Source organism: Echiichthys vipera (assembly GCF_963691815.1).
Source record: "Echiichthys vipera genome assembly, chromosome: 14".
Taxonomy (NCBI): domain Eukaryota; kingdom Metazoa; phylum Chordata; class Actinopteri; order Perciformes; family Trachinidae; genus Echiichthys; species Echiichthys vipera.
In genome coordinates, this window is record NC_139839.1 from 22,654,895 (window position 1) to 22,776,790 (window position 121,896).

General features: G+C 40.7%; 8 protein-coding genes across 9 annotated transcripts in view; 3 read left to right on the top strand and 5 right to left on the bottom strand.

Annotated features, from left to right (window-relative positions):
• spns2 (SPNS lysolipid transporter 2, sphingosine-1-phosphate) overlaps window positions 1-21,138 on the top strand; it is a 67,986-nt gene extending 46,848 nt beyond the window's left edge. The window contains exons 6-13 of one of the 2 annotated variants that reach the window (XM_083927679.1): window positions 389-528; window positions 1,548-1,700; window positions 2,019-2,208; window positions 5,085-5,150; window positions 5,660-5,758; window positions 9,375-9,538; window positions 12,236-12,282; window positions 17,221-21,138. In XM_083927679.1, the coding sequence (XP_083783805.1) occupies window positions 389-528; window positions 1,548-1,700; window positions 2,019-2,208; window positions 5,085-5,150; window positions 5,660-5,758; window positions 9,375-9,538; window positions 12,236-12,278 (855 nt within the window). In that variant the 3' untranslated portion in view covers window positions 12,279-12,282; window positions 17,221-21,138. The remainder of the gene's footprint in view (window positions 1-388; window positions 529-1,547; window positions 1,701-2,018; window positions 2,209-5,084; window positions 5,151-5,659; window positions 5,759-9,374; window positions 9,539-12,235; window positions 12,283-17,220) is intronic. The other variant, XM_083927678.1, reaches the window with a different exon arrangement.
• A 12,049-nt stretch (window positions 21,139-33,187) lies between these two features.
• On the bottom strand, window positions 33,188-41,054 carry ruvbl2 (RuvB-like AAA ATPase 2). Its single transcript, XM_083926578.1, has 14 exons — window positions 41,013-41,054; window positions 39,812-39,866; window positions 39,670-39,725; window positions 39,248-39,389; window positions 38,962-39,091; window positions 37,485-37,551; window positions 37,192-37,298; window positions 36,994-37,087; window positions 36,602-36,820; window positions 36,387-36,505; window positions 35,791-35,910; window positions 35,569-35,698; window positions 33,806-33,920; window positions 33,188-33,441 (listed from the first exon to the last, which is right to left on the bottom strand). The coding sequence occupies exons 2-14, from the start codon at window positions 39,864-39,866 to the stop codon at window positions 33,416-33,418; spliced, it is 1,380 nt and encodes a 459-aa protein (XP_083782704.1). The 5' UTR covers window positions 41,013-41,054; the 3' UTR covers window positions 33,188-33,415.
• A 2,695-nt stretch (window positions 41,055-43,749) lies between these two features.
• Window positions 43,750-48,611, bottom strand: ftr83 (finTRIM family, member 83). Its single transcript, XM_083926437.1, has 7 exons — window positions 47,966-48,611; window positions 47,464-47,559; window positions 47,018-47,251; window positions 46,638-46,797; window positions 46,454-46,510; window positions 45,907-45,975; window positions 43,750-44,613 (listed from the first exon to the last, which is right to left on the bottom strand). Exons 1-7 carry the CDS (start codon window positions 48,539-48,541, stop codon window positions 44,087-44,089), a joined length of 1,719 nt encoding a protein of 572 aa, XP_083782563.1. The 5' UTR covers window positions 48,542-48,611; the 3' UTR covers window positions 43,750-44,086.
• Window positions 48,612-54,156: 5,545 nt separating this feature from the next.
• ftr82 (finTRIM family, member 82) lies at window positions 54,157-59,639 on the top strand. Its single transcript, XM_083926374.1, has 7 exons — window positions 54,157-54,841; window positions 56,227-56,322; window positions 56,455-56,688; window positions 57,596-57,755; window positions 57,861-57,917; window positions 58,197-58,256; window positions 58,360-59,639. The coding sequence occupies exons 1-7, from the start codon at window positions 54,251-54,253 to the stop codon at window positions 58,878-58,880; spliced, it is 1,719 nt and encodes a 572-aa protein (XP_083782500.1). The 5' UTR covers window positions 54,157-54,250; the 3' UTR covers window positions 58,881-59,639.
• Window positions 59,640-62,664: 3,025 nt separating this feature from the next.
• On the bottom strand, window positions 62,665-66,151 carry atp5l (ATP synthase, H+ transporting, mitochondrial F0 complex, subunit g). The gene is made up of 3 exons (XM_083927048.1): window positions 66,028-66,151; window positions 65,487-65,647; window positions 62,665-62,866 (listed from the first exon to the last, which is right to left on the bottom strand). Exons 1-3 carry the CDS (start codon window positions 66,077-66,079, stop codon window positions 62,768-62,770), a joined length of 312 nt encoding a protein of 103 aa, XP_083783174.1. The 5' UTR covers window positions 66,080-66,151; the 3' UTR covers window positions 62,665-62,767.
• Window positions 66,152-67,379: 1,228 nt separating this feature from the next.
• Window positions 67,380-76,292, bottom strand: nherf4b (NHERF family PDZ scaffold protein 4b; the record flags this gene model as incomplete). The annotated part of the gene is made up of 10 exons (XM_083927329.1): window positions 67,380-67,415; window positions 67,520-67,732; window positions 67,860-68,060; window positions 68,234-68,430; window positions 68,520-68,724; window positions 68,921-69,057; window positions 69,156-69,360; window positions 69,454-69,659; window positions 69,757-69,821; window positions 76,201-76,292. The coding sequence occupies 10 exons, from the start codon at window positions 76,290-76,292 to the stop codon at window positions 67,380-67,382; spliced, it is 1,557 nt and encodes a 518-aa protein (XP_083783455.1).
• A 3,915-nt stretch (window positions 76,293-80,207) lies between these two features.
• cltca (clathrin, heavy chain a (Hc)) lies at window positions 80,208-118,750 on the top strand. The gene is made up of 30 exons (XM_083927021.1): window positions 80,208-80,504; window positions 91,094-91,301; window positions 96,452-96,720; window positions 97,477-97,638; window positions 97,748-97,861; window positions 98,252-98,425; window positions 102,008-102,205; window positions 102,392-102,592; window positions 103,112-103,264; window positions 103,565-103,687; window positions 104,485-104,622; window positions 104,717-104,881; window positions 105,020-105,200; window positions 105,493-105,656; window positions 107,606-107,731; window positions 107,833-107,975; window positions 108,660-108,894; window positions 109,018-109,140; window positions 109,223-109,368; window positions 109,470-109,653; window positions 109,741-109,933; window positions 110,644-110,801; window positions 110,888-111,160; window positions 111,352-111,669; window positions 112,016-112,147; window positions 112,734-112,844; window positions 112,958-113,128; window positions 113,226-113,447; window positions 116,995-117,070; window positions 117,442-118,750. The coding sequence occupies exons 1-30, from the start codon at window positions 80,463-80,465 to the stop codon at window positions 117,573-117,575; spliced, it is 5,037 nt and encodes a 1,678-aa protein (XP_083783147.1). The 5' UTR covers window positions 80,208-80,462; the 3' UTR covers window positions 117,576-118,750.
• A 2,365-nt stretch (window positions 118,751-121,115) lies between these two features.
• Window positions 121,116-121,651, bottom strand: ptrh2 (peptidyl-tRNA hydrolase 2; the record flags this gene model as incomplete). Its single annotated transcript, XM_083926393.1, has 1 exon — window positions 121,116-121,651. One exon carries the CDS (start codon window positions 121,649-121,651, stop codon window positions 121,139-121,141), a length of 513 nt encoding a protein of 170 aa, XP_083782519.1. The 3' UTR covers window positions 121,116-121,138.
• Window positions 121,652-121,896: the final 245 nt, after the last annotated feature.

The following is a 121,896-nucleotide window of genomic DNA, read 5'->3' on the forward strand; positions in this document are numbered from 1 at the left end:
CCCATAAGGGATGATAGTGAACATAAAAGCAGATGAGTACCTCTGAGGGTTTCACCTTGGTGCAGACAGAGCTCACAAAGCAGCTCTTAAAGACCAAAAGCTCTTTTAGAGTCTTGTATGCTTGTACACATAGGCAAGCCCTCACACACACATAAACACACAGTGCCAACAGACTAAGCAGAGGGAATGTTCTTAGCTCCAGAGGGCTTGTATAGGATGTCAGGCGTATCGGCAAACACAGTGGCCGTCCTTTCAGATTGTCAACACACTGTTCTTTGTCCTGAATCTCATGTCCTGCCCCCCTCCAAACCACTTGTACTGTGAATATCATGTCAGTTTGATGTCTTAACGTGAACGGAAGCCTCATAGGTCTTTCTTGTCCCGGTAGGTGTCCCCGGTTTTAGGAATCACCGCCGGAACCCTGATCCTGGTCTTCGTGCCGGAGCCAAAGAGAGGCAGTGCTGACCAGATGGGGCGCATCAAGACCCGCACCTCCTGGCTCTGTGACATGAAGGCGCTCGCCAAGAAGTAAGGCCTCCCATCAGCCTCAGAGAATACATTGCGTTTTGGGGAGACTGGCCTCTTCTGTGATTAGTAATGGCCCAATTTTACCGAGCAGGTCATAAAGAGCAATGCACGCTGATATTTTAGCATAATTATATATTAAATCGTTTGAGTTGTTTTAGGGCTTTTGAATTCAAATAGAGCTTCAACAATAAGTCCATTGGTCTTTTTTTAATCAAATTTATGAATTGTTTAAGTCAATTTTCAAGCAAAAGTGCCAAACATTTGCTGGTTCCAACTAATACAAACTTTAGAGTTTGCTTCTTTCTGTGTCTTGGCAGATCGATAGATAATGACAATTATCCCAGAGCCCTAAATACAAACATACACATTTATTACGTTTATACATTTATGCATGGTTAGCCTATAGTAGCAATTAGAGGCATGGAAATGTCAACATAAGACACAGTGAACAAGTATCATTCACTCAACAGCACTCTGCAGTTCTGCTGAACTGTGAAGGGAGCTTTGCATCCATAACACTGTGAGCCCTTGTTATTATATGACCTGTGAGCTACACTTCTTTAAGAAATGTTAAAAACTCTATATAGCTACTGTGATGTAGCCACGCAGCTTTATGGGAACTATTTTAGGAGAGCAACCACATATTCATCCCCTGCACAGTGTGACTTTTAGCTGTAGACAGTCTTCAACATTCATAACCAATGGAACGTGTTAAATAGAGTTATTTTTGTCTTCATAAAACTGTCAACTGCATATAATTTCAGTTTACTTACCATTTAGCACAGATTTGCATTAAATTCTCATTTTCTAACCTCGAGGTAATGCTAATCCTGTCCAGCCATCCAAACTTCTGATGTACTCCTTTATTATCTGTGTGCAGTTGTTATCAGATGGGTTTTAAAAAGACAGCAAATGAGTTGTTAGTGATTGTGGGACAGTAGCTTGTTTAGGTTTGCCTTTGTAAGCCATGATAATCACCTGTTTGATTGTGCGTGTGTTTTTTTTGTTTTTTTTACTAGTCGGAGCTATGTGTTCTCCTCCCTGGCGTCGTCATCGGTGTCTTTTGCCACAGGTGCGTTTGGCATGTGGATCCCTCTGTACTTGGCCAGAGCTCAAGTGGTGCAGAAGACAGCAGAGGCTTGTACAAAAGAGATCTGCAGTAGCACAGACAGGTGAGAGGTTAATGACTAAACACAGGGTGCAGGCTTTGAAGTCACTGCTGTAATCTGAAACTTGGTATAAGAGAAAGATACCAGGATCCTTTGTGTTCTAAGCTGGATGAACTGGAATGAACTTTTATAGAGCTATAGCAGTTCAGTCCGGTTCATCTATTTATATTGGAAGTATTTCAATGTTGCACCATTATAATGGTGCCAATGGTTTTTTATGTGCACAACCTGGCTGAGACTTCATTTGTGTGGTTGCATGGAATAAAACATATGCCTGATATATATTTGTAATAACAACCGTGTCTCTGCTTTCCTGTCTAGTTTGATCTTTGGGGCGATCACCTGTGTGACGGGTCTGTTAGGCGTGGTCATCGGGGCGGCCACCACACGCCTGTGTCGCCAGAAGACAGAGCGAGCTGACCCGCTCGTGTGCGCTGTCAGCATGCTGGGCTCGGCCATCTTCATCTGCCTCATCTTCGTGGTGGCCAAGAAGAGCATTGTAGGAGCCTATGTAAGAGCCACCTCCTCTCTCTTTTGTGTACAATATATTGTGTCCACAGCAGCGGAAGTTTGATGGAACAACACAAATTTGTCAAATACCAATGTTTGGTCAGAGGTCCTATGCTTCGAACTATGACGCTCTGGGTTTAAGCATTGCATTGTTGAGTCTTTTCAAAATAAACTTCTGTGTTCAGAGGAAACGTAGTATCTACTCATACAGCATACAGTTTACTTGGTTAGGTTTAGGCAACTAAAGAACTAAAGTCAAGTTTAGGAAAAGATTGTTGTTTAAATTAATATGTTTTGTTACATAACTTAGGTTTGTAGCATTAGTTCTAAACATTATGTAAGGAACATTACGTAAGAAAGTTAACTTACTTAGGCTACATAGCTTTGAATAAGTCAACATTGACTTTTGGTTTCACATCAGACACAAACTTGGTCTCCTGGGTGAAAGTTTGACCCATCCACAACCCCAGCCTTCCTCCTTACGTGGATTTTTATGCTCTTTATACTACAGTATGCCAGTTACTACAGAGTCTAATAATGCGCAGAAGGTTTACTTAAGAGTTAGTTGAAATCCCTGGGTGTCTCAGATGCTAAAGCATGCCTAGTGCATCACTATCAGATGACAAGGGGCCACTGACCAAGCATCGGTATTTAAAGTGTGAGAGTGCTCTGAATCGAACAGTGGAGGGAGTTGCGATTGATCCCTTTTTGCCATTTTTCCAAGTACCGACAGGTTCTCATTGAAAAATGCTCCACTGACAAAGAGTGATTAGTATGCTAATTATGGATTAGCCTTAAGGGCTGAGCTTTAAAAGGGAAAGTCTGGTAGCCAATCTAACAAGTGAAAGCTTAGTAAAAGCTCATGGGGTGGGGTTAATGTTGAATAAAAAAAAAAGCAGTTAAAGGACACCTTGTCTGATGCCAGTTCATTTGAGGCCCAGAGGCAGCGAGTGGGCGTTGCTCTTCATAATAAATAGCCTTAATTGCAGGTTAGATTGAGATGGCCTCAGGAGCTGCTGCAGGTAGCTGAGGCTCATTCCTCGTCTGGTCAAAAGTTAAGAGTCTCAGGCAAATGCCCCGAGTGCATGTGTGTCTAATTGCCTTGTGAAGCAGGAAAGGGTGCAACTTAACAATCACTGCCCTGAAACAATGCACTCTGGGATGTCGGACTCACCCTGCACAAATGTCTCACTCTTATCAGAAACAAAGGAATAGGAACCGACTCTCAACAACTTGGGCGGTAATAATGGTGGAAAGCTGGAAAGGATGGAAAATATTTCCCATGCGTGTAAAGGAACTTAACGAACAGCTTTTCATATCCTGATTGTCTGATTTTGGCTGACCGTGGCATGTTTCACCTCTGACTTTAACAGTGTAAGTGAGGTGTGTTTCAGTATGTAATCTTGTTTTTATGTTCAGGATGATAAGCCACAGGATTGGACTATGGCTGCTCTTATAAAACCGCGATAACATGCTATTTTAATCAACAAATAATGACTTTTTTGAATAATAACCTTATTGCTTAAATGTTCCATGGTGGTTTTAAACAGCTGCTTAACAAAGTAGTTACTAAAGGGTGAATAATTACTTGCATAAGTGGTGATTTTGATTTAATGAATTAAAGTGTATATGAACTACCATAAGGTCAAAGGCACACATTTATTAGGTGTTTGACAGAAGCATGACTCAGTCAATTAGACCTGAGGAGTCCATATTAATTATATGATTACAGATCTGTCCAACTCAATTTTAGACAAATGCTTTGTGGCCTTTTCTGATGCACTCAAGTGACACCAGATTTCCACCATTGTGTCGTTCACAAAGGCTAATGATGCGGCTGGCTGACTCTCGCAAATGTCTAATATCTCACCAAGAAAGAATAAAGTATTTTGTTGCATGAAAACAAACAACACTAATAGTGGTTAAACCGTAACAGGTCGTAACTTTAAACGCGTGACTTCACTTCCATTCAGACTACTCTACTGTACCTAAATCATCGTACAGTACAGCAGCAGTTGTAAGTGGTCAGCTCAGGTTTCATGGCGAAGCACTGACAGATGTGTCATATTATAAGGCGTGACGTGGCTGTAACGATTGACCCCTCGCAGCTGCTGTCTCGTCAACACACGGCTAATCTGAAGAAAGGCTTGGCTTCTCTCTTCTAAGAGGCAACATGTCGGTCACGGTGTCTGGTTCACAGCTCTCAGAACACACTTGTCTACAGCCCCTCCGTCAGACTCCTTCTCTGTACTGTACTGTAGGTCTGGTGCACTGGCAGGAGGGTTATTCCCCAGCAGGAATCACACATCAAGCAGCCGTGTTAAACCGTGCCAGCCGAAACCAGCCAATACAGACACATGAGATCCCACTGCAACCAAATCCCTCTTTTTAAGAAAGTGGCCAAAGAGCAACACCAGCTACCCCCGTATACATATAGTATCCTAGTATGCTGTATGTCAAGTCTGCCATGTTATTCAAAGTTTTCTGATCAGTTCATCTAGAAGTAGGGTATACATTAAATTCAAATGTTGCAGCTGGATCTAAACTTAGGAAGTGTTCAAATGTTTCCACATTGAATGTATACAGCAACAGCTTATGACAAGAATAAAGAATCCTTATCATCCTGTGCTGTTTTTTAGCTCATAAGCTCAGTGGGACCAAAATGAAGGCCTGCACATCCACATATAATTGGGCCACGGCTTAATAACATGTTTTTAAACCACAGCAACCAAAGCACTTTTATTCCCACACACAGTAGCAATATCTGCAACCTCCTCTTTTGGCTTCATGTCTGGTTACCAGTCTTTTGTGCAGTGGAAATTGGCTGATCTTAATTACCACCACATAATGGGCTATTTTTTTCTCTCCTTCATTTAGGTTTGCATCTTTATAGGGGAGACGCTTCTGTTCCTGAACTGGGCCATAACAGCAGACATTTTAATGGTAAGTGCTGAGAACCTATACTTATCCACTGGGTCGTTGGAAACTCCTGCAACAAACTGCAAGAAACTGCAAGAAACGGTGGTCATCCAATTAGACACAGTTTTGTAGAGTGTGTGAGTGGACTACAGTTTAGGTAGGGCTGATAATTACTTTCTTCACCAAGATTAATTCTGCTCATGGAAACACATGGAGGGCAGCCCTTTCTCTGATGTATGTTGTGGTATCTAAAAGTGAGACAAATGAATAGTGTTTCAATAAGTCAGGTGTACCAACCCCTGCCTTAATGTGTAATAAGGTGAGACACTGGTGAGTATGTAGAAACAGACATTACTGACATTTTTACTGTGACTGATACAGGTCTGCCTGGGGTGCTCTGACCCAGTGAGGTGGGCTCTGCCTACATGGGGCAGGAGTTGTTTTACCATGGCTGAGTGAATCTTTCTACCTCTTTCTCTTCATCACCTCACACGATCTCATGTCATTTTCACCCTGTTTCTCTCTCTGTGCAGTTTGTCGTCATCCCCACGAGGAGAGCCACAGCGGTCGCCTTTCAGAGCTTCACCTCCCATCTCCTGGGTGACGCAGGAAGTCCGTACCTGATAGGCCTGGTAAGACTTCTCCAGAAGATGACTATTATTTATTTATTTGATTTATTTAAGATTATAACCACAAACACAAGGCACATCTTCAGTCTATCTGTTAGCGCCCCTTTCATACACACCATGTTTTCAGCCTTTGCTTTAAGTGGGCCAGAGCAAAGTGAGGTACAAGAGGAGCTTTTAGCACTCGTCTCAGGAGGGCCGGTGAACAGAGTTGTGATTTCACCACCGCTCTTCAGGCTGTCAATGGCGTGTTCTAGTAAATCTCAAAGTTCCCGGGAGGGGCCAGTGTTACTGTATTTGATTGGTCAGGAGATGAAAGAGTGGTTCTAACTTGGAAGAGAGGCCTCTCAAGGTCAGAGTCACTCAACCCCCAACCGCCCACCCTCCCCATCCAAACTACATGCATACATCCGGGAGGCCAGAATACTCAATGGAGTGTAAAACAGGATCCACCTCAGACTGTCAAGCAGCATTTTTCTCACTGCCAACAGAGATTGAACATTTCTGAAGTTAAATAGTAACTCCATGGTACACATTCTTTATGCCTTATTTGAGCATACAGGAAGCAGTAAAAAAAATTGCTCTTGCATAGACAACACACAAAGACGTGCTGCAGTAACACCACAGCTTCACATCATATCCTTATGTTTAACTTTTTTATTTCAGTATTAATGATGTGCCAGACAATTGCTTGGAGAGAACAGACCTCATTAGGGTCATGTGTTTACTTTGTTTTTTTTTTGTTGTGCCTCTGGCTCACAGCCTAGGTCATGTTAACAAAGGCGAGGTGGAAGTCTTTGATTAGTGAATCAAACTGATCCTCGAGATCCTCTGTCGGGGCCTGACAGGCTGGCAGCAGACGCAGCTGTCTGTCGAGCTGCATTCAAAGTGTCTTGTTTGTCTTTTTCTTTTCTTCCCTAAATGGAAATGTTAAACTATTGTAGAACCCAGATAAAAGGAGCAGTAAGTTATCTCCAAGTACTGACAAGCTCTTCAAAAGGCTGAAAAAAACTGACATTAAACAACCAGATTCAAATTCTGATAAACAGGATCTGTATTGTTTCTGGAGATCAAATAAAACCTAGTATATTCTACAAATGTACTATTGACACATGAAATAATGTGTGACTACGTCTGAATCACTTAAATTCTACTGATGTAAATATTGCAACCAGTCTTAATAAAACGTGTCAATTTATGGAGTATTTGATCCATAGAAAAATAATTGACAGCAATTTTGACAACAAAGCTTTTAAGTCACGGATCAAACAAAAAATATAAAGTTTTGCTGGTTTCAGCTTCTCAAATTCATAGAGATGTTTCATATCTATTAATTTATTGATTAATAATGAAATGTCTTTAGGTTTTGGGGCTGTTGAAACTGACTGAAATTTCATAGGCTAATTTATTAATTATTAATGATTGTTTGATCATGAACCATTAGTTCCACCTTCAGTTTCAACCACAGACGGAAAATAAAGATGGATAACAGATACCCAATGTACAAAAGTGAAGCCAAAATATCTCCGATATGTGCACCACCATGTTGTATTTTTGCAAACACAGTGCGCAGAAGGGATCAGGCGGTATCAAAGTCCCGCCCATACACCCGCCCGGATAATCGCAAGTTGATCGCAGCTATCAATCATGACGTTTCACACTGTTTATCAACTAATCAAAAACAAACTCCTCAAATGACAGAAACTATCTTTGTGAAAAATGGATTTGATGTACTTTGATCCTTGAGGGGGCGGGACTCATGACCAATACAACAAGCAGTCAACAACCATGGGGCAATCAAGATGTTTTGGCTTCACTTTTAGGGGAGCTGTCAAGCTTTCCGTCATTATATACAGTCTATGTTTTCCTTATATACAGTCTTTAGTTTTAACCTTACAACATGTTATGCTACCCAAAGGCTCTGGTAATATTTCAAAGTTCCAAATGTCAGAATAATGCAGCCAACACACAAACACACACACACACACACACTGCCAGCCAGAATTACCCACACAAGGCCCCACAGTAAGCCAGTCACCCCTGTCCTCCATCCATCTTCCAGGGTCACGACTCTCCTCTGAGTGACACACTGAATGTCCGGAGGTTTCTCATTTCTCCACAAACCTCCAACCAACGAGGCCCAGAATGCTCCAAGTGCGTCAACACTCACCGCCTCAGTTCCTGAACTGAGGTTTAGCAAGCGAGTGTGATGGACTTATCGTGACGCACGCCGAGCACGGGCAGATATACAGTCACCATGCAGACTGGCACAAATCCTGTAAATGAGCAAAGAGGAGAATCTCAGGGAAAACAGAGTGGTGGTTATTGCTAAGCAACCACAGGAGAAAGTGAGCGAGTGAGTCAGTCCTTTTGGATCACAGTTGGGTTTTGACATGTGCACCAAACAGACCTGGAGATGATGTGCTTAACTCTACAAACCAATGTGCGGTTCCCACTGCACCATGGTTGCCTGCAGATATTGGTGTCCAAATGCCACTTCCTGTAAAAAAAAAAGCACATGTGAAATTCTCCTGAGCTTGAGCCAAGATCCCCCTCCATCAGCATGTAGACCAAAGCAGTTGTCACATAAGAATCCCTCGAGAACCGCATAATGGACTCCTCCTATACTGTATGAGTGGGACATGGCCACAGGCAGAGTGGGTGGCAGGGGAACGCCAGGAACAATCTCTCAGCAATCTCCCAAGAAATGCCTTCTAGCTCGATAATTAGACATGCAGCAGTTCACTATGTATTTTTAGCTAAGCTGCACTGGGAAAGTTGCAGACAATTTGCCGTACCTGACTCTGCACTGGCCGTACACACAGCTGCTGGATGCATACCAGAATTTGTCACACGCACATGTATTTTATTTATTTCCTTCCACCATCCTTTCTCCTTCTCTGATCACTCTAATGATACATGCATGCACACACAAACACATACTGGTAATCCTCCCGTCAGCAGTTCTCCAGCTCTCTCCGTAGAGAATCTCCTTCTGCTGACGCTAACATATAGTCCATGTGCTTCAGCCAGGGTGACCTATGGCTGCTCAGACTCTCACTCACACAAAGGCGATCCCCCTCGTGTTCTTGCTGTGCATATACACGTAATCTGCTAAAAGCTACCATCGGCAGCCTCCTCTCCGTAACAATTGTCAGTACAGTGATCTATGCATGTTTGCGAGCTGCCTTGTGAGTGAAACTGGGAGGCAGAAATGGTCAATTCACACCCACCGCTCTACAGCTGTTGTTTTCCTCAGCACCACGCACGTCAGAGTGAACGCCAGTGTTACTCAAGCCTTTGACAGCAATATGAGCTATTAGCTGTGAAATCCTGCTTCGCTTAAAATAAAGACAGGGCGTCTTACATCATGTACCTTTTATCTGTTGCTGCGATGAAACGTGCACAACTCACTCTGTGTGTGAGCGCCGAGGCAGCATGGCGTAATGTAGAGTCTGTCTGAGAGCATGACAGGATATTTTAGGAACTTTTGGTTGATGATTAGTTTGATAAAAATCTCTCCTCTCTTCTCTCTGTGTCTGTGTTTGTTTGTGTACGTATGTGTGGTGGTTGTGGTGATGTGTTTGTTATTGTGTATTTGTGGTGGCGTGCCTGTTTGCAGATCTCCGACGCCCTTCAGGAGAGCTACGCTACGTCAGCGCTGTGGCGGTTCCTCAGTCTGGGCTATGCCCTCATGCTCTGTCCCTTTATCATCGTCCTGGGGGGCATGTTTTTCCTGGCCACTGCGCTGTTTTTCCTGGATGACAGGGAGAAGGCAGAGAAACAGTAAGTGACTCAGACATTGTTTGAATAACTCATCATTATTTCATTTGTTATTTAGTCATTCATTCTTTAAATATTTAAGACTTGCTTGGAGTAAGAGCTCCAAAAATCCAAACACACCACCTCGCTGCAAGTGGCTAGAGAAGAAAAAAAATAATATTGGTACTATTCTGAGAGCCATACAGACATAAAGAGGGTAGACATCTGGACAATGCTATGTTAACCCCACTGGTGGGGCTCAACGTGTGTAAGGGACAAGCTGCCCAGTGATGCAAACAAGGGTGCCAACCCTGCAAGACTCAGAAAGGCCCCAGAGTCAATAGAAAGTCCCAGTCAGCTAAAAGTGCTCCAGAGCTGACACAAGCTGTTCTAGCCATCAATTTGTTTAAGTGTGCTTACTTGGACTTTTACCAGCTACCTCCCCTCTCATTCATGCATTCATATTTTCCTCTTTCAAATACCCCAAAACATGAAGCCAGAGGCCACGGTAGCTGGTCATGGCCTTAAAAGGCTAAAACAAACACACTCATCCTCTTTCAGATGGTGCGACATGACTTCTTGTTTCTTTCTGACTATTTTTTCCTACTTTTTATCACACTGGCGTACTCCCCTGGAGCCAGTGCTTTCAGAAATGACTTCCTTCCTGTTGAAGATGGGGGACGTTTTTAGACAGGATGGCAGTATGATGTCTAAAATCGTCTGCAGTCACCTTGTCTTTACCCTGTGGATTTGGACGCTTGTCGTTCCCACGCCAAAACCCCTCATAAAGAGAGATTTTAGTACAACTAAAGCAGAATAAGACTATTTGTCATTATATTAGACAACTGAAAATTTGCAGAAGAAATGGTCAAGTTTCAGTGGACTTGCATTTTTATAATCCTGGGGTCAAGCTACCACCCAAGCCGTTCATCCTTCCTCTGTGTAGTGTTAATAGTTTTAAAGTGGTCTCTGCAGAGGCACCACTAAGCCGTGCTGTGGCTCCTGTGGGGCCTGGTCTGGGGGGGGGGGGGATGCGGAACAATGACTAAAAGAAAAGTCACACTCTTGCCGTCATACCAGAAAGAGATACTAGTTTGTGGACCATGATGCGGTTTGAGCTATATCACCACATTACTGCACAGTGTGGGCAGATGGCACATGTTCACTCAAACTATATCTAACCACAATCCCTTTGAATTTCACACATGCTGTGGGGCAAAACTAATAAGAGCAACAGATGGAGTTAAACGCCTCAGATATGAAACAAAGACACTTTGAGGCATTGAAAGTTTGTTCCTGTAGGTCATTTTCCACAAATACTATCCTCAACATTGATGTTGGAGGTTGGCTTTTCAGTGATCATGTTTTAGAGTTTATTCTACAAAATTTCAAGCTAATACAGGGTTATAAAGTGTTTTAACTAAGGCCATCATAAATGAATAATTTACTAATGCTTTATAGATAAGTTATAAGACACTGTAAGTTTTGGCTATTGAGTCTTTAATGAAGTCAAATCATTAAGCCATTAATAAAGGGTCCAGTGTTTGCCACTTTCTAATACGTAAACAAGTCTGCAGTTATACCTGTTAATCAGCAATTAACGCATGGTAATAAACAGCAAGTCTTCAGTTATAAATGGTAATAATCTGCCGTATTATAAACCTTCTCTTGAACTACATTCATGTATCCAGTGCACATAAATGATAGTTAATGTCAGGACATTACGGACAATACACATTGAAGCTTATTTAATCCCAAATGCCTCACTCTCATACTTTACCTTAAATACATTTCATCTGTATCTGCAGAGATCTTCCCTATCAGAATAGTTCAACTGTTCACTTCCACCTTTGCTTGTATGCCTCACCTATAGCTGGGTTAATCATACACCAGCTTGTCAGATTCCATCAAAGTGTGTATATATACAGCAAACATACCTTTGCATACCTCACAACATGTACCAAAGGCCTCTACAGAACTGTACAGATAATGTAGTAGTGTAATAACCATCCCAATAAAGGAAAGCCTCAAACTTAAACAGCAGCAGCTCTTATGTAACAAGCTGCAAACAGCTCCTCAGGGACCAAGAAAGATGACAGCAGCCGCAACTTTGTACAACTAGGTTTGTTTCGTGACTGTGATTTTTATAGATTCCATTCACGATACAAAGCCCCCAATTTATAAACTGAATTTACAGAGCGCTTTGCGGCTTTTTCCTCCTCCTCTGAGTGTGTCCTCAGATACTCAGCGCTATTTATAGAAAGCACGGAGCCGAACAAGTTACTCACTGGAGCGCGCCTTTCTATTTTCAGCCCTAAAGAGTGCTTTATTACTTCTAGGTTGTTAGCTTTTTTGGGCTGCAGGGTTGCCATTAATAGCTCAGGTTTAGTGTGTGCCCCCCCCCCCCCCCCCCTTCATGCATTCACCCAGTCCACATTTACACATAGTGACATGTGAGAGCAGAACTGTCTCATCTGCCATGCCACTGTGCCTTGACAATACAGATTCGGTGAGGGTCAAGGCAGGGTGAGCACTGCAGCCGGGGGGATCAGCAGTTTGTGACAACTGACGGACCGAGGAGGACAGTTAGCATGTGATGATTGGAATTGGGAGAAATTGGTTGAAAAAAAACAGAATAATAAATGTTGAATATGGTTTGAGAAGATGTGTCTGAAAGTGTTTGTCCGTCTTTAATTCCTAAAACGATTCCTTTCTCTTCAGGTTGAGCCAGATGACACGACCACCCTCCTCAGTCAAGGTATGACCAGGTAAATTGCCTTTTCTCCTAAAGATGCTTTTACACTTCAGTGCATGTCACATTAGCAGTCCTACAAGCAGTTTAAGTGGTTGCTAACAAAGAGACAGTCTTGGAACATTAACGTTTATGGGGCTCTCTTCTCAGTACCTGAGAAGCATCATGTAGAGCTCCTTTCATTAGAAGGAACAAAGGACTTAAAAGACACTTGGACCTGAGGCTATCCAAAGCTTAATGACAGTGTAAACACTAGAGATGATACACATATGATTGATCTACCCTCCCACTCAGGGAGTGTCACAGCAAACTTATAGTGGTGGTTGTTTGACCAACTATCTGGAATCTTATCAAGACCTGAGCTGCCTTTCCTCCTTCCTGCCTTTATCAGACTCACACACATGGTGCAAAACCTTTCTAATTATTAACTGAGCAAAGAAAAGACACAATAATTGGCAACAGCCCAGCCAACTCTACACTGTAGGACAATGGGGAGCTACTGTAGCTGCCAGCAAAGAATAACAAGATTAAACTCTGACTCACTGATTAGAAGGACAAGGAATCTGCTGTGACTTATTTGTAAAGGTTATCATGTTGAGCCAAAAGGGGAAGGTTTTACCCTTTCCTAATCATTTCTTTGTAACCCTATCTTGGTTTATTTGTCATCTAAACATTTGTCAAAACACTATATGTGCACAAAGTGTAAAAAAATAGGTCATGAATATGTACACTGCTGGGTTTATTATCGCCACCACCCAATAATGCTCTGTGTGTGTCTCCAGTGTGAAATGGAGAAGGTCACAAAAAGAGAACAAATCCCTTCCTTTTAATATATTTCGGTAACTTTCCTAAAATAATGAATTTCATGGTATGCAAGGAATAAAATATGTGGTTTCATCATAAACTCACTGACAAGTACTCTGGTTAGAGTTTTTCATGATGCAATTGCACCAACTTGTGAAAAGCAGGAATTCAGGGGGTGAAGGATTTCTAACAGAACGGTTCGAGTTCAGTTGAGGAAGCAGTGTGCTCTGCCAGTTGCAACTCCCTGCAGTATTTGAAGGGAACAGTCGATTTGATGAGGAAAAACTGAACGAAGGTGCAAATTCCTGATGGCGGAAGACAGTATGATCCCATGAACTATAAAAGCACTTTATATCATTACTGACTATTTTCATAAGCCTTCCTTTACACGGTGAGTTTTATTTGACCTCCCAGAGAACCATTAGTTTCCATTCGTTTCACTTTAGAGTCAAACATCTAATTTCAGGGGCATCCTGGTGGACTGTATCTATCGATCACAAGTCAGTTATAAAAAAATAAATAAAAAATTGCATTCCAGGTTCAAGGTCTGGCTTTGTTGTGTCATTATGCAACGCTGTATTGTATTACAACATGGAACTGGACGATGAAATGCAAAGACTAAATATTCAGAACGTAGATAATAATTCAGGAGATATACTGTATAACAATAAGCTAACCTGGATGTTGTGAAACAGGCTCCTGTAAATGTAGTTGTTTCTTGTAGTGTTAATGGACATTACTAAGCCGCAGTCAGACAAATATCAAGTCTGCAGTGTCAAAGTGTCCTTGGTTGTGCCAACGAGTAGACTGTTCCAAACACGTCATGCTCGCAGCTGAATCACAACATAAGAGTCTCACTTTGCCCCCCCAAAGTAATGTTGTGATGGATTACCCATCACAAGCACCTTTGAAAGCTCTGCAAGTAGATTTGCATTGTGCACTGATGAATGAGAGGCAATGGCTGTCTTGAAGGCAGGGAATCACTTTTTTAAGAAAGATGTAGCACGCTTTGTAAAATAAATTCTAGAGAAAATCAATCAAGGATACACAATTTTTAGTTCAAAGGTCGTTGTTATAGTTACTTATCCATAGTGAGTTTATAACCTACAGTAGATGGCCGCTGGCATGCCCCCAAACTTCCGACGCAGAAGCTACGTATTTTAGTCACTAAAAAATCGTTTTAATTTAAGCAGTTTAAGGCCTTTTTTAGATAATATGCAGACCAAGTACCTCATACAGTTGTACAACCTGCTCTTTTACTGTAAGTACTGCAATGGCAGAGTGACATTAGTATGCACAGCTAATGACAGGTGACATGAAAGGCTCCCCCATGGCGGCCACAAAGATCAGGTTTCAGTGTCAGATTATGCTCTCAGCCTGAGGGTTTCATCAGTTCTCTGTCACACAAAGCTTTTTGTCCTTGCTGTGAAACAGGGCTAATTATAGAGAAAAGTGCTTACAGCTACATGAAGTCAGAGTTGAATATGTCCGCCATCTAATCACTTCTATTCAAGAGTGAACCACAGAGGAGCTCTGAGGTGATTGGTTTTCATCATATTTATTTTGGGGGATTATCCAATCAGTGACAGGCAGTATTTGCTCCCTCTGGACCAACACAAATCAATACAGTTCACAGTTCATCCGATCTCTGATGACATGTGTTCAGTCTTCACACTCGCTCTGACCCAGAGTGTTCCCAGAGGTACAACATGCTGCTCTGAGAAACAACTGAGAAAGACACACAGGAAGGTGAAAGAACACGTAGGGGCTATTTTGATTACAGAAAAAAGTGTTTGGCTCTGACAAAGAGTGGAAGTGAAGCAGAGGAATTTAGAGAAGGAGAGAAAAGACACGGCTGCTGAATAAATGAGGATGAAGAGAAGCAGTAATCGCCTAAGCTGTTATACATCGCAAGCTATTAATCTCCAGTGATGCAATCCCAGACGGAGATCAGATACACTGAGATCCAATTAACTTCCTCTGCAGGAGGAACCGGCCTCCGCTGACCAGATTCACCCCACACTGCATGATAATGAGAGGACATCCCAGAACTGGGGGGGGGGGGGGCTGTCAAAAGAGCCGTGTGTGATCTGACAGTGGAGCGTCACACTCATTTATTTAGTAACCACAATCCCATATTACTGAGGAAACTCACATCACGAGGCAAAACTCTGATTTAGTCACTGCTGCCCAAACTTTAACTGTTAAAAGTGTTTATACAGCTGCAGGCACATACTTTCCTTCTTCACACTCTTATCATTCAACAGAAGCTCGCAGTCGTCAGTCAGCAGTGCTGACTGGGTTCACGGTGCCGGGTAGGGTAGTGACCACAGACCACACACACATGTTTGGATGTATATATACACACACACGCACACACAGCGTACAGCTAGGCTCTGGTATGAACTGCATATATGAAGCATTCACAAAGGCCCTCAACTTTCAGATCATCCTCTTTTATAATAAAATGAAAATGTGAAAAATGTGTGAAAAAGTGTGCTCTCTTTACAGTAAAGCATCACTACTTTCTCCGTCTGTCCTGGCATAAGATGCAAGTCACTTCTATAGCAATGTCAGCCCTCGTGACTTGCATCCTCTCAGCCAAAAACACTACTAGTCGGCTTAATAGATTGACAGATTCGCTTGCCAGACCAATCAGACCTCCCCTTTGCTTGAGAAGCCAGCACAGTAATAGTGGAGCTGCGAACAGACAGGCCAATCTTGCACATATCAAAGCATTCACAGCTTTAATTATCTCTATATCACACTGGCATCTGGGCAATTTCAATTTTAAAGTTTGACTGATAAACGATTCCCATTTTACAACAAAAACTGACACTAATAATTGAGGGAAACAGTTAATCCCAGAGAGGATCTGCATCTACAGAGCCAAAACACATTGTTTTCAAGAATCCTTTAATCCACCTGTTTAGGGTATTACTCCTGTTGATGCGTTTCTGGAAAAGAGCAGTGTGTCTATATGTATATACTGTAGGGTTTGTAGGTGTTTGTCTATATACGCACAATTTGGGTCTATAGGTGTGTGGATGTGTGTTTGAGAGTGCGAGGCACTAGCTCAGAACATCGCTCTGCTGAGCCCCCAGCATTAATCCTATTGTAGCAGCAGTAGTAGCTTGTGTAGTGGAGCATCCAGGGTACCGTAATGACAGGCTGCAAACAAACAACAGGACGCACAGCCATCTCTCTCATCCAATCTGAATAGATCACAAGCCCATGAACGCTTAATCGTCTAATCTGTGTTTTCCCCCCTGGTTACCTTTTATCAGCTTTGTTTAAGTGTATTTCAGGAGCTGGAGCAATAGCAGTTTTACATCAATAGATTAGTTAGAGATAATTTTCGAAGTGTGGTTGTATAAAGTAATTATCCTTAGTCAGTGTGTTACAAAGAGTAGATGGCGGAGAAGCAAGGAGGAGTACCAACACAGAAGCTAAACGTATTTTAGTCACCAAAAAAAAAAATCATGTCAGTTTGAGTGTACGATTTGTTTAGAATGTTAGATTATTATATGTTAGAATACAGCCTTGTTTAAGTTAACATGGAGGAAACTGAAGCTTTTATCTATGCTGTCATCAAAACCACAAGACTCTACTGACTGTTTGTAAGCGATCGAGGCAATCCCGCATTCTCTGAGGTAAAATATCTGGTGGCTTTGGTGAGAGCATAGAGCTGCTTCAGTTCCCCCTGTGTAGACTTAAACAGGGCTAAGTAAGTCAAAGCAGTAAAAATATTCTAAATGTACTGTATACTTGATATCGTTTTTTAGGCAGGCCTCAGCAAATCTAATCCTTCATTCATCTTAATGTTTAGGAACATATTTGATATATAGACTGTGGCAGAGACAGTAACATCAACATCATCTGTTACTGTGACTTATAGCATGCTAGTGTACAGATTGTGGAGTGGGGGGCAGTCTGCATTAAACAAACTGTTATGTGTTGGTATGCTGTGTGCAGGAAAATATTTAGGTCACAGGCTGGTCCTGGTGTGCAGGCGTTATCAGGAAGGTCCTAACAGATGGCCCAGGAGCTTTCGACCTCAGCATTAATTACATGAGAATGTCCTGTGGTGAGGTCAGACTCTAACTGTGCGATTTCCTCCCCTGTCTCTCCCTCTCTCTCTCTCTTTCAGGTGACAACCACATGAGGAGCCATCTAAAGGAGCAACCAAACTCGATAAGGATGACAGCTGAGGGCAGCTGATCCACTTCTTTAAAACCACGTCTGTGTTCTCTTCACCGCCATCATCGCCACGATCATCCTCCTCCTCCTCCTCTTGGCTCCTGCTGCTCTTCCTTTCTACACACTCATGGAGGCTGCTCAGAACTTGAACGAGGGAGCGTCTTGCCCCTCCTTGAAACGCCTCTAAATCACAGGTCGCTGAGAAAGCGCACAGCAGCACGCTGAACCCGGCCGACCGACAGCTGGTATCCTCCTCACCTCTGTCTGCGAGGATCCACTGAACCTTCCAGGGAGGAGGTGGGGTGGCAAAAGCCCATGTGACCCCTCCGACTCCTGATGCCATACTACTGAATGCTGACCATGAACCTGCCCTGTCTGTCTGCTTGTCTGTCCAACAGTCTGTCTCTATGTGTGTGTGTGTCTGTCTGTCTGTTACATCGGCTGTCAATCTGCACCAAGTGCCATAGCGTCATTACATTCCTTCGGACTTTGCACTGACCACCAACAACCCTCATGACTTCATCACTGACTATGTTTACATGCACACCCGACCCGTTCTCACTCCCTCTCACTCCGTCAGGAGCAATGACAGCTTGGTCAGTGGCCCTCAGCGTCTGATAGCGACCTCTTTAGCGCCTGTATGAGATGCATCAGGCTCTCAGAGCAACTGCTCGACTTTAATAGCGCAAAGAGAAACAAAGTTTGTAGAGGGAGGAAGGTTGGTTTGGTGGAACAAACAAAGGTTTTTCAACCCTGGAGACTGCTGTTCGTGTATGTCAAAACAGAGGTTTTCACCCAAACCAAGCTCTTTTTCTAAACCTAACCAAGTAGTTTTATTGGAATTCAAAACAGAAGAGATTCAATCAGGAGAGATACCTCAAAGCAGGGGTCAGCAGCATTATCCGCTCGTGCCATTGGCATATGGTAGCTTAACCAATGGCAAACTAGCAATAAGACTGCACAAGAGTGTTTTGGAAAGTGTTTCCACATACCAAATGACCTGGTCGTTGGCAGGTGCTTGCCTGTTATTTACAGTAGTTTGATTGACTTTTTCCCCATCCACTTTCCACAAAGACCTTCCATACTCTGCCTCTGATTGGCTAGTACTTGTTGCCTTCTTCACAGAAAAATAACTTTAAAAATGGCACTTCAAATCAAAATGTTGCCGACCCCTACCCCAGAGCATTAATAAGTGACGCCAAGGGGTCCTGACAAAGCTGTCGTATTTGACGAGTTGGGAGTGAGATTGTGTTGGCACACTCTAAGTCAGCTGTTGGCTATGAAATGAGTTTGATGAAGCTGTTTATATTTGCTAGACACTAGACATTTGTAAACTGCAGTCATAAAGCTCCTCAGTTGCTCCAATGCAAATCTACCACAATTCATTCTGTCCTGGCTGTAAAATTTAAGTTATGTGGAGCAACTCGTTAAAATCTGCTGCAGGAATATATTTCCTGAAGTGTTGTTCATCTGTTCAGACAAACCTCCAGCAGCAGGACTTATATGAGATTACTCTACACATCTTATCCGCAGTATTAACAACATGGACAACAGTGTTTACATGATAAATGCAGTATTCTCTAAATCGATCGAAGTTTAGCTGTGCATGTAAACATAGCCATCAAACCAAGAGCCAAAAAGTGTTATTGTCTAAAGGTCAGTGAATCAGCCTTAAAAAAATGGAGCTTTCACATCAACAGCCCCCCACATGTGTTTGTATTTTTAGCTTTTAGCACTTACATCCGCGTAGACAGAGCCAGAGAACAGGACAGAGAAGAGACATTTCTGCACATTATTTTTCACAAGGTTTCTTGTGATTCTTTTCATTCTTTTTTTATGTTGCATTTGAAACTGGAGGTTACTGCCTATGATTGTTTCAGAAGGACGATGATGCAATCCAATTGATAGCAGACACTGGACTATATATTTTATAATTTATAATGTACATGCCTTTCCCAGAAGTAAATGAAATGCTACTCCTTTGACTTTGGAGGAGTAACATCTGTGTTTTTGTGTACATGTGAAGCAATACAACATTTTTTCGGAGGAAACCAACCTTTTTATCCACACTGCCTTATCAGTGAGCTAGGTTTCGTTTTAAAAAGGAGGTAGCTCTCTGATGGTTGGTTTTGAATTTCTGGACACAACACCCACGCTGAGACGGAGTTGCTTTTAATGATGGATTCCTGTCCAGTCCATGCCGGTTACAATACCAGGCATTGTGTAAAGAGACCTTTCCCCCTCGCAACTGTAGATATCCCATTCCACGATAAGAAGAAGGGACCTTTGAGAAGAGCTAGAGTCACGGTCATCGGTTTATTACTGAGGGAAATCATATACCCCAGACTGGAACAGGAAATCCTTCTATCCCCAGGTTAGACTGATGGCGAGCTCTTATCATTGATAATGGATAAGAGAGAACCCCCCCTCCACTCCAAAACCAGACATGCATGTGATCAGATGTCTCTGCAGGACCCCCCTTCCATAACAGCACTAGAGAACGACATAGAGGTTGAAATCCCACCATGAAGTAAAAAAAAGTTTGCTATAGCTAGTTGCTTGTGCCTGCAAAGATTTAGGCAAAAGTTGCATTAGAAGCTACTCTGAAGGATGGTTGTGTTATATATTACCTGGTGGATACAATTCAAGTGAAACCTTGAAGCTACTAATGGAGTCAAAGGTTTTAAAACTGGTGCATAAAGGGAAAAAAGCACTTTGCAGACCTCTGAGAAAACACAGATGGAGGACACAATGACCTTAGCAGAGGTAGATAAAGAGAAAGTGTTGAGGTGGTTCTTGTAGCAGCGATGTGTGAGCGTGACTCACTGGCTGTGTGTGGGGTGCTGTGTGGGCTGTGTCCTTGTTGCCAGATCATTAGCTTTAGCTTCTCTCCAACTGTGTGGAGCTCTCTGAATGTGATTCTGTCCAACCTGACGTGTTTACACACCTACATCTTAACGAACTAAGCTTCTTACCTTCCTTTTATTGATTTTCTTAATGTTACCAAATTATTATTTTTTTTTATAACTACAATAGAGATATATATATATATAAATTTATATATATAGCTATATCACGCAGCAACTTTAATATATTGTAAATGATGGCTTGGATGCAATGTATTTATTTGTTTGTTACCATAATGAAGAATAATCTATAAAGGGAAGTTTAAGGTTTATGTATACTACACTTTGTTGTCGTTGGGTTTTGAAATGCCTGTTTGTTCATCCTTTTGTATCACAATGAAACAACACAATACCTTTTTACATCACTAAGATTTATCCTGTTTACTGTGATCATGAATTGGACATCTCACGCGTATTACACATAAAAGGAACTGCAATGCGATGGTTTTAAGACAACATATTGGTCTCATGTTTAGGGTGCAATACTTTTGCATTTATGTTTGTAGCTCTTGTAAATGTTCGTTTTTTAAACAACTGATCAAACCATTTTGCACACTTATTGTTCAGGGATTTATTTGAACCATAGCCTAGCATCAACTTCACAGCCTCTGCCACAGAGGTCTATCACTTCATGCTCACAGTACAGTAAGTGCTGACATACTGTCATCTATCATGAGAAGGGACGTTGGCTCTGGTCAGATGGGTCATGAATTGAGTTTCACTTTGCCAAATTTAGTTGATTTAGCACCAATCCTTTAGGAGTATAAGTCCGTTGTATCGAGTAATTCTATGTTATTAATCACTGAAGTGATGTATTGAGAATGTGCTATTTCTTGTCATACAAGAATCATGTATAAAGAAACCTATTTCTGATGTTGAGCAGAAAATAGAGGTTATTTTTTATTTTTAGAGCAAGTCAATACGAGAGAAGTGTGGAGAAATCAGAGGGTATTATTCTAGAACTGAACTGTGATGCTCCCTCGAGGGGTTGATAGAAAATGTACATGTCTGTAAATCAAATAAACCTATTTAATCACTTCATTCCACCGTGTTGTGTCCGTTTCTCTTCATTCTGTCAGACATTCATCCCATCCAAGCAAAGTGTCTCCATTAAGAAATGATCTATTTTAGGAGACTCTCATATGAGCTTGCTTCACTTCAGAGTAAAGATAAGTCTAGCCAGTGGTGGTAAACACAACACAAGTGTCTTCAGTGGTACATCTGAGCCTTAGATTTAGCGGTATGTTATTATGCACCACATGCTGTGCTGTGCTATGCTTAAATATAACTTTGTTAATCACAAACCAGAAACCACTGGATTCTCATCTCATGGATCATTTTCAGAGCTTATATTAATTTATATTCACATCCACATGTCATATTGTGGCATTAGTGTTTCCGATACTTAAAAACCAGAAATATAATTCATGAGTAGATTGAGTTACCTGGGCCTGTATTCATTAAACATTTGATCTTACCACTGGGGGGACTACTAAATAGAACTACAGTATAAGTTCCTCTTAAAACCTCTTTACAAAGCTGCCTACTAAGGAATTGGGACAGAAACCCTTGGAACAGGGGTATCAAATAGTTCAGGGGCTATAAACAGCCATAGCCATGGACCGGACCAGAAAAGTCATAGCATAATAACGACAACAACAACAACCCCAGATTTTCTTTTTGTTTTAGTGCAAAAAAAAGTACAAGTACATAGTGAAAATTCACATTTAGTTAACTATCTTTTTACAAAACATTATGAACTTGACATGATCATCAGAAATGTTATAAAATATCTATTTAATAGAGCATTTACAGTAAAATTCAGGTTTTTAAATTTAGGTTTGGGCCCAAAACTGCTGCCGTGGTTCGGGCTGGAGTTGTGTTTGGACAGAACACAGGTTTCCTGCAGGGTCAGGCCTGATTTTCGGGACTGATCGTAACCCTTGCATGCATCAGCTTTAATAATTAATTGCGTTTCTTCGACAACTTCCTGGAAGTGAAACAAGGTCAGATAATCTATCAGTGTGAGTCAACACTTGATCGTCTCAATAACATGAGCAATATAAGCTTCATATGTGTGTGTCCCCATTTTTTTCCCTCCCATATTAAACATCTTAATTAATACCTCAATTAAATGCTTACTGTGGCCCTTCATATTAAAAAGAGTCCATTCATGGCATATTTACAACAGTGTTTGTGCTTTGACTGTGAAAGACACTGCAACTGCAGCTCTCAGGACAACTTACAGTTTGCACATTTTCTATTTCTATGCACAGAAATGCGTAAAGAGGTGAACGAAAGTCGAACGAAAGACAGTGACGGACTGGAAGTCGACTGCTAAAAACATAATTACATGACCGATTTTTAGTCTACAAAAGGTGACGGTTACGGTTAGGGACGAAAACCACTTGTTTAGGATTAGAAAAAAGGCCATGGTTTGGTTTAGTACGTCCATCCTCATAAATAAGAGTCGACCTGACAGCAAAAGGACAACTTATGCACGTTTTCTCTCTATGCACATAAATTTGTAAAGAGGTGAATGAAAGTCGAACGAAAGACGGTGACGGACCGGACCTTGTTTCACTCCAGCATGATTTGTTCGCTTGCGTGTCACCCCTGGAGGACTAATTTGAAATAGCAGTTACTTTTATTGAAAAATTGCAGTTCATGTCTTCTCTCATTTTTACACTTTGCAAAGTCGTCCCCCAGGCCAGATTGGACCCTTTGATGGGCTGGTTCTGGCCCACTGGCCGTATGTTTGACATCCCTGCCTTAGATCATCAAATAAAGGTCCCCTCACTATACCTACAATTAATTCTCAATCAGCTTACCTTCAGTCATTATGGTCCTACTCTCTGGGATGGTTTTAATGTATAGACTATTTCATTTTAAAATGCACGCCACTTTTGGGAACTGGATAGCATTTTTCTCCTCTCCTCATCCTTGCAGAGGCTTACAAAGACTTGATTTTCATCAGAGTGAGAGAAGGCCAGAGTTAGTCCGCGAATGAACTACTGTATTGTTCAGGTGCAGCCAGGCAGGCCTCTGTGAGGCTCAATTTCGAAAGTAATCTTGCAGTCCCCAGAGTGGTTTACAGACACACTGACACATCACAGACGTGACACATCCGTGCTGTAGATGCAGTAGAAAAAAACACAATATTTACCTCCACAGGAAGTGTGGAAGTCCACAACTTAAGGCCCTCTGTGTGCTGGCGTTCAGAGTTACCTAACATGGCAGCTAATAGCACTAATGGACCTGTCTATGACAGGGCTGCACAAACACAAAGAGTAAGTATACACTGTGTTTATGACAAAAGAGGTCTTGAGATGTTGGCTGTGAGGCCTTTAATTAGGTAAAGCTACCTTTTAAATACATCATTGTATCCACTCAGTTTGAAGGGGGCAAGATTATAGAAGCTAGAGGAAGCTGAAAGTGGAGAATTAGTGTTTGGTCGGTGAATAACCAGTAGAAACCAACACCCTTTCCCACAGTCAGACTAATACGTACCCCAAAGTCAGACGCTCCAATCTCAAAGTCAACACACCTAGTCATGCAGCAGGCAGGAAACACTGGGGCGTAGACAGGAAAAGGGGAGCCATTCTAGCAATCGCTGGAATTTCCATTTGCACTTTGCCTCTTAAACTCACAGAGGATAAACTTTGTACAACACAGGGTAAATTTAGTTTGAAAAATAGCCACCAGGGGAAGTGAAGCTTCCAAATGTCAGCCCGTTCAGAGTTTAAAAGCAGCATTGTTTAGGCCATCCATTTTCTTTAAATGTTAACGTGAAAAATGACATGAGCTTTCATTTCAAAAGTCCCATGTGTTCTGTGAAATGGGAATCTATATTCATAGTGATGGATAAAATAATATACAATATATCGTGTGGTTAATTAAAATGATCCTATCGCATATTTCAAGCCTGTAAAATGATATGTTTGTAAAACTTAAAATTCAGCTGAAGTACATTTAGAGATAAGTAATCAATATCAAAGTTAAATGTGTATTAGATACAATTATATTACATTCATTCAGGTTTGGAAATGCTTAACTAAAAGCTTTAAGCTCTCACCCTTCTGCACAGAACTCACACTATGTATGGACTGCCAGAATAAACGTACATGAGTAAAAACATGTAACATATGAATAGTTTAAACTGTTGACCTTTTGGTCATTGAGCTCATTTTTAAAAGTACAACACAGAATAGAGTAATCCAATTATAATGCACAGCAGAGTCGTCTACAGTATATAACTGAAACCCATGGTGATTTCCTGCCGACAAAGCATTCTGGCAGTACCATCAATGTAATAAATGCTTGAAAGCTTTATGTTCTACTTCATTCTAAGTGATCAGAAATAGTCAGTTTAATTTTAGGTGGCGCATCCCTAAAGGCGTGATGGATGTAAATATGTAAAGGCTTAAATTATAAACCTTAAAATAATTTCTATCATAGATCAAAACTGAAACTGGCTCATCTTGACAGCACCTCATAAATTTAGAAGACAATAGGTTTATGTCATGGTGACAAGCACAATCACATTTAATTACTCTGACTTTTAAAATAACAACCTGCCAAGACACAAGACTCACACCATTCCTCAGAAATGTACACATTCAACAAGAAGTGTAATCTATTTGATTTACATGTTTCCTTCTGAAAAATGTGACCCTCTCCTGAGCTGGAATAGTGGATTTCAGAACGATGGAAGGCCTTACCCTCTCAGAATATCTGAGTACTTCACAAAAGGTTTGGTTTGCAGGTGGAGGCGTTCCTGTAATTAGACTGATCCAGTGCAGACTTACCAGCACAGCACAAATAGAGGTCAGGGTAAAGAAAGGAGACATGATCATTCTTTCATCTGCCTGTAGAAAAAAAGTATGTGCCGTCTGCGATATCACATCTCCACTGTGAATCTCTCACCTTCTCTCTGTTGACACCCACCGACTTTTCCAATCTGCTTCACACTGCAGAAACACAGCAACCCTCACTAAAGAAAGCGAGGGGGAAACATCACAGAAGTCTCTGATTGTACCTGGTGAGAGGTTTGCCATGTTCCAACACGCATTTAATGTGAAATAGTGTTATCTTTATGTGAATGTGAGATCTAGGATATATTTTCCAACGGCAGCTCTACTTCATCCAGAGTTTTAATACCATTCTGGCTGGATTTGTTTTTAGTTTACAGCACTGAAGCGTGGATGAAACCTAGATGAAATGAGCAGCGACTTTGGTACATACTGTATCGTGTGAAGACAAAGATGCAAACTGACAAACTAAGTCATCTACTGGAAGAGCACACATTTCTCGCTACGAACACGACTGAATATGAGGGATTAAAAGGAGAAACAGAGTAGAAAACAACAAATGAGGCTCCGGGCTGTTCATGCAATTGAGGGGAAAAGGCAGAAATAGCTCTTTGCGTTTTCAGCCACTATCATTACAAGAAGACACGATGGAGCTGACGGCTGAGTGACCTTCACATCACGCCGATGGCAATAAAGCATCACCTCTGAATATAGGAAACCAGAAAACGTGAATGGCAGCATTATATTTTTATTTGTTTTCATTGTATTTCTATCCTGAGTCAGATCAAAAATTGTCTTTTGTCTATATAAAATTCTCTTCTTCCATTAAACTTTCCAAATCACAAGACCTATACAATGCCCTTTCATTAAAACATAAGAATTATTGTTTTATTTATTTATTAGCTTTCAACACAGAACAGGGGGGAAATTACGAGGTGAATTAGAGATTTAGAGATGCCTACTGTAAGTTACCCTAAGAACAACCAAGAGTAACATAGCAGTATCTGATTGGGGGGAAAAACATTATAGGTCCACAAAGAATTAATAATTAATAATAATAAATACATAAATAACTTATATATGCCAAAATATACTAGTTAAAGAAGATGCTTTAGCCAACTTATTTGGTCTAGTAGTGAATTTGGGGTAAATAATTAGAACCATTTTATCAAAGTTTAACTGTACAAATACTATATACAGAGTTAAAAAAAAAAAAACTACGTATTGTGGCTAGCTTACTAAATCACTGGTTGAAAGTATAATAATACATTTATACCCAATAGAATAAAGAAATCACCTGATGACATAAAATTACATACTTTCTCCTAAATGCAGTATGTGGGTGAGAAGAGAAGAGAAGTGGTTCAAGAGCTGTTCCTTGATGCACACCACATACAGTATTATGTAATAATAATAATTTTAAGTAATCAACAAGCAGACGTTCTTTGACAGATTAAATGGTATTAGTAGTAAAAGGGACGGAGTGTTCATTATCTAAGGTAGAGACTTTAGACAGGAAACAAGAACACAACTGGTAAAAACGTAAGACATCACCAGCTGTTTTAGGAGAAAATGGACAAAGATAATTGACAGCAAATGTATGGTACATACAAGATGCCTACATTGAGCATACAGCTGAGAGATTTTCCTCCTCTTCTTCCTTTCTTTCATGTGTGAATGGACAGACAGGCCCGAGGAGCCAACTAACCCTCAGCTGTCAGAGTCTGCATTAATGCATGGCTCTGCATGCGTTACTGTGTCATTAGAGAAGCCGACACATGTTCCAGAGGATGCATGAGATGTCCTCCTCCTCTTTACTGTCTGTCCATGTGGAATGAATAAGAGATGTGCTTCATGGTGGGCTGAGCAATGTCAACGAAGGAGCCAATGCCAATGATTCAAGAAGACATGAATGGTAAGTAATGGTCAGGCGTGCCGTCCTTGGAGCCACAGTAGCAGAAGATGTCATTACCCTACAGCCAGTTATAATGATCGCTCCTCGCCTCCCATCAGGCCTGAAGCAGTGTCTTTGTCTCAAAATGTGCCAGTGAGGTCCCCAATGCGATGAGGAATTAATTTGATTTGCATGCTTACTAACAAGGATGTAATGTACATTGACAGTGGAATAGTGTTACCGCAACTGTGCTTGTTATCTGCCGCAGTGGGTTCAGTGTCGCGGGTGCAGCAAGTGTGAGTTATGAATACCAGAGTTTTCTGAATTAAACATGAGCTTATGCTTGACTTGGCAAAGAGTGAATGATGTTAGTTGGCTTTAGTTGCTTTTTTTAGCTCACACGATTCCATATTTAGAACAACCGTTTCCACTGCAGCAAAACCTGATTCAGAAATACTTCCAAGGTTATTTATGCATGTGTGCACAATATCACACGTGAAGCAGAGGCAAGGAGGGAGCTTTGTGAATGACTTGTGTGTACAGTCCAGGCTGAGGCAATGAATGGAAACAGCTCCGTGTGAATGGAGGCAGAAGAGCATGTACAGTATATATACATACATAACAAATAGTCTCTTTCAGGTTACGCAGGTGTAGTATACACTGATGTATACTAATAGATCAAACAGCCCACACCCATAAGACCACACACACAACTAGATGCACAGAGACACCACTCTTCTACAAGAGATCAGGAGGTCAAGTGGATTAATTTCAGCATTTGTTATCATTAAATATGGATAAATACAGAAATTAATTCAGGATATTCCGTTGTTAAAAGCGTAATTAAAAGTGTTTCAATCCTGGGATACATTACACACACGAATAAAGCACTTCCCTGGGTAATGAAGTGCTCTCCAACTGGGCTGAATTAGCTATGCTCTAATACTTTGCAGGATATAGTTGATCTGAATATCTACAAAGCACATGTCCCGTTCTTCAGAGCAGTGATTACAGCAAAAAGTCTGGGTGCCTAAATAGACAAGTCACGTTTGTCCACATCATCTAGGGATGACAATGGTGATTCGTCAGTCGCTCCACCACTTTGGTTCAGACTGAAATATCTAAACCATCAGATTGCCATGATATGGTACACATGTTAACAGTCGATTAGTTACATATTTCTCCTGCAGCACATTAAGGACATTTTGGGATTTCAGTGAAATGTCTTTACAACTATTGGATGGATTACCGTGAAACAATCATGATGCACATTGGGAATTAATCACATTAATCCAAATGTCTGGTGATCCTTTGACCCAATACTTTGACCTCAAAGTATTGATTTATCCACAACAATATCTTAACATTTCCTGGTTGGATCGACACCTTTTTTTGAATAGATGTTTATGGCTCCCAGAGGATGAACCCCACAGACCGTAATGATCCCCTGGCTTTTCCTCGGCCACCACCATGAGGTTTGGTTATGGGTAAAACTGGTGTAGCACCCATTTGGATCAGGCCGATTGTTGGGTTTCTAAATAAACACATATGAATATACACCTTCTCTGTCTTTAACCTTTATTTAAATCAGATATTATTACCATTACTCTTGCCAAACCCTTAGTTAAACTGAACCGATCTGCCTCACTCTGACTTCTTTTCATGCTCTGCTCTCTTCTCTCACTTTCCTCACCTCTTACACCATCAGGGGAATGAGAGCAGGGAGCCGTTACCCACAAATTAATGAATATCATTGAGGGAGCACTGTGAAATGATAAATGGGGTTGATAGATTATTCATGATGCTAGGTGATCTACCAGACGCTGCAGTCTGTCAGACAGTGATGTTGAAACTGACTGCATGTTGCCGCTCTACCTTCAGTCAGTCCACCCAGAGAAGCTTTGCATATACATTTGTACTACAAAAGTGACAGAAGGACTTGTACTGCACAGTGGCAGCCCACTAATATTTACTTTTCAAATAATTCCTGACCTGACTTTGTCTCAGATCTGAATTAGCTTGAGTACATTGTGTTAACCATTTTGCACACATTCACTAACATATGTGAAAGCCCATAAAGTGCACTTCCATTGACCTCGTTCTCTTATTTTACCAAAGGAATCACACGCTCGGCCCTCTCACATATGGCAAAGAGAAAGGATTTATTTGTTCTTGGGAACTTCAGGAAATGAACTTAAATTCTATCCATTCACAAGCGCCACATTCCATATGGTGCTTCCACCCTAAAATCCTATTTAAGGAACATGACATCCAAAAAAGAAAATGTGGCGAGAGACGCAATAATAAATATAGGACAGGAGCAGAAACAATATGCTAAAGGGGTTGGTACCAGATGAAAATATCAGATTCTTATGCTAAGTTTCTATTCTTGTGTATGTCAGTCTTTTTGCATTGGGAGGTAATTTAGCTTACTGCTCCTGACCTCCTTCTGACACATCTCAACCTCTGTATAAACACAAATCTGAGAGGTGCTTGAGTCAAGTGTAGAGCGTTTTAAGTGTAACTTAAAAGTCAAGAAAGGAGGTTATTTGTGATCACATACAGACAATATATATATATATTTGTGACTGTGTAATACGCCAATTCATTCACATAATAGTGCTCAGCAGTAACACTTCCAGGTTGCGATTGGTTTTATGTTTGAGGGATCTGTGATGAACATGACAACAGCTGCACTACTAGTCAGTTTTTATACCAGGAATTTAGGGTGGACACTTTCAGAGCATTCATATCGAAGAAAATGTTTTCTATGTAAAGATACAGTGGAGTAATGGCGTCCCGAGCAGAGAATGAAGTCACTCTCCCTCTGTGTGTGTTATAATCTGAGCTTCTCTGTTTGTTTTGTTAGCCGGTCCGTGCGTGCATGTGGTCAAAAACATTGGTATTTCATGTGTTGGCGAACAGTGAGTGCCAAGTGGAGGCAATCCAATCCAGTTGTTTTGGTAGATTGAGTACAGCTCCCAAGATTCAAATTAGGTAAATGATTATATGAAACACAAACTACAAAGACCTTTGTCTGGTACCTGTAATAATTATTGTTTTATTACTTTCATTATCACGCTGACATAACTGCATAGTATCTTAATTGCTTAAAATATAAGGTGACTAAAATGGTAACCATATTTTCAGTTTCGGCAACTAAAAACTGCTGCCTGGCAACCACTTTTAAAGCTAAGTTGCATTTTTTGTCTGAAAATCCTGCTTATAAGAACAAAAAATGATTCCATTTTATTGATCCCAGTCATGTGACAACAGGCATTTGGAAATGACTCTCATCTTGGTCAAAGATGTACATCACAATCCTAGCTGATAAAATCTCAAATCAATAAAGTGACCAACAGGTCAATTCATTTCACGAGTGACGGAATTGATTTTAATATGGATACATTACGCTAATGACATTCATACTGAAAGCCTCGTTAGACTGTGAGAATGTCCAATGACCTGAAACAATAATGTCAATAATGTGGAAAGCGTTCCTGCCTGATTGAGACCAAGGTGTTTGTAGGTCCCTCGCTGAATTTTTATATCTTTTAGAACAAAAATATCCGGTGATAACAAATCCCTCCATTAGGAGATGCTATGCTTTGGGTACATTTGCAGAATGCTAATATGATATGACCGTGGCGGAGAAAGGGCACCCAAATCTGTGCAGCAGGCAAAATGCCACAACATGTAAGCATGCTGTGCAGCCTTGTAGCCTGTGGATGAACAGTGGTGTGTAGACAAAGAGTGGGAACCAATCCAAGAAACCCTACTCTCACCCTGAGGGCCTGAGCTGAACATGATCTGTAAACAATGCTTCGGTCTCACTGTGACACTGGACAAAAAGAAATGTCTTCAGGTCGTCTTCAAAAAGATATCCGATACATTGAGACCGGTGTAACTGTGCTCAGAGGCAGTGAGGGTTAGTGCAATTCTGTATCATCTCTCTAAATTCTGATTAGGTTCCTACATTTTAACACATTAATGTGTATGGGAGTCAGAATCTGGGTTTCTCCCAAGAGAGAGGTAGCCCATACACACACACACACACACCCTGTTTTACATACAAACAACCAGACCCTCATGAAGTTTATCCCAGCTTTAATCCACCCAGTGCGTCCATCAGATGCACTGGTAGGCAGCAGCCAACAGCAGACTCGTGGGACTGAGGGGGATTTATGGGATGTAGGCAGCAGGGTAATCCACGCAGAACTCTCTCCCACCAGCACTGAACATTAAATATTCATTTCCACGTAGGAGACAGTCTGCGCTGTCATTGTGCTATATGCAGGTGGAATTGATTAATCTGCTCTAATTGGTTATGAAAGAAATGTAGCTTCTCGGTAGAGGACTGTAGGCAATATTCATGACTGGAAGTATGGCTGTGGTTTTAATAGAATTCAGAATATATGTAATATAATACAGTGGCCAATTTTATAATGTGGAACACGTAATTAGTCGTATAATCTAGAATCAGTGACATTACTGTGTAAATACAGTAATACTGTGATTCAATAACATTTTCTCAATTGTGATTGAAAAGGCAACAATTACATAACATCACAAGCAAGGTTGGGACTTGCGGTAAAAAGCCTCTGATTGTCTAAAGAGAGAGGAATCTAGGTGTGAGAAAGCCTTTCCCACACAGAGAGACAGAGACAGAGAGTGTGTGTGTGTGTGTTCGTCAGAGCAGGGTAGCACCTATACAGTGCATCAAACTGGGTGTGAGATTGAGGTGTGGACTAGCTGCAGTCATTCACAGTAGAAGCTCACACCCATTATACAGGAAGGAAGATATTTTAAGGGCATCAGCAATGCTGTTTGACTGGCATGTTCAGGGCTTCCATTTATCTCAGGACAGTTTGCACAGTGTATTGTTTGAAGAAAACCAGTTTAGAAGAGAGATCTTTGGGCTCCACCTTGTGGTGATAATTTCAAACTACACTGGTGATCAAAATTAGAGCATAAATTATAAATACTTGATTCATTCTGAAATATTATTTTTTTCTGTCCAGAATTTGATGGAATGTCAGCTGTCGTTATGTCACTGCTGTACTAGCATGTTTTTTTTAAATAACCAAGGTTAGTCAAAAACCTAAGTCAATATGTTTACAGTAGTCTATCAAATAGACAGATATACAGGTTTTAAGAAATTAAAAATCCCCTCAAAAATGGTATCAGACAAAAATTCCATACTGATGTTAGGGATGGTAGAGATTTTAACAGTACTACTACTCTTACCACTCCAGTCAGTGAACTGTGGAAGAGACTGAGTCAGAATGGACCCAGATCAAAGCAGAGCAGTGTGAGAAACTAGTGATGTCCTGTGGGCGCAGATGTGCTGAAGTCATTCAAAGCTGTGGCCTCTACACTTCCTGTTCATTTCTGAATCCTAGTGAAGAAAACATTGTTTCAATCTTCTCTTCTGACACAATGGTTACTCTTCTCTAGTTTTAGTCACTGTTTATTACACAAAATAAAGGTTTTTGTTGAAGTGCCTTGGTTATTTAAAAAAAAAACACACGCTAGTACAGCAGTGGTATAGCCAAAGCGGATTTTCCATCAAATTATGAGCAATAAAAAACATTTCAAAATAAATTAAGCATTAATAATTTGTTCTCTAATTTTGATCTCCAGTGTATATAAATATATATCATATTATCTTTAAACGAACTTTAGAATTAATGTTTCCTCAGAAAGAGTACAGTGTATTTTTCCCACAATGTTTTGCATTACAATCACATTAGGAATGGACTTCTTCATGACCACGGGCCCATTTCACAGAAGCGTTGTATGCGCACAGCTTACATGCAGATTAGAAATGGGGGCAGTGCCCTGATTCACAAATGACTTGCATAATGAACTTTAATTCATTCAATCAAATCTGACACGGCTCTTGCATGGCAGTGTGCGAAGGGTTCGTGAAATTGACATTTTTATATTGGATATTATTTTGTTATCAATCGTTTTACAGAACTGGAGTTCCAGGAAGGTTTTACTCTAAGGTTCTAGAGTGTGTATACGGGCCGGGACAGTATTTAGTCCTAAGCACCTCAACTGAGTGAGGCTGGTGGAACTGATGCTGGTCACATCAAATAATCTAAAGTGAAACTTGTGGTTTGATGTCACAATTAAAGTTCTTTTCACCAATGAAAATTCCAGACAGAGACGAATGAGGAAACAAGTCATGACAGTGTGCTTAGAAAAGCCTGTTTAATCATTTCCATAAAAATAAACCATGTAAAGATAAGTCAACAAAAAACACTGAAGGAATAAACAGATATTCCTGCCATAAGGCCTCAACGATGAACAGAAATGTGGTAAATTCAGAATTCTTAGAGAATAAATTTGAATTCAAACCATGTAGAATTAAAGGTGAACAGAGAAGGAAAATGTAAGGGTCAATTTGATAAGTTTGAAGCATATCTTCAAAGAATCCAAATTTCAGTATAATCCGGTTGTGAACTGCAGAGACGATCGTACGACGAACATATAAACTTCAGTAGGAAAACAAAGCAGTCATCTTCATTACGAGGTGTCCATTGAAGGCGTTTCTGAAATGGAACAGATACATCTTGCTTATTGACCGTGTAATGTAGAATTTGTATACATTGTGATATTACATTCTATCTCGCATTTGCAAGAATGCCCTTTATTCTTTGTTTTTCTATTTTGATTTAAAATGACTCAATGGGAGTCAATGGGAGAGTTTATTAGTACAAAGCGGAGTTGGAATTCTTTCATCGTCAGTGTTTTTTTTCTTCCAATTAGCGCGGCAGATTAGAGCAGGTGCCCATGGTGCTGGACTTTTACTGAATTTGTGTGTGTGTGGATGCAGCATCAATGTGAACTGTGTGGGATCCAAAAATGAGGATTTGGGCCACTACCACAGACAGAGAGGATGAACAGCGAACTCACGTGTTTCATTGAAGAGGAATGAATCCTGATACTCCTTCATGTACTGAGAGGATCTGGCCTCATCCAGGAACAGAGAGTAAACCCTTTTGATGTCCTCCACCTGAACTTCTGTCCCCTGAAGGAGCCAAAACACACAGACATCAACCAAGAGACTACAGGAACTACTGAAAAAAAGTTGCTTCTGGATGTTGATAACAATGACTTTTTGTCACGTGTCACAGCTGCAGCAATACAATCTCAGGCATGAAAACGGGTCAGGGGTGAAAAAGGTGAGATGGATATGATGGGGGGACAGGGGGAATATGTAAAAGTATGTATATAATGTATGAATATATAATAGAGTAACTATCTATACATTGTCATATTATGCTATATAAGAAATGACACTGACAACTTCTCTCATGAAATGCGCAACAGCACAACTTTAATAGCGCAATCTGCCTCAGAATGAAATAAGTAAGCCAGTTGCCAAGGAGAATATAAATATGACAATTTGACTGGGGTTGCCAAGGTGGGACAGAGCCAGAGTGGCCATGGCAAAAGCGAACCTGAACGAATGACATGTGGTATGCGTTATTAACTAATGCAGAGATAATTCATAATTTTTTTTTTAAATATTAGCATCTATTGTAATGTTTGTAGACCTGATTAATACAACTGAGAACAGCACTAACATGCAGTTGACTCTTTTCTATTCCACTTCTATTCTATTCAACAGTCATAGAGAAGCCTTGATTATTTTATTGATTGTTTTTAAATCAGTAACTATGTTCAGGGTAGGCTATACATTTGATCCATTTCCAGTTAAGTAAAGCCCTGATCACTTATCATTTAGCTTTGATACATCATCTGCAGGAGCGTTCACAGCCTGTTAAAGCTGCATCACCCAGTTTATAAACGTCTACAGCTGCTTTTATCTAATCAAACAGTCATAATTTGCAAATAATAACTTTATAGTAATGGTAATAGCTAAGGTGTGTCTTTGTTGTTACTATCTGTCTCTAAAAATAGGGACTGTGGTAACTTTTCATGTAAATGTTTAGAGTGAACACAGATTTCCTACAGGTAAGTGAAGTAAACATGTTGTCGTTTGATGGGTTGTGAAGCCTCTCCGTATGTCAACCTTGGAGGGGTCTCTTTTTTCTTGTTTGTCTGGCCCAGTGTCTCCATGGCCCGCTTGCGCTGTTAATTCATTAATTTTCCACCAGAGGCTTGTTAACTACGCTATCTCTCCTGTTGTGTTAGCTAACGCTATGCGTCAATGACACGATGTCTCTTTCAGCAAGCTTTAATTCTTCTAGCAATATATCACCTGTAGCTAACGTTAAGCCTGTGTCAACAGAGCTGCTGAGTATACTTGAAATTATTTCAAATTATTGAAACCATTACTTTTCCAAATTCAGTCAAGCAACTAACGTTAACTATTCCACTTTACAAATCAGCGACATATATTCTTTTCAGGTTCCGAGTGCTTTGGTCTGCACGAGCGAACAGCTTGTATACAATGGGGATGCGAGGCCCTTCGCCCTAATATTTCCACACTCTCATGACTGTAGAGTGAATGTTGTTACAGAAGGCTCACTTCAGGCGCTCGCACATGTTCGCAGTTCACTGGTAATCTCTGGTATACCCCACCTCAAAAATATTTTCTCATCGGACTGCACGATTCATGTAGGTGACCTATTTTGGTTTCAAAGTGGCGAATTTCGTCGAAAGGTGAGTGATTTTCATGCCTGAAACTTCCTTGTTCAGACTGAGCTTACCTTGCGTTTGCGACAAACCAGTCCAGCAGTGCTGATCAGCTGGATGGCGTAACGCAGTGACGTCTCCATGCCGATGCGAGTCAGAACAGTGTGGGCCTCTTCACTCAGCTCCACATCCTCCTCCTCACACCTGAAATGAAACCATGCAAGTTGATTACCCTTTTATAATTCTGAGAAGAAGCTCATATAGTTCGCAGTCAGTTGATGAGTGCAGCGTCTCACCGGATCTTGAGGATCTGCCTCGTCTCTTTTTCAGTGTAAGGGGAGGTGGCGATGATGAGCAGGCGGTCCAGCAGGTCGATGGGGATGCCATGAGGACTCTGATAATTTGTGCCTCGGATACTAAGAGATAAAGGAGATAAATATTTGAAAAGAAATTAAAGAGATTTGAAAAAAATCTAAATTCAAAATGTATACAGTAGTCTATCAAATAGCCAGATATACAGGATTTAAGAAATTAACAATCCCCTTAAAAATGGTATCAGACATAAAAATTCCATACTGATGTTAGGGATGGGTATAGTTAAGACTTTGAACAGTACTACTACTCTTACCGATCTGGTACTTGTACTGTACTCATTTTTTAAAAGAAGAAACTAAACAAATTAAAAACAGAATTAACACGGTTTTATTTTCTCTGTCATTTATTTTCTGAGAAAGTTCAGATGATGCTCCGGCCATTTCAGACTTGATTGATGAACGCACCCAAACGTATACCTAAAAAATCAGCGGGTTTCCGTACCCAGCTCAAATTGTTGTATTCCTAACTATGACAGCTCAAATGATCACAGTGGAGGAAAATGTAGATGAGACCATACCGGGTGATGCCTCTGTTAGTGGCCATAATGAGAACTGGGGACAGGTCACTCTCCAGGGCACGGTTCAGGAAGGAAAAGCACTCCATGTCCAGCATATGGACCTCGTCAATAAATAACACCTGAAACCACAGACGTAGAAAATTAGTAAGGTACAATCACAGACAACTAAGCGCAAACGCAAACACAAACACACACACACACACACACAAACCTACCCCTGGAATGATCTCTGCCTTGCCCTCTTCCCTCCACTCACACACTTTGGCATTAATCTGCTCGCGGACTTCAGACTTGATCTCTCCGGTGTCTCCGGAGAACAGAGCCAGGAAGCCTTGTGTACGGCTGTTGATGACGTCGATCTCATGGAGGGACACTGTGTGAACCACCTCTTTCCTCTTCTGCAACTCTCCCTCTGGACACTGTACAAACTGTGTCTACAAGGATAACACAAATACAATTAATTAAAAAAAAATGTCCCATTAAAATACCTACAAGGAGTGTTGTGATATTAGGCAATGAATTGAGTGAACCCAAAATGCCAGTGGCCATAAGTTTGAATTAGTGACTGCCTAAGAGAAAAGTTATCAATGCGACAGTTACAGGATACCTGAGCTCCCATGGCATCGTAGTCTCTGGCTCTGGTGAAAGAGCGGCCCAGTTTGCTGATCTTTCCAGTGGCTTTGTCAATGGTGATAACATCTCTGAGAGAAAACATAAGAGAAAGACGGTTAAGATCACATATGACTATTCAACAAGCAGATGTCATCCTGATATGTAAAGATCAATGAACAAGGGAGTAACTCACCCTGCTTGAACCTTCTCTTTACTGAGGCTGTCGATCATCTTGTTGCCCAAGTCATAAACGGTCTCCATCTCAGTGGTCTTTAGAGTCAGTTTGCCCACCTTGGCACCCTGAGAGGCAAAGTTAAATATATACAGTATAAGTTTGTCTTTAATCACAGGCAAGTCTGTACTGTTTTACACTCAATTTAATTTCCCCTGTAATAGCAGTAATGACTGTCTTCTAGCAACTCAAATGGTGTGCCCGGCTGTGACTGTGTCCACAGTGAGTTATGCGCTGACACATTAGGAGCTTACCGTTCCAGTGGCAGGTCTATCAATCTGGATCTCCACCACCTCTCCTTCAATAATCTCCGTCTCTTCTCTAAAAAAGAAACCAACTGTGAATACTGATTCATTTCAATTGTGATGTGAAAAACTAGCCTATAGGAATGTTCAAACTCTAGAGAGGTCCAGGGGAATGCTTTCCCAAAATCTATCTGGCAAACTTTGAGGCTAGATCTATAACAAACGCCGTGCTCTTGCTAACAATTATGTGCTCTAGCAAACGACTTAATCATAAACACACAATCAAACACATTGGGCCTCATGCAAGAACACTTTCGTGTTTTTATCTTAACTTTCTCTTATGGTGGGTTCGTACAACTGTGCCATGTCAGATTCAGCCAGCGCTCGCTAGTTTCAGATAACTTTATCAACGACCTGCGTAAATATGATGAATACCGCCTGTGCGTTAATCAAACACACTAATGAGATTTTGAAATTAGCATTAGCAACCAATAATACCATATAAAGCTACAGGTCTTGCCCAATATGTCCGGAAATGTTCATTCATTAAAAAAGCACCAAAGAGTAACAAACAGAACTTTATGACCTCGGAGATTCAAGTTCTACTCTCAGAGATTCATGAAGTAAAGCCCATACTTTTCAACAGCATCATCAGTGGAATTAAAGGGCCTGCTGAAACTAATTAATGGGAGAAAATAATTGGTGCCGTTAATGCTGTGTCACTGGAAGACCTACTACCACTTTAATAAAAAAATGGTTTTACATAAAAATGGCTCCAAAAATATATATTGCCATAGCAAGGTGATGGTACTATATTAGGTGGCGTTACACTATCAGGCATCGCAACAGAGGTGTTCCCCTTGACAGCGACCTGCGTGTGAAGATACGGCCAAAAGGTCTGACAGTAAAATCAGATTTATCTCCCTTTGATCCCACTCTTTTAATCTCCTTTGCCCAAATATTGTACTATGCCAATTAACAAAATTGGTAGAAATACACTGTAATTTTAAATTTAATTTTTTTAAAAGTCATAAAAACAATCATATAACTCAAACATACATGAAGTGTAATTTATATAAGATTGTTAAACTCAAAATTGCTTCAAAGTAATGAAAGTTGCATCCATTAGTGAAAGCTGAAAACCGCACATAACTCCTACAACAGGTTTCGACCAATTGTAAATTTTGTTTGTAACTTAGAGGGAATTCAAAAAAAACAAGTTGAATCCCAAGATTTGCAAATAAGGAATAGTACGAGTATAAGTAGTACTAAAAGTGAATATGATAACCGAGAGTTTGTATGAAGCAGCCAAAAAAGTTTGAGCATGATGTGTTCATCGGCCTTACAAGACATTGCAGATCCTGTGATGGGACTATTGTGTATGCGTACATCACAATATTAATGCTGAACAATATATAGTGCAGCCCTAATTCTAAACAATAAGATTTTTTTTTTTTAAACAAATTGATTGTGTTTGCTCACTTACTTGATCCTCACTCCAATGGCTTTCCTAAAAGATTGGCTGAGTGCCTCGGTCTTGCTCATCTCCAGGGAGAAGATCTCACTACCGGCCAGCGCTGTGAAGGGTGTATCAGGGCCAAGAGACTGGGCGATGCCTGCATTCAAACAAAATCTCAGCTAAACATATACTCAGCTATCTGGGAAGAATCTGGGAAAAGGAACTCTTGCTTTAACGAAAACTACAACAATATGACTTCAAGAGGTAGGTGAAATTATATTGTGTTCTGGGAAGTCTTCACTGTGGCCCTCACCCATAGCGATGGCAGTCTTTCCTGTGCCAGGTTGGCCAGCGATCAGTACTGCTCTGCCAGCTATGTGGCCATCTTTGATCATCTCCAGAATGACCCCTGCTGCACGACGGGAGGCCAGCTGGCCAACCATCCCCTGAGATACCTGCAGGTGAATAGTAACAGGTATCCTTGAACCCAAACACATATTAATGCGCAACTGCACATCATTCTGTGCTGTGACCTAATTATTTGTTAAATCCACAACATTTCTGCTTATAATCTTATATTGAGCTAGTTTTATAACAGCGGAATTCAGGTAAACAGGATTCCCTTAGAGGGTTATACTCTGAATAAACCTTTATATATGCACATCTCTTTAGGAGCCAAATATCCACTAAAGAGGGAACAAGTCCCATAGATATATAGTTTGAACTTAACGCTACCTGTCTTGGCTCCAAAGCATCATCCAAACCCAGGCCACGAATGTGAGAGTGTGCTCCTAAACACAAGATAAAAATGTTCACACCAACAATATACACATTTGAACCTGATAGCCAGGATCCCAGAGTACATGTAGATGCTTACCGATTCTCTCGATCCGTGTAATGTCACGAACCTCTGGAACCTTTGTATTCGCCATCTGTATTAAGTTAAAAGCAGACAAAATAAATGTATTTACTATTAGTTACCAAGACTGAATACTACTCCCAGCTTTTCTACTTTCATTTAAGTGGAAAATAGCTTTTGTCTGAGATTCAGTAGGTGCAATTTGACACTGTAATAGCACTGTAACAAAGGAATAAGCAAAAGTGGGACTTAAAAATGACAGTAATCATGGCAAGTCAGCTTGCAACACGCAAAGAAAGACTACCATTATAAACCTAAAGAACAAAATATTCTCTTACAAAAAGACTGTCATAAACATCAGCACAGTGGCTTACACATTTAAATGGTATCCAGGAAATGTGACGCCGATACAAAAAATATAAACAACAAAATCAGACTATGGGATCATGAGGTTATGTCTAACAGAAGACTGGAAGCACCCAACACAAAGCAGCAGCTGGAAGCAGCTCACAAACGTGTATCCGATCATCCGAGGGACAGAAGTGTATTAGGTATGCTGCTAAATGTAAAAACTTAAGAATGTAGATTTTTCACTTTTCTTTACCATGAGCCCAGTGCCCGAGTCTTGCATGGTCTGTGTACTCCAGTGTGAGCGACATTTCCTTCCAATCGTGTACCTCTATTGATAATTAAATATGTAATTAAATATGTAAAGCACCTGGTTTTCACTTGGATTCACAGAAAGTTTCAATGCTAATATGGTTAACCAAACTGGAGCACATTCATGTTACTAGGGAGTCTGTCCAGTCCAGTCGGTTGTCATAGTGACAGTTGTAACGCATGCCACAACACACGGAGAACAGAGTCGTTTCCCATGTGGCTTTTTATTTGTCATATGTGTCGTTTTTGTAAAACACCCGTCTCGGTCAGCAACATGAGCATGAATCAAATAACATACGGAAGTCAAATCTCGCCTGCTATCTTTTCGACAGCGCTTGTAGAGCAAAACATCATGCTAACGCTAGCTAATGTTGAGTCGTTATGTTAGCACACTAGCTCCATTCAACGGGTCTGTCTTCAGTAACTACTCCGACACACCGCCCACTACTTGAAAAAAGAGCGAATAGAAAGAGTTTGGATTATACTCAACATGATACGGTATCAGGAAGTGAAAGAGTGAAGTCTAAAGTATTTAGTACAGTTGTGAAGCTAAACTCACCTGTGCAGCCACAATGAAAACGTGAAAATGCGGCGCTTCTTTCTGACGGTGCGCAGGGTAACTATGTCCGACGAGAAACAAGCCCTTCTTTTTCTATATAAGTTTTGAGGTTGACTGCCCTCTATAGACATGGTGGCCTAATGATGGGATAAATACATTATAATGTGTTTATTACGTTACACGGGTGACCGGTGGATGGGGCTGCTGTCAGTTCGTATCAGAAACATGAGTGCATTTTAATTATGTATAGGCTGCTATACTGTACGGTTTATACGGCTTGCCTCATATTTGGTGTCCATGAGGATTTTTGACAAAATAATTCGATTATTTTTTTTACACGCTGGTTTGTCTCATGTTCACTAATTAATAGACTCTTTTCTAAAAACCAAGTTAAAGCTGTCTACATTAAATAGTTTTGGTGGTGCAGAATGACAGGTATGTAATCACTTTACACGGTGTACAAAACTAACTATAATATATATATGGATATATGGGCTATATACAGTATATATATATATATATATATATATATATATATATATATATATATATATATATATATATATATATATATATATATATATATAGACTACTTACCCTAGGGTAAGTTTGTTTTAGGGAGTAGGCTAACATGTAGGAGTAACCAAATAGTGGTCTGTGTTTGAAAATTCTTAGACACTGGTAAGTTTTAATGAGTCAACAGTGGTCTAGCAAATGAAAACTTTGTTGTTGTTTCAGATTGTGTTGTCCGTCTGTTTCTCCAACAGTGAACCATCACACTGAAGCCGTCCATGAGTGGGCTGAACAGTGGTCCATGACAGCCTTGGTGAGGACATTTGTCCACTAGAGGTAGCCAGGCTCACAGGTGATTTCACACTTATACTCATGTGTGTGCAAAGCAGCTACAAAAATTGAAGCTGACAATCTACCAGTATTCTGCACTTCATCTGGAATAACCTTAGATTTTTTAATAATACTGCCTGTCACCTCTTCTCTGTGTGTAAAAGTCAAATAGGCCTAATACACAATGAACATAGCTTTTGGCAATGCTGGTGTGTCTGTATAAAGAAGAAACTGAATTTACAAACATTTAGTAGTAGTTTGAGGAGATGGAGAATATCTCAAATACAGTACATGGGAATTTAGATAAAATTACGTTTTTCTCTTTCTAACTAACTGCACCCTCACTTGTCTTTGTAGTGAGAGACAGTGTGGAGCCGATCGCTCAGTCTGACTCCCTTTCTACGGATACATTGTGGAAAGATCTAATTCCAGAAAACACATCACGTGGGGATACTACATCACTGAAAAATGGCAAAACTCCCCTGCTGACCATAACCTCAAGGATTCTGGAGGAGTTCTTCATATCCTCTCTAAGCTTCTATCTTCACAGTTTTCCCTTCAGGCAGCAGTTTTCACAGCCCAAACTCAGGATACTGAAAGTTACAGGCGGTTAGAACCGAGACAAAAACACTTTGTTTGTCATCATTTGTGATGTTTTGTAATGTCTCATCACTAGCTTGTGTTTGATGTTCTGTCCTTTTCTGATATCAGACACAACTGTCAACGAGTTACACTCTGTTTCCATCAGTCAGCTTGGTGGAGTTGGCAGATTCAAAGGTCTAGACCCATGCAACTTCTGTCCTTTATAAGTGAGCTGTTTGATATTCAAGACACATTTTTGTTAAATTGTTAATGTCCCCTAAAGCAGAAGATGGTTAAAAGAGTCAGATATGAGGATATGTAGCTCACAAAGTGCATGTACCAAAGTCCAAATTAAAAACATATTATCTCATTATTCTTGTTCCAGACCTCTCAAATGTTGCCAGTGAAAATAACATGATAAAGAATACAGTCTTACAGTCCAGGTTACTTTGTTATATTGGCCTTTTACAGACATCTATCGGTATCAGCTTATATATAACGTTTAATATAAAATAACATTAACCATTCCTTAATAAAGTTAAAGCCGCCTTCTGAGCACCTTTGCAGAGTCGTATCAGTGCATAACCCACAGAGAAAAGGTCTATTTTCATCAGTCACCATAACTGTGATCAGTGAATTATTCCCCTCTAAAATTGTTATCACTCTCAAAAGACCCATATCGGTCTGGCTGTACTTCTATTATATTAGAAGACCTTAAAGAGAAAATGGCCACTAGCTAGAGTATAATCTCCTTTGAAGTAGAACTTTTACAGCTACTTTTGTAAGGAAATTGCATTCCTAATAAAGTAACTGCCTGAATCCAGATTTTAATGACTAACTTAATGATAAGAATCCTAAGAGTAAGACTAAAACCTAAGTTCAGGATACCGCAAACATTTTAAAGTGCTGCTAGATGACAATCAGCCATCTGTGAACTCAGGAGCCTCTCAGTCACACCTCACCTACTCTACAATTCCTCTCATACCTCTCAGACCTCCACAAAACCAACACCGCTCTTCACACACAGAGCATTGATCACAACTCACAAACACGTTATCTCACTCTCGTACTGTCTCACAACAGATATATTTTATGTCTTCCCATTTCAATGTCTGATATTGGTAACACATCTTATGACATACTACAGTATATGTGTTTTTTGTTAAAGCTTGAATGAACAGTTTTCTTCTCCAGCTTTATATTTTAGTGCATGGTATGTAAGTTTAGAGGTAATTACCCGACAGAGTGAAAGTTTGTGACGATTGAAGTGTGGAGTAAAAATGCAACAATGGTTACACAATTTATCCTTTTTATAAAATGTTTATTGATAAAAAAAAATAAGTGTATCCCAACCTGTATAAGTGATCATGTGACATTTTTCAACCTACAGCCTTCATAATTTAAAATTTAAATGCATCCACTTTATACACCTGATCTTCACACATGTTGATTTGCAGAATATTTACAGTCATCAAGAACACCTCCCCTGATACTCAACACATAGTGTATATAGTCAAAAAACATTTAAAAAATCCCATCTTGCAAAGTAATTCATCATATCATTAGAGAATAGTAATGATTGTGTTCTGTAAATCCATATCAAATCTGAATCACAGTTGTACATTGATCATTGGAAGTGTGTTATTTAATCACAAATGGATGAGGGTGATGGCTGACTCATACCAAACCCAGAAGCCTGGATAGACCGCCTCGCTAAAGGAGACCTTGAAGCGATGGATGAGAGACATAGTGTCCCCTACAGTGTAGAAAGAGAGGGTACCCCCAGCGTGGTCTAGAAACACAGCTATACGAGATGAGTAGGGTGCGTTTATCTCAATCTGGTCTTTGCTGTGACGGGCTGAATAGCTGGAATCAGAGCAGAAGAGGCTCCAAGACTTGCGGTTGTAGCCGATGCGGCTGCTGTCTCCGTAACCCGTCCTCTTGATGCCTTTGTAGGTGACTCCGATGGCAGCCCCCTCCCCGCTCCAGTCAACCTCCCAGTAGTAAGCTCCTCCAGAGAGAGCCTCCTTACACAGGACTTGGGGCAGGGAGTCGAACCTGGCAGGGTGGTCAGGGTAGGACTGGGGGTCTCTCTTTAGGGCAGCTTTCCTGTTCCCTCGAGACAAGTAGAGCTGTCTGTAGGCTGTGTTTGAGTCCAGAGTGAGCTCGCAAGCATCTAGAAAGAGAAATTGAACATTCACTTCATGAGAGGAAGCAGTTAACTTTAAGGGCACATATCACTGAAAACTCACTTTTTCAGTGCTTTTGCACATACACTTGTGTATCTGGAGTGCTTACCAACCCACAAACTATGAAATAAGACAACCCAGTCAGGTTTTCTTTGCGTTCTACCAGAAACATGGGATTCAACAAACCATTCAGGTTTGGTTTCCATTCCTTTGTGACATGCAGGCTCATATGAATATAGTATAACGCCCCCATCTGAGTATCTCCAACCACAGCTTGGAAGCTACCTTTGCAAAGGTGCAACATATTTTTCATGCAAAAAGCAGACTGGTCTTTTTCAGGAGGAGGTCTTAAAGTGACAGGCACTAAAACAGAGCAGACAGTTACACAGGTATATTCAGACAGACTGTCTGAGAAAAACAATGTGCGTTTTGAACTTTAAAGAATGTAAACATGTTCTAGCAGAAACACCCAAAAAACTGTACTAAATAATATGTCCCCTTTAAAGAACCCCTCACCATTGCACCACAAGCTGCAAGTCATATGTGTAGTTAGTATACAGTAAGTGCATTTCTAGTTCTGTTAGATTCTGAACTAACAGAAGGTATTAATATCATTTAAAGGAAAAGTGTGAGACCCTCTGGCTGGACACAGAAATCAGAGTAAAAACTGGGGTTGGATGTCACCTGCCTGCTGTTTATCTCCACCTCTGCGGGTCACAGTTGGTGGGACACACGCTGGCGTCTCCTAGATGTGCCCGGCCTATTATCTCCCGGCCTATTATCTGGAATGCCAGAGGTATCACTGTTTGTGAGTTTGGCCACAAACAGAAGTCCATCTAACAAAGTGCATCTTTGTGCATCAACTTTAAGCTAAGACCTACAGACCCCAGGCAACTTACGTAAAACAGAATATTCTTCAGAGAAAAACGTGATGTTTTTTTTCCAAGGATGATACTCAGATTTTTTTTGTTCTAATCTGAGTAGTGGTTAATGAACATCATGTTTTTATGCACTCAGTTTAAGGGAGCACTTAAACTGCAAACTTAAGTGAAATCCCAAAGCTGTGTTAGTGCCAGCTAATATAGTTTGTAATGAGTCAATCCCAGTCTCTGTCAGCGCTGTGGGACATTCAGTTTTTACTAAAGCCAGATTTTGTGGTCAACCACAGGGGCTGACAGAGAACCTCATCAGCATTTAATTTGCCTCATAGACTGAAATGAGCCGGGAGAACAGTGATCTGTGTCACTGCAGAAAACAGGATCAGAGAAGCTGAGACTCACATTTCAGGAACTCGTCCCTGTGCTGGGGTTCCTGGACTGGTAGGGACTTGTACACAGCAGCTTCCTCACCTGTGCAAGTGAAAGTGTATCGTATCAGAAAAAAGTGATAGCGGCATAATGGATTATAAAGCTTGGATTGAAGAGATGACAACAGTGATCTGGAATTATTTCTATTACATCATGCTAATAATCACAGAAAATGATTAAGTTATCTCTATGAAGACTGGTAGAACAACTATTCTTGTTGTATTAACCCAGATACTGTGACGATCTAGAAAAGATGATCTAAACTGCAAATTATAGGTCCAATATGGTGTTGGTTTTGGGGTCTGTGCTTGTTTTTCATTTAAATGCACAGTTTTCTGAATACGGGCTGTGTGCATTTGTCTGACTTTCATAGTACTGTAAACTTGCTGGCAGTTTAACATCCTAATCAGAGTAAACATTTAACCATGTAACAACTGAGCGACCTCAGGCTACCCTCTAATGAATAACATCAAACAGACCTGCACAAAGCACCACTGTTATTCATAAAGGGTAGACTCACCTTTTATCGACCGTCTGTTTTTGGACTCGTCCAGTTGACAGAAGGTCATTTTGTTAACTGCAAAAAAAAGGCAACATGTTAAGAGTGGTAATATTCATAATATGTTCTTAGTGACACCTGATTATTGAAGGTGTACCTGAATATTTAAATTCACTAGTGGATTTTTCTGTGTTTTTGAACTCACCTGCTTTAGCTACCTTAACCAGTTCATCATTGCCGAATTCATTCAAGTGCTGTTTCATCTCAGAGACGGCCTTATTGACTGGGCCGAAGGTGAAGTAGGGGTTGACGCTCACTGTGGGCAGCTCCTCAGCCTCCGTCTGAGCTATCAGCATGTGGTAGCTCTAAATAAAAAACAACACTGTCATGATCATGCATACTTTAAATTAGTTTTCTGTTTCTTTAAGTTGCATTTTGGTTACACTGCTACTCTGTAGAATTACTGTAAGTTAAGTCCATCAGTCTGTTTGCCTTGTGAATGACAGCTGAAATTAGATGGATGGATGGGGCATTATGTAATATTACATTGTGAAGGTGTTACTCTGTGGAGCGGTTGTCGGTTACCTGGATGAAGTGGATGTGGTCCTCACTGCGCGACAGCTGGGTGATCTCGTCGTCTCTCCTCTTCAGGTCTGCGATCTCGAGGTTCAGGCGCTCCATGTGGCTCTCTGCGTTGTTGAGAGCTGCTCTCTTGTTGGAGGAGATCAGTTTGGCCATCTCTTGCTGCATCCTCTCAATGGAGCGCATCATGTCACTAAACATCTTCTCACACTCCTGCAGTGCTGTGTGGGCTGAGGTCTGGACAGGAAACAAGGACGTAAGCGATACATTTTAAAATCACTTGAGTGTGACACTGGTTATTATTTTAGCACACTGAGAGAAGCTGTCATCACTCCAGCACAAAGGAATGGTGTGTGTGTGTGTGTGTATTGGTAGTTGATTTAACTTTCATTCATTCATCTATAGTGGTTAGTCCGGTTCAATCTGTGATGGATGACGGTGGGACAAACCTTGAGCGCGTCCACTGCTTGTTTTAGTTCCTCCATCTGCTTGAGTCGGTCATGAATCTTCTCCTGAATCTCAGCCTGGGTGGCGCCCAGCCGTTGCTATGGGGTAAACAGTAGACATTGTTTTGACGATGAGAGCAATTCCACAGCTCATCAACTCACATTGATCAAATCATCTAATCAATATTTTAAACTTAAATGTTAGAATTCTAAGAGTTTGCAGCTCAAACTTGACACTGGGAGTGTTACATGCAATCAGCAGCCTTATCTTCATATGGGTGCGTCTCACAGAATGATTGAGTAATCTATTGTAAGCTCATGCATTACCTGCCACTGTGTCACTAGTGCAATGAACCATGATAAGTACATGTGTCACAAAAGGTTCATGTACATGAAACAATACTATACGCATAAAGGAAAGCACATTTAAGCATATCCAGTACTGTTGCTCTGCTGGCGCTGGTCTGAAAACCAGAGTTGTCACTTTAAGTAATGTAGAAGTTACCTGCTCCTCCGATCTCTCCTGCTCAGCAGACACCATGTCGTGACCTTTGTGTTCTTTCACCGTACACAACACACAGATACACATCTGATCAGTGCGACAGAACAGCTCCAGACCCTTCTGATGCTGGGGACAGATCTGTCTGTCCAGATGACTGATTTTATCCAACAGCTTGTGCCTTTTAAAAGTCTGTGACTCATAATGGGGCTTGAGATGCTTCTCGCAGTAGGAGGCCAGACACATCAGGCAGGTCTTGACGGCTTTGTGCTTCTTCCCGATGCAGACATCACAACCTACATCCTGGGGTCCTGCGTAGTTGTAGTCAGGGGACGGAGGTGGAGGCGGAAAGGATTCGGTGTTGCGTTGGATGGTGGCGTGCCGGGAGCCTCCCATGCGTCTCGGGGTGGGTCTCTTGTTGTAGGTGACTCTGCACTCTGGGCAGAGGTACGAGCCTGTGTGGTCAGCATGGTCCCAGTATGTCTTCAGGCAAACGGCACAGAAAATGTGGCCACATGGGATGGACACAGCATCTCTGAGGTATTCCTTACACAGGTGGCAATTGCCCTGGTCAGAGGACATGGAGACAATCTAGTGCGCTTCCCTTTAATGCAGTGAAGATGCTGTGCAGACAGCCGGTGGCTTGTGTCAGTAGCACAGTGGCAAAGTGAACCCACAGGTACTACAGGCACAAGTTATATAGAGTAAACAGAGAGGGCGGATAAACTGGTTAAGCCGAAACCAGTCAAACAAGGGCGGGGCAAGAAAGGACACAGTGAATGCTTCAATCAGTTACAGAATGTAATGAGAATGAATGATGTGATCATAAGATACAAACCTTGAGTATTGACACCAAATGTGTAGTAACTCAATGTTTTTGTTTTTAACTTCAAATGGACACCATAAAATAAGACAATATTTTAGAAGATTTGATACATTCTTATAGCAGGAAAGTAATGGTTCAGGAAAGTGGTTCAAACAGAACGTGATCATTTCTGTTTGGAATAATGTTAGTAGTATTTGCATCCCATAAATAGACAGACTGTTCCCTTCCCTGGGCATGTGATGATACCGATTCACTGACCGCACTAAAAAGAGATTGTTTTCTGTACTTTGACTAACAATAATACAACTTCTTTTCTGGTAAACAACTGTAATGTCTCGTCAGTAGCAGCATCAACAGTGACTCCATTCATTGTGATGTATGGTCAGTGGATGAAGTGCAGTGATGCCTTTGTTAAATTCAGTTGGTTTGGCCCTCTTGAGTCAGTAAGACTTCCCTAACCTTCCCCTCATCTGTAACTAGTTAATTATTAACTCTGTTTTGCTTTGCATTAAACTACCACTGTTTTTTTTTGTCTGAGCTTGCAGTTTCTGTAAGTCAACACTGGAACTACTGTATATTTCTGCAGCATAAACTCAACCGTAGTACTATCTCAGGTAAGAAAATATGCACCTTGAAACCAGTCGTAGGAATGTTTCCTCTTCTAAGCTAAATACCTTCCTCTGTAGATTTCACCTTACAGTGAACACACCTCCCAGCCAAGACGGAGTTTCAGGGCTGTTGAAATGGAGATAGGAATGCAACTACACTTGATAGCCCAGATAACAGGAGGGCTGAGCAAGTCTGTTTAAAAGATTCCATTGTGTTAGAGCCAGCAGTGCCCAAGCCGAGTGCCAGGCATCGTAGTCTGTTGTCCGTCAACAACAGTAACTGCAGCTGACATGCAAAACTATATGTAGCATCTTTTTTGACAAAAGCAATCCACTGATAAAGGTCTGTCATATTCTAACACTAACTGAGGCTTGATGAAGTGATGGTGAACATTTCAGTGTTTACAAAAACATGTATTAACATTTTCTTTAATTGTAAAGTAATGAAAAGATCCAACTTATAAATCAAATAATCATTTTGACCTTCCAAAGACCTTAAGCAGGCTCTTCTCATGCAGTTTTTGTACATATAACAAAGAAAAGTAATGCACAGTCATTTGTGTGTATGCCAAGTATTTATTGTGTGTATATTCCACGTAGTTAAAGCATGTGTCATCTTTTTGTCTAACCCTACCAAAGTGTTTTTCATGCCTTACCCTAACTGTCACCTTTTGTTGGCTAAAATCGTTGTTTGTGTTTGTGTGTTGTTGTACTTCCGGTTTGGCGTCATTTGACTTTTCATACACATTTCTGTGCATAACTTTGCATAGGATTTGCTACAAACGTGTTCATGAGAACGCATTGCCTTGAGACACTGGTCTTGGCAATATTTATAAATTTGTAAGGATGGTTCAATGATGATATCATGATTTATACAATGACATTTGAATTTCACTGTTTGACAAAGATAATATTCAGATTTAATATTCATTGCACTTCCGTTGCATGCAAATGAAATAAGTTTGACCCAATTCCATTTCTCTTTCTTTAACATCCTTGTTGGTTTTAGCTTAAGGGAGGACAAACAAATTATACAAGAAAACATAAGAAAAACTTATCTTTAGTGAAGTAACCCTAACAAGAACCCCACCACACAATGATACAATAAATAAATACATCAATTGAATGAATTGAATTGAATTAAGAAAATAATTAGGTCATAAGACTTTTTTTTAAATAACAATAAATAATGTAAGAAATAATATAAAATAATGTGGGAAAGCATGTTCTGGTCCTACAGGTGAAAATGGTTGTGTCACTGGGACCTGTGACACTGGCTTTGTTTCAGTTTGTCTGGCCCTTTAACCCTGTTTTTTAACCAGGGTGGACTTTGCTTCCATAAAACAAAAATATATAAATTTTATAGAGAAGAACAACCTGTTGGCCAACACTTAACCTTGATATCTATCCGCCCATGGGAGGCACAGTGGTTCTCCTCAAATTCTGCACGTAATGAAAATGTATTTCAGCTCAGAATTATGAGAGAAAATATGATCCGATCCGTCAAGCTTGTGTTACATACATAAGAGTGTGTTATACTGACTTGGGGCGAAATGGAATAAATTTAGTGGTGTCATAGAATTAGGATACAAAAAAAAACAATGCATTTCAATAAAAAAGTATCCTATCATGCACATACACACACAATACTACACCTAACGAGTCTCACACAGCTGTCTCGAGTGAAACCAGTGAGGTCATGTGTCGTGTACTTAAATTATAGGTCTTTAGGCTACTGCCTGAATTTGCTAAATAAAAGGTCAGCTTTTCTTTGAAAGGCACATATTTAATGATAAAAATCTTGGTTTTGCTGTTTCTTTTCTAAGGTTACATTGTTGTCCTAGAGAATACACAAGTATGTATTAGGTTTAAATCATTCCTCTTGTTGGTATATTTTCCCTCTTGTTCTTGTCTCTTGTTGTTATAAGCATAATTGGTATTGAGGTAATCCAAAAGTAATGGAAAGTCCAGCCCTTAAACACAAACATGCTTTCCTTGAATTGTTTCTAAGACAAGGGCACCTGTCTGACCTCGAAGTTTCAGTTTGGCTCATTAACTGCTTCATGTATATTGTGCCAGACCCCAATAGTCCATATGTCAAATCTTCATATTGTTATCATGACACCATAGAAATATGAGACCACAATTTTGGGATTAGTCCAGTTTTTCTTAGGACTTACTCATTTGAGTGCAACTCTAACAGACACTTAACATAAGCTGCTTTTGCTCATCTCCTGGCTGAGGTTGTCATGACAACAGTGATGCTGGCATGCAGCCTTTTCATTCAAGTTTGGTCTGTTTCAGTACTCCAGACCTTTGTGTATCTACTAGCCTAAACAAATGTGTCCACTGTTTCCCATGAACACATTTTGATATTGGTTCTTCCTGTTATTATTATTCACACTCAGTGATGTGGGTGCTTGTTTCCTTTAATTAAAAAGCCATTTGTGTTCTCCGGCACTTGCACTACTGAAAGCAGTTTCTATTTCATCAAAGAACACAGACTTGTACCAGGCAATCTACTCTTTTAAAAATTAAATTAGACTTAAAGGGGACCCATTATGTTCATACTTGTATTTAGGGTTTTTTTCACAAAATATTTGAATTTTCAAAAAATACTGTTCTCACGTCTGTCTGAATATAACAGCAAACGCTCCGTTCTAGCACCTGTCTCTTTAAGCCTTCCTCTCAAAAAGTGAGTCTGCGCTCTCTTTGCACCCAAAGAATTCCTATAACAGGACTGTAGCTTCACTTTCTCCCACTAAAAATCACCAAAACAAGCTTCAAAACCAAAAAATAAACAATCAAACCTGTTCTAGCAGGAATGTGATTCGAAATCAGAGAGAAATTAACAGCATCCGCAACCAAGATTACATGTTTCCCCAGCATTAGCATGTAGCTACATAGTGTTAACACTGTAATCCACAGATATCCAGCACAGGTTGCAATCCACTCGTAGCCAAGAGTAGAAGTTGGAAGCGGAGTTTTCAGAACGATTGAAATCTGAGGTTTCTGCTTAAACACCCATTTTCAAAATTCATGTTGTTCCCATGTTCTTAGACAGTCCACGAATATGATTAAAATAAATCAAATTTAATTTATTTTAATCATATTTGTGGACTGTCTAAAAACATAGGAACAACATGTATACATTTTCTGAACTGACAACACTTCAATATAATAAAAGTATTTTTTTTAAATAAACAAATATCCAGTGAACTTTCCTAGTTTGAAAATGGACATAGTTCCCATTGTCCATATTGTAACATTATATGTATATATGACAAAAAAAAAGGAAAAGCATGAAAGGTTCCCTTTCAAATAGTCTTGTATTATAAATATTTGTATGTTTCATATTGATTTTTTGAAAGAGAAACATTTTTGTATACATGAGTTAGAAACGCAAATAAATCAAATCCATGTTAAAAGTTGTGTCCCATGGCAGTGGTGCCCGCCAACAACAGGCAGTTAATCTGTGAGCACAGAGCGCTCCCTTTACTCTAGAGGAAGGAAGGAAAAACTGGCTTATCAGAAACCTGACCGAATATGGAGGGGTGAAACTGCCTGGTACATGAAGTAATGCAAGATATCAACTGAAGGTGCAGCCAGTGCACTTAACATGATTTATTTTGCTACGTGATTCTGCATCAGGCAGAAAGTGCTAAATACACACAAAAAACAACAACAGCTCCCTCACAGCAGGGACTCTAATCATGAACGAAACACTGACAGAAAAATACTGCGAATGGAGCGTTAGTATTGGTCGAAACTAGTATGGCTAATTGACATGCTAATGAGAGGCTATGATGTCAGCAGACACTTTATGATGCAGAGTGAGTCGGGTCTCCTCTGAAGTGTCTCCCCTTGCAACCCTATGAGAGGGATATTTTATGAATTAAAAAATGCAATATACCTTGTGTTGAAGTGTACCCACAAAAATGTAAAGCATCCATTGAACAACACCTGACAGGAATATTGTGCATGCGCACTGGTGCATGTGTGTTTCCGTTTGGTGTCTCAATATTTTCTTTCTGCTGAACAAACATCTACACATCTACAGTTACACAGTGACATGTAAGTTCCCAGACTGGTCTGACTGGACACAGTGTAAATATGTGAACTCTAGCTGCTCTTAGACAAACTGCCTACAGCAAGTTAAACCTTTAACCATTTTTTGTGATAAAAGGAGCAACAACATCCCTGATGTTTCAGATAACTTTGAAACTCTGCTTGAGTTCAGAGTGTCTCTGTTTGTTCATTGGGTGGTCCCAGAAATTCCTACAGTACTTCAGGCTGCATTTATGTTTGTCGGTCTATAACCGGTTTAAGACAATGGCGATTCTGTCTGACAACAATAGGTGGAAATACAGCTGACGAGAAGTGTGCGCACAATCCCCCCGCAGATGAGCCACATGAGAAATTTGAGAATAAAGGAAACTGTGAGGAAAATGGAATGGAAGCTTTTTCTGGCACATTAGTTGTTACTTTGTGTGTTTTTAACATTTCATTCATTCTCTTTCTCCACTCTGTTCTCTCTCTCTGTCTCCCTCTCTCTCTCCCTCTCTCTCTCTCCTCTCCTGTCTGCCCGCCCTCTCTCTCTCCCTCTCCCTGTCCCTCCTTGCTCAACCTGCTTATCTGAACTGGGCAGGGCTCGATACACTCACAGCACAGGGGGAGGGCCTTGTCTGCTTTCAATCAATAACCTCTGGAATTCAGAAATACAAGTAGGTCCTGTCTCTGGCAGGCTGTACCACACTCTTGAGGGCGGGCTCCCAGACACACTCGACGGAATCTCTATCTGCTCCTGGCACTCTCTGTCTGTTTCTGCAGGTCTGACTGTGCTCTGAGCCCATCACAATGGCTGATCACACTTCTCCAGATTATTTCAGCTGCTCCCTGTGTGTGAACCTACTGAGAGACCCAGTGGCTATCCCCTGTGGCCACAGTTTCTGTATGGACTGTATCAGTGGCTACTGGAATGAGGCTGACTACACAGGGATTTACATTTGTCCCCAGTGCAAGATCACGTTCACCCAAAGGCCAGTGCTGCGGCCCAACGCCACTCTGAGCATGGTGGCTGAGAAGATCAAGAAGAGCGGCCTGAACCTCAACCTCAACTTGTCCCAGGGGAACATCTACGCCGGACCAAGTGACGTCCCCTGTGACTTCTGCTCTGGGAAGAAGTTAAAGGCAGTGAAGTCCTGTCTTAACTGTCTGGCGTCCTACTGCGAGAAGCACCTGAAGCCCCACTATGAATCAGCCACATTCAAAAGGCACAAGCTGGTGGATGCACTGGGAAACATGGACAGGAAGATCTGCCCGCAGCACCAGAAATCCCTGGAGCTCTTCTGTCGAACAGACCAGATGTGTATCTGTGCTATCTGCACAGTGAGTGAACACAGGGGCCATGACATTGTCGCTGCTGAGGCAGAGAGGGCTGAGAAACAGGTAAGAACCCCCCTGCCTCTTTAATAGATTAAGTATTCAAAGGTACATGAATAGTCTTGTTAGAAAAGCACACTCAATCAGCACCTTAGAGAAAGTGTTATTTCATGTAAGAGATGTTGAGTACATGAGAACTACAACTGGATTCAACTGCAACATGTTTTACACACAATTGAACTTGACGCATTAGATTTACATAGTCAACGAGTACTTTAAGTCAAAGCAAACACGGTGTGTTTCCCAACTCCTTCCCCTGCACTACGACTGGTGCTTGTACTTTGACCCATTTCACCAACGCTATCAGCTAAACTGGCAGGCGCTCGCCGCCAAAACAAATGCAGCTCTCTGATTAGTTGTATGGAGGCCGGGGGGAGTGTCTTGTAGTTATCGCCTCTGAAAGCTGCTTTTTCAGAGAATGTGGTGTTCCAGCTGTGGGAGAGATACACAGAAACTGACTTCCTCCTGCTGCATTGGTTCCCACCTGTGGGAGTGGGTCTGTAACGATACTGGAATGTCAGGGAGTCAAGGCCTTCAACACCTCATGATCAACCTATCACAATGCTGTAACCACGGCAATGCACATTCAAATGACTCACCAATCACATTGCCTGTAAAAAGGATGCAGACTAGATAAGAGTGTCATCAGTGGCATTGGGGCAATTCTAGTTTTTATGCATGAGTTACTTAGGAGGTGATAGGCTTTTTTATGGCAGTCGGGAATACAGGCTCAATGATGTTTTATGTCACAATGAAGTGATACTTTCTTTACAACATGGGAAGTCTAGTTTCTCTCATCCAAAGATTAACAACCTGATTCTCACACATCTCACTCCGTCTCCCGCTCTCCCCTCCCCCTCTCATGTTCACTCCCCCTGTAGATTCCCCACATTCCTCAAGCTTATCTTGAAGAATGGGTTGGTGGGCTTGAGTAAAAGCTGAATTAGAAGCCCGCTATTCTGCATGTCAGTGCTGCATGCACCTTGAAACATCTCTGCAATAGCCAGGCAGCGGTAGATTCACATTCCTAACATGGCCAGAATTCCATTACGGATTTTTTCCCCCCTCTCCCTCTGAGATAAAAGCTGCCCGTATTAAGGAGATTCTTTGAGCAGGGGTTATTAGACATGCCAAAGGGCCTCCCCAGATATTCTGTTATGAGAAAGAATGTTTTTCTGAACCAACAAATATGGGGCTTTATATCTCATACAATAAAACAGCATGACATTCAAGTACAGCTTATAAATCTGATTTAATTGAAAGCTTTTATGATCAACTTTCTCAACATTGCATAATAAATTAAAGGCAGCCTGTACAGCCAGTCAGCATGGGAGTGCACGCTTAACAAAACAGTGAAATAGCTGGGTGTGTGACTTGTCTTTATTCTGCAGAAACTCTTGGGAGTCTCCCAGGCTGAGATTAGACAAAAATGCCAGGAGAGGGTGAAGGAGCTGGATGAGCTGAAGACTGCTGTGGATTCACTGAAGGTAAGGATTATATGTTATAAGGTGTTTTATCTTAAATTGAATGTATTTCCATGCAAAAAGACTTGGCTACAAGATGTTCTCTATAGCAGTGTGCTTCTGTAATAAAAGTGACACCTTGAATGTTGTGTTCAGAACTCGGCCCAGAGAGCCATGGTGGAGAGCCAGAAGATGTTTGAGGACATGATCCGCTCCATTGAGAGGATGAGGTCAGAGGTGAGCAAGCTGATCGGTATCAACGAGAAGGCCGCTTTCAACCAGGCCGAGGCTTTGATCGAGCGACTGGAACAAGAGATTGATGAACTGAAGAAAAAGGAGTCCGGCCTCAAGCAGCTGTACAGCACAGAGGACCACATCCACTTTTTGCAGGTATACAGCTATAGAGCAACTTTTGAAGAAGAAATACAGTTTTAATTTGGGCCTAAAACTTAAAGTAAGTAGTATATGGGTGTAGCTTTTAATAGGACAGCCTATTCACACAGGTTGTCCATGATCACAATGACAGTATAATGACACGTTAAGTCCTTTGTATTATTTTGGGCGTAAGCATTTCCAAACAAGCAGGTGAAGAGGGGTTAATAGCAGCACTTGTGAATAGCACACTGGTGAATGGGAATTGGGGATGAAAAAAATGAAAATCCACACATCCGAAGTGATGGGTTATAGAGGTCCCATAGTGTAGAATGTTGATATGTCCATGTCTGTTTTTATTACCAAGCAGGTCGAGGTGTTATATACTGTAAATACTTTGAAAGTATCAAGACACTGAATCCACAGAGAAATGCAAACAGCACGTGTTCAGAAACTGTCTTTAAACAAGCCCTCAGGACTTTTGTATGGTTGTGATTTCTACTATGCAGTATATAAACAGAAAGTGCTGTTGGTCATTTACCAGCCACAACGACAGCCAAAAGTGTAGATGCGTAAGACCAGGGAACACTGACCAATCAGAGCAGACTGGGCTGTTTCAGGAGGGGGGCTTAAAGAGACAGGCGCACAGAGGCAGACAGAGGGTGACTACAGGTATATTCAGACAGTATGAGAAAAATAATGTGTTTTTTTTTAACATTAAGTCATGTAAACACTTTCTAGTAGAAACCTAAAATACAAATATGAACCTGAAAATGAGCACAATATGGGATCTTTAAACAGTATAAAACCATGTTCCATGTGTAAAAGTAGATCTCTCTGTTACTCTGTTCATGTTACTCTGATAGTTTATGTTGATTTACAGTATATTCTTCCTCATTACAACACTTTTTTTATTTTCCATCAGAACTTCAACTACCTCTGCACCCCCACTGATGACGGCTTCATACCCAAAGTGACGGTGAACCCTGACTTCTCCTTCGGGGCTGTCAGGAAAGCTGTGGCTGAAATCAAGGACCGCCTGGAGGAGTTTGGCAAAGAGGAGCTGTTAAAGATCTCCAAGTCAGGTGTGACCTTAGCAGAAACACAGTACTTCTACATGAAGTGAAGGGTAGAAGAATGGCAAAAATGAAAACTAAATTTTCTAAATATGAATGTGTTCTGTCTTACAGTGAATGAGGTCCCAGTGTACACTTCAGAAAGTCGAACATTGGACAGAAGGAGCAGAGGTGAGTGCTGTCACGTCCTGTAGCAATAGGAGACTGTAGGAGGTTAATTATTATTGAGGTTGATAATGTAGTCACCATGAATTGTTGGCAAACCACAAGGTTGTATCATCTTTAGTGTAGTCATCTTTTAAAAAAACTTCTATAAAACAAATCAAATAAAGAATTACAGGCATGTGTGTGGGTGTATGAAGTTCACATAGACCCAACACAGTGTTACTTCTGATTTCCATTGTTCTATGCACAATGACAATAAAGATTTATTCTCTTCTCCATGTGCAGGAAAAGAAATGGTGGACAACACTCCTTCAGAGCCAAAAAGCCGAGCAGATTTTGTGAAAAGCAAGTATCCAATATATTTACCTGAAATAGGACAATTTACCTCACTTTAATTCAAAATAAGTCAATTAGCAAATACTATAAAAATGGATTGATTCTCCTCCAGACTTCTGCCAGCTGAAATTGGACCCTAGCACAGCCTACAAGGAGTTGTATGTCTCCGAAAACAGCAGAAAAGTCGTTCGCACCAGGGACCTGCAGCCCTACGGAGACAATCCGGAGAGGTTCGACAGCTTCGCCCAGGTGCTGTGCCGGGAGGCCCTGTCCGGCGGCCGCTACTACTGGGAGATTGAGTGGAGTGGGGAGTTCTCCATTGGAGTGGCCTACAAGAGCATCAGCCGGAAGGGCAAAGGCTCATTGTGTCTGCTCGGCTACAACGACAAATCCTGGAGTCTGCTCTGCTCTGACACAGGTTACTCTGCCTGGCACAACCGGGTGGACAAAGCCATCAGCGGCCCCCACTCCCCCAGGATAGGCGTGTACCTGGACCACAACGCGGGTGTGCTGGCATTTTACGCCATAGGCAACACCATGAGCCTCCTGCACAGGTTTGAGACCACATTTGTCGAGCCCCTCTATCCAGGCTTTGGAGTTGGGACCTCAGTCAAGATCTGCAATATCAAGTAAACACCAGTATTTGATCTCACTTTTGAAAATGTGAAAATATTTCCTATGTTTCTCATTATATACAGCAATGCTTTTGGAATATATATTTTTGCAAAATTTTCAAACTGTACCAAACCACATTAACCCCCAATGTATATATACTTTTTTTAATGCTACACATCACATATTACGTTTTACATTGTGCTGTCAAAACACATTTTCATGATAGTTTTCTAAGATACTATTGGAAATCATAATTACAACATAACCACACAAGTAGAATATAAAGTGTTACCACTTTGGGCATCTGATTCTAACTTCTGGATAATATTATGACATGTCAGGATGTAAAAGATTAAACTTAACCTATTCTCTCCGAAGCATGAACTTCATAGGGGTGTGACATATCTCACATGATGACGTAAATATGAATCATAATGAATGTACCCTAACCTGAGAGATAACCTGAGGTACATTGTCTTATGATAAAAGGTCACCACTCATATAATTGCATAATTCATTTAAAATATGTTGCACCCTTCTGATGGGTATGAGTAATAATATAAAATTAATGTTGATGCATTATCATTATGGCTTCAACACATTCAGAAGAACATTTCAAAGTCATTATATTTTGTCATGTTTAGATATTATCTGTAGTTGTCACATCAGTTACACTTACTTGTTTTTCACTTGAACTAACCCTTATTTAATTTGTATGTATGTTTACTTATGTAACGAGGAACCAGAGTATAATTGATATCAAGAAAAGACTTGTTTTGTAACAAAATGATTCATTGATAGGTCTAAATAAAGAGCTAAATGAATGACTTGATTTTTGTGTTTTGGATATTATTTATCTACCTCAACATAAAAGCATAAGGACCTGGTCTTGTTATATCTACTGTATATTACCAAATAAAGGTCCTTTTGGAAGAGAAAGAATAGGTCTGTATGATATGGATTTAGATGAGAAGACAGAGCTACTTGTTTGATTCCTTTTATTGTTTGTGCTTTAACAAAGGCGAGGTCTGAAGAGTTTCAAAAGTACCTGCATGTGAGATATATGAAAGTATTTAACTGGAATGTGAACCTTTCAATTTATCATCACATGTATCTGTGAATAACCAAACCTGCTCTGAAACACATTACAGTACTAACACAACTTTGTTCAATGCCCAATAATAAAGATCCGTTCTAGTCTACTTGAGCACTGACAATACTAACAGCTCCCCCTGTTGGTTAAATATAGGAACTACAATAAAAAATAAAGAAATGTAATGATCACTGTTACTGAGTATAATCACTTAAGTTTATAATCAATCTTCCAAAATATCAGCAGCACCCTTGTGTTCTGACTGTAACTCAAAGGTGCTCAGAAATGTGACTTTTGTGACTTATGTTAGATCCTGGTAAAACCCCTGTACAGGAGGTATGGTCCAACTCTCTCTTTAAATAGGGTTAGGTCCCTGGGCTTAAGAGTATTACTCTAAAAGGAGTTTAAACCAGGGACTGCTTAAACTGGTGGTGAGGAGACTCGTCTAGCTGCTGACTGCCTAAGTCCAAACGTCTACCCCTCTTACTTTGATTTGGCAATTTACTTACTTACTTACTTTTTATTGTAGCCTTTTTAAAATTCTATTTCTGACACTGTTAAATATTAATATATTATTAATATTATTATATATTATTAAGTTAAATATATATTTTTATTTCATTTTTACTTTCTTTGTGACCAGGGAGATGTGCAAAGTAAGAATTTCATTGTGCAGTGACGTCTGTCTTAGGTGAACATATGATAATAAACATCTTGAATCTTGAATTACTGAATACCCTTTGAGTGAGTTGGTCTGCGCACTTGTAGGGCAGGATATAGTTTTAGTGGCTCGGGCGAGCCCCAAGGGTCTGTGAATTTACTTTGGCTAGGGTATCCTTTAAGAACCCCGGATATTAGACACACGACTACCTTACTTTTCTGACGATCAAAAAACCTATTGACTAAATGTCCACAACATCTACTTCAAATTCAATTGGATTACTTTATTAAAAGCAAAATGGAAAACACTCAATTCAATATTCAATCATCAATGAAATCTCTAAAAATGTATAAGAGCTGAGGCTGTATGATTCTTTTACCTGAATTTGGGAGAGGTGAGGGCTTCGATGTCTGGCCAGATCATCCAAGCCTTTCGGAGGAAGACACATTCTGAGGGCAGCCCACAACACAGTACAAAGTTCTGGAGCTGCTTCCGAGTCCAATCTCACCTCCTCGGGGTTTAGCAAAAAAGCACCCCAATGCAAATTGTGATTCTCTTTAGTTGGAGGTTGATCATGGAAGACTTTTCTATGGTGTTAGGCTGCTCAGAAACTCTCTCTAAAGTTATGCTCCGTCTGTCCATCTTTCAGAAGTCCAAGGAAGAACCGAGAAAAACACCCGTGTTGCTCTTTATACTTCTGTCATGACTTGCACACCAACCTTCAAACCTTAACAACACACACCAGAATGACAGACTCTTACCCAGCTACACACACCCTTGGATTCCATGGCAGGTGCATGGGTGTGTCACATGCCCCAGCATTACACACTGAGCACCTGTATTGTCCAGATATGTGGTCCTCCTGACACGCAGGAGCACGCTTATCTACAGCCCTCTGCACTTTTACCCACACACTTTAGAGTAGGAGTCTATAATACTTTTATAAGTGCTCTATAAGTGCTTGTTTGTTAGTGTCACACTTCATTAATCAGTTAGGTCATAAACGTTATGACGTTGGGTTACAATTACAACATAACTTGTGTGTTTACATAATCATCTCAGGACATATTTAGAACTTGATGTTATTGTCCTTTACAGTCTCAGTACAGTCCTTTGTAGGGGCGTAGTGGTCTCAACCTTTTGACCCTACTTATTATATAACTTTAGATACATTAACAAGTTGCTTCAGATTTTTCAGCATAAATCTACAATAGACAGTAATATACTGTATAACATACATATACATACATGTTATACTGGTCCAAACAGCAGCTCATAATCATCAATAAACATTCATTCATTCATCTGTTCAAGCACATTTCAAGAACAAAGAAATAGGCATTGTTGAGGATTGCAGTCACAGTGGTCTGCCAAGGAAACTTAGTGCAGCAGATAAGACACGTCAAGCTTATTTCCTTTCAAATTCAGAACTGTCAGAAACCAGTGGAAGCCAGGTACACCCATCTAGTGTCCCGAGAAGTTTGGCCAGAATTGGTCTTCATGGAAGAGTTGTGGCATAAAGCCAAACCTCTGACATGGAAACAAGGCCAAGGGACTCAACTATGCACAAAAAAAGGAAAAATGGCAGCAGGTGTTCTGGACTTTTCACTCAAAATTTGAAATATTTGGCTGTAGCAGAAGGCAGTTTGTTCACCGAAGGGCTGGAGAGCGGTACAATAATGAGTGTCTGCAGGAAACAGTAAAGCATGGTGGAGGTTCCTTGCAAGTTTGGGGCTGCATTTCTGCAAATGGAGTTGGAGGTTTGGTCAGCAGTGAACCAGCACCCACAATACTAAGCCCCTGAGACTGAAACAGGAATTCAGCCATCATAAATGAATATTATTTACACCTAAGCGCTTCCTAATGTGGCATGTTAAGGTGTTCTTTGTGGAAAAAGGATGATTTCCACTGTGTATAAACTATACCACAAACTAATCTACTGTATAGAAGCATAATGGGTGGATAAAGTACTTCTGACTTCATTCATGTTTCCTTTAGCTGTGTGCTCAGATTTGTAGAACTCATGCATGACAAAGAAAACAAGATGGTGTTTTTTAACAATAGACATCTGTTTATTGGTTCCCAGGATTCTTGCAGGAAGTTGAGCATACAACGCTCAAAAGAAAAGAAAAAAGCATGACAGTCCACATTTCAGACATTGTAGCCAATGAGGCCTCCTTTGCCGATGCATTCTCCAATGTAGAACCACATCAAAACTTCAGTGGCCACCAGTCCATTCCTTACAGCATCCTGTGAGGAAACAAATAGCTGACTTATTTGATTTGCTTCAGGAGACACGTATCAAGCTAGATGTGTTATTAGTAGGGGTGTCACAATTCTCTAAATCTACAATTTCGATTTTGCAATAACAACAAGTTGTGCCTGAATGCATCATCGCACGAGAGCCCAAGCATTTTATCATTTGATGATTGATTGTTTACAGATTTCATGGGGGAGGTGAAATGTTGCCACACTGGTGACCTCATGGAAGCAGAATGCTTCAATTCTGTTGTTTCCCCGTTATCTCCGACTCCGGCAGTATCTGGAAACGTGCAGCTAACGTTACACTGTGTCTTTAGTTGCATGCTACCGAACAGTAAGTTACGCTGTAGCGCTGTCTGTGTGCTGGTGTATTTTTCTTCAAACACACACCAGCAGTCAAGGGAGGTGAGGAAAAAAGACACTGGGAGAACTGGCGATACTGCTCTTGAGTTTTCCTTGTGGATTATGATCTTTTTTTTTTTTGTAGCATAGACCAACAATGAATAACAATAATAATAATAATAATAATAATAATACAAAACTGGTGTGTGTGTGAAGTGATTTTTTTCTCTAACAGCACTGTGTGTAGGTTGTTCATATTAAAAAACTAAAAACTCTGCTAATAAAGACAGAGTGGAGTAATGGCGTCCTGAACAGAGAATAGTCACACTCCCTCTGTGTGTGTTGCTATAACTGTAATTTTTCTGTTCCAGCTGCATGCATGTCATTTCACATATTGGGGTGAAAGCATCCTTGCCCACATTGTTTCAGTATTGTGAGTACAGCTCCTTTAAAATTCTGTTACTGTAACAACGTAAAGTTGCATTCCCAACGGCTGCATTTACAGCAAGCTGGGTGGCGTGAACATACAAAGTGTTTTTAATATTTATGTCCACTTTGTGTGTATGTATGTATATATGTATATATGTATGTATGCATGTGTTTGTGTATGTATGTATGTATGACTATGCTGCTGCCTGTCTTGGATGGACACTCTTGTAAAAGATTTTGAATCTCAAAATATTATCCTGGTTAAATTAAAAATTAAATGGCACATAAACATAAAATGTGCTTCAAATACTTCATATGCGTATATGTGAGTTAAAATATTTCAACTCAATCTAGTTATTTGCGGGAAGCTGTGACGCAAAAGTCCATCAGAGTTTACAGTCTCCTGATGTCCTGATGTGTTGAATCAGAAATGGAGGGGCATGTAGTTATCTGTGAGCACCCAGAGCTCTGTATTAAGATTTGTACAGAGAACAGAAGAAAAATGTGGCCTGACCTGAAATGAAACGATGTGTATGTTGTTGAGTTGATGGAGCAGCTACTATGTTGGCAAAGTCCTGGTCGATCCAAACTACGCTCAGGAAACAACATTTTAAAGGTGGATTTCTGAGCTGTACTGTTGAGAGGCCATTGCTATCCATAAACCTCACTGAACAGTTTCCATTATAGGATATTTTCTAACTAGGGCTGGGCTATATTGCCTAAATCTTCTCTCCTGATATCAGTCATTTCATATCTTGAGAAAGATATATCACCCCTGTGAACTGGAGGGTCGCCAGGTAAAGGCCCCCGCATGGTCCAAGTACTGAGTGTGGACTGGCAGCTGGAGAGGTGCAAGTCCTCCTCCTCGAGTAAGGCACCAAACCCATATCTGCTCGGGGCTTAGTGCTGAGCCCCTTGCTCTGACATCTCTCCAAACATAATTTGTGTTTATAGGTCCTGTTCGAGCATGTCTGTGTTTGGGTCTGTGTGTGTAACAGTGAAAATATTTGATTTCTCTTTGCGGGTATAATAAAGAAAACCCTCTTTTTCTTATTCAATAAATACATAATCAGTATGAAATAACCATATGGCAAAGCCTAGTGTTGTATAGTCCTGTGTAAATTAAATACTTGAGAAATAAGAAGTGCTGGGTATTTTCTCATTCTATTGAGAACTTCAGTGTAAAATCCACAAAATATGCAAGGATCAGAACGTAAAGAGTCATCTAAATAATGTAAAAATTAACCGTAACACAGTTTGGCCACTGGTTTTTCAACATTGCGATGGAAACGATACAGAAAAATATAAATAAGACATTTTTATATCGCCTCGATGATGTGTATCATCATATTCCCCAGTCCCATTTCTAACAGCTTAAAAAAGAAAATTGTTCTCAGTGAGATCCCTCAGTGACCAATGCATTTGCATCAACGTTGGAAAATTAAAAAAAACTATTTCAATGGCTAGATCATAAGTGGGAAATATGGTGTTGTCATATAAGGAAATATTTTGCTGAACCTTTACGATGAAGGACATTTACAATGACTTTGATTAACAAACCGCATACTTCAAATCTTTATGCCAACTTCAAGGTGTTTCCTTTTCTATGAGGAGGATATCACAAAGTGTCCGCTTCTAATTATTGTGATGTAGCCTACAGGTACCACAGCTAACAAAGACAGACTGAGAACCAGGTCTAAAATTGCACTTTCAATGACAATTGAACCTCGCATGCTTGTATTGGGACATTGTTGATTACAAATACTTGATGTACTTTTAACCAATCATTGGAGAGTTCTATACACATATAAAGTGTATCTGGCAATAACACACGCACCTTCACTGTGGTTTGACCCAGACGTCCTGACTGGAAACCCTTGATGATGTTTGCGGCCCCCTCGATGGCCTTGGGGATCTCGGCAGGGGAAGGTGGGACAAGTTCAACACGGGCATAGAACCAGAATTTTGCTAGCCGAGGTTTTGAGTAGGTGGCAGCGGCTACATGAGGAGAAATAATGCAGTTATTATAGTCTTGTGCAGCTGCAGCTGTCCTATGCTGCAGCTACAGCTAGAGCTCCTTGCGTGCTGAATGGTAGCTTTAGCCACTTAGCCTCACGCTTATTGCGTGTAAGCAATCCAAACCACTCGTGCCAGCTAGCTAAATAAAAATAATGTAGAAAGACAAAGTAGAGCTACATGAAATCTCAGTTGAGTTATTTTGTGTGCCGATTAGCATTAACGGTAGCTAATGTTACATACACTTTAGTCTGACAGCATCGGCCTGGCTCCGTACTATCAATAAACATTGTACTACCTACAATTCAGTCGCCTGTTATTAAATACACGTTAAGATTATTTAAAACAAGAAATTAACTCACCGCCGACCAGGGAAGGGACTTTAGCGACCATTTTTTGCACTGCCTGTGCCATGTTGAAGCGTTTTGTCGATGCTAAGTGCGCCCCGGTTCCTGCTAACCAAATGAATGTCACCTCCAGGAGAAGGACCCGTGACTTTAGCTGACCACACAACTGCCAGTACAGAAACAGCCTGCGATTGGCTACTTTACAGATGCAATGTTTGTATGGCGTGAGTTACAACATTTAAACGCTTCAGTGAATTTTAGTATCGTTTGGTTCTCACTTTACCTACAGTGTTTAACCTTACAGTTCAGTAAATAAGGAAATTAAGAGTTAGTTATAGAGTTAAACAGCTACATTTGTACTATAAAACCACAAGAGGGCGCAGTGAACCATATCCATTTGTGTTTGATAGTTCCCACACATTTAAATAGATACAGATAATTGATACCTGGAGACACGAAATAGGGACACAAGTATATCAGTGAATTACATTTTATTATAATAGTTAACCAGTTTGATATGTTGGATATTCTTCAAGAAGATGTGAGCTATCATGTCAGGGAGAGGCTACAATAATCACAACACACACAACAACACGCAGGCTATACATAAGATCAGATCATGATCAGTCCATCAGATCCCAAATCAGCAAGATCTTGTGTTTTGTGTGTTTATGTTATGCTATGTCGTTTTTGAGGGTTCAATAGCAAATGGTTGGTGAATATCTAGAAACATAAGTAATGGTGTTGCACAACATAATTGTGTTTTTCCTGCATCAGCCTACTGTATATTTGCTGTCAGCCACGTTCTCAATGTTATGCTTTATATGTAAAACACACATAACCTTCCATTCCCCCTATACAATTAACACTTTTATATAACATTAAAGAGCCCTACCAAATGTTTTTTCATTTGTAACCAATATTGGTCATGTTTTAAAAATAAGCTTTGCAGATTTCCAAATGTGTTTCTGAGGCCACGAAGCTACTGGTTCCCATTCATATTATTACAATAAGAAATTTAGTCTATAGGGATACTGGTCCTTGAGGACGTTGAGCATTTCATTTATTCTGTATTTAATCTGATTGAGATCATATACGGCAAGTGCAAAATAATTTTTTACATCATACACAAATACACTTACAATGCAACATTTCTTTATGGTTTTACAACTGACGCAGTTTCATGTATCTTATTTTATCTGCTCCATGTTTTGGATTCCTTTGTGAAACCTTAGGATTAGTTTAAAGCAATGTTGGCCAATAAAATAATAGTAGAAGGTTAATCTTGTTCAGTTCAGTTGGAAGTCTCTTCAGTAGACATATGAGATCGGGGAATGTCTTCAGAATTGTCCGAGTATCTTTGTCGCTCACAAGGATGATATCTCGTAATCTTCTTCCTCCTCCTGAGATACAGACAAGAACATATGGTAAATATTGTGATCACTGATTATTTGATACACATGCAAATAGATTATAGTGGATATCATCTTTAAACATTTTTTTTCACCTCACTGTCAGTGATATGAGTTGTTGTGTCAGTCTGCTTCAACTTTGTGTAGCCAGTCTTATCCATGACTGTTAAGGAAAGAAAATGTCCCCCTTCCTTCACAAGCATAATCACATCCTCTAGATAATTCTCCTCCACATTTTGTCCATTGACTTCAATCAGTACATCACCCTCAAGTAATCCTGCACGCTGCCCAGAGCCTCCAAAAGCCACCTACAGGGGGAAACAGAAGAATCTAACGTCACATTTGACAAAAAATAATAGCATCAATAATATCTTTGCCTGCTCTCTTCTTTTTCTTTTTGCCTCCACTAAGTGCAATGCAGTATTTCATGCCCACCTGGCTGATGAAGGTCCCAGGACTCTGTGGGACACAGCCCAGGTTAAAGCCAAAGCCCAAAGGACCTTTTTGGAGAGAACAGTGTCTGGGCTTGAATAAGTGTTTTTGTGGTGACTCCTCTGCTGCAGAAGCTGATATGCTGCTCTCCTCTTCTCTCTCAACCGCTCCATCCTCACAGAAGAGGAGAGGTGAAAGACCCAGCTGCAGAAAGTAGGAAAGAAATACTGACCTTTATCTCAATGTGAATTGTTTAGATATGGCGCCCAAATAGTTTTTTTTCTCTTCATTTTTTAACTTCTTGCAACTAAAAATGCAGTAGGATATAAAAGAAACTGTGTTTTGGCAAAGACATGTATCTGGTAAGAGATGCCCACCTGTGTATAAAACTCCAGCCCCTGGAGAGTGATGGTGGTGAGGGAGACGTGTTGTCCACTCAGTCTCACTCTGTCCACAATCTCCTCATGCTTCAGTGAGTCCACTGACTCTCCATTGACCTCCAGGAGCAGCTCTCCATCCTTCATTCCTGCCCTCTCTGCTGGCCTGCCACTGTCCATCTCACGCAGAACATGAGCTATTATTCAAAAATACACAGATAATTAAGTCAAGGGCTAAAGTCTAGATCTCACGTGTTTGACTTTTGCACTCTTTTTGTTCTCTTACATATACGACCTGATGGCGCCTTCTCCAGCCGAAGGAGGAAGCCGTACCCCTCAGGTCCAGAGACCAGTTGGAGTTTTCTGGCTCTATGAGGCAGGTTATGTGGGACAGCCATGGATGGCAGGATGGGCAATCTCCGTCGCATGTAATTCTTCTCACTATCACTGTCAATCACTAGGATGGTCATGTGATCGCCGCATTTTTTCATCTACAGCAAAACATTATTTATTATTGTTAGACCAGGTTGGACATAATAACTCTAATCCTGTAATTGTAAACGCCTTTTGTAAGTCATACATGTTAAATAACCAGTTTTGGAGTAAATGACAGTAAAACAAAGTACAGCAAAATATTTTTTTTTTTGTTTTTTAAATCTTGATTATAAAAACAGGCTGTCTTCGTACCATCCTGCTGAGTGCAGAGTGTGTGAGATCGGACACTGTTGCTCCATTCATCCACACCAGGCGATCTCCCTTACACACCCCTGCCTTTTCAGCAGCACCTCCTGCAACCAGGCTCACAGAGAAGCGCCCTTTCTCTCCTGCAGAGCAGAAACAGGAGTTGAATAACACTGCACAATCTATCAACTCAACACCTTTCTGTTAGACATCCAATGTTAAACTTTAGGAGTAGTGTTACCTTCCAGGGGCGTGAAGTTGATGCCCAGACCTGAGACAGGATCCCTGGTGATGTGGCAGAGTCTAGGTGCTTTGCAGCCCTCCCCCTTGTGTTCTCTGGCCAGACGTCGGAGGTCTTGACCTCGGGACACAGCTTGCTCATATTCCTCCCCATCCAACACTAACAAACATAACTGGTGTCCACTTAGCTTAATTTTACTGGCCGCCTGACTCATAAGAAAATGAAACAGAGTTGCAGTTAGAATCCCATCATCCCTTTGAAGAGACTTCTGTCAGTTTAATCAGGAAGCTCATCTTACCTCGTGGTGAGGGGCATCATCAACATAGCAGTTGTTGACTTCCAGAAGCCTGTCTCCATCTTGAATGCCACTGCACCCCGCCACCCCTCCTGCCACTACATTTCTGAATATGTGACCCTGGCGCCCCCTCTCCACCCGCAGATGGAAGCCATAGGGTTCCCCTTCCTCTCGTCTAAGGACACACAGACGTGGGCTGGGTGTCGACTCTAAATCAGGAAGAGACAGAAGAAAGCTCTCTCTCAGAACTGAGTGTGTCATGGTCTGATACACAGAAGATTATTAGAGATGATTATGCAAAGATACCTGCATCTTCTGTGATGACCATCACTGGGTTGTCTATTCCCTCTTTAGGATTAAATGTAAATTTCCTGCAGAGGGCGATACGGGAGAAAGTTAACTTAAGTTTTAGTTACAAACTAGACTATTCAATTTGATTAATTGGTAGGTATAGGAAAAAAGTAAAGTTCAAAAATAAATTGCACAATTACTAAGTAAATTACTAAAAATGCCAGATTTCTGAGTGCCCACTATTTTATGTAGACCTTCGATCAGTTTTATTATATCATACATTTACATTACACTTTCTCTGGCAGATTAGTTGCACAACCCCACCTGTTGTTATCATTACAACAACTGCATTTATCTGTGAACAGTAGACCTTATCTTGAGCCCAAAGTCTTAAAGGTTACTATGTTCCAAAAGTCAATACATCAAGTTAATTAGAATTTTAAAATTCATGACATGCTGTTTATTCTAAACATTCGTTTTAGGGAGACATGATTGTATAATTCTGTTTTTCAGCCTCAATGTCTCAATGTCAGCCTCAATGCTGTGCCTGATCATCTTAACATTATTGTTTTAAGATGAGCAGTTGACTGACACTGAAATAATGAGGCTATTATCAAATGTATGAACACTTGAGCAAACAATAAGTTAAAAACAAGACTTACTCTGTCAACCCTTTGAGTTCGACCAGACCTTGCAAAAACAGATATCATATGAATTAAATGGCTGAAACACAACGACGTAATATAATAAAAAATAATAATAATAATAGTGTAAAATAAATATAGAATGATATAATGACTAAATTAATTTTCAATCGTTATTGAGCGCTTAGAAACAAAAATCATCATTAACTGTCAATCCCATTATATTGTATTCATTTGAACTTACAGCTCTGTGGACGTCTGCGTGGTTCGCTCTAAACTGTGAGGCAGCAGCTCAACAGCAGGATTTGGGTTTGAGCCTTGCATGACAAATCTGCTGACGTTAACCATCAGCTGAGGCACCATAAAACAGGGTTTGACTTTATGTTATTATCTTTAGTCTTTGCCCTCTCTTAAGGGAGGGAATCAAAGAACTTTGAAAAACCCTAAAGTTGTAAATGTCCGGTGTGGAAACTTGGCAAGACCTGGACCACCAGACACTTCATTCAATCAGCATTTTACATTAATCATCATGTGCTTCTAAGTGGATTATTGTATCAGTAGATATTGATACTTCAGAGAAAATAACAAATGTAAGCCTTCAAGAACAATGTAACTGTCAGTTTGTGATACCTAAAAATCCCTCTTACATAAAGAGCCTTAATTCATCAAATAAGTAATTTATTCACATATTTTTTTGCATATCTTCTAGTATCCAAGTTGTGTACCACAGGGATCCGTTCCGGGCCCTGTCTTCTTCACCATCTCAAGGTTCAAGGTTTCTTTATTAATCCTAAAGGGTACATTTGTTGTTCTGACAGGAGATTCAGCACTCCGAGGTTAAACGTCACAACATTTATGTAAATGAGGTTGTTTTAACCAGAACAAAGGGATCAGATCACATCACCCCAGTGATGCCCTCTTAAGATCTTCCATTGGCTCCCAGTCAGCTACAGAATACATTTTAAAGTTCTGCTACTGGTTTACAAACCACTGAATGGTTTTGGTCCAGAATACACAAATGACATGTTAGTAGAGTATACACCCAGTAGAGCTCTGAGATCTACTGACTCAGGTCAGATAGTGGAGCACAGAGTTCAGACTAGACATGGTAAGGGCAGCATTTAGCTGTGATGCTGCACACAACTGGAACAAACTACCAGCAGATCTGAAATCAGCCCCAACTGTGAGCACTTTGAAATCCAGGTTAAAAACATTTTTTTCTTTCATATGCTTATAGCTGAGCTCTTTTTAATAACTTTAAACATTTTTTTCTTTTACTTTTTTATTCTTCTTTGCTCCTGTTTTTTTGTTTTTATGCTGTTTTAAAAAATGTTTTGTCTTTAAAGCATTGAGTTGCCTTGGTATGAAAATGTGCTATATAAATAAAGATGCCTTGCCTTCTCTGAGTGAAACATCCAAGTGTTCATCCAACTGTGTTGCTCATTCTGTTCAATAAACCATGGAGAAATCACAACTCTCTCTTAATGCAGTGTGAGATATCAATAATATACTGGTCCTTAATATTACAGAAGCAGCTTCCGTCTGAGCTGTAGAGAGAAGACCATTGAAGCAACTGTTGTCTCAGAACTGAATTATGGGGATGTCAACATGCTGCTGCCTCCGCCCTGACGCCCCTCTACTCTCAGGTTCATTACTGGTCTTAATTCTAACACTCACTTCAATCTATGTAATACTGTTGTTTGCCCTTCTTTGTCTGAGAGAAGTAACAACTAGTAGCACTTACTCTGACACCGTCTCTCACTGTTTATCTGTTCGGTTCATCATGTCGGTGACACTGAGTCCTTGACACAGTGTCCAATAAAAACAATTGCGTAGCACACTTAGTAACCCTCTGCTCCAAGGTAAAATCCATCTCCCACATCCCATCGACAAGGCTGTGAAGCCCCTCTCCTGAATAGCTCATACCATAGGCACTTCAGTGCAGCTAATGGGTCACTGTTTGATTTTCCCCCACCATAAAGCTTCTTTTTATTGTCCTAGGGCATAGCTGTCCTATATACACACAAGGACAGGCTGCTAGAGCTTGTTGGGGTAAAAATTCTGAGTAATGACCAAAATTAGAAAATACATCAAAATACAAAACACTTTTGAAGCATCTATCCGAATGGATAGATTGAATTTGTTCAACAAGTCAAGTTATAGAAGTCAATTTTCTATTTAAAAACCATTACATCAGAGATATAGACGGTGGTTGTTAACACTAAATTGGATCCTAAATGAAGCACAGTAGAACAAAAAGACAGCACAGGCATAAGACATACATTCAAAGAAACAAGATATGATCAAATATAGGGAAAGAAAGGTCGACATAGATGAGCCAGCGTATTAGAGCTGGAAACAAAGATTAGGAGATGTTGAAAGGTGTTACCTGTTGATTTCATGTTGTGTCTCTTTCCCATCTGGGCAGAACAGCAGTCACCCACACACAGGGGTGAAACAGTGGGAGTGTAAACGTCCAAACATTTATTCTGACCACAGAGACTCCTCCCTTTGAGGGACACCAGGCTTAATGTTTAATCTGTGTGTGAAATTTTGAGCACACATACTTGTGTGTAACGTCTGCTTCACATTGTACCGTGGACTGAAAGTACAAAACACATAACAAGATTGTTCCCTACTGTTCTGTCTTAATGAATGCTTTCATTTTTGTTCTTATGTTACAACTGTGTTTCTATTTGGCCCCACAAGAAATACACCCAAGAGTAAATATCGCTGTCAAGGCCAAAGCTTGGTGATAACACAAACAGACCCACATTCCAATTAAAAAATAACACACAAGTGATTCATAGTTCAGCTGACTGAGGAGAAAAGAAACAAAATGAAGAAAGATTTTGTAAAAGTCAGCATTTAACATAGGCCCTCATAATTCTGTGGATAAAATGTTACATAGATATGAGGTTAAAGATCTTCCAGCACCTTTAATGTCACAAGCTCCAGATTTTGGAAATTATAAGAAATGCTTTTCTGTGTGCTAGAACTTCAAAAAAAAAACAAATAATAAACCATCCACATGACAGCACTCACACACTATGTTTCCATGACACACTGACATTCCTTGTAAAGTGCTTTTAAGATCAAAAGGAGAAAATATATCTGAGATCTTAGTGGTTATCAGAATCAGAATCAGAAATACTTTAATCATCCCAGGGGGAAATTATTTTTCCTTGCAAACTCCAGCTATACAAACAACATATTAACAACAACAACAACAATATTATACATAGAAGTACAAGTATCATATGTACTTTTGTTTGTTCTTATTTACAAAGGCATTCTTGGTAAAATTCCTACCTACTTTTCTTTTAAATTTGTCCTCTGGAAATTACAACTTCCATTAACATGATTTTTTGCATTTTTTATCTTAAGCTTCAAAAATTGTAACCCTGAATGAGTTAAAAACTATCTGTGGGGCAGTCTGTGTGCAAATGTTTTGTCTGATCGTTTTAATGTTTCTCAAATCCATTAGCTTTCATGCTAATTGTTGAAACTCTGTGTTGCTGCTATTCTTGGTCAGGTGTCCCTTGTGAAAGAGATCCTCAACCTCAGTGGGACACTCCTGGTTAAATAAAGGTTAAACAATTACATCAAATATATCATTTATGACCAATACAAATTCTAATGACCCAAAACTACAAACTGTGCCTTTCACTGCACACACATGCATGTGGGATGACCCCTCGCCTACTTTTGTGTCTAACAGGCAGCGAGAGTGTGTGCATGTGTAGCTGTGCATGTGTGTGCGTGCGTGCTTGCGTGCGTACTTGCGTGCGTGCGTGCGTGCGTGCGTGTGTGTAAACAAAAAGGTTTTATGTGTAGGGATGATACTTTCAATTCACGTTAATTTGTACTGAGTAAAACTGGCATTGCCACCTTTGAGCATGACAAATATTCAGATGCTGTTAGGGAAGTACTACATACATGGATTTGGTCACAAATCCACAGAAGTACTCCAAAATTTGCTGGTACCAAGTGGCTCTGAGAGTACATGGCACAATAGAGGCTCAACAGTGGCACTGCAGCATGTCCAGAATACTGTAATACCAGAACTTGAAATTACTCTGTAGACTAAAAGCACTATGAAGTGTGGACATTTGTTCTTAGGGGTCTTCTGTTACCCATCAAATTGCACCAAGGGCATTTATTTTCTTTAATAGTGTCACTCATTTCAATAGATAAAAATATATTTATTTTTATTTATAATTCATTCAACCATGAAAAAAACATTATTTCCATTAAAAAAAATCTCCTTTCCAAAAGTGTCCTGGGCCGAGGCAGCAGCTAACAAAATCTAATTGAGGCCACTAGATGGCAACAAATTCCAAATAAATAATGTACTGTGTGTACTGAAAACAGCTTTACCATTTTTATTGAAATTACATGTAATTTCAAATGGAAAATTGTTTTTGTTGTTACTTGACCATATTCTAGTATTTGTGACAAGCTAAGAAAGCATGCTTTTAATTTTCAGGGAAACTTATTTGAACCCAATACTGTAGGTTTTGAATCCTTTTTTATACAGTCTATGGATTTAGTACAATGATGGCAGCTGACTCGTACATACAATTAACTAAACTGCAAAAACGGTAACAGGTACCAGCTTTGAGCAGGTCACCTTTCATGTTTTACATCAAAATGACTTGGCTTTATTGGTCTCTCCTCTAACTGATATTTGTAACCAGTGACAAACTATTCCTCCTCTGGCTTGCAAGGTGCAAAGGCCCACACACAGTCAATTAGTAACTTCACCTCCACTGATGTTCAAAGGTGAGGCTACAATATACCTTGTTTGTGAAAATGAAATGAAAACCCAATGACCCGAGATGATTTGTGCAAGCATTATTTAGAAGCATGTGTGTTTGAGTTCAACTCAGATGGAATATGTATGAAAAATATGTACAAGTGTATGAGAGGGTGGTCATATGACAATAAAAGAGGGAGCTAATGAATGTCAAGCAGAAAGCGTGTGTGTGTGTGTGTGTGTGTGTGTGTGTGTGTGTGTGTGTGTGTGTCTATACCACTGCTGTCCTAGCATGTTTGTTTTTTTTAAATAACCAAGGCACTTCAACAAAAACCTTTATTTTCTGAAAAAGTGAGCAACATTAGAGAACAGTAACCATTGTGTCAGAAGAGAAGATTTCAACAATGTTTTCTTCGGGCTTCTTCCAGAGATTCTCTATGGGGTTTAGATCTGGACTCTTGTATGAGAATTGCAGGGATGATTGCAGTGAAGGTGTTGCATTTTGCTGAAGGAGGTTCACATAAACATTTGCATTCACCTGCCATGTAGCTGTACAAGAGGCCCAAACCATGACACTTCCTCCTCCAAATGTAACCTACTTCTTTACACACTTTGGGTTCAGTCTTTCCCCAGTCCTACGCTGAACATAATGTTTCCCATCAAACACAAATAAATTATAGGTACTCTCATCACTGAAGTCACTCTGGATCAGTTCTCCTCTGTCCACACAACAAGCTCCTCAGCAAAGACAAGTCTTGCCTTTTTATTCTTTCTGCTGATGAGAGGTTTGGTCACTGCAGAGTGGGCTTTCAGTCCAAAAAGTCTTAAACGGCGAGACACTGTATGCAGAGACAGCTCCTTGCCCTGTTTAGCAGTGAACTGGTGGGCAACTCCAGCTGCAGTGTTGAACCGATTCCCCATTGAGAGTTTTCTCATACTTCTGTCCTCTCGTGCACTTGTTACACGTGGACGACCGGCCTTTTTGAGGGACTTTAATGAATCTGTGTCCTTGTAAAGTTTCAATCTTCTTGAAATCACAAACTGTGAACGCCAAACCTCTCTCTGATGGCAGAGAGGGTCACCCCTTTGGTCTTCATCTGGACAACCTGCTGTCTCGGGGTTCCAGTCTCCTTAGAGCAGCTCGCCATCTTGCAAAGTAACCAGGAGAGCTGCAGATAAACAGGGTGTGTCCCACAATTAAGTCAGTTGTCACCAGGTGCCAGATTAACACCAATATCTGGGAGGGATCTGAAAGTGTTCTCTAATTCTTTCTACTGTCTACTATGCCTCTAAGTTTCCCTTATCTAGGGCCTTGACACCCCCACGGATAGTGTTGTCCCACTCACAGAGTCGAGTGGCATCAGAGAGAGAGAGAGAGAGAGAGAGAGAGAGAGAGAGAGAGAGAGAGAGAGAGAGAGAGAGAGAGAGAGAGAGAGAGAGAGAGAGAGAGAGAGAGAGAGAGAGAGAGAGAGAGAGAGAGAGAGAGAGAGAGAGAGAGAGAGAGAGAGAGAGAGAGAGAGAGAGAGAGAGAGAGAGAGAGAGAGAGAGAGAGAGAGAGAGAGAGAGAGAGAGAGAGAAGAAAGAATAGGGCTTCCATGGGATCCTGTTCCGGATCCAAGTGTCAGTCCCACTCAGCCATCCCCGATGGGATCCGCCCTAAGAAGACAGGAAGACTCAGAGCTCCCATCTGTGCCTAAATCCTTGCCAAAGCACTGGAGTCTAACCGTCAGAAATCTGTAAAGGAGACAGTTACCTTTTTGTAAGCATGAACCCACATATCTCAAGTCCATGCATGGCTGCTCTTCTGGCAACTTGACTCATCCGTGAGCTGCAGGGGATGAGATACAACAGGGACATCTTATTAAAGAGTCTATGAGGAAAGTCAGGGCTAAAGGCTGCAGAACCACCAGAGCTGCCCTTCTTTTTGCACGGAGCCTGAGGCTAATCTCAGCCTCAGTGTGCCTGTGTGACATCCTTGCAGAGAGTCCAAAGGCTACTCTTTTATCGTGACACACATGGCTTCTGTGTTAGTGTCTGAGTCTTGTGTTTCCTCAGTCTGCGAATCCATGGCAACAGCAGCGTGAATGGTCTATTCAGGCAGGCCTCCACTACACCCCTCTGCCCCTGCGACTAGATCAGCAAACAAATTGCATAGTTGGTTTGGTCCAGGTTTATTAGACAGGTCCCAGGTGGGAGGGGGAAATAATCCTGGGAAATAATAAAAGGGAAAATTATGTTTATGCTCCATGCAGTCCTCTGTCACCTCAGTAGTGACTGGACTGAAATGAATTTATTTGTGGTTTTGAGTATTTATTCGTGATTGCTTGCTCTAAAATGTCACCACTTGTATAACTAAATATTGTAATTAAGGGGGTTGATACATACATTGTAGATAGATAGAAAGATAGATAGATAGATAGATAGATAGATAGATATACACAGTATGCATGTATTACCCATTCCCTCAAGGGTCATCACAAAGCTCAAGGACCTGAGATTAAACATCTCACTATGCATGTGGATCCTTGACTTCCTGACTGTTTGACCCCAGGTGGTGATGAAAGACACACCTCTTCCACACTCACACAACTGTGTAGCCACTTTCGACTCCAACACCTGATCACAGATAGCGATGAAAGGGCCTACCTGAAAAAAGTACTTGATCTACTGGTGTCAGGACAACAGCCTACTCATGAACGTCAGCAAGACTAAAGAAATGATAGTGGACTCTGGAGGAAAGCAGGTCAACGGGTCCTTAGTAGAGAAGATGGACAACTGCAAGTACCTTGGTGTCCACATCACCAAGGGCCTGACATGGGTGCTGCATACTGACTCAGTGGTGAGAAAGGACAGGCAGAGGCTGTTTTACCTTAGACACCTGATGAAATTCCAGGTATCCACTCAAATACTGAGGGATTTCGACACTTGCATCATTGAGAGCATCCTGATGGGGAACATCAGTGCCTGGTACAGAAACAGCACCAAACAGGGCCATAAAGCCCTGCAAAGAGTGATTGATTCGGCTGGATATATAGTAGCCCCCCCCCCCCCAAAGGATATTTATACCAGACACTGCAAAAATAAGGAGAATAGGAGAATTTTCTCCCTGTTAATGTCAGGAAGAAGATACCAAATACAACAGACCAGCACTGACAGGCTCAGGAGGGTTCTACCCTCAGGCCACTAGGATCCTTTATGAGGACACTGCCTAAGACTGCCAGGTTTACGATGCAGGAGGTGTTTCTTGAACATTTTTGTAAACTATACAACACTTCCCCTTAACATTTGATTGTGAAATGTTTTTGTCCGTTTTTTTCTTCTTCTTTTTCGAGTAGCTTTGGCCAGAGCTTCACTCTGGAAGGATAAAACTCCAGATGTTGTTTGGTGGACTCTGGGGAAACACCGTAGGACATTTCAACATCATTTCTAGCCCAGGATAATAACATGCCATGCATTTGTTCATTGACTCGATTTTTTTTTTTTTTTTTCACAAGTTAATGGATATGTAATGTTATTGTTTGGATCCACACAGACACTGCTCATTTTAAAACACAGATAAGATCATTTAATAGATATTAACGCAATGAAACATTGTGAAAAAAACAGTGTTCTGGATGGTAGTTTTACTCCCATATCTCCCCATCTATCATTGAGACAAACAATAGTCTTCTCAGATGGCCATTGCTTCAACACAACTCTTCTTAAATAGTGGTCTATTTTTTTAGATCAAAAAATGTGTCTATAACATGGTGTCCCTGCAGGGAAATGTTTGGGGATCATGGGGACGTGATTGACAAATGCCATGGACTCATTTTCCTGCCATCACTCTTTTCTTCAGAAGTCATATTTGCTGGCTCAGCAGAACGACATCTCTGCTGAGAGGTCAGTTCGTTTGAGGAACAGTTTTCCCAGCATTCGGTTTTAAATTGAGCAATAACGTTACATCCTCTGCCAACAGAAATTGTGGATGTAAAAAAGGGAAATGATGACTTGTGCACGCTCCACCCAACAGATATTGCATGATTCTGACCAAAACACACTCTGCTTACACACTGTGGTGCATATGTAATTTCATTAAATTCTATTACCTATCATTTCTATTTCTCAAATTGTCTTGAGCAAATGACATGAACAGGAGCTTATTTCTTAAATTTGAAGTTACATTTTGATGTAAGAAGGATGTATGAGTTCTCGTACAACATCATCATTTGCTTTGCTTGTAGTTGTCAGTAAGAACCTGTGTGCTTCTACTCGTGTCATGAAAACAGTTGTGATAAAGGCTGCAGTATAGTGGGGCACTACCACACATACTGCATGCACTTGTTAATGTACATAACAATGTTTTGTTGACAAAATGTCATACGTGTAGGTTAAAGTTTATTCCTTTAATAATAAATTGTGGATATCTCCATTCAATTCAATTTTATTTTATTTATAGTGCCAAATCATAACAAAAGTTATCTCAGGACACTTTAGAGGCTAGGTATAGACCACACTCTTACTGACTCTACTCTATTTAAATATCTAAATTGGCCTGCATGGTGATTTAAGATCATATGTTAATATAGGATGTGAAGCATGGCGGCTGGGAGCATATGAAACCTAATTTAAACAGGGGTGAATTGTATATACCATATATATATATATATATATATATATATATATATATATATATATATATATATATATATATATATGTGAACAAGACAGATGAATTTCTGCTTTAAGTCAGAGTGTGCTGATTGGCTGAGAAGAACAAGTGCACAACACGTAGCACTGACGTTAATTTACAAAGACGAATGATGTGGCAAAAATCAAAGGGCGAATAGAAAGAAATAGTTCCCGTTTTACATTTATTATTGTATATTTTATGTTGAAACTTTGGGTCGCTGCTTAGTATTTCAAATAGAATGTCAAATACATATCAAATGCACTCAAATGTACTCACGAAATAGTAATTATACACGCCGTGATGCACTTTTAAAAAAGTGTGACTCGGTATCCCTCCGCCTCATCGAGTGCTCTTCCATTTCCGGGATGTTTTCTCTGCAGACCAACCTCCACCGCCATTGCAGGTCCACAGAGTCGGTGTAGTGGCAGTCGGTCGCTAGCCAGGGGAAGCCCGCAAGTCAACAGTTCAGGGACGAATAAAAAAAGTAGCATTGCACCGACAGCACGTATTACACAAGGTTTAGAAGTAATTCATCTGGACTTTAGACTAGAGGCCCCCTGGCTGTGCGGCGAGGATCTGAGAGAAGAAGTCGTAGTTTGTTAGCATTAGTAGAAACCGGAGGAGAGAGACAGAGAGCGGAACCGCCATGGCTCAGATACTGCCTATTCGCTTTCAGGAGCACCTGCAGGTATGTGGATGAATGGATGGTTACATTGTCAGGTCAAGTTTGACTGTCAGTCGCAATCCAGTACCAGATCCTCACTGAGACTTTTCAAACACAAGTTACGGATTGCTAACAAGCTCAGTTAGCTTCGCGAGCTATGCTAACTAGCTTGGCAGGGTGGATGACGTTTATCTTAGCTAGCATCTAGCATTCCTGCTAACACTCTGGCCAACCGTTATAGAAATGACGAAAGCCTGTAATGCACACACAGAAGGCTGTATACATGTCGATATTAAGCCGTAATAAGAAATGTTGTGTTTCGAGTTGTAACACTTCATTCAGAGAAGAGTATTAGTATTCTATGAATATCGTGATAGCGGTGCAATAGTACAAATGGGCTGTCAGTACTGCGTTTGGATGAATGTTAGAACAACTTAAAGTTTGAGTTATTCATTATCTTAATACCTGTGCTGACATTGTTAAACCGCATTTTGTTCACCACTTGCCATGACAACAACGTGACAGTGAAATGAAAAATGAAAATATTTCCACGTTTCCGAAGCTAACGTCTGCGTATTTATTCCAAAATGTGCATAACTTTGAAAATGATTAGCCCACCTCAGGAGGATATCACGTTGGCTGGTTGTAGAAACGGTCATGTGGTCGGTGGCTTGTCAGATGGCTTTCCGGCTACCCATGTTGAATGACTTTGTCAACTTTGACTGAGGCTGAAGTTTAAACACACTGAGAATGACTTTCTTTCTTTTGATCTGAGTCTCTTGTCTGTTAGGAAAAAACCCTCCCATCGATATGGTAGTAACAAAGCTGACATTTCAGCAGGTGTTTTCCTTTCATTGTGGTGTTTCACGGGCCTATGTGCTACTATATGGACTGGTTTAAATGGCCACACCTTTACTACCGGTATAACCCCGATAAAACTGCCAGTCGATCAGGTTGAGGAAGTGGAAACATCCATGGCTCTCAAAGCTTATGCACTCGAGTGCTGACTTTTAAGATGTAATACATAAATTATAGTAACTTTTTTCGTTTCAGTCAAGTCTCAGATGAGACTATCTCTTGGCTTCAAGAAAACCATTTGTTTATTCAATCTTTTTATTTGTTTTCTAGCCTGGTTTGACCATAAACCGCTCTGGCTCTCACAGGCTTATGACACTGAGGCCTTTGGGCTAAATGTAGCCAATTTAATAGTGATCCAGGCTGTTTTCATTGTCTCTCGAGCTTTCCTTAATTTCTAAGAGGTTTTGTCTCTGCTCGACGCAGTATTATTAATACAAGTATAAATTTAATACTGATCGCTGTATTGCGGTCAGAGGTCAGGGACAAACTCATTGGAGTAGATTGTGACTTTTAATTTGTGACATTTAAGGAGTGTGAATGTTTGTTTAAACTATAATTTCTTCCTACTACTACAAAACTATCACATTTCTTACAGGTCTTGTGAGAATAGCAAGGATGGGTTGATCCTGTTTAAAACAGGTGGATGCTATCCTAAGATCAATCAAAACATTCCCTGAAGTCACAGTGCAGCATAACACTGTTGAAAAGTTAATATGTAGGCATATCACAAGATATAATATGGAAACCGAGCCTCACAGAGCCATGCAAAGCTCTTTTGTGCATGCCGTTGTTACAGTGAATTGATTATGGAATGATGTTTGACTCCTTTGTTAAGTCCCCTTGATTGCATGAGTGGGAGTTGAAAGAGAGAGCAAGACAGACATGGTGAATTACTGTGGGTACGGTGAATCAAACTAATATTTTATCTGAAGATAAAAAAGGGAAAAGATTGCACAATCATGTCCTGACATATTATTGCAGTGAAATTTTGCTGGTAGCTTTTTAATTTAACCATAAGGTTTCACCCAAGGACCATTTTAAACTTTCTGCATTTTATTCAGATTAGGCCTGTTTACTGGACTGTACTACTTCTTATTACATAACATACTTCTGTGATATGAACCGTGTACTTTTGCTGATTTGTGTCATTGGCACGTGACAAGGTCATTTTGTGTGACTAACCAACTCCCAAGAGATCTCTCACTAATGCATGACCTGCATATGCTGTTTCATGTATGTTTCACACACATCATACATCACTTGAGTAGATTATGCAGAGTATTAGAGCTTAACAATATGACTGAAATTTGTATTGGGATAAATTGTCACAATTCTGTAAGTCTGTACATTAATCTTGTCACAAGAGCTCCCAGGTAGCAGGAACTAATTTCAGTTTCCTGTATATAAAAGCTCTTTCTTTTTCACAACATCTTAACTATTAATTTAAACTTGTGCTTTGACCAAATTTGCACCAAATGTTATAACACAATTCAAGGAACTTATTTTTTGTACAGAGATTAAGATGCTATTTGTAGTTGTCTTGAGAAGTTCATGTTTACCAATATCAAATCAAATCTCCCCTGGAGCTGTCCATCTTTGTTTGTGATTGAGGCTAACCACAAAGAAGTATCAAGGGCTGGGTTAAAAGCGTATTGTCCGGTAATTTGAAATTAGGTTAAATTTGTGATAAAACTCTTATATAAAGATATTGTACTTGACTTGTTGTCATGTCTAAATGATAAGTTTTACACAAGACTGTTGTCACATTGCGATTTATTTTATAAATGGTCAAAAATGTCAATTTGTTGTATCCCACCTTTTTTAATGGACTAAAAGCATGTATAACCTTGATCTGTGCTCTCTCTTTCTCTCCCCATATTCCTCCCTTCCTCTCCCTCAAACTTTGCAATTTTGTATACTCTGTTATCCGGTCAACTTGCATAGCTTGCAATTTTATATATCATCCATTTATATAGTGTAGTTCAGACTCTAGTTAAAGGACTTTAATTGCACAGGTGTCAAGTAAAATACCTGAAACCTGGAGCCTCACATCTTCCCCGCGCAATATAGTATATGCACTCAGTTTGTAAGTTTTAAAGTTAAATACCAAAAGTAGCTCCTACTACCCAGGAGCTTATCAGTGTAAGGGATAACCACAGAACCAGAGGAACCAGTATCAATTTAAGACCGGTCCTTACGCCAATCCTACCTGGGAAATGGCCTGGGAATGTCTATAATTATTGTAAATGGCTCTTGATCCTGTTTATATAATGGCAACATGGTGCCCATTCTTTGTTTGACAAAGGCTCCTTTTGCATATAGTATTTAGTAAGCAGGGTTTATCAATCCATGTATACTTTCCTGTGCCAAATAGGCACACTGATTTGTGGAGGGAAAAGCTTAAACTTATCACACAGTGCGTTAGTTCAGCACAGTATTTCACATACATGTCCATGATGACATGTCAATTTATTTTCTGTGCATATGTGAATGTTTTGTAAGTTTACACTGCAATGTGTTATGTTTACATGTCATCAGTAACTCTCCAGGCTAAACCAATACAAACAGCCACTGAGGAATAAATGTTAAATAATGAATAGGTAGAAAAATATGTAGTTCACATTTTGGAGGGAAGAGTCTCTTCAGAATACTTAGCAATAGTGCTATCATGACATAACAGATATACATATACATACATTTATTTGCATCACTTTTTCTTCTTAATTTAAGTGTTTACTAGGCTGTCTTTCCTAACGAATATTTTCCTCAAGTTATCTGAATTTCTTTTTTTAGGGCTAACATAGGCTAACATTAAAATAATAAACCTTTCTTTTTATAGTAAACGCCTATTAGAAGTTACTGCATTTATTAAGTAGCAGTTAACTTTGTGAATAAAATATTATAACCAAAAGGATGAAGCGAGAACCTGGCCAGGCCACTAAAATACATTTTACCAAGCATCAGGTGGACGACAGAGCTACTGTATGTATGATTGGGGAACACCATTTTATCCAAGGAAAGCTGTGATCAAACTTTACACCTTTTCCTAGAATGCTGATATGAGTGAAAGAGAAGAATAATGTAATTGGCAGTTATTCCCTGAATACTTTGGAAAGATGGGGCTTGAGATTTGGCAATACTGACAATAAATGCATATAGTTCACATATATTTCTGTTGGTGTTTGACAGTAAATTTAATTTGCTTGTGGCACATACCTGTATCTCTATATTCCTACTGTTTGCTTGGTGGGAAGCCAGTAGTTTATGGTGTCATGCTCTTTAAATATCACCTTACAAGGCTTGCATGTTACACTTTGAACTGTGCTAGTAACTGACCAGCTGATATCTCGTGACAGGCCGGTGGGGATACAGATCTGCTGTACACTTGACATTCTGCAGCACTGTCTAAATGTAAGATTAAGCGTGCATTTGTGAGAAAAAGGAAACTGCAGTTCCAAAACCACCTCAGCAGAACTGGCCCGGAGTGGGGATGGATGGGTTCAAGAAATGTATGCATTCCTTCCTTCTCTGCCCCTTCTCTTTATCTACCAGCAAAAGCAGCACTATTGCTCTTTACCCCTGAGTTAGTCACATGTCTCCCACCAGTGTCACATGGTAGTGGAGGAGGCAGCACTGGGCAGGCCTGTTGTTTCAGTCCTGGTAGACAATGGGTCCCTGGTTTCCTGTTGTGGAGCACTGCAATGAAGTGCTGCAAGCCTCAGCACATTACATAGCACATCCTTCCCTGCCCTGCCTTGAACTGTACATGTGCAGGGCACTCATAAGGTTTTTTCTGCTGAGCAAGATGCTTCTTTCCTTTGAAGGAAGAGCATACAGGTTAAATCAACAGCTGGGACTCATTTGGGGTAGTTGAGAATGGTTCAAATGTGCAGGCCGATTTCTTATTTCTGCACGATTCAGAAGCTATCATGAGCTCTGTTTTATGATTTTTACTCTGTTTGACTGAGCTTTCGTACGAAAAGGCATGTGTCCTTTGGGCTGGATGACTGTTTGCTATGGATCCGTTCAGAGGAGCAAAAAACCACCCTCACTAGGGCTGCATGATGCATCACTTACTGTATTTGTGTTTGCAAGAGTTGCTTGGGAGCTATAAATGTATGCCTGATTTTGCATCAGTTGCATTGAAGCTCACAAGGGTCCACATGAAAAATAATAATATATATATATATTAAAATATACTACTTTTAGATAGATACTTTTACATTTAAGTTGAAATACTTTGTTGCAATTTCCTTAAAATATTTTCCATAATTAGGAAATGTGTAGTATCAATCATGAAAGGTAGAAATAAACTAGTATCTCTTTAGAAAACTGGTTCCAAACCAAGCGTTATGTTCACAGTATAAACAGGAAATGTGACGGTATTGCAATTAAATCAATATTTATACAGTATTTTTCCGGTAAAGGCCAGGCCAGTCCCTCTTAAATTATATATAAGTAAACTTCTTTTTAGGGGTTTTCATTGCCTCGTTTTCCCATTAGTTCTCATTTCCTGATGAAAGGAACAAATGTGTTTTGGTTCTTCTCTTCACTGCACCTGCTGACAATAGTGGAGGGTCCTGCCCTATAATCTGAGTTGTTGTCCCCTCAGAGTGAAGGTTTATTACATTCAGTCCATCTGCAACAAATAGAGCAGGGCTGTGAGTGTTTGCATGCTTGGCCACAGTACTTTTTCTGAAAAGAAAGGAGAATGAAGTGTATTTTTTACCTTACTCAGCAGTGGTGTTGTGTTACAGTAAATTATTTTATTTCTCATGGACATTTTGAATTTCATGACATAGATTTTGATAGAATGTTGTTTTACAAAATTATCAGCTATGTCATTCTTCATCAGTAGTTGGGGCATAGTATGATCACTTTGACTAATTGACTTAACTGCAATAAATCTTCAGTAAAACATCCGGCGAGTAAGCAATAAATGGCATCTCATTTCCTGACACTATAAAATTGTTGACGCTAATCTAGGAGCTTTTAGTGAGGCTGTTGTCCCTGGTGAAAAAATATTTCCCTGCAGAGACACCAATTTGGGACATGCCCGACTAATGTCATGGCACTAAAGAGGCAGTTCTGAAAGTGATTAGAATGGAGTGAGACAGTGAGGTTGAGTTAATGGTTTGTCAAGGAACTGATGATGGTAATGCATAATGTAATGAGTCACTATGCCTCTTGTCGCCGATTTGTAGCTGCCATTGCAGTGGCTAGCTGGCCTCGTCTTGTCAATATTAGCCTTCAGGTGCTCATTGGAATTTTTAGGATTGCGCCGCATTTTTAGGGGCCGATCCGATCACAGGAATCATAAATCTGCTGATCACAGAATGGATGGGAGAATAATAATAATCCTCAGTGTCCTGTCTTTACAATCTAGCCTTATGCACCACTTAAAGTGGTAAAACCATTTTTACTAATAATGTACTAATGTAATAATAAATACAATCAAGGTCTTTATGTACCACAATAAACATTACATGCCCTGTCAAGATCAATAGATTAAATAAAATAAAAATAAATAAAATTTACTTAATTTACTTGCCTTAAGTGAGGCAAAAAGGCGTCAAAATAATTTGAAACAAAAAGAGGCATGCAGTTTACTGCCACTGCATCGCTTAATAGCCCTTAACCATAAGGAAAAACAAATTACAATCGACCACCAAACAGCCTGTTTAGGGCCCATATAGGCAAACAACGATCGGCTGCCGATCGAACGGAGCATCCCTGGTGAATTTATTGTTTTTCCTCTAACCTGCAGATTTAGATTTTCCCAGATGTCTTACTTTGTAAGGACTGTCACCGATTATGACTGAAAACCAGCCGATTTCAAATCAGTGGCAAGTAGATTGGTGCGTCTCTACTTTGAACGCTATCACTTGGTATGATTGGTATGTTAATCATTGTGCTAGAGTAAACAGTACATGACACTCTTCTTCTCCCCTTTCCCTTCGGTTGCTGTCCAGTTTCCCTTGTACTCTCCTCTTGCTACACTGTTGTTAATTAGCTGTTGGATTGAAACGTTTGGCTTCACCCATAAAAGCGTGGCAAAACAGCTGAGCTTATAGTAGCATCACCAAAGCTAGGGCAGGCTAAATGATTTTCCACATTGGTTGTTGCTCCTCAGGTTTGACCTGCTTTCACACAAATAAATTCCTGCTCATTGATGTCACAGCAGTGTTGGCCCACAGCAGTGTTTTACTTTAAGGTTTCCATAGCAAACCAGTCAGACGGATCAAACTGTGATGTGCTCTATCTGCACTTTGTTTTCCTTTATTCCAAACGACAGAGGTAACATATTCATTGTGATTAGGCTGTGCCGCTCTTAACTTTTTTACGAAAGCTATTCATTGTGTTAGAAAGGGCTTCCTGCTGATCCCAAAATAGATGGTAGAGTGAGAGAGAGAGCATGTGAATCTGTCTAGAAAACTATTGTGTAATGAGAGAGGATAACCCTCCTCTGCTACGTAATATGTAGACATACCTCAGCCTGGTTTAGAAGATTAGAGAGATGATTTAAAGAGAGGCAAACCGTTAATTCACAGTTACAGCCACTACATGGGATCTTCTGATATTGTTACAAAATAAAGGAGAATAAGTGTTTGAGTCCATCTCTAGGAAGATTGTTGTTTTTATAGTGATGAAGCAAACTGAAAGTGTTGGTAGTCATTAATGAAATCGGGTTAATTCATTGTTTAAATAATATTCTCTTTGTGGGCTCTTTCTCTATGGCTGGTGTTTGAATAAATGTTGCCTTAGTAAACAAGGCTTCCGTACCAGACAATGGCAGCGATAAGAGGCACGCAAGCTCCCGTGACGTTACTGTATGATGTCACCCTCCACAGTAATAGAGGACATAAGGAAATAGTGCTGAAAGCTTGCTACATGCCGGTTTTCAGTTCTGTCCTCATAGCTTGTAGTAACACTTGTTCTTCTGTAAGATCATTTAACGCAGTGTCATTGAGAGCGAACCAGGTTACACACAAGTGAAAGAATGTGGGTGGGGCAGTCTCAAGGGAGGGTGTGTCCTGTCATTGATAAAAGGTGTTGCCATTTCGTTGAGCAGTTCCTGGAACTGTGGTTTCTGTTTGCTGATTAGGACTCAACTACAGCGAATTGTTGACTGGAGCCACATATTATCATTAGCAGTCCTTGAAATGAACACTCGCCACCAAACACGGGGAAATTGTAGCTGTGGCTGGCAAACCTAGCTGACTTTTTGGCAGAGAGACAATTTGTGTTGACAAAACTACTCTCGACGCAAAAAATTTTTAAATAAAAATGAGGGCACCACAAATTATGAATATGCTTATCTCTATGGCTGGCAAAGTCAAGCTGTCATTAATACTACCTTGAGAATACAGAACATAGCTCATTAATAGGGATGTAATGATTCTGCAAATCCGTGCCTCTGTTTATCTGAATGCTTGTTTTAAGGTTTTCGGTCCAGGTTTCAGAACCTTTACACGCCTAGTCATAAGAATGTAGATTAAACATTTACCTGTTCAGCTAATGCCATTCACTAAATAGTTTTTATGTCATTTTATTAATTAGTTGTCAGTAATTCTGACCATGGTATAAAACAAGTACAGCAGGCTGCTAAAGAGAGGATTTTGTAGATTTTGTCACAGTTTAGATGTCTGCCTCTGTAGCTGTGCACACAACTTAATTTTGCTGTGTTGCTGTTATAATATTTTTTAAAAGGTTGAGAATTCCTGGCAGATAAATATATTTCGAGACAAATACTTACAGTATTCCTACTAAAATATATGTACATATTTATTCCTTTTTCTGAAAAATGTTCAAGGTAATATGGTGCCTCAGTGTGTTGAAATGGAAATGATGTCACAGATATACAACATTTGTACAACTGTGGTGTATTGCTAATATGTTGCCAAAGTAAAGGAAGTTGCAACAGCAAACATGGTCTATAGGACATGTTTTTGGAAGTTTCATTTCCTTCAGATTTACTTCACAGCAGCTTTGCAACTTGTTAGCAGGAAGACACTGCAGCTCTGTTTGTGCTATGTTTGCATTTTGTCATTTGCTATGTTCTTTGTGTCATTGTTTAAATTTTGTTTGGTTTTTCTTTAGAATTGTAACCATGATACATGGTGTTTACTACCAGAGTCTTGACACTCCCGCGCAGAGCTGTTTTGGCGCTGCCCCCAGTAGGTAGTGCTGTGTCAGGGTTTGTGTGAGGCAGACAGGATGCCCTGTTCCCAGCCGTGGCAGTAAACTGGGCTGTGATGCTTGCTGGTGTTATTTGCTGCAAAGCATTTCACCCCTATTCTGAGGATTTTGTTTTTATGCAGGTTAAACCCTTTTATGTCCTGTGTATCAGCCGAATTACGTCAGTACTACCGAGTAGCGGTTCACATTAAATCAGTCTGTACCAAATTTTAGTACCTGAGAACATTTAAGCGCAAGCATCTCTGTCCTCTCCTCTGCATGTTTAACAGAGAGAGAGGCTCAGCTCTGACAGACACGCCAGGAGACACACACACATGAGAAGCAAGACTACGTTGCCCTTGCAGGTTGTTCTAGTTAAAGTCCAGGCAAAGGCGAAAGCAGTCCGCAAGTTTGGTTACACATTTCAAGACTCCACGCAGACAACGCTCACTGCAAAAATGTCACTGATTGAATTTTTAGAATAAGGATTAGAACAATAACAAATAACATCAATAACAACACTTTAAAAGTTGACTGACATAAATATGACAAATATGTTCAAACTCTCTTGTTTGTTTTATTGTGTTGTAGAGCTCAGGGGTTTCTGTGGACATTAAATGCTTCCATGAAGGAGGTTAAAAGTTGTTGTTAGTCAGGTTTCTCCACAGTGTAAACAGGGATCTGCTCCATGCTAATGTATTCAGCTACAGTCCTGTTTATCTTCTGTGTTTCTGCTGACGCTGGCTCCATATTGTTTCTGATGAAATAGATTTGGTAAAGCAGCTGCCACTGTTTCTGTCTCGTTGCTGTTTGACACTCGTTATTGTGTCACCCTGTTAAATTAACATCTCTTAAGGTTAGACATGCAGGACTGATGATGTTAGCTCCTTAGCTCTGCAGTTAACGTTACTGTTTATTATAAGTCCTCAAAGCAATGTTTATTATAAGATGCTAACGTCTTGTTTACATCCTTAGCCTTTCCCTGGTTGTTAGCCTTGTATGCTAAATACTTCCAAATGGCCCTTTTGCTTTGTTTATTTTCTACTAAAACTGGTTGATTATTTAGAAAAAGTATTGTTTTTTTGACAACCCAAGTACCCAAAAAAAATGAACCGTTGGGTATCAGTACTTGCCTTGACAAACTGCATCTTAACCAAATGCAATAAGTTCCAAGACGTCAGACGTTGATCAGCTGCTGGTATTCAGCCTGCAGTGAGACTACAGCGTTGTGGTCGTAGTTGCCTCTTTGGCTCATGCTTTTAGAACTTGGCCTTGGATTGGCCCTCCACCCAGCCCGGCTCTAACCATTGTGACCACGCCACAGCTCCATGTGTCCAAAGAACTGCTGCTTACTGTCATGTTGTGACCTCATCGGCTGGCTTTGGTAGTGCGAATCTGCTGACCAGAGTGTCAAAGACTTCTTCTTCGACACTGTTGTTTGGTCAGCAGCAGGCATCTTTGGATGAATTTGACTGTGAAAAATCATAATTACTGTGTTCAATGTTAACTAAGTAACACTCACTGCAACAAGAAAGTAACCTTCTGCTCTCTGACTGCTGTTTTTCCTTAACTTGTAGCTCCAAAATTTAGGGATCAATCCGGCCAACATAGGCTTCAGCACCCTGACCATGGAGTCGGATAAGTTCATCTGTATCCGGGAGAAGGTGGGCGAGCAGACTCAGGTGGTGATCATTGACATGGCAGACCCCAATACACCTATTCGCAGGCCCATCTCAGCCGACAGCGCCATCATGAATCCGGCCAGCAAAGTCATTGCACTTAAAGGTAAGGCAGTGTGTTGGCATTGCAGAGTGCACATTTCTCTAAATCAATGTAGGAATTACCAGAGAGTGAGATAATTATATTATTATTATTATATTATTTATTTTAACTAACCCCCCTATACAGGGCATGCAGTATTCAGTTCTGAGTTTGTTATAGCAACATTATCCATGTAAAAATAAAGAGTGTTTATAAATTATTTTCATCTATTTATATCCATACACATCCAGCTACTTTAGATTTCTGTGAAGTAGTTTTTATTGGCCAACATGTATGTTTTTTCCCAAACATTTGTCCTGTAAATATTCCCAAAGTAGCATAGCTTTATTCTTTTTGTTGAGCATCCATGATTGCTTTGACTTTTTTTGTTGTTTTTGTTTGTCTTTTCTATGTTTTTTTTTCTTTACTGCTTTCTTATGTGTTTGCAGACGGTGAGTTGAAATTTAACTACTATATTGTGGAAGTAAAATCCTGTTTTCAAGACAGTATTTGTGCAAATATCACATTCAGCATAAACAAATTAAGCATGCAAACTATATTGATTACAGCTGACATGACTTTCTGCACCATTGTGTACGATTGGATACTTTAAACACAGGTACACTGCTCTTCAAGCCTGTCTGTTAATGGCCTAGCGTTAAATATTTTCATACATCTAATCTGAACCCATCTCTGGATAATTCTTTGGACCTTGTTCTACATCTAGGCCATTGAAAATATTTCTTCGTAAACAGGATTTAACTTTCACAGCCTTATAGCTTGCTGGCATTCCATCATTTTTATTACATGTACAAGTGATTTAGAACCTGTTTTACATGTGGTAATACTATGGTTAAAAATGATTTCATTTTAATTCACATTTCTTCTTCATTTTCATTTGAAATCCATGTCCTTTCCATCTGTGTGAAGTGGTAATTCCCCCAAACCTGTTGTTTCACTTATTTCCCAGCTGTGTTTAATATTTGTTAACAAACTTGAGGATCTGTATACCAACGTCTGAAGATTAGTTTGCTCCAACTACCAGAGAGCATAGACTTATTGTGCTGATTTGTAACTTGTGTGGGAAGTCTAATGGCATCTGATTGCTGCATTGATTTGATTTCACATGTTCCTGATTGGACATTGTTCTATCATACGAAGTCACAGATAAGGAGTAAACCGGGTCAAGAAGAAATTTTGGCCAATAACCTGTGAGGCTCACTTGTCAGGGTGCAGTAAAGTGGAATTAAAGAGCACTTGCTGTCCAGCTGATCCAAGAGCCCAACAGCCTTTCCATCTGTCTGTGCTCAGCGCTCAGCCTTGTCCCTTCCCAACTATTAGAATAACATTTCATCAGCCCAACAGCTTGTGTCTTAGGATTTTGGGCTGAGCTTTCTCCCTGTGGTCACACTATGACCAGTGCTATGAACTGAATGGCCCTTTGGTCCTTCAGGTTTCCTGTAAAGTGACTATATAATTTTGATCACTTAAAATCATCATTAGGGCATTGCCATTATCAAATTATTTACCCCAGCTCATTTTACTTGTTTGTGTAAATTACCAATCACACTTGAATGCACTGATATCATGATGAACATCAGTTATTCTTTGTACGATGAAAAATGAGGCGGTAACAACTGGTAGAATGTAATTTTTTGTTGGGTTAATGCAGGGAAGTTGATGGTAAAAGTGTTAAAACAGTTTTGTGTGAAACTGGTTCTCCTCCCTTTAAATGTATTAGTTATAATTAGTCAAATAACCATTCCTTGCTGATTGTCCTCTCCACCTAAGATGTGGTACAGTGTGCAGTTCTAAATTATGTGCTGAACCCTTATAGAGTTCTAGCTTATTGCTGACAAACGTGGCACGCAGACATAAGCAGGAGTGAGCATTACAATAGTTCTGTCTGCCTGCTTAAATGTTACACGTTGTAGAGTAGACACATACGGCTCTTTGTTTTCAGTCTTTTAGAAGAAGCCAATTAGTTTAAAGTAGGGCTGGACACGCATATTTGGTTATTTGTTCATTGGGTAGGAATTCCGTTTTCTTTAATTAAACCGAAAGATGTGTTGCAGCACATTGTTTGCATTTCAGCTCAGTATGAGAGTCTTTACTGTGTTTTGCTGTCATTCATGGCAAAACATGCGCTTTTCTCTTCTCGTCTTAGTAGACTGGTGTTGTTTTCAATTTAAGGAAGATAAAAACAGTCTTCGTCCACGCGCAATGCAATTACGCACAGAGCTGGGAGCTGGCTGGCCTCTTTCAGATTCAGGCTTCAGCTCACTTCACCCACACCCAACCCCACCTGGAGCCGGCCACCAATGTTGAGCCCCAAATATTCAGCACGAATCAACAGCGAATATTTGGAGTTTAAAAAAATTGTACTTGGAACAACCCTAGTTTAAAGCAACTTTCAACTTTGATATTTTCTTTAATTTATTTATGCATTTATTTTTATTAAAAAAAAAACTTAAACATTGAGTCCTGAATACGGGAGCAGTGCACATTTCTCATTAGCCACAACACACGAGTTGTGTGGCTACAGATGATATGTTATGATTATGTGAAAAGGAACAGTTACAACAGAGAATTGGCTCAAGATGAAATGCCTGTCTTTTCCTCACTAATTACGCAGCGTAGGGTCAGCTTAGGCTTCCTCACTCTGTCTACTCAAACTGTCCTCCCTGCTCAGCCTACTTTAATGATGCTTCTCAGCCGACCTGGTCATGTGACACAGTATTGAGCCTTAACCATTTCATGTAACCATCTCTGAAGGGTCACAATGAGCAGGCACACCTCCCGACAGCTCATCATAATTCAATAAGAAATTCCTTTGCTTGCTCTTTGAAATTTGGCTGCTGCTGCAAGCGATTCATTCGCCACACTGCTTATTGTACTCTGATCCCATGGCTTAGTGATGGCAAAATGATCTTGATTTGTGCTAATGCATTGGTCTCTGCTTTTTCTCACTTTGTTGATGAGTATTGAATAATGAGCAAACAAGGAAGTCACACTGCTTCTTAACAAAGCTTTAGTTCACTAAATTAACTCTAACTAATAAACAAAGAAAATGCAGGTGAGTGAACTTTTTTTGAACATGTAGTTTCTGATCTGTTATCAGGACAAACATATTTAATTTTAATTGAAGACAATCAACCATAATCATTATTGGAAACCTTTCCTGCAACACTTGTCTAAAGTCCCTTATTTGTCCCTGTATCTGTCGTACTCCTGTCGTATTCCACCGTTACATTTGACTCAGATGCAGATGTGTTTGCCTTTTTTGTGAGTTGTTTGTTGCTTCAACCTATGTCTGCTTTGTTTCTCTCAATTAAGGCTATTCATTTGATGGGGTGGGCCATGTAGTCGGACATGACAATACATTACATTGATTAGACCTCTATTAGAGAGCTGTTGTCAGTTCAGTTAAAGTGAAATTCCAGTGTAAAATCATCCCAGGGTCTTTTTAAGCAAATTAGGTCATCGAATAAGCCATTGAGACCATTTTTTTGGTGTAACAGCTCTTAATGTAGATTTTCCGGAGAGTCGCTAATAGCCTGTCGCGGCTAACACTGAGAAGCTCTTGGCGGCGAGTTGGACACATTAAAACGTCTTTAACCACTAATACTGCTCCAAATATCACCAAACCAGCACCAACACCAACAACATAATATGTGAACACAGAGTTTATTTAAAGAGTGTTTTGAAAGACTTACCTATTGGCCTCGGTACTAGCTGCTCCATTCAAGTCAATTACCAAATACAATCCAAAAGGACGGAGTCACTTGAGCTGCTTTCCCTGCAGCACCCAAACATTACGCAGATCTGAGGTCAGGGTTCAGAGGTCAGGGGGCGTGTGTTGCCGTAAGATGCACAGTGAGTGCAGGAACAGGTAAAGTCGACTAGCCTGCAACTTGAATTGGAGACAGAATGGTTTGTGTTTGTATCTTTCCCGACTGTGAAACAAAAATAAAAGCTTACAACCCAGAAACTTTTCATAGGCTGCCGTGCGGTACGATGAGCATGCTCTGATAAACCAGTGGCTTTTTGTTTTGGATCTGGACATTGAGACGCAAATCGAGACACTGGTAGAGGGTTTACAGTGTCTGCAGCAAACCACAATGTTTACTTGTTTTGCTGGAATAAATCATCAATGGGCTCCTTCCTTTTGGATTGTATTTGGTAATTGACTTGAATTGAGCAGCTAGTACCACGGTCTGTAAGTAATTCTCTCAAAACACTCTTTTAATAAACTCTGTGTTCACATATTGTGTTGTTGGTGCTTCGGTTAATGTGTCATGACTCTTCTCATGCTACTGCAGAAATTATTTTAAGTTATTTGCACCAGTGGTTAAAAAAGACCTTTTTAATGCGTCCAACTCGCCGCCCTGAGCAGTGTTAGCCGAGGCAGGCTGTTAGCGACTCTCTGGGAAATCTACAGTATGTTAAAAGTTCATACATGGAATAAATTGTCTCGATTGCTTATTTGCTGACCCAATTTGCCCTTAAAAGACCCTAGGATGATTTTACACCGGAATTTCACTTTAAATACTGTTTATTAGTCTATATTCACACTCTATAAACACTCTTGTGCTAAGAAAGAGGTTTGCATGTATTCAGTCATTTACAGTTTCACAGAATGCAAGGAGCACCTGTGACCGTTATCGTCTTTATTTTACCCCCTGGATTGTTTAAGTTAATGCACATTGAAAATTACTTTCCTCTATACTATTTCTTATTGGTTACTCATAATTCTACTTGCATCTGGCATTAGACAGACATTCTTATTGGCCTGCAAATTCAAAATGTACCAATGGAGTGTAGAATAGGGAAATATATGTGCTTGAATTACACCTAATTGATACAATGACACCTTGCGTAGCCTCTCAGGAGGCCAAAATTGAATTCACTTGTTCTCTTTTTTTTAAAATCATTTATCTCACTACACTTCCTCACAATTTCCGACTACAGCATGTGTGGCATCCCCTTTCTATCAGTCATGGCGTCGTTGCTTGATGACCTCTGTGTCATGACGACAATTCAAATTTGAATCTCCCTTTTCTATTGAAATTTGGTGTTTCCTTTGAATGTATGTTCATTTGTGGACACACTGTAGTCAAAGACTATAACATTCTCCTGGGGCCTGGTTCTTGCCCTTTTGCTCTCCTTTCTAGCTGCCAAAACCCTTCAGATCTTCAACATTGAGATGAAGAGCAAGATGAAGGCACACACCATGACGGACGATGTTACCTTCTGGAAGTGGATCTCCCTCAACACAGTCGCACTTGTGACTGACACTGCCGTCTACCACTGGAGCATGGAGGGTGACTCACAGCCCGTGAAAGTCTTCGACCGCCACTCCAGCCTGGCAGGCTGCCAGATCATAAACTACCGCACTGATGCCAAGCAGAAATGGCTCCTGCTCATCGGCATCTCAGCTCAGGTATTTAAACTTTAGTCACTAACATATTAAAGATATAATCTGTAAGATTTTCATCTCGTTAACTGTCTGCTAAGTTTAAAAAAGCCTGAGTAAAAACAATGGTGATTGATCATATGATCCACTAATGAAAGCACTTGTACTTTCCTTTCTGCGGCGTATCCCAATCTGTTTGTCTGTGGCGACATTGTCTTTCTTAATGCAAATGCAAGTGCGTGCGTGTGTAGAGAGGGGAATATGTTTCAATTTTCAAAAGTTGACAAAAGGGACAAATTTAGCGACTTATTCAGACAGAAATAAGTTCAGGGAAAAGGGAGTAATATATGGTAGGCTTAATTCATTCCCAGGCATGCTGCTCAGAGTAACCCAATTCTACGGCTGCTGCGGTCTGTCTCTTCCTCCTCTCTTCTCTACACAGCAGCACTACGCAGACACTGTTGTCGTTGTTATTATGTGACGCTGCGGGAGATAGAGGTTGCCAAACCCTACAAAAGTTGTGCGGTTACAGGAAAACGTGTCTCTGTGTGGATAGGCCCATAGTCTATTGGGATAAAGCCCATCGTTGGCCGCCTTTTTAAACCTGCATTCTCCTCCCCTTCTTCTATCGCTATTTATTCGCAATGATTATTTTGTATTAACACTATCGCTGCATCGGAGCATAGCGCTACCGAAGACAGCTGTGATTGGTTTAAAGAAATACAAACTAGCCCTGGCTGGCAATGCGAGGCTAACTTGTTTTTTTTTTTTTGCCTTTTTCAGCAAAATCGTGTGGTTGGAGCCATGCAGCTCTACTCCGTTGACAGAAAGGTTTCTCAGCCCATTGAAGGCCATGCTGCCAGCTTTGCCCAGTTCAAGATGGAGGGTAATACAGAGGAGTCGACTTTGTTCTGCTTCGCTGTCAGAGGGCAGGCTGGAGGGAAGGTGACTGGTGTTAATAACATAACAGGGGAAACCTATTTTAATGTAACTGGCATTCTCGTATCAAAACCTGAGTCTGTTCCTCATTTGTGTTTTTGTCTCTTCGACGCAGTTGCATATCATTGAAGTGGGGACCCCACCAACTGGCAACCAGCCATTTCCAAAGAAAGCAGTGGATGTGTTCTTCCCTCCAGAAGCCCAGAATGACTTTCCTGTGGCCATGCAGGTGTGTAGCACATTTCTATAATTGACCACCTGAATCAAACTAGGGCTGTCCCTCTCTGTTTTTCGACAAATTTGAACTAACAAACAATTTGTTTCTATGAACAATAACGCAACCAATAGGTCAAGCTGATTCTAAATTTTAAGAATGTCCTCTGCATGACCACGTCAGACTACATAAACTCTATTTATCTGTATTTACAGAATGTAAATCTTGAATTCAAATATGTCACTACAGTATTTTATAAATATTGATTTTCTTTCTTATAATCTTATTTTGAATAAAGTGACAGCCCCTGTTGAAATCAGTTGGCTTTTAAAGCAGAGTATAGATATATTGGTTTATGTGGGTCATAATTTACAGACACAATTTTTCATCTTTGTTTTCTGACAGATAAGCTCCAAGCAAGATGTGGTTTTCCTCATTACAAAATATGGCTACATTCATTTGTATGACTTGGAGACAGGCACCTGCATTTACATGAACCGCATCAGTGGGGAAACCATCTTTGTTACCGCTCCACATGAAGCCACCTCAGGCATCATCGGGGTCAACAGGAAGGGACAGGTAAGAACAAGAAAGACCTGTGTTCTAGGTGTTGCTGATGAAATCAAATATTCTTCCTAACCGCTATCACACAGCCACAACAGAAGCGCTTCTTTTTTATTTACCTCTAATGTCATCAGCAAATCTGACACAGGTTAATGAATGTAGACAAACATAAACATCAGTTGCTGCATGGGGTAATAACAACAACTCCTTGTTTGTCTGTCGTCATCAGGCAAGGTCAGACTTTTCCGGGAGGCATTATAAATAATCCAAGGTGTAGGGTTCCACACAGAAAGAGGGGAGACGGCTGTGTCTTACTGCTTTTGTAAAGCTGAACCGTAGAAGAGAACTGGATCCAGCCAGCTGATGAATAATGTGCCACCACATGAATAATTGAGTGAAAAGTGGAAAGCTGATCTCAGGCAGTGACAGATCTCGCTGTGTGTGTGTGTACACACATCACATGCACCCAAACACGTACACAGGGGTCTGAGAGATAATAGGCCACTGTCAGTGCCTCCACTTGAGTGGGTTTGTTACCAGATGTATTTGTAACCTGATACTAAGTAATTGATTACTAGAGTACTTTTCTCATACTTTTCTTTTAAATCCACTGTTGTCTTTGGTCAACAGGCAGCATAAGAGCTTGTAAAAACAAAAGCTAACTAATAATGTAGTGATTCTTAACTCATGCTGGCTAAAAGTTTTGTTCCTGGTTGGACTGGACAAGCAGAACATTGAAGAATGTCACTGAAAAGCGTTGGTGCTGAGTGTTTTGAGTCTCCGCATCAGGCTCTATATTACTCAGACAAGGCAGTGTGTATGTGTCAGATCTGGCCTGACATTGACATGCAATGCTGATAGCTGTAGCACATAAACCACAGAGGGACGGAAAAGGGAAAAGAGTGAGAGAAAGAGGGGGGAAAAGGCCCACCACCCATCAGCACATGATGTTAAGTGGGAGGCACAGCCTGGTGCCCTGAATCCTCTTAGAGCTGGTCCTCTCATCCAATCACAACTCCACCTTATCTTCCACGTCATCAGTAATGCAGAGACCTGTGATGTCCGTCCTGCAGTTTTACTATTGTGTGTGTGTGTTTGGGCCAGTGCATCACTTGATACTACAGCTCATGTGTCATCTGACGCTTGGTGCTCTCTTGTCGAGAACAGTTGTTCTCCACTGGCAAGTTTGTCTCTTTTTTCCATCAGACTCTGATCTTTGCTTTTAAATATCATGTTGCCATTTAAATCACATTGCACCTATGTACTGTATACGTATATTGTTATAATGTCGGATGTTCATGCTCAACATGACCAAAGTTTCAAATAGAGGTAAATGTGTGTATGAGTAACCAGTCCACCACAGTCGACCACCATTAGTAGATCTGTTCAGGATAAAGACCGCTGTCAACGCCTCCATACAGACAGTTTTTTTTTCTATTCTCTCGACGGTCTTTCATCTTATCGGATTTGCAAAAAATTTCATCTGCTCCAGGAAAGCACACCCACGAAGTCCAGCTACAAAAGGCTCAGATAGAACGTGCTGCTGTTTACTACATGTAGCTACATGCTAATGGCAGACGAAGCTGCAATATTGGTTGCTTGTGTTGTTCACTGCTCCCTAATTTCGTATCACACGCCTGTTGCAACACGTCCGGCTGTGTTGTCTGGTTTAAAAAGCGCTAATATTTATTAACAAATAACAAAGTGTACATTAGCAGCAAAAATAAATAAATAACACTTCTATGTAAAATGCACTTCCAATAGATATTTTAAAATGTAGTATAAAACCCTAGCCGGTGTTGCAAACATAGAATTGAAGTGACTAGATCACTGTAACTGTATTGCTGTGTATGATCTTAATCAAACAGAAATGACTGGATCTGAATGCTGGAATGGATATCGGATGAATGGGGCCGAGCTAATCAGTCAATATTGGAGCAGATAGTTGATCCGGGTATCGGATTGGTGCATCTCTACTTTGCGAGGATAGAAAGTGCTGCTGTATTCCCCCACAGTTCACTTCTAACGACACGTAGCTACATGCTAACGGCAGACCAAGCTGTAATACTGGTTGCTTGTGCTGTTTATCGCTCCCCAATTCCGCACTGCAGTCTGACGCAACATGCCGAATTGGGTAGTGTTTGGTTCAGAACGCTTTATTTGTTACTTTTGATAGTAGAAAAACCCACTATCCTCCGTCAGTCTTCTGCAGTAGTACGGAGATGGAACATTGAGAGGAGAGCAGGAAGTGCTGACCATCAGAGCAGACTGGTCTTTTTGGTAGGAGGTTGCTAAAGAGACGGGCGCCGCAACAGTGTGTCTCAGACAGAGGAGGGTGCAGCAGCCATGAGCAGTATGAGAAGATAACGTGTTTTTTTAACTTTAAAGAATGTGAGCATGTTCTAGTAGAAACACAAAATACATGTATGAACCTGAAAAAAGGTCTCCCTTTAACAAAAGTATTGTCACTAAATTGTTGGCTTACCTGTGCAGATGCTTTATTAAATCTGCCACTCCTGTTTGTATTTGTTGTCATTCCTAACTTATAGATATAATATAATATAACCCTCTTCATCTCTTTAGGATGCTGTATCCTCCTAGACTACGCCTACGTAGTGAGGAGAACACAATCTCCACAAAGGGACCTATTTTTACCCTATCTTTTCTGCCCATTATTTATTTCAACTACCTCCAATTAGTCTACCCACATTAGAGTGAGTAAGTGACTCTGCTTTAGTGGCAGGAAGAACGAGTCTAGTCACCCTTGTTAAAAGCTGGGGCACTGACCTGCTGGGCTTGTTTGTAGAGGGTCCAACACTGGCTGCCTTTCTCCTTCAGCCCCCTCCTCTTTCCTTCACCCAGCTCTTTTCATTCGACTCATTCTTCTTTCTCTCTCTGTTGTCAGACTGCTCACAAAAGCCATGCGTTACACTGACCCACTAATTATACATTTGCATTCAGCAGCCACTTCCCCAAGGCCAGATAGTGTTTAATGGAGTTTAGTACTATTGCCCACAGTTATATTCAGCTGAGCTTGCCCACACTAATATCTGGCACACGACGTGAACAAGGAATGTATGCATTAATGATGTTGTTGTGTATTAAGGTGTATGTATTTAAGATTAGTTTAAATAAATACGATAGAATTCATTCATCTCATCTCCAACCGCTTATCCAGAGTCGGGTCACGGGGACAGCAGCTTTAGCAGGGGACCCCAAACTTCCCTTTCCCGGGCCACATTAACCAGCTCTAATTGGGGGATCCCGAGGCGTTCCCAGGCATCAGAGTCTTGCAAAAGTGGGGGTTAGGAAATAGCGCATTTGACTTGATGCTTCATATATGATAGATCTATGCCCTGACTTACTGCAGATTGAGTTTGTTGACATAATTGTCACTCCTTAAAGACAGACTTTTGACAACACAGGACCCTGCACCAGAAGGCAGTAGTAAAATGCTATAAGGAAATGTGAAATATTCCATCAGATTTACACTAACAAAGAGCTTTAAAAGCGGATCAGAACTGGCAGCATTATTACAGTGTTGTCTGGCCTCTTGTGTAATGCACTGCAACATTCTCTATTTTCCCTGTAACACAGGTGCTGTCAGTCTGTGTGGAAGAGGAAAACATCATCCCCTACATCACAAATGTGCTCCAGAATCCAGACCTAGCTCTCCGCTTAGCTGTCCGCAACAACCTCGCTGGTGGTGAAGAGCTCTTTGCACGCAAGTTCAACAACCTGTTTGCTGCTGGCAACTACTCTGAGGCTGCCAAGGTTGCTGCCAATGCTCCAAAGGTACTCATCCTGTTCGCATAGGGCCAATCAACAGCTCTCTAACATAATCTTGGCAAATGTCATATAAGATCCACAGGGTTGTATTTATTACATGTTTATAGTATTGGATTACATTATATTCTAGGCACTTGTTTTGCTTCTGCATTTCGATCTCCTCTCACCTTCAGTTGACCTTACCTCTCTCAGGGTATCCTGCGAACCCCAGACACCATCCGTCGCTTCCAGAGCGTACCGACTCAGCCAGGTCAGACCTCCCCCTTGCTGCAGTACTTCGGTATCCTGCTGGACCAGGGACAGCTTAACAAGTTTGAGTCCCTTGAGCTTTGCAGGCCTGTCTTGCAGCAGGGACGAAAGCAGCTCCTGGAGAAGTGGCTGAAGGAAGACAAGGTAATACAGATCTCCATCACAGCCTCCAGGCACAGGAAGAGGCTCTTCCTGAGTTGCCTGTTTGTTTACATGACTGACCTATTCTATTGGATTATGTGGGAACATGTTATGTAATAAGTTTGTTAAGTTGTCCTTGGTAGATTTGGGTGGTCCAAAGCTGTGGTAAACAAGAGTCTGAGTCTTGCAAAAAGAGTAAGGGAGGTGGCCTTGTACGTGTCATACATGTCATCATTCCAGAATCTGCCAGTCATCTGTGTCATGTCACCTGTATATATCTTATCTATGCTGTCATGGGAATAGACCCGCTCTACTCATCCAACCAGTCTCATTCCTGATGCCTAACTTTTAGAAGCTTCAGACAACTTAACATACCCATTACGAGTTTGCACCACAACATTAACTTAAAATAGAAATTAAAATAAAAAAACAGATATAAAATAATAATATAAGACACAGTATGCATGTTTTAAAATGGTCCTGAATTGCTTACATGCTGACATTACTTGTTGTATGTTTCAGTTGGAGTGTTCGGAGGAACTGGGTGACCTGGTGAAGGCAGTGGATCCCACCTTGGCTCTTAGTGTCTACCTGAGAGCAAACGTCCCCAACAAAGTCATCCAGTGCTTTGCGGAGACTGGTCAGTTCCCCAAGATCGTCCTGTACGCCAAGAAGGTATGTCCGGTCCGAGGTGATATTATTTGAGCTCTTAAAGATTTGATAATTCACAAATTAGGAAATGCATGGCCAGTAAAGGAGAAGGCACACCATAAGAAAGACAAAGAAAAACACAAAGAAGACATGACAAAGCCAAAGACAGCCTTCCCTAATGGTTGATTCAAGGATGTAGTTTTTAATAAAGTATATGAGCATGTCATTAGTATAATGGACATAAGAGCATTTCTGTCACCTAAAATAATGGAATTAAACATTGCACTTAAACTTAATTTTAATGTAAGACATTTTTTGTTTCAGGTTGGCTACACTCCGGACTGGATTTTTCTGCTCAGGAATGTGATGCGGATCAATCCAGAACAAGGCCTGCAGTTTGCCCAGATGCTCGTCCAGGATGAAGAGCCACTAGCTGACATCACACAGGTCAGAAGAAAGAGAAGCAGGATTTCCAGTGATCCATCAGGAATACATTGATTTTGCTAATGAAGTACATTGTAATTATAAAACAAGAGGTTGTCTGATTTATCATATATAAAGAGTGGAAAAAGTCTCTGTCACAGGGATTTTAAAGTGCTTTACGCCTTACGCTGATTGAGACTGAGTAGTTTAAAAATCAGCTGTTGCCCTGCAGCACATGGTGGGATTTAGTCTGGAGTCTAAATTAAGATAAACATTGACCTTCTTTCATCCCAAGTCTGCAGTTGAAAAGTCGAACCCAGACTTTCTTTGAAACTAGCCAAAGGATTTGACTGAGTCACTCACGATACGCCATCTGTGAACCTCAGCTATTCCGTAGTATAAAGGAAATGCACCTCTTTCCGTTGCTTCCTGCCACTGCAGACATTCTGCACTGCAAATGTTAACTGCTGACACATGTTTCTCTGTTGCCTAAAGTGCTGTGCTGGCAGATAACTAAAGTAAAACGCATTGCATTGGACATCTTTTCATTGCAAGTAGCTTGTAAGAAGCTTTAAAAAAGTATGTGGTCTTCTTGCATCTCAAGTTAAATTCCCCAATAGTGGTGCAGAACTTTAGGAGACTGACAGGAGTGTTATGCTTGGAGGGAGGCGTTATGTTATAATGGTTACAGTGCAATAGGACTTGTTTTGTTCTACAAGATTTAAAAAAAAAAATTATATTCTTCTCAGTTTTAGCAGCTATACAAGTATCGCTCCATTCTTGTGTTTAAGTTTTTACATTTGTGCTTCATGTCTGTCTAGATCGTGGATGTATTCATGGAGTACAACCTGATCCAGCAGTGCACCTCATTCCTCCTGGACGCTCTGAAGAACAACAGACCCTCAGAAGGACCTCTGCAGACTCGCCTGCTGGAGATGAACCTCATGCATGCTCCACAGGTGCACACGCCTACACATACTGCAAGGAATCCAACTAATAGAGCTGGGATGCATTTTTTTCTAACCTCTTACATGCGTCGTGTCATGGGTGCAGGTTGCTGATGCCATTCTGGGAAACCAAATGTTCACAAACTACGATCGTGCCCACATTGCCCAGCTGTGTGAGAAGGCTGGACTCCTGCAAAGGGCACTGGAGCACTACACCGACCTGTATGACATCAAGCGCGCTGTGGTGCACACACACTTGCTCAACCCAGAGGTAGGCTTCAGTTACTGACTGAATGCAATTACATTTTAAAAAACAGGCAATTGTTGTATCTTATCAAATTTTTATTTAGTCCATGGTAGAAATTACAAGATCTATGAGTCAAACTAAAATTCCCTCCTTCACCTCCAGTGGCTGGTGAACTTCTTTGGCTCACTGTCAGTGGAGGACTCTCTGGAGTGCCTCAGGGCCATGCTGTCAGCCAACATCCGCCAGAACCTGCAGATCTGTGTCCAGGTGGCTTCCAAGTACCACGAACAGCTCACCACACAGTCTCTCACTGAGCTCTTTGAGTCCTTCAAGAGCTTTGAAGGTGAGATCCCAAACTCTATACTGCTTCATTTGATAGTTTAATCCTTTTTTAAAAGAGAAACACTGTAATCTATAACCCTGACAATGCCAATGTTGGTGACAGTTGCCTCCTAGTTATCAATTAGACAAGTAGGCCAGAACAGAGGCAGGACAATCCATAGATTGTGCAGAATGAGCTGGAGGTGATTACGTTCACCTCTACCATTACTGGAATAATGAAGCAGGACTGCGCTCACAGAGCTGCATTTTTTTAATATAGGTTGTATCTTTTAGTGACTGTCTGTGTCTCTCAGGTCTGTTCTACTTCCTGGGTTCTATTGTGAACTTCAGTCAGGACCCTGAAGTTCACTTCAAATACATCCAGGCCGCCTGCAAGACAGGTCAGATCAAAGAGGTGGAGAGGATCTGCAGAGAGAGCAACTGCTACGACCCTGAGCGTGTCAAGAACTTCCTCAAGGTAAAGCCGCAGGGACAGCTGTAGTGATCAAACACTGACATTTAACAGCTCTTTTCTTCCTCTGTGCCCTTTCTTTTACCTTTCTCCCTCTCTCCCTTCCACATTGTATATTTCTCCACCTGACCTGCCCATTTCAAAATCTTGACTGAACCACAGTCAGTTTTTTCAGAATTTTACGCCATGTGATTTTTTAAAAACTTTCTTGTTGCCATTTTTCTTCACTTATATCACACATTTTTTGAAGTTCTTAGTTAGTCTTTAAAAAGGCTATATGCTATTAAAGAAACGGATGAACAGTTTGACCCCTTTCTATCGATGAGAAAAGTATAACTGTAACTAGCAGATCCCCAGGAGTCAATTATATTTTGTGCTTTTCCTCTTTTGTCTTTGGGATGGCAGGACATGTATCAGGTAAATCGATCCTTCCCCACACTACAGGACTTCTCTCTTCTTTTTTGCCTTCACCCCTACCCCTGACCTTTAGGCACAGGATTGAAACTGGGATTTGTATGGAGGCATACATACTTATACACCAAAATCCACTCACCCATGCTGCATAGCTTTGTGGTCCTAGTAATTCATTGGATGTTTTGTGTGTAATTGCAGTTAATGGTGAACAAGTTAGGTTCCTGTACTCCATATGTGAAGATATTAAAGGTGTATGTGTATGTAAGGGGTGGGTGATATGGCCAAAATCTTCCGTCACGGTATATATCATTTTATTTTACTGTACTTCGACCAGAAAGGGAAATGGTTTCATATAGAGATGCAAAGATATCAGGCTGATACTGACCCAAATAGCTGGATCACGTATTGGTGACAATTAGGCTCATCTATTAAATTATTTAATATTTTAAGAATTAAAATGTAAATCTATTTATTCATTTGTTACATTTTGTTTCGCAAAGTAAGGAAAGTAACGTTTAAGTGACGCCTGGTGATTGCCTTAAATAAAGAATAATGGCAGTCACTTCCACACAGTGAGGCGTGCAGCTTATTAATAGTATTTATTTTCGGGTTCCTTTCATACAAACAAAAACTCTACCTCTACTCTGACACTACCTCACATGGGACAAGTTGAGTTAAAAACAAAAGACTCAAAACTAACACTTTCAAAATGGAGGCTTTCAGAGAAGAGGAGAATAATTTCAAGTTTTATGGTAAACAGGATGCTGCCTCCTGTTCTGTATTTACGACTTCACTCTCCATGTAGCAGCTGGATTTTCTAGATTTCGTGAAATCAAAAGTTCACGCAGTATTACCAAATCTCTACTGGTGGACACATTTCTACCGTTGCATGGTACATACCGTCATATCGCCCAACCCTAGTGTGTATAGTTTGTGGTCCTTTGTTAGGAGCCTCTAGTCAGTGCAGCATGTTCTTTGATGACATTGACAAAGGTGCACAATCCCAGTTTGTTAATCCTGTATGAGTGTGGATGGCAGCCTTGTGGAACAGAGGGCTATTGGTCAGTGCTGTGTAGTGTTGACCGGACAGCTGGCAGCTCTCTTGCTGCTAATAAGCAAGAATGCTACTTTAGAGTATTGAGAGGGCTTGCTCCTGTGACTCTACCGTGAAACACATTCATTTTTCAATGTCACATCCATTTATCTTAGTGTCAACACTTTCTTTTTTCCCTCATTGGTATTGTATTAAATGCTTTTTTTTAATTACAGGGTTAACGTAGTTAGAAAAGGATATTTAAACTTCTTTTTCAGTGACTTTGATAAACGTCTTACCATTGTAGTACACCAGCCATCAACAATACACTCATACCTGCAGTCAATTCTATATTCCATTTGAATGTTATTATATTCTCCGTGCAGTGTTAAAAGATCAACCCTGCTGCATCAAGGTTTGTTGATGTTTTGTGGTTTGTATAGAACTGGTTTTTTTGGTTGTCATCTTTCTGAACCTGTCCTCTTTCCCTCCACTGTATGACGGACAGGAAGCCAAGCTCACCGACCAGCTTCCACTCATCATTGTCTGTGACCGCTTTGACTTTGTCCACGACCTGGTCCTCTATCTGTACCGTAACAACCTGCAGAAGTACATTGAGATCTATGTTCAGAAGGTAAAGCTCAATGGAGAAGCTTACAGATGCATCATGATAATTATACTAAATCCTTCTACTTCACAAATAAGATGAGATTTATTGTTACATTTGTGTCTTAGGTGAATCCTAGCCGTCTGCCTGTTGTGATTGGTGGCCTCTTGGATGTGGACTGCTCTGAGGATGTCATCAAGAGCCTGATCCTGGTTGTCAGGGGACAGTTTTCTACTGATGAACTGGTCGCTGAGGTGGAAAAGAGGAACAGGTGATGCATTATTCCACCTACATGTTTCTAAATGCTACAAAAAAAGTTGTAATTTTATCTTCCCAGATAAGGGGGAAGTTTGGACTTCGATTTAGAAAGGGTTGCTCTTCAGGAGAGAAAATGTTGTGGCAGCCAGTAGTTGCAGCTTTGTCTGGAAAACCAGAGTTTTTTATGTTTTTTATATGGCTGACAATTTATCTTAGAAATAAGGGGTTATTAATGCTCTGATTGGAACAGCGCTGCGGTATTATTAATTTCTCTAAACCATCTAAACCATGAAATAGTAAAAATATGTCAGAAATGGTATGCTTTCGGTCACAGTTATTTTAAGTAATTAAAGGATCATTTTTTATCGAAATTGAAAGGCCATTTCCTTAATTTTCATCAACCAAAATAAACATTTAGCAGTAATATATAGTTGACTTGTATAGTGACACAGATGTTGTGTCGTAGTGTAAAAAAGTCATGTTCTTGGGGCCAAACAAGTTACAACAATGTTTTTTAAAAAATAAAATTGTTGCTTGATTGCAGTAATCTAAAGAGGAATCTGTGACTTATTTAATTTAAAAAGTCTAAAATGGGTCCCCACATGAATAACCTTGTCTATCAAGTGCCCCAAGTAGGAATTGGTTTGTGCTTCATCCCTTTCTGAGAGAGATTTCTAAGATCTGTTTCCCCTTCCAGACTGAAGCTTCTGCTGCCCTGGCTGGAGTCTCGTATCCATGAAGGCTGTGAGGAGCCTGCCACCCATAATGCTCTGGCCAAGATCTACATTGACAGCAACAACAACCCTGAACGGTTCCTGAGGGAAAACCCATTCTATGACAGCCGTGTGGTGGGAAAGTACTGTGAGAAGAGAGACCCCCACCTGGCCTGTGTGGCCTATGAGAGAGGACAGTGTGATCAGGAGTTGATCAATGTAAGGATGGATTTTCTTCTTGCCTGTGTATCCAAATGTCTCTCTCAGTTCACCGTCCTTTTAATGCAGTACATTAAACTGCCTGCACTGTAACAGAAAGATGTTTTGTTCTTTAACTAACAGGTCTGCAATGAGAACTCCCTGTTCAAGAGCTTGTCTCGTTACCTGGTCCGCCGCAAAGACCCTGATCTGTGGGCCAGCGTGCTGCTGGAGACCAATCCCTTCAGACGACCACTCATTGATCAGGTAAAGTATGCACACGATAAGTCTTATCTCATGTTATACAGCTGCCTGATGCAGTTCTAAGTTTCTACGTCTTTGCCCTCAGGTCGTGCAGACAGCGCTGTCAGAAACACAGGACCCAGAGGAGGTATCGGTCACAGTCAAGGCCTTCATGACCGCAGACTTGCCCAATGAGCTCATTGAACTGCTGGAGAAGATTGTGTTGGACAACTCAGTCTTCAGCGAACACAGGTGTTTAGTTGTAACATTGTGGACATTTTGCTGTGTCATTTCAGAATCAAATGGCAAAACTAAAGTGTGCTGAGGATTCCATGTCTTTTTTCCCCCCACAGAAATCTGCAGAACCTGCTCATCCTGACTGCAATCAAAGCTGACCGTACCCGCGTGATGGAGTACATCAGCAGGCTAGACAACTATGACGCTCCCGATATCGCTAACATTGCCATCAGCAATGAGCTCTTCGAGGAGGCTTTTGCCATCTTCAAGAAGTTTGACGTCAACACCTCTGCTGTGCAGGTTAGTTATTAGATCTTAAACAGCTAGACTAATGCCTTATTGATTGAGGTGTTGATCTTCTATGTTGTTGTTTTTTGTCTTGCCTAGGTGCTGATTGAACATATTGGCAACCTGGACAGGGCCTACGAGTTTGCGGAACGCTGCAATGAGCCAGCTGTGTGGAGCCAGCTTGCTAAGGCTCAGCTACAGAAGGACTTGGTTAAAGAGGCCATCGACTCCTACATCAAAGCCGATGATCCTTCTGCATACATGGAGGTGGTACAGGCTGCTGATAAGAGCGGTAAGGAGACATGTTGAGCTCAAGTAAGAAAAGATGTCCTGGTTGAGCTTTGATATTAGTGTCCTTGTAGTAGTTTTACTTTTACACAGCTTCACAATTCATCACAACAGGGGCTAAGGTCATACTTTTTTGTTTCTGCCAATGAGGCAAAGCAGAGGGCTCTCAAACTAAGCAAAGTGGGGTGGCCGGTGGAAAAGTGGTTAGAGCGTTCGCCCAATGTAAAAAGGCTGAAGATCCTCGAGGCAGTGGCCTCGGGGTTTGACTCCGACCTGCGGCCCTTTGCTGCATGTCCCCCCCCCCCCCCCCTTCACCCCCCCTTTCACCCCATTTCCTGTTTTTCCTATATCATAAAGGCTTTAAAAACTGCCCAAAAAAAAAACTGAGCAAAGTGTAGAGGCAAAGAACACCACCTGACTTATTGTGAGCGTATCAATCTCTATCAACAGAAGGTAGTTTTTCAGAGAAAGCTGTTTATTTGACAGTGTCATTTAAATTGAAAGCAGTCAATATGAAACACATGGTCTGTGTTGTGGAGTTTGTTCTTTGAGTTTCGTCCTCTAGGGTATTTGCTGGTAGTTGCAGCCATTGCAACAACTCTTTTTTGAAAGTGCTCTATATCAGCATGAAATGCAGTTGAGAAGGCAGTAAAAAAGGAATGCATTAATGTAGAAACACACCAACAGCTTAATATCACTGTCAATGGGTTTCAGGTAACTGGGAGGACTTGGTCAAATTCCTTCAGATGGCTCGTAAGAAGGCCCGTGAATCATACGTGGAGACCGAGCTCATCTTTGCTTTGGCCAAAACCAATCGCCTGGCTGAACTGGAAGAGTTCATCAACGGACCTAACAATGCTCACATCCAACAGGTTAGCCTTGCTCTCATGCAACCCTCTGAAAAGAAGCTGTTGGGTCAAGAATTAAATACTATGACGTTATTGTATCTGTCATGTAGGTTGGTGACCGCTGCTATGATGAGAAAATGTATGATGCCGCTAAGCTGCTATACAACAACGTCTCCAACTTTGGTCGCCTGGCGTCAACTCTGGTGCACCTCGGGGAGTACCAGGCTGCTGTGGATGGTGCCCGTAAGGCCAACAGCACCCGCACCTGGAAAGAGGTGTGCTTCGCCTGCGTGGATGGAAAAGAGTTCAGACTTGCCCAGATGTGCGGTCTCCACATCGTGGTACACGCCGACGAGCTGGAGGAGCTGATTAACTATTACCAAGTAAGATTCAAGGCATTTTTTGTTTGTGTTTACATGTTGTAGTGTTATCTCAAAAACCCACAATACACAGAGGTCTGTCGTTTTTGCATTTTTACATCATCATACCTTTTTTGTTTAAGGCATGCCACAATTTAGCCTGCATACACACACAAACACAAATTTACCACGTTCCATCCTCCCTCTTCTCGCAGGACCGCGGTTACTTTGAGGAGCTTATCACCATGCTGGAGGCCGCCCTAGGGCTGGAGCGTGCTCACATGGGGATGTTCACGGAGCTGGCCATCCTTTACTCCAAGTTCAAGCCCCAGAAGATGAGGGAGCATCTGGAGCTCTTCTGGTCCAGAGTTAATATCCCAAAGGTCCTGAGAGCAGCAGAGCAGGCTCACCTGTGGGCCGAGCTGGTCTTCCTGTACGACAAGTACGAGGAGTTCGACAACGCCATCATCACCATGATGAACCACCCAACAGATGCCTGGAAGGAGGGGCAGTTCAAAGATATCATCACCAAGGTACAGTTTGATTTGTTGTCAAAACTGAAATTGTGGGGGGTTATATCTATTTTGCTTTTTCTCATTGCTTTTTCTAAAAGGTATCTAATTGTGTTGGACTGTATTTGGCTTTTTGCAGATTGCTCTAAGTTGATGTCTTGTAGTCAAACATAAAACGAGGCTGTTATTCCACTGCAGTCTTTTTTGGTTATTGTTTCAAATCTCAAATTCTCAAAACGGTCTCAAATTGGGATTTTATTTCTGAATGAAATGCAATTAGTATTTGTGCCTCACATTGCACTATATTCCCACTCCAGTGTTTATGCTAATTGTGGTTTCTAATTGTTTCCCTCTGCACCCTGCGTAGGTGGCCAACGTGGAGCTGTACTACAAAGCCACCCAGTTCTATCTGGAGTTCAAGCCCTTGTTACTGAATGATTTGCTCATAGTGCTTTCCCCCAGACTGGACCACTCCCGTGCTGTCAACTACTTCAGCAAGGTACACTTTAGTCTCTTGTTATGATAGAAAAAGAGTGTTGAATAAATGCCCCGCTTTGCCAGGGTTAAGAGCATTTCCGTCCAACAACAATTTTTAATACTTGGCTACGGTAAAGTTGTTATATGGATAAAAACAAAATGTGACTTTCTGCAATAGAAACGGATTAAGAGAGTAAACCATATTGTACATAAAGCAGTGAGTTAAACATCACTGTGGAGACAAAAAAAACATTAAACTGTGTGAACCAATTAATAGACAGTAACGTTCCTCAAATCAATACATAAACAACCATAAATATGATGTTTCAAACATTTTCCACATAGCTTTGTTTGAGATTTGACTGATGTTCTTTTAATTACATCTTGTTCTGTCCTTATTTTCTGTCATGGTTTAATGACACCTGACAGTTGGCACCACCAACTGTTTATCACAATGCACCCGACTCCTAATATTTACATAATGGAATAATAAGAATATGCATAATGAATGGATAGGATGAAACATTATTTTGAAGATTTTCTGGAAATTCAGTTAAATGTTTGCTTAATTTGGCTGGAACCCTGACTAGTGAGATGTGTGTCCACAGGTGAAACAGCTGCCTCTCATCAAACCCTACCTGCGGTCAGTACAGAATCATAACAACAAGTCAGTCAATGAAGCACTTAACAACCTCTTCATCACAGAGGAGGACTATCAGGTGAGAAAACTTTAGACAGTGCTGCTGTAATTTGTTGGATATTTTTATTTCATAAATGTCATTATTATTCTATGATTTAATATCCCCTCCTTTTCCCGTCACATTCATGTTAGGCACTGAGGACATCAATAGATGCCTACGACAATTTTGACAACATCTCACTGGCCCAGCGCTTGGAGAAGCACGAGCTGATTGAGTTCAGGAGAATCGCTGCTTACCTCTTCAAGGGCAACAACCGCTGGAAACAGAGTGTGGAGCTCTGCAAGAAGGACAAGCTCTATAAGGTGTCTTTTTTTCCTCTGGACTTTACTTTCTTTGCAAATGCACTTCTTAGATTGGCTTAGAACATTCCTGAACCTGACTGTGCTGTCTCCCCTGCAGGATGCCATGCAGTATGCGTCAGAGTCCAAGGACATCGAGCTGGCAGAGGAGCTGCTGTCCTGGTTCCTACAGGAGGACAAGAAGGAGTGTTTTGCCGCCTGCCTGTTCACCTGCTATGACCTGCTGCGGCCTGACGTGGTGCTGGAGACCGCCTGGAGGCACAACATCATGGACTTTTCTATGCCATATTTCATTCAGGTCATGAGGGAGTACCTCAGCAAGGTGGGTCAGCTCTTTTCAGACCGGAGTTAAGTGAACTGAGGAATATATAGGTTTTGAAATGTATGAAGGCCTTATGGCTGTGCAACACTGCTGTCATCCTGTCCAGCAAATGTGAATACCCACACACCGTTTGGTTTAGTTTATACAGATTTGTGCAGGTCGTCTTAGGGGCGTATTTGGACAGATAGTTGGCAAACCAGGGGTTAACTTATTGGACAGTGATGTCAGAAATGAATATGCCTATTAATATTCTTTAATGGATTAGCTGTTATTAGGCCTGATTTTAATTGTGTGCAACATCAGTTATTTAAACTACAAAATGAGTTCTTATTTTGTAATTTCTCACTTTATGTTATGTTCATTTGAGTTTCTGGAGCCTTGTCCTCAACTCAGATGTAGCTTATAAAACGTGAGTAAGAACTTCAGGGTAGCTCACACTGCAAATAATCAGCATCCGTTGACACATTGAGAGTTTTTACTGTATTTGACATATAAAGACACTATTCTTTTCCTTTGACTTAAAGGATGTGTAGGATTTAGTGGCATTTAGCGGTGAAGTTGCAAATTGCGACAACTGAATACAATCCCCTCTCCCCTCCCTTTCCACGCATGTAGAGTTCTACAGTGGCCGTCGGGTAACATTAAAAATATGAAAGGCCCTCTGTTGAGCCAGTGTTTGTTTTGTTTTTTTTAGTTGTGGGCTACTGTAGAAACATGGCGGTGCAACATGGCGGCCTCTGTGGAAGAGTACTCCCTCCCTATGGAGACATGAAGGGCTCATTCTAAGCTCAAGCCCCCTAAATCCTGCACACTAGTCATTTCAGTAACAGTGGAAAGTATGAAATGAAAGACTTACCCAGAAATCGTTCTGATGGTTTTTTAATTTTCTTCTTCTATGCTGCATCTCTTCTCTTCCAGGTTGATGCAGTTAAGGAACAGGTGAAAGCTAAATGATCTGTTTTTGATCTCATAGTGTTTAGTTCGGAAGACTGCGGCCTTGAGTGTGCATGGTTTTAGCTACACTCCCTTCGACACAGTCACTGAGACACCTTTCAGGCTGAAATTTCAGTTGTTGGGGAATTTTCTAATTATAAACCTTGAACTTGAAATCTGCTGCAAGAATACAGGATTGTAAATGTTTTAGTCACTATAGCCACATGTTTACAAATGGTATTAATGTGCATGCATAATCAGTTATAAGAAAGTTGAGTTAAACTCATCCTGTTAATCTGTTCAAGAAACACAGGCAAATCAAATTGGCTTCATAATGGGACGGAAATAAATGTGTTGTGGATGAGGAATAGAGAAACACATGCTTCAGTCTCTGAGTGACAAATGCTTGTAACCTGGCTAACTCTGTATTTAGATTATTTCAACATAAGATGCATGTTGTGCCAGTTATTAAGGGCATAGTTTGCCCCTATACCGCTAACAGTTCTCAATATACAGACATTGACACTGCACAATAGGAAGCTGTATGTTTTCAAAATGTTCGTGTATTAGCTGGTTATAGGAAAAAAGCATGCGTGGAAATGTCTCTTGCTGATGTGTAGCGGCAGGCTGTTGGTTATGCCTGGCTTCTTGTAGAGAGCTTTGAGCTGTAGGGAGCGACTGGTCTGAGACTCACTCTCCTCCCAAACTGCATCATGCTGCAGCCTGTTACTTACTGCCAGTGGTGTAACACACAGAGCATGAGACTGTTTCTGTTTACGGTGGAGCTTTCACCTTGTTGTGCAGAAATCTTAATTTAAAGAGCTACCGTTTTCCTGAAGAGGCATGGTAACACTGAATGATAAATGCATATACAAGGTCTGGAAGTGCATTGCTGAGCAAGCCCTTACGTTTAACCTGCATCGGAGTGCTGCTACTTTGTCTCGACCAAAGGACCTGAAATACACACTTTGCTTATTGCTGCATCTGACTTGCTGCCAGAAGGAGTTTTCTTTCTTTTTGTTATTTTATTTATTTCTTTTTATTCATGTATTTAATTAAAGAATTGTCTGCTTGTCTTGTTACTGTCAGGCAGGCCACCCAGACAACTTCTACTTTTAGATTGATTTCTTTCACTTGTTAATTCACGTTATTTTGCATATTGTATGAATTAAGGGTGAAAAGCTTCAAAGAAAGACCTTTTATGTGAATGTCCACTCAGTGTTGATGGTGGTCCATCGAAGAAATGAATTCCTCAGTGCGCACCATGTTGACTGAGAAAGCTGACCCCTGCTCATGGAGCCATGCCGGTAGTGCCTACATGTACCAGGATGCATAACATGCAAGCGATTGACAACCGGCCAAAACATACTGTAGAGGAAGACAGTGTCACAGAGTGGTGCCTGTACTTGATACTTAATAAAATATAAACACAGAGGCTCCGTAGTCTGAGCCAGCGTGAACCAAGATGGCAACATTTTTCACATTTTCCATGGCAGTTCATTACAGCTTCGCCACTTCCTTTATATTTTTTCACAATAAAAGCCCAAGTTAATTACACTCAGCATTCTGCTAATCGGCTACTCAACAAAATAGCTTACATTAGCATTAGGTGACAAAAACACACTCCCTCAATGACAATTTGCCCTCTTGGCTCTGCTGGTCTTTGTTAATCTTTAAGTCTTTAGCACAACTCTGTCCAAGTTAGGAGTAAAACTTTCTCGCATAATAACACACAGGCACACACACAGGCTCTCTCTAGATTGGCGTCTGTGACAGCATCCATCAAAAGCTGCCCAAGCTGACATTCATTGCAGCAGAATGATTCCATTTCTGTCTGCATGATAGAATAATTTGAGCAAAGGTACCACCTGACTGGTGGTGTTCTGGAAAGAGTTTCGTTGCCATATCCTCCCTGCCGCAGCTGCAGCCTCTGCCCCTCTCTCTCTCTATCCGCTGTATGTATTCAGCTTTATACTCTTCAACTGGTTCCAATAAATACGGATGAATATCTGAGTCAGCCAAAGCACTGTAAAATGTATCCTCGTCATGCCATTTTCATTGTTGGAAATGTAGCTAGTTTGCGATACAAACAAAGAGAACAGGGCTGTTTTTGAGCACCATATAGCTTGCCCCCCAGCTACACAAGTTGAAATAGCCTGTAGTTTTTCCTTGCCTCCAATTACACCATTACTGAAAGTCAAATGATGGTGTTGGATACAGGAAGAAAAACGGATTTCATCTTCAAAACCAGCTTTTGTGTTTCTCAGTTGATATAGCATGCACTGAGGAATTCATTGCTTCAGTCAGCTCCATTTACCATCAACACTGATAGGACATCCACAAAAAGAGGCAAATTTGTCTTTTAAGCCAAAGCACTGATTTAATCACCTGAAATGATCTTGTTCCTCCTGACAGTTGGGTTCTGTTTTGTCTTGCTACTGCCTGAGGTCTGCTTGAAGTGTAGTGACCAACATGAACATCCATGTCAGAATAGTCACCATAGATTGTTTAAACAAATATAACTGTGTTGTTTTTTCTTACTTGTGTAGTATGTTGTTTATTCATTAAGTGTTATGGCGTTACTCTAATGCCATGATGTTTTTTTGCTTTGCAGGTAGATAAACTAGAAACCTCAGAGTCCGTAAGGAAAGAGGAGGAGCAGGCAACCGAGACACAACCCATCGTCTATGGTAACACTCCTTATGATATCAGTGTCCATTTTTCCTTCCATATCAGAATTCATGAAAACTTGTCTATATATTATAGCTGCTCTATAACGTTACATAACATTACGTTAAGTTAAACACTCATTGACTAGGTGTTGGCGCTGTATGATCAGATTTGATTGACAGTAACCACCAAAGGTATTTCACAATGTTTTTTCCGTGCATGGTTGGTAACCTCTGATTTTAGTATGACAGCTAAAAAGGAAACTATCTGGTTCACTACATAAGAACTTTTTAAAGTTTAAAACAAGATTAACAAACCAACAAAGTGACAATGTAACAATGTAACGGAGCAGTGACATGTTTGAAACCTTTCCTATGTGTGTATCTTGCAGGCACACCCCAGCTGATGCTGACAGCAGGCCCCAGCGTACCTGTGGCCCCTCAGCAACCGTACGGCTACGGCTACCAGGCGCCTGCAGGATACAGTCAGCCAGCAGCTCAGCCAGGGTTTGGCTACGGCATGTAAAGACCCCGCCCCTTTCTCTCCACATGCAGGCTGGAGCAACCATCCATCCATCTCCCACAGTCCTTCACCAGACCATTAGTGTCTCTCTCTGCCCTCTACAGGGAGCGGGGGATAATACAGACAACCCTTTTTCTTTTTTACTTTACCCCCTTTTTAAACTGTCATGAAGGACTCAGTTTTATTTCTGTTGTCAAAGAAAAAGATTGAATCACAAAGATTAATTTTTCTCACATTCCGTATTGACTAGATTAATTTTTCTTTTGTCTATTTTATTTGAATGGGAAATGGTTTATGTACAATGGGGGGTTGTGGGAAGAGCGAGTCCTCTTCTCGGTTTAAAAAAAAAAAAAGGTCTGTTGTGAAGCATCTGATTTGCACTCTGTAGTGAGAAGAAATTCATGTAGAACCTCTTCATTTTGATGTGTGTGAGCAGCTTCTTCTGTCCGACTGTAAAATGCATTTAATTATTGTATATTCAGACACAAAAAAACGCTACTATGTTCTTCTATATTTGAACATGAGACTGCCGCTTCCATGACCACAATCCTGAAACACTACGTTTGTACCAGTCATGTCCCCACACACACACTTCAGGGCTGTTTCTCGAAGAAAACCCAAGAGAGTATTTGACATCCAATATACAGGAAGGTTAGATTCTTCCCTCCAAAGCCTATGCAGGACTTTCCAAACAAATTTTCATTCAGACGACATTTCCATGTGCTTTAAATACTGCTCTAATGTGGGACCATTCCACCTCAGGAGGGACCGCAGACATGTTTGTGTTTGACTAACAAGCCCCATGCCCCCTCTTTATGCTGCGTTTGTTTCTGCTGGATATCATTTTAGGTCACTGTTGTCGAGTGTGTCTGAGATTTTTCAAACTTTATTCTCCTCATGTCCAGTCGAGGGTGGTCTTTAACCTTTTCAGTTGACTCGCTCATCCAGTTCAGAAACATCACAGGACTTGTGGTAATTTGAAGTTTTTATCAAAGGCTTGCGTGTATACAGAAAAATCAATCATTAACTCCTTTGAACTTATATTCTTATCTAATTTACCTTAGATTTAAATTGTGCACTTAAGATACTTGATTGTGCATAATCAGGAGCATAATAAATGAAACAGCAGTTTTGTTTTCCACTTAAAAAAAATAAAGGCTTCTTGTTTGTCAAGAACAGTCTGATTGTGTCTTACTGTGAGACTGTTGCGTATACTGGCATGTGCACAACGCAGTAAACGGTCACATTTATCTTCCAGCCAATGACATCGCTGCACATTCAGGGGAAGTGATGTCATGGTTCTGATAGGAATGATCAATAAGTACTGAGCAGAGCCATCACAGGCTATGAAGTGTACGAAAAAGATGTAGTTGATAGTACAATCTGCACAACGATGTGATTACACACTCCTAGAATAATTACTTCTCCATTTTAAAACTGTCTATCAGCGTTTCCGTTAGCTGACTTTGCAAATTTGTAGAGGTGAACTCTGACCCGGAGTCTACGGGCCAGGCGATAGCCCTGAAACAGGAAACTCAGGCCTCAGTTGCAGTGGATTTCAGGCAGAAGCCTCAGAGATGGAGCTAATGTAACAGTACTTCAAAACCACCTTGTTAACACAATTCAGTACAGTATCTGCAATGAACCCCTGCTCTCTGTGAAGACTGTCTCTTATATTTGTGGAGACTGTCGAAGAGATCTTGTTTAAGCTATACGTCAATTTTCAATGCCATACAATGTCCCATTTTATCTTAAAGGGGACGTATGAAAAACTAATTTTAGTGTTTGTGCACATGTTTTGAACATTAAAGCATGTAAACATGTTCTAGTAGAAGCTTAAACCACAAGTATGGCCCTGAAAATGAGCATGATGTGTCCTCTTTAATATGCTCACATCAGTCCAACAGGCTCACTTAATGCATGAGGATGAAGTACTAGCACCCTCTGGTGGTACAAATCAGAGGGTGCTAGAAATAAAGCAGACTAGTGAAAAGGCAGCTCTGATGTTACTGTGGTGAGTCATATAGCATATTAATAAATCTTTTAACCAATGTTAAAATACAGCAGTGTAGGTCTACACTATCCAGGTACGGACAGGAAGCTTTAGTCCTATTCAGAGGATTATTTACTGTTGACTGTCTCCAGCCACGGTGTTTGAAATGTTAGCATCAGAACTGACATGTCAGTGTTCTCAAACCCATCGTTTTACCTCTGCTTACTCTCTTCCATCACAGCTTAGCTCGTAACTCATGAACGTGACTAAGTAGCAGGCTGATACTGAAACAAATATATGACAGGAAGCGTTAAATTTATTGTTTATTACATTTCAAGGATCTTGTTCAACTATTTTCATTAGTATAATATTAATTTAGTATATTCCTTTTTTTAATAAATTTAAGACCGGAAAAAACATTTAAGATACTTAAGATAATAATTGTATGACAAAATCCAAATGCCATCCAGTTGAGTAACAAAATGTATTATATGACATCGATGTAACCAGCTCTACTGCTGCACTTCAAACTGTCAGATCAAATTGTTCATGGCAGTGAAGTCCAAAGTAATAAATACTTTACTATATAAAAGTGACTTATCTAAGCAGCAGTAAATAGCACAGGTGTCTTCAATAACATTAACCAATTATAGAGGCACTGTTGTTTTGCGTTCTAGCTAACTTGCTGAAATTGCGTAATCTGACAGTGGAACCCAGCCATTGTTAATGTTATCAATGACTTTTTCTGGTTAAATGAAAACAAAAAAATACTGTCCTATTTAAGATAAAATGTCTGCTGTGGGAAACATCTGTTATTTCATTTTGTTGTGATTCTAATTACTTTAACAGACAGAACGTAGACCCACTGGCCACTTTATTAGGGGCACCTGTCCAAAGGTGATTTAAGTGACTTTGAACGTGGAATGGTTGTTGGTGTCAGACGGGCCGCTCTGAGTATTTCACAAACTGCTGATCTACTGGGATTTTCACGCACAACCATCTCTAGGGTTTACAGAGAATGGTCCCAAAAAGAGGAAAGATCCAGTGAGCGGCAGTTCTGTGGGCACAAATGCCTTGTTTTAGCCAGAGGTCAGCGGAGAATGGGCAGACTGGTTGGAGCTGATAGAAAGGCAACAGTAACTCAAATATCCACTGGTTCCAACAGAGGAATGCAGGAGAGCATCTGTGAACACACACCACCACCTACTTTCTAGCAGAGAGGGAACAGCAGCAGAAGACCACACCAACACTTTATTAAGAACCAGGTGCACCTAATAAAGTGGCCAGTGAGTGTATATCTGTTTCCTCTGAGCATGAGTGGCAACATCAACACTGTTAGTGGTGTTGCCACTGTCACAGATTCATCCCAGTTAATTTATACATCAAACTGTTATTACTGTTTTCCCAGAGCCAACAAATGTGATGGGCATACAAATTGTTTTAGTTAACTTTTAATGCAGTCAATGGTTGTTGTATAAAAATATAAACTGTGGTAACCAGACTCAGTTTACTTTGAAATAAGTTCTGACAACAAAGACAGTGTATGTAAATCGGGCAGATGTGAGCTGGGACTCTAGTAGAGCTTCAAGTCTCCAGTGACCCTGTCCACCAGATCCGCCGGGCCTGGACCGATACCCAGCACGGTGCGGGATCCAGGCGCGATTTGTGTCCTTCCTGCGTCTTGGATTAAGCTGACGGAAAGTCCCACTTCTTTGGCATGACCCAGCAGATCGATCAGGGTGTCCTCGTCGGGGGCCTTTACCACCACCTTGGGCTGGCCACAGTACTCCCACTGTTTGAGGAGCTCGGGGTTCCTGCGCTGAAGCTGTTTATAAGCTGACACCGCAGCATGGGAGCACTGGGCAGCCACCTTCCCTTTGCCCATCTTAAGGTCATTTCGGACCACCAGTATCATCTTGAACTCGCCTCCGTCTCCCATCACGCTCGCCTCAGAGCCGTTACCCATGGCCGCCATCACTGATCTGGACGTCGGGCCCAAGCGAGCCCGGAGATGCCAACCAAGGAAGAGCCCACAGCCCAGTCCTGCTACCACACCCAGACACAAGGGACCATATGCCAAGTCCATGGTGTTAAACCTGCAAAAATGACAAGACCGAATAAGGCAAGTCTGCCAAATATACAATGTAAAAGTGACACATTAAAACGTTTAAAGACAGAAAGTGAGTTTACTCTTGACACAGGAAGCAGCAGATGAGACAGCTATCAAACAAACAAGGTCCCTTCAGTAACTGTCCCGGGGCTTTGAGCTAAGTTATGAACTTTAACGTTAGCTGACTAGCTTTATGGAGCCGGTCTTGCTAACGTTAGCTT

Excerpts from the sequence above, each read along its gene's own strand:
- ftr82 (XM_083926374.1), top strand. The coding sequence starts at position 54,251 with ATGGCTGATCACACTTCTCCAGATTATTTCAGCTGCTCCCTGTGTGTG. Across the intron at positions 54,842-56,226 it reads CAGAGAGGGCTGAGAAACAG|AAACTCTTGGGAGTCTCCCA; the intron begins GTAAGAACCCCC and ends TTTATTCTGCAG. Across the intron at positions 57,918-58,196 it reads ATTGGACAGAAGGAGCAGAG|GAAAAGAAATGGTGGACAAC; the intron begins GTGAGTGCTGTC and ends CTCCATGTGCAG.
- atp5l (XM_083927048.1), bottom strand. The coding sequence starts at position 66,079 with ATGGCACAGGCAGTGCAAAAAATGGTCGCTAAAGTCCCTTCCCTGGTC. Across the intron at positions 65,648-66,027 it reads AGTCCCTTCCCTGGTCGGCG|CCGCTGCCACCTACTCAAAA; the intron begins GTGAGTTAATTT and ends CTCCTCATGTAG. Across the intron at positions 62,867-65,486 it reads TGGGTCAAACCACAGTGAAG|GATGCTGTAAGGAATGGACT; the intron begins GTGCGTGTGTTA and ends GTTTCCTCACAG.
- cltca (XM_083927021.1), top strand. The coding sequence starts at position 80,463 with ATGGCTCAGATACTGCCTATTCGCTTTCAGGAGCACCTGCAG. Across the intron at positions 102,206-102,391 it reads TTGCTGCCAATGCTCCAAAG|GGTATCCTGCGAACCCCAGA; the intron begins GTACTCATCCTG and ends TACCTCTCTCAG. Across the intron at positions 113,129-113,225 it reads AGAAGGACAAGCTCTATAAG|GATGCCATGCAGTATGCGTC; the intron begins GTGTCTTTTTTT and ends TCTCCCCTGCAG.
- ftr83 (XM_083926437.1), bottom strand. The coding sequence starts at position 48,541 with ATGTCCTCTGACCAGGGCAATTGCCACCTGTGTAAGGAATACCTCAGA. Across the intron at positions 46,798-47,017 it reads ACCACATCCACTTCATCCAG|AGCTACCACATGCTGATAGC; the intron begins GTAACCGACAAC and ends TTTTTTATTTAG. Across the intron at positions 44,614-45,906 it reads CAGGGACGAGTTCCTGAAAT|ATGCTTGCGAGCTCACTCTG; the intron begins GTGAGTCTCAGC and ends TTCTCTTTCTAG.
- ruvbl2 (XM_083926578.1), bottom strand. The coding sequence starts at position 39,866 with ATGGCGAATACAAAGGTTCCAGAGGTTCGTGACATTACACGGATCGAG. Across the intron at positions 37,552-38,961 it reads GCCATTGGAGTGAGGATCAA|AGAAGAGACGGAGATTATTG; the intron begins GTAAGTGAGCAA and ends TTTCTTTTTTAG. Across the intron at positions 37,088-37,191 it reads AAAGAGAAGGTTCAAGCAGG|AGATGTTATCACCATTGACA; the intron begins GTGAGTTACTCC and ends GTTTTCTCTCAG.